The 125,978-nt window shown below is 38.0% G+C and overlaps 4 protein-coding genes and 1 pseudogene across 9 annotated transcripts in view; 3 read left to right on the forward strand and 2 right to left on the reverse strand.

Moving 5' to 3' along the window:
* The first annotated feature begins 18,659 nt into the window (after positions 1–18,659).
* Positions 18,660–21,793, forward strand: LOC135593499 (probable xyloglucan endotransglucosylase/hydrolase protein 32). The gene is made up of 4 exons (XM_065083594.1): positions 18,660–20,173; positions 20,259–20,359; positions 20,445–20,662; positions 21,137–21,793. Exons 1-4 carry the CDS (start codon positions 19,972–19,974, stop codon positions 21,501–21,503), a joined length of 888 nt encoding a protein of 295 aa, XP_064939666.1. The 5' UTR covers positions 18,660–19,971; the 3' UTR covers positions 21,504–21,793.
* Positions 21,794–28,992: 7,199 nt separating this feature from the next.
* Positions 28,993–33,898, reverse strand: LOC135593500 (serine carboxypeptidase-like 51). Of its 2 annotated transcripts, XM_065083595.1 has the most exons (13): positions 33,656–33,898; positions 33,489–33,583; positions 33,297–33,404; positions 32,974–33,214; positions 32,847–32,890; positions 32,686–32,753; positions 32,494–32,599; positions 32,202–32,395; positions 32,033–32,102; positions 31,900–31,950; positions 30,471–30,523; positions 30,232–30,367; positions 28,993–29,383 (listed from the first exon to the last, which is right to left on the reverse strand). In XM_065083595.1, exons 1-13 carry the CDS (start codon positions 33,792–33,794, stop codon positions 29,309–29,311), a joined length of 1,380 nt encoding a protein of 459 aa, XP_064939667.1. In that variant the 5' UTR covers positions 33,795–33,898; the 3' UTR covers positions 28,993–29,308. The 2 variants fall into 2 exon arrangements, with proteins under 2 accessions (XP_064939667.1, XP_064939668.1); XM_065083596.1 differs by lacking the exons at positions 28,993–29,383; positions 30,232–30,367; positions 30,471–30,523 and adding an exon at positions 30,539–31,545.
* A 1,336-nt stretch (positions 33,899–35,234) lies between these two features.
* On the reverse strand, positions 35,235–51,716 carry LOC135593501 (signal peptide peptidase-like 1; annotated as a pseudogene).
* Positions 51,717–55,525: 3,809 nt separating this feature from the next.
* On the forward strand, positions 55,526–109,139 carry LOC135593502 (lysine-specific demethylase JMJ17-like). Of its 5 annotated transcripts, none has more exons than XM_065083599.1 (34): positions 55,526–56,915; positions 68,340–68,397; positions 69,020–69,142; positions 69,342–69,399; positions 69,497–69,633; positions 70,381–70,539; positions 70,641–70,727; positions 72,218–72,418; positions 78,802–78,954; positions 79,033–79,224; positions 79,331–79,396; positions 79,767–79,862; positions 81,334–81,420; positions 81,546–81,662; positions 81,770–81,977; positions 82,090–82,154; positions 83,254–83,312; positions 83,415–83,546; positions 83,623–83,779; positions 83,863–84,198; positions 88,000–88,182; positions 88,275–88,336; positions 89,767–89,842; positions 90,929–91,078; positions 91,160–91,293; positions 94,647–94,767; positions 94,850–94,923; positions 101,804–101,948; positions 102,312–102,461; positions 105,215–105,310; positions 105,394–105,489; positions 105,574–105,782; positions 106,267–106,466; positions 108,280–109,139. In XM_065083599.1, exons 1-34 carry the CDS (start codon positions 55,579–55,581, stop codon positions 108,288–108,290), a joined length of 5,535 nt encoding a protein of 1,844 aa, XP_064939671.1. In that variant the 5' UTR covers positions 55,526–55,578; the 3' UTR covers positions 108,291–109,139. The 5 variants fall into 5 exon arrangements, with proteins under 5 accessions (XP_064939671.1, XP_064939670.1, XP_064939673.1 ...); XM_065083598.1 differs by lacking the exon at positions 108,280–109,139 and adding an exon at positions 106,650–106,764; XM_065083601.1 differs by lacking the exon at positions 72,218–72,418.
* A 15,746-nt stretch (positions 109,140–124,885) lies between these two features.
* LOC103998507 (probable CoA ligase CCL9) overlaps positions 124,886–125,978 on the forward strand; it is a 2,155-nt gene continuing 1,062 nt past the window's right edge. Inside the window, exons 1-2 of the mRNA XM_009419993.3 lie at positions 124,886–125,205; positions 125,303–125,978. The exon at positions 125,303–125,978 is cut by the window's right edge and continues 384 nt beyond it. Of these exons, the coding sequence (XP_009418268.2) occupies positions 125,005–125,205; positions 125,303–125,978 (877 nt within the window). The 5' untranslated portion in view covers positions 124,886–125,004. The remainder of the gene's footprint in view (positions 125,206–125,302) is intronic.

Genomic DNA, 125,978 nt, shown 5'->3' on the forward strand with positions numbered 1-125,978 from the left:
TACATGTCTCCAATGGTCTCGCATGGTTTCATTCGAAACAACTCATAGCTATGTACCAAAAGATTAATTTTCAATTCTTTAACCCTACTTGTGCCTTCGTGTGTGACTTCGAGTGTGTGCCAAATATCATATGTAGTTTTGCATATAGAAACCCGATTAAATTTATTTTTATCAAGAGTATAAAACAAAACGTTCATTGCTTTAATATTCAACGAAAAAGTCTTCTTCTCCAAATTATTACATCCGTTCATTGGTTTGGAAGACTTTTGAAAACTAATTTTAATAATATTCTATAAATCGAAATCTATAGAAAGCAGAAAAATTCTCATTCAAGTTTTCCAATACGTGTAGTCCGTCCCATTAAATATAGGAGGACGAGTGATAGAAAGACCCTATTGATTACTGACAAAGGTTATTTTTCTTGGGTGTTAAACTAAATGAGAAAAACCTTTTCTCTGATACCAATTATTAGGACCGAATCGACACTAAGAGGGGGGGTGGGGGTGAATTAGTGTTTATATAAAACCGTCGGCGATTTGAAAACTTTGTTTGATAAAATCGTATCGGAAATACGTTTGAACTTAGAGAAAGTGTGAAATGAACTGAGTAACCAAATTAGTAAGCAATATAAAGAAAAAGGCAAAGAAGAGAAGGCATACCAATTTTATAGTAGTTTGATTGTCATGACCTACGTTTACTCTTGATTCCTCCTCCATTGAGGTCACCGACTTTCACTATTGATCTTCTTTTAATGAGTGAAGATCAACTACCCTCTTATAGATCTATTCTCTTTTTCATAAGTTTATAAGATAACCTTTACAGTTCTCTCAACCCTTCCTTAAACAAAAATTATACTTTGGGGTATTTATAGGCCCCAAATGACTTCAAAAATAGAGCCAAAAAGTATTTCATCTTAGGTTTCTAGGGTACTAGCGGTACCAACGTCTGCTCCCTTGACAACTAGTGGTACTACCACTAGTTTGAGCGGTACAATTGCCTAATAGAGCCTTGGAGATTGGGCTCTGGTGATACCACCACTTGACAGCATTAACTGCCAGTGGTATCACTACCCAGTTTGGGTGGTACCATCACCCAAACAATACCTAGGAGGCTAAGCCTCAAGCAGTTCCACCGCTAGCCCTAGTGGTGTCACCGACTAACATGGCTTCGGGTCACTGAATGGGCCATCCATCTGGCCTAATTCAATCCTGATTCGGGCCTAATTGGCCCCTAATTGAGTTAATAGGATTACTCCCCAAGCTAACTTAAATCGACACATAACTACGATAATTAAGACTAAAACAATTATAATACAAGCAATCTTAGTTGTCTGGCATGTCAATTGTTCATCCAAACTTCCGGTGAACTTCCAGCGAACTCCCGATGAACTCCTAGCGAGCTTCCGGTAAGCTTTCGGTGCATCGTCCGAACCTTCAATGTAACGCCCGATCCATCCATTCATCACACATTGTTTGATTCTTCCAGCCCGATACCCAATATTTGACTCCGACCTAACATTTGATTCTTTAATTATTTTATCATTTCATGATCGTAGTTAGTTCTGCATCACTTTTCTCAATACATGGATTAGATTATAAATCAATTGATTTTATCATTAAAATCTGAGATTCAATAGCTCCCCCTCAAGTTCCTCATCCTATCAAGGGTAGGGACAACTCGCAAACAATAGCCCAAGATTCAATAGCTCCCCCTCAAGTTTCTCAACCTCTTATTCTTCTACTTGTCGATGCAAGAAGAATGGTCGGACCAAGTCAGTCACAAGCCTTCGAGGGCAACTCGCAAACAATAGCCAAAGGAGCCAAAGAGGTCATCGTCCTACCTGAAGAGAAACTAGTTCCCTTTTTCTTCAAAGCGTAAAGGTCAATACTTGTAGAAAATCGAAACCATAAGGCTACACGAGTTAGCTTTCTTTAAAGTACAAAAAGGAAAGAGGGGAACGGGACACTTAAGTCATACTCCAAGGAGCCAGGCTAAGACCTGTGTCGATCAACCAGTCCTATCCATCTTCTGGAAGGCTTCAGAAGAAGAGAATGTCTCTTAACTAGGGCACTTCATCTACCACCTCATCCAATAAGAAAGGAAGTATGTTATATATGGGTGTGATGATCATGCGAGGTTGAACCCCCAATCCCGACCCAAACCTACAAGGAAGAAGCACTCCTTCTAACCCTTATTGTTGGAAGGGGCACTACTAACCTTGAAGCTCTCTCAAGCAGCTAGTTAGAAGCTACTTTTCCCCTTGCACAACCAAAAGTAGGTAACAAAGAGTGTGTGAGTCAAGGTAATATTGGCGTGTCTACATTCTCCGATGAACACTATTAGGTTACGCCATGAGTTAGTCACCATTTGTGTAGGTGATATCTTCAACCATTGGAGATAAGACACTATCACTGGGTGGAAGGGAAAATAAAGTCCCACGGTCCACAAGTAATCCAGGAGTAATACACTCAATATTAAGTCTTTGTTATATGTGCTTTTCATGGACTCTAGGGCCCGAAGAACCTTATGATTCATGGGAATTGACTCCCCCAACAAGGGAGAGGTTAGGACTTCCCACACCCTTGGGCTTTTCGAGGACGAAGCATCGACCACCTTGACTGATCAGTAGCCATGAGATTAGGAGGAACTGGTGTGAGAAAGGAAAGAGATCCTGACTAATGGATACAGGGGCGAAAGAGCGTAATGCTGGAAGACCAAGGTGTGAAAAGCTGAAGTCCTGGGAAGACAGAAAGCTCAGAAACCAACCTGCCTTGGAGGCAACCAAGGCTAAGTAGAGGTGGCTCTTAAGGGGACTTTGAAGGTTCAAATGGAAGAATGAGCCTCAACACCCCAAGCTCAAGGGGGACATATAAGGAGTTGACCAATCTCCTCCCACAATGATGACAAGTGTCTCCTCGGGTCATTTCCAAAGGGACATCGATTAATGAAGGGACATTTTAGAAAAGTGCACGAGCAACCCAAGAGACCAACATATGAAGACCACCATAGAAAGTGCACAAGTGACCCAAGTGACCAATGTGCGAAGACCATATCGAAAAACCCATCATGGTAAGAGGCATAAGACAGAATGTGTCTGAGATGTAAGAGTTGGGAAAGTGACCCCTATCATAAGAAACCTACCACGATGAGAGACACAAGTGAAAATATACCTAAGGCATATATGTTGAAAAAACCCGACTTGTGTTAGAAGAAACTCACTACAATAGGAGGTATACGACAAAATATTCTTGAGGTGTGCAAATCGAGAAGACTTGACCCGCGTCAAAAGAAACCCGCTATGATAGGAGCAAGACAAAATATCCCCGAGATGCGTGAGTCAAGAAAACCCGACCCACATCAAAAGAAATCAGTTATGGCTGGAGGCATAAGACAAAATATACTCGAGGCATGTAAGTTAGAAAAACCTAACTCACGTCAAAAGAAGCTCACCACGGTAGGAGGCATAAGATAAAATATGCTCCAAGTGCATAAGTTGGGAAAGACCGATCCATATCAGAAGAAACCCACTGCAATGAGATGCATAAGACAAATTATGCCGATGGCATGCAAGTCCATAAAACCTAACTCACATTAGAAGAAACTCACCACAACAGGAGGCACAAGATAAAATATGCCCAAGATGCCTAAGTCGGGAAAACCCGACTTGTATCAGAAGAAAACAATCATGGCGAGAGGTGTAAGATAAAATATACCTAAGGTGTGTGAGTTGGGAAAACTCGATCTGCATCAAAAGAATCTCACCATAATGAGAGGCACAAGACAAAATATACCCGAGGTGCATGAGTCAGAAAGCTCGACTCGCATCAAAAGAAACTCGACAGTAGGAGGTGTTGAATCTCATATTTTGATGATGAAATCAATTAATGAAGTTATGATCTAATGGGCATTTAAGATGAGTGACGTAAGAGAAACTTTGATCATGGACTTGAATCATTAAAGCAGAATCAAACATTAGGCCGAAGAGCATCATGTCAGAGATTGGACATCGGGTTGGAGGATTGATCAATGTTGTGACACCCCAATTAGTCCCACATCGAAAGTGGGCAAAGTCTAAGTTTGGCTTATAAGGGTATAATGAGTGTACTACGTTAACTTCAGCTTAAGTATTTTGGTCAGTGGTTTAGACCAAACAAACGGAGTTATTGGCCAGTTAGCTCATCAGACTCGGGTCGTGACATTTGGTATCAGAGCCGACCTAGCATTTAGCCAAAATGAGAGGGCTCGAATAGGTTGAGCCTTGACGAGGACGTCAAGCTTAATTGAGTGGGGGTGATTGTGACATCCCAATTAGTCCCACATCGAGCAAAGATTAAGTTTGGCTTATAAGGGTCTAATGAGTGGACTATGTTAACTCCAATTATTGGCTAGTTACCTCATTAGACTCAGTGCCTATTGTGCCCGCTCGTGAGCTGCCAGTAGTGGTGGTAGCATGACCTAACAAGTTGCCCCTCGGATTTTAAGAAATTTCAAATTCTATCTTTTGTCCAAATTATGAAAATACCCCTCATAAATTAGAAAATTCCTTACATAACATATCCCTAATTTCAAAAAATATTAGTTAATTAAAAAGTTTAATTGATTATTATTTTATTATTATTATCTAGTAGTCCTATATGATGATGATTTATACACGTGATGTATGAAATGTGGACGGATGATCATGGACCGTGTGATGTGTATACTTGTGATTATTATTATTGGGGCCTACGAGCCTCTATTTTATTTCTTGTTTATTATCGAACCTACATGCCTATGATTAAGTTGTAATCACACGAGGAGGCATAGCGGGAGCATGGAAGCGATAGCAGGACCCATGAGACGGATGATCGCGATGCATGGAGATGCGTTGCCGACGGAATCGACGAGGACGAGATGGATGATAGGGTATAAAGATGCACTGTTGCACACATAGATCTTAATGTAAGTGATTAGGCCTACTGGCTCGGACCTGATCACATTAGGTTATAGTCCATGATCATCTGATGTAATTGCTCATGTGATGTGTGATTGTTTATACACTTACTCTATATATATATATATATATATATATATATATATATATATATATACATGCGATGTAGATATATATTAAATATGTATGTGTGTGATATGTCATATTAGGAAATCAAATCAAAGAAACCCATCTCTCGATAATATTAAATCGGTAAATGTGAGGCAATTAGATGGACCCACGTGGTCTTCTATCGTTATAGGTAGGGATCAATTCTCGATGTAGGTTGAGTTGGTTGAGTCCTTCGAGGCTCACCTTTATCGTGATTCGCTATCTTGCCTACGACATAGAGATGTCACCGAAGACCTGAGGATATGGTATGCTTGGTCGAATCCCTCGAGGGTATATCATCAAATCACTCATCTTGTAACGATAGTGTTGACTTAACCGAACATCATGGTTCGTCGAGTCCCTCCAGACTATGGTGATTCGGAGGCCAAATAGGATGGGAATCACAAGGAGTTGTGATCGGTAAGAGTTACCTACCTTTCGGGCTTAGTGCGATTGGTCGAGTCCCTCAAGGTTATACTAAGACGCTGATTAGATCCTGATCCTTACTAAAAATCTACCGGAGACTTCCGTTTCATGTGCTGAGGGTGTCATGTGGCTCGCTAGTAAAATAGTGAGAGCATATTAAGATAGAAGTCCATATCTTGATTGTTTATTTTTTATAAAATCTACATGTTATTTATTTCTATTATATCTTTATTTTTAGAAAATATCGCTTTCAAATCTCTTACTTGGCATACTTGATGTCAACCACCTCACATCCAAATTATACGGATTGACTCTGCAACTTGAGAATTGTTCTCACGGGGAGAAAATCGCGTATGTCCTTGATATAGTGATGCCTATGCCCGAGGAAGGGGCAAGCGAGGATGAGATCGCTCACTACGTGAAGTGCATTGATGACTCCACTCTTGCTCAGTATTACATGTTAGGCTCCATGACTCCTGAGTTACGGAAACAGCATGAAAAAGATGGATGTCAGATCCATTCTCCTACATATCCGCAAACTATTTGAGGAACAGGGAAGGACTCAGCGATATGAGATATTAAAGAGCCTCTTCCGCATTAGGATGACTAAGGGGACACCGGTTCATAACTATATCCTAAAAGATGACTGAGTGGATAGAGATACTCATAAGTCTAGGAATAGATCTAGAGGATAACCTATGTGTGGATCTTGTGCTTCAGTCCCTACCAGATTTCTTTTCATAGTTCATAATAAATTTTAATATGAACAAGCTTGAGGTGACTCTCCTTGAGCTCCTCAATATGTTGAGGGAGGCAGATAGCACTATCAAGAAAGAGAAGTCAGTTCTCTACACTGGTGAGGCCAGAAAGAAAAGGAAAGCAGAAAAGTCTCTTAAGAAGGGCAAGGGCAAAAGCAAGAGTAGACTAGGTAAAGCAAAGGTTGTTAAGAAAGACCTGATAAAGGACAAAGGTCAGTGCTTCCACTATAGAAAAGATGGGCACTGAAAGAGGAACTACAAAGAGTACCTGTAAAGAAGGCAAAACAGAAGCTTGGAGAAGCTTCAGGTACATTCATGATCAGTCTCCATTTGTCAGACTCTTATGATAACACATGAATATTGGATACCGATAGTTTTTAGCATATTTACAATTCGTTGCAAGTTTTGGCAAGGCCTAGGATACTAGTGAGAGGTGAGATGGACCTTAAGATGGCAATAGAGCAAAAGTTACTACAGTAGCTGTTAGTGAGGTCGCCCTACATCTGCTTGGTGGAGATATTATTGCATTAGATGTATGTTATTTTGTTCCTTCTATTATCAAAAATATTATTTTCATTTCATATTTAACAGTTAGTGGATATAAATTAGTTTTTGAGAATAATGGTTGTTTAATATTATTAGATGTTGAGATCATCACGAGAGGAATATTGCATAATAGTTTACTTATGCTAGACACTACTCCACATATCATAAATGTAAGCATATCTAAAAGAAACGAGATGAGGTGAATAGTGCATACCTATGGCATTATAGGCTAGGTCACATCTATGAGGGAAGGATTCAAAAGTTGTTAAATGATAGATATCTAGATCCATTCGACTATGAGTCATATACAACTTGTGAGCCTTGCCTTCGTGGAAAACTAAGCAACTCTTCATTTAGTGGAACTGGAGAAAGAGCCACTAGGCTATTGGAACTCATACGTAGTGATGTATGTAGACCCATGTCAACTCATGTCATTGGTAGTTACTCCTACTTAATTACCTTTATTGATGATTTCTCAAGGTATGGACATATGTACTTAATGAAGTACAAGTTTGAGGCCTTTAAGAAATTCAGAGAGTATAAGAATGAAGTGGAGAACCAGACTGGAAAGAGTATCAAGACTCTTCGATCAGATCGAGGAGGTGAGTACTTAAGTACAAAGTTTACTCAATTCTTCAAGGACTATGAGATTCTATCCCAATGGACACCTCCTTATACACCTCAACTTAATGGTGTATCTGAAAGAAAGAATTGTACACTATTAGACATGGTACAATCCATGATGAGTTTCACTGACCTACCCATCTCAATCTGGGGATATGCTTTAGAGACCGTAGCTTACCTTCTGAACATAGTTTCAACTAAGTCGGTAGTATCTAACCATATGACATATGGAAAGGGATGAAGCCCGATCTTAAGGTTGTTAATATTTGGGATTGTCTTGCCCACATTAAAAGACACAACCCTGATAAGTTGGAATCAAGGACGGAGCAGTGTAAGTTCGTGGGATACCCCAAGGAAACTTGTGGGTATTATTTCTATCATCTCGAGAACCAAAAGGTCTTTGTAGCTAAGAGAGTGGTATTCATTGAGAAGGAACACATTCTTGGCAGAAATAGTGAGAGAATGATAGAGTTAAGCGAGGTTAGAGAACTTGGCTTAAGCACCACTCTACAGCCCGAGTCTATTCAAGTACCTAACACACAAGTTTCAACTTTATGTAGGTCTAGCAAAGTATCTCATCCTCTTGAGAGATATGAAGGACATATTGGAGGAGAGGATGTTGAGGATATTGATCCTCAGACCTACGAGGAGGCTATTATGAGTATAGACTTTGGGAAGTAGCAAGAAGTCGTGAATTCTAAAATAGATTCCATGTACTCTAATTAGGTTTGAAACTTAGTTGATGCGCCCGAGGATATTGTACCCATCGGTTGCAAGTGGATCTTTCAAACAAAGATTAGAGTAGATAGAAAGATAGACCTATAAAGCAATGCTAGTGGCTAAGGGGTATCGTCAAAGGTAAGGCGTTGACTATGACGAAACCTCCTCACCTATAGCCATGCTAAAATCCATCCGAATTCTATTGATTATTGTAGTACACTATGATTATGAGATATGGTAGATGGACGTGAAAATTATGTTCCTCAATGGCAACCTCGAGGATGAGGTGTATATGATACAGCCCAAGAGATTTGTGTCCAAGGACTACCCAGATAAGGTGTACAAGTTACTTGGATTCATTTATGGACTAAAACAAGTTTCCCAAAGTTGGAATATAAGATTTGATGAGGCAATCGGATCTTATGACTTTGTTAAAAACGAAGATGAGCCTTGTGTGTATAGGAAGGTAAGTGGGAGAGCTATCACCTTCTTGGTGTTATATGTGGATGACATCTTAATCATTGAGAATGATATATGAATGCTATCCACAGTAAACACTTGGTTATCTAGACATTTCTCCATGAAGGACTTAGGGGAAGCATCTTATATCTCGAGGATTCAGATCTATAAAGATAGATACCATTGTCAAAAGGTTTAGCATAAAAAATTCCATGAGAGGTCTCAAACCGATGAGACATGGGATATCGCTTTCTAGGAATATGTCCCTAAAGACACTTAAAGAAAGGGCGAACATGGATAGGATACCTTATGCCTTAGTAATAAGATGTATCATGTATGTCATGCTATGTATCAAGCCTGATATAGCACATGCTTTGAGTATCACGAGCAGGTATTAAGCGGATCCAGGCTTGGAGCATTGGAAAGCAGTAAAGTGTATCCTTAAGTACTTAAGAAGGACTAAAGGTCTTTTACTAGTATATAGAGGTAGTAGCCTCAAGGTTGAAGGCTACACAGACTCGAGTTTTCAATTTAATTTTGATGATAGCAAGTTAAATTCGGGGTATATGTACACCTTGAATGGAGGAGCAATGTGTTGAAAGAGTTACAAGCAAGATACTACTGCTAACTCGACCATAGAGGCGGAATACATTGCTATAGTAGAGGTAGCAAAAGAGGGAGTCTGGATAAAGAAGTTCATTATAGATCTAGGAGTCATGTTGGGTAGCGAGGAGCCGATTTCGTTATATTGCAACAACTAGGGACGATTGCTCAAATGAGGGAACTAGGGTCTTATCAGAAGTGTTCTGAGGAGGTTCCAACTTATTGGAGAGATCATGACCCGAGGAGATGTAGTAATGGAAAGAGTTTCATTCGAAGATAACATTGCAGATCCACTGACAAAGCTGTTGTCTCAGATTGTCTTTGAGCGTCATAGGGGTCTGATAGGGATCAGACACATATGTGATTGACTTTAGGTCAAATGGGAGATTGCTAGTCATATGTGTCCTACAAGCCAATCACGTGAGTGATGGCACGTGTGACTTGACACACAGTCTTTTTGCTTATTGTATTTTGTCATTTATCACTTTATATTGCTTGTTGCATATATATATATATATATATATATAGTGATGTCCTTGGATCTATGCAACGAGAATTAGATCATGATGAGATCACGATAATGAGACTGATTCACCTTTAAATGCATATCCTAAATAATCATGGTCATAGGTTACTCGAGAGGGACATCGAGATAACCGGACATACTGGCGTGTTGTATACCCATTCATATGATGGATGCAGTTGGTCTCATAGCTACTCATGTAGGGACACTAGGGATATAATACAGGTGCTTATTAGGGAATGAGTTCACTAATTGATCCACTTACGGAATGCTGAATGGTTGATGATGCCTTATTGTCAGACAGTGATTCCGTAGTCCTAGTGGTATATCTGGCCTTTATATTTGAGACACTAAGGATGTCTTATATGAGTGCTCCACTCTTTGATACCAGACTTATGGATTTGGATGTCCTAGATCTAGCATAACCGGTCATCGAGAGTGGTAATCAACCTTACGAGGGCTATTGAGTCTCGATAGAGGATCATCCACTCTCAATGTCATGAGAGGAATGTCTCATGTGTTCTTGCTTAGACAAATCTCTGACCATGGTCATTCGGATTGAGAGAGAAAATGTTCTCCGAGAGAATCCAATTAGAGCGAGACTCGGGTAGAAACCGTATGGGTTTGACAGTACCATACTCGATATATGGTCTCTGGGATATTAGATAGATGAGAGACTATAGGTATATGGTAACTGAGGACAGACATGTCCAATGGATTAGATTCCCCTGTATCGTCTGGGGACTATGGCGTAGTGGCCTAGTACGTCCGTAGTTGATGAGTCAAGTAAATTATTATGAAGATAATAATTTATTAAGCCAGAAGGAGTTCTGACAGGTGTGACTCATGACCAGCTCGATATTAGGCCTAGAGGATCACACACATATGGTAGACATTACGATGAGTAGAGGTTCGGATATGAGATATCCGTTAGAGCCCTTGTCTTATTGGATATCCAATAAGCCCATGAATTATTGGATCCTATGGATGAGATCCAATAAGAGCTCATAAGAGATTATTAGATAAAGATCCACTAATCTAAGAGGCTTGGGTAATTAGATGGAGATCCAATATCCAATAGGGGAGGATCCATTAGGGCTAAGTTTACAAGGGACCTCTATAAGTGATTCAATAGTTCATAGGCTAGAGTCTTTTGCTTCCTCTCCTATTCTCCTCCCCCTCTCCACCTCGAAGTAGGCCTAGAGTTTTGAGGAGCATCATCGCAGCCCTATTGTGTGGATCACCGCTAGAAAGGATGGCGCTTGACCTCCTTCACCCTCTCCTAGAGATCTGCAGGGATTTAAGGATATACGATCTCCCTATGTAACACAATCTATCTCACACATGATTTTTTGTTTCATAGATTTTTACGCACCAATCTTCCAATGACGATGAATATATCTTTGGGAATTTAGGATTTTTTTTTCTGTTCTTCTACTGCGCATATAATGTCACCCCCAAGATTTTTCAACAAAATCAACTGCCCTCTTTACAACTCTTTCTCCTTTTCATAGTCTCAAGAGAGAACCTTTATACCTCTCTTATACACTAAGACCTCATTCCCCCCTTAGAAGGATTTTTAAACACTATGAGGAAAGAGTGAGGTATTTATAGGCCCCAAATGGCTTTAAAAATGGAGCCACAAAGAGTCTCATATTGGGTTTCCAAGGTTTTGGTGGTACTATCACTAGTACTGGGTGGTACCACCACTTGCAGGATTGACCACTGACAGTACTACCATCCAATCTAGGAAGTGTTACTATTTGACACATGGGAGACCATGTACTGGTGGTACTATTGCTAGTCTGGGTGGTACCACTACTAGTCTAGGCGGTACCATCACCTAACACTAATGGTACTACCGTTAGGTCTTCCAAAAAATGTACACTTCATACATTACAGCTTATAGGCAGTTCCATTGCCTGGTCTGACGGTGCCACCGCTTGGTCTGGTAGTGTCACCGCCTAACCCAAATGTGAGTCACTAAATGGGCCTCCCAATGAGCCCATATCAGCCCCGACTCAGGCCCAATGGGCCTCTAATTGAGTTAGCATAGTTACACCTAAAACTAACTTAATTAAGACCTAAATTACTTTAATCTAGACACACATAATTACAAGCATGAATCCTATATTGTTTGGCATGTCATTAGTTCATCTGGTACTTCGTTTGATCCTTCGACGCTTCGTCCTCTCCTTTGGCGTATTGCTCGATCCATCTGTATGTTGACCTCCCGTAACATCCGATCTTCTTGGCACAATGTTTGATCCTTCTGGCCCGATTCCCGAACTTATGGCATGAAGTCCTTTTGACACGTCGATCAATCCTCTGACCCGACATTCAATCTTTTGACATGATGCTCTCTAGCCTAACGTTTGTTTCTCCTACTTCAATCAATTTACCTTTCCATGATCAAAGTTAGTCCTGCATCACTCAAATGCTCATTAGATCATAACTTCATCAATTGAGTTCATCATCAAAATTTGAGATTCAACAATCTCCTCCTTTTTGATGATGACAACCAATTGATGATGGAGTTTTAACTAAACTCCTCCTACCTATATGTCATATCAAAATAAAGCAAACTCGAATTCAAAAAGAGTAATAACCTTTGAAACCATGACTTTTACATTATTATATGCAAATCATGAGTATTGCATGCATAATCACCATAATTTCAAAACATCGAAGTACATAATACCATGCATGATTCAAATTTCAAATCATCATTACTTTGGGCATAACATGCATGATACCAAAATATTAATATTTTTAAATCATCAATACTTCACTCCCTTTGTCATCAACAAAAAGGAGAAAAGTGCAATTAGTATATTTTTTAAACAAGCAAGCTAGCAAGTTTTTTAGATGTGCAAATTAGCAATTTTGCTTCTCTTGAGATATGCAAGTTTGAAAATTTTTGTTTCTTTTTGAATTGTGCAAGCTAGCAAATTTTGCTTCTTTTTTTATATGTGCAAGCTTGCATGTTTTTTCTTCTTCTTGAATTGTGCAAGGTAACAAATTTTGCTTCTCTTTTGAGATGTGCAGGCTAGCAATTCTTTCTCTCCATTTGTCATTGTCAGAAAGAAAGGAATGATACATGGTATAATTCTTTTCCTTTTACTTTAATTTTTAAATCATCATATAAAAGATATCAAAAATAAGTTTGATTTGATGATGGAGTATATATGTTATAAACACAAAGGCATCATATGATAATCATGATACAAAAAATATTAATATCAAAGATCATGAAAAACCAAGTTGTGAATACCAAAAGACATGATTCAATTTAACAAATTTTATCTTTAGTAAATAACGAAAAGAAATCTTAGGAGATCAAATAGTAAACGATCTTCAAAAATAATCTTAAGTCATGAATTCCAAAAAATTAAGTGAAAAATCATGATTTATTTAGATAAATATTCTCTTTAGTAAATAGCAAATAGAATCATAGGAGATCAAATAAAAGATCTTGATTCACAAAAAAAAAATTTCAAGTATCAAGTGAAAGATTTGAATAAAACTCATTCAAATTTAATTTTTAAATTATCAAAATCACTTTCATAGTTTGAGAGATTCATAAAAAATATAAATAGATTCATCAATATCTTATTGAAAAACTTGATATAGACATTTTCAAGAAAAAAAAGTATTCCCTTTTTTTGTTTTCATTTATGTTTTTGATTTCATACAAGCATGTCTTTGTCTTTTATGCAAAAGTCATACATCATCATTTAAAACCGAAAAATAAGTTTCATCACAAAAATCATCAAGATCAATAATATAACACATTAAATAATAAAATATCTTTAATCAAAAGATTTGATTTATTATTAATAATTCTAATTCAAATGATATTTCCTTTATTATTATTATTATTTCAACTAGTGAGCTTTGTGAAGTATATTGGATCTCCGGTCATATGCATTGAGCATCCACTATCAAGATTTTATTTTTACTCCTAGCTTTCAATTGTATATATTTCTACAAGAAAGATAGGTTTATTATAGGTATCTATTTAACTTTGGGTTCTTCATGGTTAGATCTACGTATCTTAACTTTTGGCATAAAGTCATTTATGTTTCCTTTAGGAACCCAAATTAATTTATATGAGTTATATTTTCTAAATAAATATTTATGAGCATAATGTCTATATCTACCAGAAAAATTATATTTAATTTTAGGGGAAACATACGGTCCTTTAACAAATATATTTAACTTTTGTGGAGTGTTTTCCTTCTTTTCTATATATATGACCTTTGTTAGCAAAGATAATGTTTAATAATTTATTTCTAATTTTAAAATTTTTTAATATTTGTTATAATGATAAATTTTTCTTTTTGACTAAGTCTAACTCTTTATATTTATTACAAGAAGTTAATATGTATAGTATTTGAGAACTTATCAAATTGCTCAATAACTATAAAAGAGTCTGTTACATAAACATAACTCAAAGGATGGTATCGAACGATATAAAGTTAGACTTATGGTCAGATATTTTACTCATAAAAAAGTATTAAATATTTATCTAATATACTCGTTAAGAATCGTTATGATATTAGTGGCTTATTATGATTTTGAGTTACAATAGATGAATTAAAAATAACTTTTCTAAATAGAAATCTATATAAGAAAATTTATATGGATTAATATAGATGATTCAAAAAAATAGAAAAGAAATATAAATTTTAGTATATAAATTTAGAAAACTTATTTATGAACTTAAATAAGTAGGCAGATAATGGTACATAAAGTTTCATAATATCATTATTTCTTTCAAATTTAAGAAAAATACCATTAACTAATATTTATATATGAAGATCAATAGGAGCTAGTTTATTATATTGATCTTATATATAGATAAAATTTTACTTATCAATTGTCATCTTGGCTTATTATACGAAACTAAAATATTTCTTACTAAGAATTTTAAGATTGAGTTGAATGAGGTAGCTTATGTTATTGACATTGAAATGTTCAAGAATATATCTCAAGGATCACTGGGACTATCTCAAAAATGATATATTGACCAAGTATTTAATTTACAATTTTATTCAGCAAATGATAAAAAAAAAAAAATCAAAGTAAGTGTTTTTAAAATGACTTAAAAAAGAATCAAGTGAAAGAAAATTATTATTTATGTATATACAGTTAAAAGTTTATTATATGCTCAAGTTTATATCAGACTAGATATCAATTTTATAGTTAGAATACTTGTGTAAGTAGATATTAGAGTTACCTATAAATAAAACATTGAAAGGCTACAAATAAAATAATAAGATATTTAGAAGGGACAAAGAATTATATACTTACATATATCAAATTAGATCAAATAATGATATTTTCATATGATGATTCTATAAATTAACTCGTAGAAAGTCCACTTTACATTTTATATTTATTAGTTGGAGAAGCAATTTACAAGGAAAAATATAAAGTAATTTATTATTATATTATTAATAATGGAAGCTAATTTTATAGCATGCTTTGAGATCATTAATCAAGCTTTATGATTGTAAAATTTTATCTTTAAGACTTAGTATGGTCAAACTCAATTACCAAGTCGCTGAAGATATTTTGTTATATATTACAATAGTTTTCTTCTCTAAAAATAGTAAGTATTATAGTAATTCTATATATTATGGTATAAAGTATTTGATAGTAAGAGAAAAAGTTTAAAAATAATTAATATCAATCTAAGGTATTTAAAAGAACATATTCTGAGTTTTTGAGCAATCTATGAAAGATATAGTAATGCATATTAAGTGGACATTATAATTGGCGTTCTTATTTACGTCGTTAAAATTATTTATTTTTACTATTCTGTTTACATTTATATGTGTATATAGAAGGAAGTATCACATTCATGATATACAATCGTTATGACTCGCATTAATAGTCAAACTTAATGTAGTATTATTATATTTACTAGACTTATTGACTTATTTTATAAAATGTGTACACACTTGTAAAATATTTTTTAGAGTTTCATAATTTAATTAAATAAATATGTTTTTAAATAACTTTTGATTTTATTTATTTTGATTTTAAATTTATTTTATATCTTATCAATTAATGGGTAAAGTTGGAGAATGTTAGATTATGTGACTCTATCTAATTAAGCAAGATATATTATAGATATGATTAAATTTTGATTACAATTATCGATCAATAAAAAGAAAGTCTAATTATGATAAAATTTCTTAGGAGATATCTTGATGGGAGGGACTCTTCTAATTACTTATTCTATACCCTCTACTCTTATCTACAAATAGACAGGATCTCCTAGAGACTCAATACGAGAAATAGCATGACATTGCATGACGTTCTTGAGAGAGTATATATCTCCTCTTAGAGCGATTTTATGAACGATGGGAAGAGAAAAGAAATTGAATCAAATTCTCCTTACAAATTGACATTGCTATAGCCTTCGAATCCGATGACGGTGCATTTGTAGATCAGATAAAGACTTTCTAAATAACATCAAAAGATACACAAGTATAATCTTTGATTAATAATTATTTAATTTTAATTTTGATATTAATTTTTTATATAATAATATAATTATAATTTTTATGCTAACAATTATGGCTTTATGAATGAGTTCAATTGGAGTGGAGTTATTGAATTGTCAATCTAAAATATGCAAAATCTCCTTTTTTTTTTTTTTATAAGAGGTATCTATCCTAAGCTAATTTATTCTTATAAGTGAAATAAGGTATTTTTTTAATTTTTGGTAGCCAAAAAAGGATGGGTAGTTTGAGATATTTGAATTTAGTTTAGTTACCTAAAATTACGTACCTATCATCCGTTATAATACATAAAGTGAATTAATAAGAAAAGATTCTGTGTTATGATATGGTACTGATAAATGTCATTCCTGTTCCTTACGAATAGGATGTCAATGGTAGGACTAATGGTCAACCAGGCTTCACTAGTAGACAATTAAAAAGTACGAAGGATGAACCAAGCAAGTAGTCTTCTTGTTGGATCGGTGGCAAAAGGAATAATGATGTCAAAATGGTTCAATTTGTCAATTTGATCATGATTTTGACCACTCATCCTAAATGGATTCTTCTAGCAGTAGGCCCGCACATTTTGACTAACAACAGCGTCAGCTCCGGTCTTGAATGCAACAACGACACACGAACTCAGTAAATATCATAATTATTGATAGTAAAATTTTAGAATCATAACCTGTTTTCATCATTTATTATTTACAAAAATAAAATAATTTGTGTTCTTCTTGCCACTCGAAAAATATAAGATCATAGTAAGACTACATTCACGAATCTGATTTTGGAAAGAGAGAAGGAAAGTTTTTCTAACGTTATCGTGATAATTTTGCTTACATGCTATGGAAATCTTGCATTAGGATCATCCAATAATTATCGAAAGTGATTGATGTTAAATCACCTTGAAGAAATAGACGTCTTGAAAGCTTATCTCATGATATTTATGGATCTTAGTGAAACAGCGAAAAGCATATCTTTATGGTCTTGCAAGCTTACATTTTATATTGGAATGTCTCGATCCAACAATAATATGATTGCCAATCACGGCTTATAATATGAGCTCTAATCACATTATTTTTATGGGGAAATAGATGAATGAATCAAGCTACATGAGCACAGAACATATCTCATAGTATGGCATCTTCCATGGAGAAGAGAAAGTGTCGGCAGGCCTGCCCGGTGATGCATTGCTGATGGCACACAGCATCTGCAGCAGTTTGGTTATTGGCTTATCGTGTTGTCGAAAGGTGCAGGCCTTTTATTAGAGCATGAAAGTTATCCGAATGACATCTGATCATTTTCAAGCTCCAAACACACCCCCGATTAATTATAGAGGGAAAAAAATGTACTTGTTTTAACATCTTAAGATTAAATTGGATAGGCTTTCATGTTCCTCTTATATAAACTCTTAGAAATGGCATTTATGCTGTAAAAACGCTAGATGTTATTCTAAAACAATTGCCCAATTCCTATAGAATTAATTGTTAGTATTAATAAATTAATGAAAGAACAATAGTGAGAATTTTTTTTTTTTATCGAGAGGAAGCACTTTGTGAACTAAACAGTAGTCATTTAATCATTTGGACACACACACACATATACATATATATATATATATATATATATATAATCATTGTTATAGATAGTTTACAAGATGCTAGAAAGAATAAAGGAACCTAAGTTACTAAACTCACACTCTAAATTCCTCACTGCTCACTTTAAAACATCATATTAAACATTATATAGGTGGCTATTTGGGCCTCATGACATGCATCTATGATATTCATAATTTTTTTAAACAAATTTAAAATTACTATTGTGACTCAATTTCAAAAGGTTCTCTTCGAGCCCTATACGATTGATAGAGTAGTCATCACCAAATATTTCAAACCAAAAACTATTATTTTAATAGTTTATATTCATTATTCTAAAAAATAAAAACTGATAAAATCGTAAAAAGAAGTATAACATCTAAAGTGATATAAAATTTTTTATAATTTGTAAGATCTTTTTACCTCTCATATTATTGGTACTAAATATCTCAATTGATTTAACCACATCTATAGGCTTTTTTATAATATATTTATATGCCGGTGTACACAATAAGAGGAGGATGGTGTTAAGACATCAAAGGAAAGAGCATGAAACATTACATTAGTAAAAATAAGGAATTAGGGTTGTTGAAGTTTTATTGATATTTTATTAATAAAAAATTGAAGTATTATGCTTGCCAATACTTATAATAGTTCGTACAGTCCGAGGAGTAATCGTTAATACTTCTGGTATGAACTCGACGGGGGCACGGGATTCTTCTTCTTCTTCGCGGAACGTCGTTGGCACACATGCAGGCGGCGGTCCCCAAAGGTGGTCCGGGCGGGCGAAGGGGCGTCCCCGCCGCCCCCGCCCCTCGCTCGCCCTTCACGAGCACCTGCGCGCGTCCTCCTCTCATAGCAGCCAAATTTTGTCGGCAGAGGCAACGGCGCACGTCGTCTTCTCTTCACCAACGTTAAGTTGGGCCAACGGCACTCTCCGCTAGCTGCTGTGTCCGCACCCTGCCGCCCTGCATGGGTATCGGCGAAAGCAAACAGTAGCGTTCGCATCATGAGCTCACACGCCTCGCTTCATGCTTTGATTCCTTCTCCCCCAACGGCTACTTTGCACTGGTTTTGTAGTGTAGCAGGTAGGTACGTAGAACCGATACAGTGAGTGAGAGATGCCGTAGTCAATGGCGAATGATCCTACTTGTGATGCCGTAGACCATGAAGCTCTGTTTGGGGTTCTCTGGATACAGTCGATGGAGAACAAGAACAACAACAAGTAGGTCGGAGAAGCATTGAATAGATCTGTTAGACAAATGGCACACTTTCGCATTAATGCTTGGTGATTTAGGAGCGCAGCTGCAAGTCTTGCTGACTTTATGAGCCCCTAGGAAAAGTGAGCAGGGCATCATCTCAAGTACAAGAAATTAGTTGACATTAAAGATGATCGATTGAGCTGCCTTTTGCAGTGGTCATCCTCCGTTCCTTCACCCTTTCCACTAAAGCGTTCATGGCGATGTTCATGGGCAAGTCACATGAGCCCTCGGCCAACAAGGTCAACATGGTGGAAGAGGTGCTCATCATTGTGGGAGGAGCAACAGTGGCACTGCTGCAGCAACAACAACAAAGGCTCACCAAGCTGATACTGCTGCTTCACCAAAATCTACCACTAGCTGTGGTGGTGTGCAATTACTGGAGCTTATCTACTCCTCAAACAGGCACTGGCCCGGGAACAGTAGAAGAGCGAGAACAAAATGGGGTGAAGGGGCAATGTGAGGGGTCAAGGAAGTCAGATAAAAATGATTGGCCACGAGCCAAGATGCACAAAAATGGGAGGACTTCCCCGCAAGCTTACAAGCCATTGCTGTGCTACAGGTACGAAACCTCCCATCTCCCACCACCTCCTCTCCCTTTCCATAGGGAGCCCCAGCCAAGTTAAAAATAGGGATGAGAAGGGGGTGTAGGAACACAGTAGTGCTTCCTCTTAACCATGAAGCCTCGGATCTCATTACCTCTTTTACTCCATTTCTACCCAACCCATTAAGTTGTTTGCCCCAGCTCTGTCCACTGTCACACTCCCCCCAGTATTAGTCTTATCTTGCTGTAGGAGCTGGAGTCTTTCTATTTACTTCATCTGTTTCCATCTTTTTGCCTCGCATAACTCTCAGCCTCCATGGCTCTTTTGTTTGTGCCATTCCTTGTGCTTCTCATGCTGCGTTGGAGCAACGCCCAGCCTTCTCCTGGTTACTACCCGAGCTACAGGTTCAGGCCTCTGCGAGGCTTCTACCGGGGGTTCAACAATCTTTGGGGTCCCGAGCACCAAACGGTCTCGGGAGACCAGTCTTCGGTCACGATTTGGCTCGACAGGAACTCAGGTCAGCTTCCTCTCCTCTTTGATGCTTGAATCTTCTCTGATATCAGCTGCTCATGCATGCTCTGCTAATGCGCCAATGGTGACAGGAAGTGGATTCAAATCTATTCGCCCATTTCGTAATGGGTATTTTGGCACATCAATCAAGCTTCAACCTGGCTACACTGCAGGAGTGATCACAGCTTTTTATGTGAGCAACCTTCAAATCTCTTTCACTCAAAAGTTGGCCTTTTTTGTTCTCCACTTTTGTGTGAGCAACCTTGATTTCTCCCCAGCTTTCGAACAACCAAGCGCATCCTGGATTCCACGATGAGGTGGACATCGAGTTCCTGGGAACTACGCCCGGGAAGCCATACACACTGCAGACAAATGTGTACGTGAGAGGAAGCGGCGACGGCAGGATCATCGGCAGGGAGGTGAAGTTCCACCTCTGGTTTGATCCTACTGCTGGGTTTCACAACTACGCCATCCTGTGGAACCCAAACGAGATCATGTAAGCAAAAGCTTGACTGGACTCCATGGCTTTACTGAATCTTCTGCGCTACCATCCATGAATCATACAAGCCAAAAGCAAATCTTTTAACAAGATTTTAGTGTCGGTATACTACAAAGTAGCTTTGGACAATATTAATGGGCAACGCACATCACTGCACTGTGTTAACAGTGGCAGGGGAGTACATGCCGTCGACATGATATTGGTGGCCACCAAATGAACAGTAGATTTGCAATTTGGGAATAACTTAAAAGGGAGTACTTGTACTGCCTTCCAAGCCAAACAGAGCGCGTACGGGTCCGACTCCATTGGACTTGATGCTCCTCCGCTGTAACATCCATTTTGGGATGTCCAGTTTAAGACACCGTCACTAATTATCACTCATTTAGCTGATGGGATACGTAGATTCTTCCCGTTCGATCGATGTCTCCATCAGTGACGACCTCATGGCTGGCTATCTCTCACCATCTACAGCTTCTTCGTCGACGACATACCGATACGGCGGTACCCGAGGAAGAACGCCGGCGCGACGTTCCCGCTGCGGCCGATGTGGCTGTACGGGTCGATCTGGGACGCGTCGTCGTGGGCCACCGAGGACGGCAAGTACAAGGCGGACTACCGGTACCAGCCGTTCGTGGCGCGGTTCACCCGGTTCGTCGTCCGCGGGTGCACGGCGTTCGCGCCGCTGCTTTGTCAACCGGTGCCCTCCTCGTGGCACGGCGACGGGCTCAGCCGCCGCCAGTACGCGGCCATGCAGTGGGCGCAGCGGTACTACCTTGTCTACAACTACTGCAAGGATCCCAAGCGGGACCATTCGCTGACGCCCGAGTGCTGGAGCTGAAGGAGCCACAGAACCATGAAAGCATTTCTGCAAACACCTTTATTCCTTGTTGCTAGATGCCATAAGAGGCTACGTATTCTACAAGACAGTGATGTAATAGTTTTTCCTGCCGCTACATTCTACTATAGTTATGCTGAAGACAATAAAAAGGGAAAAAAGGAGGGCAAAGGGCCAGAGAGAGAAGCAAAAGAGAAGGAGAAAAAGGCAATGGGTTTGTAGTGCAGTATATAGTGTTAGATTTGTCTTGCTCACTTGTCATATCTTCTGGAATCAATTACGTTGAGAGAGCATGACATGACTTTAAAGGCTTGTGATTGGTTGTGCAGTAACCATCTTTAGATTAGCTCTCTAGAGGCCTGTGCATATAGCTCAAGATACATGAGATTATAAACCTTAATAATATATCTTATTGTAAGATCATTGAGGGATCTATCACTAAAAATTGGAGAATTTTTTAGTCAATCCCACGACAACTCAAGTTGACCTTGAGTCGAAACTTTTCAGATATCAACAAAAAAAGCAGTAAAAATTTGATTCAATTGGACTATAGATGCATCAGAAACAATATAAATCAAACTGATGTGAACCCTTACAACACTTATCTACAAATTACAAAATAGAGAAACCTATATGTATCTTGAAGCCCTCTCACACCCATGTAAGTGTACTGCAGAACTCTTGTGAAAGCTGGTAGCAAAACATATCTACCCATCAGAAAAATAGAGTAATCTACAGTGCATCACCAAAGTCCTCTTAGATCACGTAAATGTACTGCATAACTTTTTTGTGTAGCTGTTTGCGACACTTATCTACAAAAGCAGAAAATATAGAAACCTACATGTATCCGACCAGCCCTCTTAGATCATGCAAGTCCACTGCACAACACTAGTGTAGCTGTTTGCGACACTTCCTACACACCACAAAAGAAAAACCATGCAAAGTGCACTGAAGAAAAGTCCTCTCAGATTCTTGAAGTGCACTTCAAAATTCCTTGTGTAGCTGTATGCAACAATCATGTGCAAACCAGAAATTAGAGCAACCTACATGTACTCTAAGGTCCCAGATGACGGAATGCATGGAAGAACTCTTTTGGCTCGTAAGCTTTGTTCAGATCATCTCCCAGAGCATATTTAGAGGAATCATGCTGCTCGCATACAGTAGCACCACGTGCCCTGGGCTCCTCTCACAGTGTCTTCTTTTATCAAATGGGAGGCCAAGCTAGGGTAAAGAGTACCTGCACACCCTAAAAGCTGCGGGACCAATCTATTCTTCCACTCATTCATCACTGTGCTTGGAGTAATATAATTGAAGCCATGTTTCCAGACAAAATGATGAAGAGAATCTTCTTAAGCTTAGTGGCCAGACATGGGAAGAAAAATCATGCAGCATGTAATCCAGAAATGCTGACAACAATAATGCATGCAGAGGTTGTGATTGGCTAGTCTTCTGTATACAAATGGAGAATGGTTGCTGGAATATTTTCTTTTAGATTCTGAAGAATATAATGCAATGAATGCAAAGGTGAAGAATGCTTGGGATAACAGCTTCTTATCATGCAAATTTCCATCCCAATGGGCATCTAAGCACAGATTTTTGTAGTAATTTACAGTCTACTAATTGTTATTGCAGTTAATTCACTTTTTGTGTTGCAGGCAAGCATGATACAACACAGAAATTTTTTTCTTTTTTTATCCAAATAAAATTACATTTATTTATGTATCCATTTTGATAAATAGTTTTCATATTTATACCTCCAGGATTCCAGGGAAAACCCTATACTTGCATACATATCTGCTTCGTAATTAATCTCCATCAAATGATTGTTATTAGTTTGATAGACAGAAATCTTGAAACTCTTAGCTCATAAAAATGATTTTTAAAACCTCCTCTATTGACTTTTGTGAAGGTAAAAGACCTAATATTCTAGGTATTATATACAATTCAAATTAACTACTAGAGGTGATTAACTTGAGTTTTTTTTGGATGTATATAACAAAAGAAGCATAAATATAAGCATCTTAAAATTTGTGCGTATATATATTAAGAAAATAAAATATTATATATATATATATATATATATATATATTTGTGTGTGTGTATGTATGTATGTATACGTATATATGTATATATGTATATGTATATGTACATATATACATATACATATATGTATACATATATATATACATATATATATATATATATATATTTATATGTATATATATATTTATATATGTATGTATGTATACATATATATATTTATGTATATATATATATATATATATATATATATATATATATATATGTATATGTATATATATGTATATACAGTTGAAATGCCTTCACAATGTGGATGGAAATTGTAAACTATATTAAATAAATTTTGGTAATCTTGTATGTATTATTTGTCCTAAAATTTTTGAGATATAGAATAAATACAGCGAATGATTGATGGTCAAGAGAATATTAGATATTATTAATCAATACCAAAATCTAAAAATGATTTGTTAAGAGTCCTATTTATAAGAGCAAATTGATGAATCTATTTTTATAAAATTAATTCAAAATTTAGTTTGTTTAATTTTTGAAATATATCTTTCGAATATTATTATATTATTTTTTGAACTATGTAAATAAATATATTTCCAAGTGATTTTTTTTTAAAAAAAATAGGTATATTTTTTATTTATTTAGTATAGATTTTTATTAAGTATGTAGATACAATTATTCAAACGTTACATATTACGTGGCCCATGGACGGGCTATATCGAGTCTGACAACGGCCCACATTGCACTCAATCCCCAATTTCGCGTCTCAACTTCCGTCGATTTTGACCTATTTCATACCTCAGAGCACTCGACAGGAAACACCTGCGAAGCGGAATCGAGAGGAGTGCGGAAGATGGTGAGGGCACAATTTATTTGAACTTTGTCAACGTGATTTCCGAAAATCTCTCTCTTTCCCTTAGAAAAGGAAGAATCTTTGGATTCGCTCAGTATTGTCTTTTGTGATCGAGATTGCAGGTGTGCTTGGCGTGCTTGTTGCCCCTCTTCTTGATTCCGGTGGTCAATGCTTTGCCTTTGCTCTTCGACGTCATTGTCGTGAGTGATCTTCTCTTCCGATTCTTCCTGTTTCGTATGCGTCAAAATTCCTTTCCTCTGGAAATTTCGAGCGGTATCGTGTGCGTTTGATGATTATGCAAAATTTTATTTTTCGATTTAGTTTTAGTTTATGTTGTCTTCTATTCCTTTCTAAATCGTGCGGCAATCTACATTTTAGTTTTCTTTTTGTTAAATTGTGGTCTCTTATTCTAGTCTATTCGAAGATTTTGGTACTTATTGCCTAAACGTTTGTCTTTGTTGAAGGTTTCTCCCATCCGTTCTACTTCTTTTTTAATTATTTTCAAGTAAACCCTATCCATAAATCTCTGTCTATGAAGAACTAAGGGTAAAGGTTCGTGCTTTTAATTCATGGAATCATATTATATAATACGTTAATTACTTTTTTAAAAAGAAGAGAAAGAAGGATCCTAATATTTTTTTTCAGCAGACTATAGCAGGCTCATCTTGTGTCCTGTTCTTGTTTGTCTTAGTGATTTAATATATACTATTTCTGTGAAAAATCTGATGTAACTATCAACTTTATATCAAATAAGTTAATGAAGAAGTATAGTTTATTGAACTATATAATGATGCTATTCTTTTACGATTTTTGGTTTTCCTTCAAATGCTAATGACCAATATGAGTGTTTATTTGGGTCGAAATTTAGCAAACTGCAGCTTACTTCGCCAAATTGTCTATCATATGCTTTGTTGATAGCATTTCTTGCCTAGTCCATTCATTTGTATGGTAAACAACAGGGCATAGAGTTGAGGAATACTTTTCTGCAGCCACACTGCGAAATCTTTTTGAGATATTTGCAAAGGACAAACTGGATGAACTAGACTCAGACATTAAGTAATAGTTAATAAAGAAATTTCTTCACAGTAGTGGTAGTGACATTAAAGGCAGTTTCAGTAAATATTAGTTCACATATTGCATTTCAGTAAATCTATCTCTGCCAAGTAATATGGTGGCATACAAACCATTTATGGTTCTCTAAGTTCACTGGTAATTTAGACAGTATGTAAATGAAATTTAGAGAATAAGATTACGAATTTGTCCCTTTTGGTGTTTCATACTATCATAATTCCCTTACTACAATCCATCTCATTCATGTATTTGTATAAAATGGATATTGTTATTGGATGTTACTGAAGATAAATATAACTGACAGCACATTTGACAGCATTGTTGTACTTGAAGGATTTGCAGTAGCTGTAGTTTCTATGCCAGATATTGGAACATATTCATTCTACCTGTTGATTCTTTCTATATATCTTATCTTGAGGATTACTAATGTATATTCTTCTTCACACTATTACAGGGTAAAATTTATCATCTTTTTGGATGGGAATACAGAAAGCCTGAAAGGGTGCCACCTGCTTGTCCTTACAAGCCTGCATCCAAGAAAAATGGAGTACGTAGGCTAATGATTCTGCTTTAATAGTGTATATATTATTGAAGAGTTAGATTTAAACTTCTTAGTTGATTTACAATGACAAGCTATAACTCCTACCAAGGTAAAGTCATATTGGCACAATGCAACCAATGCCATATGTAATATAAATCTCTTTAGAGAATGCGAGACTATTGTGTTGTGATGTGGGATTGTTTTTCCATTTTGGCTCTTATAACTTGTAATTTTTTCTGTCTCAAAGCTATTCCGACATGTAAGGAAAGTATGGCAGTTTGCTTCTTGGTTGCATAAGCTAGATTGGAACTTCTCACTCACCAATTGACCTTCTAGTTTAACATAATCCACTTTCTTTATATTTATTTTGCATAAAATTTAGCACAATGTATGAATGTTGAGAATTTGAAGTTGTTTGAAAAGTTCATCATGGATCTATCTTGGAATTCTGTTCTGTTGCCAATTTTTTTATAATATGGGTTTAATTTGGTAGAAAACTAGTTATTTTGGTGTGGTCAGGGGTAACAATTGGATGCAAGGGGATTTCCTGTACACAATAAGGCTTAAGCCATTTTTGTTAGCTACTGGCTTGACCTTAAGACGTTAAACTGGTGCTATATACCATAGTTGCCAATTAGGCTGATGAGTGCATGGGTTATCTAGTCTATATGCTTTGGAATGTTTAAAACCAATGGCTAACCATGTGTAAAATGGAAATTATGGTCAAGTTATAAAGAAAGACGTCCCTTATTTCCATACTTGACTAGATAACATTTTTTGGGAAAAATATTATATTGCAAACAATTATGATGTGATTAGCATTGGTAATGTTTATTATATTGAATGAATACTTTCCTTTTTTTTCCTCTATTCTCATGTCGATCTTTTTTTCGTGCATCTGAAGAAAATAGTTGTGATTTTCTAATTAAGGGATGAGACGTTAACAGAGTACTGTTGCATTTGCCACAAGGAAGTTTTCATTAAGATTGGTCCAGCCTGATTTAGCAATTTCATATTTAAAATGTACAATGGATGCAGAGTACTGCCTCAATCTTTTATGATTAGCATTTAAAAATTATAGAACACTCTGTTTATGCAGCTATAATATTACTATAAGTTCTTTATCCTATGGATGCACAACGATCATATCAATGTTCAAAATGAATGTAGTAACTAATACTACCAATTGTTGAGGATGATCAAAACATCAGTAGCTGACTCCATAGTTATTTTGAATTAATAGCCAGTCATCGTGTGGAGAGAGGTCGATGAGTGCATCAAATGCACTAGTATCTAAGTTGACCAAGTGAAAGTTGTTTGTATTATCTTTGGTTCACCAAAAATACTTATGTGTTCTCCCCTTCCTGGAAATATTAAATCATAACATCCTTGTTTACAAATTTATTTTTCAGTTTTTAGCTTCTGGATATTCCAGAACCTCCAGTAAATAGAGTATTCTGAGGCATTGGCCAATGATTATTTTCCCCTCTTTTGTCGCCTTTATTATTTCGAATGGAAATTTTCTGTTGCTTGAAGTGTGCATTCATATTTTTAACTCTGTAGTCAGAGCTACAACAGTTATTTTAACAGCTCACTACTAGAGAGCTTCAACTTATCAGTAGAGAACATAAGTTCCTTTGCCATTTGCATGTTCAGTTTAGATCCTGAAGAATGTTCTTATATTACCGAACATTGAAAACAGGCCATTTTATGCTCTCTATATGGGGAAAAAGAAGTGATTGTGGAAAACTTGTCTTCGTGTGATTTTTTCTGTTTCTAATCCTATGCTATCTATTCAATCCTGGTTTGTGTTGCAGGATCTAAATGAGACAGAGAATCAAGTGGAACCACCAAAGTCTGCCGCAGAATCAAGTGACAAAAAAGACTAAAGTTGCAGTAAACTGACTTTTCTCGACACGGTGCCAATTTTAAAGCTGTAGAAACATATTTATCTGCAATTTGTTGTTCCAACTGATTCACGTTACCAACTAGCTGAAATAAATCTGTGGACTTGTTCTGAAACATCTTTTGAATGTGATGAAGACATGATGTAAATTGTCTTCAGGAGAACAACTTATGTTACTCGGTAGAACAGTAATATCATTCATGATGTAAATATCAACTAAAACGGAGGTGGACAAGAAATGAACCCTTGTGGGTCTCTAGGAGTGCACCGAAGCTCAACTTGGTCTGTGACTTGTGATGTTGTGGTTTCTGTTAACACTTGGAAACATATACATGTATCTAATTCTTGCATAAAGATTCTGAAACTGAATCTGACATGAAAAAAATCTATTTGCTTAGTTAGATCTTTCTTTTTCTATTTTGTTGTTGTGGGGAATCTCCATAACAAGTCTCCTTTTTATTAATTTGAACTCTACTGAATTAAGTACCCATAGGTTGAGAGACTATTTTCATAGTTGGAGGTCCTCTGTCTTCCTTTCATCATATTTTGGTTAAGATTAGCCAGAAGCTAATCTCCTGGCACAGAACACTGCAGGATATGTTACCTAGAGAATCTTCAGCCAGCCAGCGCTCAAAAATTGTTCGTTTACAAAAACAAAAAACAAAAAAATAAAAGGTCAACTTCTCAGATTAAAGTTGATTTTTTATGTTCTACCTGAAGTTAAAAAGATTATTCATCAAAAGGGTGGTGGTATTTCTGTTGAAAAAATAAAACTATGTCACATTAAATTGTTTGGTTAACTTCAAAATATCTAAAGCTCTATGAAACCCTGCTCGTCTTATCGAACCAGTTTATCACTTTCGATGCATCAGATTGCACCAATAAGATCTGAAGGTGTTTCTCCGTGGCACGTTTTAAAGCAAAGCTTGATGTTGCTGTCATAACCTACATAACATAACCTTTGAATTCAGCAATGAATCTTCTTGATCTTGGCGTAGGAGTTAAAATGTTGTTGGTGCAGGTTATTAATACCAATTTCCATTTTCTGAATGAAATCAGCACCACCTCAAAGTTTCAATAGAATAATCCATCATTAGCTCTTTGTTTAATCAATCAACATGAATGATTGAAACCTCCCACATTTATTGTATTTTATTTCCATTTGGTATTCGACCAAATGTACAGACTCAGACCCACCAAAACATTGATTGACAATTCGATTCAAACAGCTCCTCTTTTTGCTTCCCCTTCTTCCACTAAAGCAACATGAAATGAAGATGCACCACAGAATGGATAGGAACTTTCTGCTTGCCATGGATGCTGTTTTTGTATTAGCATTCCATCCTTTATTCCTCCTCCCATGTGAACCAGCAAACATTTTTCATCTTCTAGGAAGAAACAGCAGGAGAGTGGGTGATGGCAGCAATCATCTGCAGTGAAATGCAAGGCTGGTCCACAGGTACCTGCATAGAGAAGATCACAGTTTGTTCTGAGAGGAAAAAGAAAGGCATCATCTGTCCTTGTAGTATGTTGTTGAAGCTGTGTTCATCTTCAGCAACTGTGTTAAAAAAAAAAAAAACTAATCATTCTAGTGCTGAACTCATCACTGCACGACTCCTAAGAACAATAATGAAACTTGGTAGCCGGGGGACCATGGCTTGTTGAAAGATTACCAGAAGTGACCAAGAAGAACAGGCCATGGCCATGCAGGAGAGAGGAGGCAGACAGCAGAGAGCAGCACCACAAGAAGATTTTTGGACTCTTTCTCTTGGGAGAAATGGGACTTGATGAGTTACAAATGCATGCAAATCAAGTGTTGTGAAACAAGTGCATGCAGTGAAATTACCAATCGCTAGTGTACATAGTACTGTCACTTGCTTTATTTGGTCAACAAATTATAATATGTTACGAGTAGATTTCTTCTCTTGGTCAATCCAAAGGTACATGCAGAGTGCAGGGAGCACTATAAGAAGATTTTGGACTCTCTTTCTTGGGAGACATGAGACTTCATGAGTTATAAATGCATGGAAATAAGTGCATGCTGTGGAAATACCAGTCAGCAGCGTACACAGGATTGTCACCTGCTTTCTTTGGCCAAGAAATTATAATCTGTTTTGAAAGTATATGTTTTCTGTGTGGAGTGTAAACAATTGGAATGCTCTGAATCCTAATGTCCATGTGGAGTATATTCAATAAAATAATTGCACAACTGTTGTTCTAATCAAGATTCATTTTTCTTGTTTAAGATGTATGACAGTGTTGGTTGCCTTAGCGCTACTACAACACCATATGAAACAAAAAGAACACTTACAAAATGTCCAGCTCCAAGGATCCAATAGAAATGCAAGTTCTGATAAGACTTGAGGAAACCCTTGGTTATCTGTTCCCCACCATGGCAATATAAAGGCTTTCTATCCATGCTGTTGAATTGCTTTAGCCCCTTCCATCTGCAAAGGATTTGAAAGGTCATTCACTAAACTCAAGAACTGGACAAGGATTTGAAAGATAAGTCTAGAACAGGAAAGGTTAAAAGTGGTATATGATGCTCACTTCAGCTTCTGAACCCATGCCTCAGTGCCCTTGGTTGAACAAATCAGATCAACCTTCACATAGAATAAAGAACTCAGCATGAATCAGTTACAAGAAAAGATTCCTGCCTTTGTTAAGTAAATATTATTTTGACAAGAACTACAGATTATTTTTCATATCAAAAGGTGATGATGATAACAGTTGTTTACGCAGGGAAACACATTCCAGCAATCATAGCTAAAAGCTAACAAAAAAATCAAGAGAGAGAGAGAGAGAGAGAGAGAGAGGAATCACCTCAAATTCTTTGACATGTGAAGTGACTGTGGGTGTACCATAAAACTAATGTCAAACTGACTTGAGCCTAATAATTGACACCTCTCTTCCTCTAGAAATTCCATGCGTGGGAATCCAGATTGAGATATTAGTAAATTCATAATCAGATTCCACAACGGATCATCTTCATAGCACCGACATGTTGTGCAACTGGACAAAAAACCATTGCCATGTTCTCTCCTAAGATCAACTCATTAATTTCAATACATAAAATCCAGTTTGTGGCCCACTGGAATTATTGTTGCTCCAGTATTACTGCAGGGTCAAAACCTTTTGCCAACTTTGCAGAAGGTCTAATCTGACAACAATCTTGGCAGAAGGAGGATCAGAGCATTTAGAGAACAACACTCATCGATGAACTAAAAAACATTGTCTTTCTTCTATCATATCCCAGTTCATATTCTGTCTCTCTCAGAAAAACTGCAACACAAGTGCATCTCTTCCCGCTAATGTCACTGACGATCGATCCATAAGCAATTACTGAAACAGCACCTTTTACCAGTTTCCATAAATGTGTCTACAGTTTTTAAGAGTCCTAGCTTCAGATCTTATCATGAAGCAAGTACCTTGAGATGTTGTAGATAGATATCCTCGGAAACTTTCCTTCAATACAGAAACTGGGGCCAACAGAGGTTGTCTTCCACCTTATCCTTCTATTCTATGTTGTTTATATCACATTGTCTAATTTGCTAAATCTTGTGTTGCTTGCTCTAATTTGCATCTACTGTTCATCCTCGACTCACCACATCTTGAATTCAGCTTACTAGGAAAAAAAAGGCTCGAGTTAAATATATTGTTGGCACTACCTAATACAGCATTTTATCTAGTAATAAATGAGTGGTTTTTGAAGTTGGAACATTCCAAGCTTCTTAACCTTCAGCAAAAGCAGGTCATATATGTTCTTATTCAGGTTGGAATCATCAGATATAGTGGCAGAACAACTCCAAGAAAAAAATGACAAGCAAAAGCACCTCAATCTACTGCCAATATGGTCACCATCCAATAATTGGAGGATCAAATGGCTACCAGTATCTTAAAAGGTAAATGTTTGAATTGGTTTCTTCTGTGGGTCACCGAAGGGGTAACAAGTAACAAGAAAATGGTGTGCAATTCTTACTTGTCCATTGTAGATGGTGACATTGATTCCCAGGGAAAGAAGCTCATCAACCTGCAAGAGTAAAAGTCGATTGCATTGGATATCATTTCCCTAATGTACTTGCTAAGGTATTTAATTTTGGGTGGTGGTCTACCTCCTTGATTCTTGGCTTCATGAAATCATTCGAAAGAGAATCAAACACGAGACCGGACTGTCCTCCCCAGCTGCAAGATCAATATTTGGTCAATTAAGCCCGTGTTTGATCTAATGCCATGAATTTGATAGCTTGTGTTCTCGGAATTGATCATAAAATTCGAACATACCTCACACTTCTTGGAATTATCTTCAGCTTTTCTCTGATGACACCATTCATGAAGCTTGAAGTATCAACAGCGGAGGTGGCAGCCTTGGAGCTCAGATATGTTGCATATGTCTCCATTGTCAGCTTCCTTGATTCCTGGACCTCCGTCTTCAACAGTGGATCACTCGCCGTATCCAATAAGAAATTATAGAAATCCTGTAAATTGAATTTTCAGTACAAACTCATGAACAATCTGGAGTGGAATTAATTGAAATCAACTTGTTTCTGTGTTCTACACTTGGAAAGCAACTCACAACATCATTACTGGCAGAACTGATGAAGCCCTCCAGCTGTCTCCATGAGTTCGTCGCTTCAACATTTCGACCTTCCTTAATCTCTTGTCTGATCCTTTCAGCAATACTGAAATTTTGTAACATTGCGAATCAGATCAGAGCACATCATGTAGGCAAACTAATCGATCGCTCCTTAAATTCAAAGAAGAGTACACGTTTGATTTCTCTGCATCTTTAACGTCAAGCCTTGAGACATCTCGAAGCAGAGGTCCCCAGGAGAACTGCATCACAAAATCATAGGAAAGAGGAATCATAATTTGGTCTAGAAATGGAATTATATCTTCTTAAGACAGCAAGAATCCATGAAGGCTTACCACATAATCTTCTGGTGACATCCAGCTATCAGCCAAAGCAACACCTGCTCACATACATCAAGCCACAGGAAATTGTATTCTTCCGTGATCTCAACCAGTGTAAGATGTGATATAGAGAAGAGACTACCTCCAAGCTTGAGCTTCAATTCGCCGGCTTTAATGGCTTTGTGGATCGACAAGCCGACGGTCGCCGCAAACTTCCCTCCATAAGACTCTGCCACGATGAAGAGTGGGCTCTTCTGCCATGACTTGTTCTGGCCGTAGAGCTTCTTGAGAAGGGTAGTCAAGTCGACTGCTGCCTCCACATCGGTCTTCACGAGGAGGCTCTCGTCCTCCACATAGCTGAATCCTGTTCCTACCGGATTGTCCTGCGTTTTCCATGCAGCAGAAGGAAGAAGATGAAGCCACAACAGCAATGAGAACAAGTCGGAGATCGGGTAGAGGACTCACGACAAACAGAAGGTCTGCCTTGTGCAGCCATGTCGAATTCCGAGGCTTCAAACCCGTGTCCAATGGCCCGATCTCTTGGAAATTGCCAATCGCCACACCAGAGCCTCCCTTTCGCCATGGAAAGCCACAGCCATAGATCAGAATTCAGGTACTTAAGAGTCGCTTACAACAGTTGCGTTGAAGGAGACTTACAGGTCCACCCTGCAACCACAGCACTGTCGGCCACGGAGTGGAGCCACCGTCGACTCTTTGCGGGCTCCGGTAGTGCCACCAGAACATGCGCGCCTCTGCAGTAGAATTCAGCGCTCAACAGTGATCAAACGCAGAGAACGCAAGCAAATGGAGGATGAGGAAATTACTCGGTCGGACTTCGACGTAACCCCAATTCTCAGATCCATCGGCAGTGCCAGCGGCGATGGCGAGCTCGAAAGAGAGAAGAGAACAGCACAGGAGAAGCAGCAGTTGAGTAGAAACAGCAGAGGAAGACTTCGCCATCATAAAGAAGAAAAGTGTTAATGAGTCGATGAGATCCACCAAACCAACAACTACGTAGAGAGCAACGAAGAAGGTATCGAGAACTCCTATAGCTACAAGGAAGCTGATGAAACCACAGAAGACAACCACAACCACATATATATATATATATATATATATATATATATATATATATATATATATATATATATATATATATATATTTATTTATTTATTTATTTATTTATTTATTTATATTTATATTTATTGCAGCTTTGGATTTATTTTTGATGTAGTTTTTAATGAAAAGAAAAGTTTCTTATATACATACAATTCATGGTTTGATTATGATTGAGTTGGAATACTGCCATAAAAGTGGGAGTTGGACATTGTTATTGGAAGAATATTTAATAGGGAAAAGTAAAAATTATGCAGAACATTGTCAATTCTGATTTAGGAGTTAATAACAACCAAACATGGAATGAATATGAATTGGTACATTCCAATTGCATTCATTTAGTTCATCAACTAAATGTATGGAGGAATTTGAGCATTCCAAGTCCAATTTAACAAATCTTAAAGTTGATTCTCCTTCCTATTTCAACTATGAACCAATTTGTTGTTAAAATTGGAAATAAATTGACAAAATAAAATGACCAAATTGCCCCACTGCATTCCTTGTTGTGTGTTTGGATTAAGAAAACTAACATAATTAATTATTTCAAAATATCTTTCACTAATAATAAGGCTTTTTATTTGAATTATATTATACTCGTAATATTTTATATTATTTTAATATCCATTATATCTCATAATTATACGTTACTTTATTGTTTTATGTTAGAAAGAAACTGGAAATCACATTTGATTGATGAGGAAAAGGAAGGAATGGTGATGAGACTCTCGTAATCCAACTATTAATAGCAGAAATTAATAATTTTCATTGTAATTCCTTCTCCGCTTTCCACGTTAGAAAAAGGCCAATTCATGCGTTAAAATCCTAACAAATCAATTCATGGATCGGTATATGACTGCAAACGTATGCTTGTCACTTCAACTTATTTTCTTCATTTGCATATATCAATACTTACAAGTAAGAGTCGAGAATGATTTAGATAACACAAACGTGACCAAGAGGCAAACATAATAAATCATATATTACCTCTACCACTTGCCAAATTGTGCAGAGAGAATTGGTGTGTGAGTGCCATGACAACCCTGTGGCCAAATCACTAATCTATTATCCACATAGATGACCCTCTTGGCCATAAGAATCATGATTAGTTGTTTTTTTATTTATAAGCCAACCATCATCAAGAGTACTTAACTCATCATCATCACATTCCCAATACAGGATTCTTGGCAAATAATTCTTTGGATTATTGGTAACTCTGTAGTTGTCGACCTTACAATTAACGACTAACAAGCACAAATGTTTATAATCCTGGAGTTGGATCAGAAAAATCAAACATAAACAGTGAATCACTTAAAAGATCCACGAATACATCATCGGTAACATACCATAACATATTTCATCAAAAAGGACAGACTAAACAAAAACACCACTTGATAAGGTACAAATTGTCGATTCTGGAAACTCTGCAACTACACACAAAATGTTCAACTATAAGAGAAAACAAATTGACTTTACTACTAACGAAAAGAAGACCTGAATGCATGGCATTAAATATACTAGATTTTATATAACTTCTCAAGCATAAACAACAACTCATATATAACATTTCTACCGCTCAGAAGAGTGCAGCAGTTCAGCATGCCAGCTTTCTCACTCGGAGCTGGACTGCCTCCATGCCACAGTTCGCTTAGTTCATTTCTTGCCCAAGAATGGAAAACAAGAGGCCCCAAAGTAGATGGTATCTGCAGTCACATTACAAGACTCTGAAGCCATTTCTTTCACAGGCTTTCTTGATACAAAAATAAAAAGCATTTAATTGATATACGCCCAAGATGATATGCTAAATACTAGGATTGTGGTGAACCATATGGTTGTCATTAGTACTTTCATATGGCTGTTTGGATGCACATTATGAAATAGAGAGTAACTGAATTACAAATGGTCAAGGGAAAGGAATAATAGCACAAGTATCGGAATATCACTGCGATTAACAAAATGTGTGCCCTTGTTGAGGGAGAGAATTGTCTATAGTCCAGATTTATGGGATTGCAATAGTTGTTTGTGATAACATTGAACAGAGAAAAATTATAGCAACGCTGACTAAATACAGCATGTGGTTAGAAGTTACCAAGTAAAGAAGAGCAGGCTGGGGGGATTGAGTTAAAACTCCAGCAGCTAAAGCAGTGATCAGTCCAACCACATACCCAAATAGCGCATACCATATGTATTTGTGCTACTTTGATGAGGATAATTCTGACATACATGCCATGTCTCTACTCTTTCTGTGATCGAAACATAGTGCCAAAGCTAGAAGCATACCTGGAACAGCCTGTAGGATTAAGAAAACTGTGAGTAGAAATATAATTAATCAGATTTCATGGTCATATTATTTCTACTAAATATACAAAATATGCATTCAACTTTAGGAGAACCAGAAATAGACATGAACTAAGATATTATTACCAAAACATGAATAAAGTATAATATCGACCAAAATTCACTCTTGTTCTAGGATAAAAAATTCAAGTGCATAGATAGACAAAATGTGGCTACAAAGGACGTTTAATAGGTCAAGAGAACAATGAATTATCATGAGATGGACACACGCTTTTTCCAGCGATGCGAACAATGGCCACTTTTCTCTTACAAGATGAACACATGTTTCCTGATGTAACTCATAAATACCTTTACCCTCTACCTATCCATCTCCATTTCCAATTCATTTGGCCGCATTAATGTGTGCTATTGAAAAAAAGCACAAAACATTTTAGTATCTAAGAGAAGTTCCACAATGCAATGCTTGTTGCTTTGACCTTCTAATTAGATGCTAGAGAGGACACAGTCACAAATCAAAGAAAAATAAGGTTCCTGCAATAACCGTGTATTCGAAGTTTCTCAAAAGGCCTGTATTGCTCACAAACGACTAACAGCATGATCTTTTCTGGCATCGAAAGAAGCTTGAATCATAAATGTATTTCAGAAATGATAATTTTTCCAGGATTTCACCAGAAGAGGTTCAATGTTAAGACAATCAAGAGATCGGATGTGCAGCAGAATATAATCATGTGTTCGTAGATGATAGCAGCAATAACGCTCATGTTAAAAATTCCCTAGAAGATAATGTTCAGATACAAAAAAAAAAGCAAACCTCTCTAGAATGAGGAAATAAAAAATGTCAGACTTCAAGAACTGAAACAAATGTTTAAAATCCTAAATAGCTTTCAAAAGTATGTCCTACACTGGTAGACTGAATCAAGCACAACTAAGAACCTTGAATCTTGAAATCTATAAATATTATGTCCAAGCATTGATGGGATTGATCACTGATGTGGCACAACATTCAATCAGATATTACCTGTGACAAGCACGCTAAAAGAAAAAAGATATTGCTCCATGCTCTGCTATATGGAGACATGCTTGTGTACTGTCATTACCTTACCAGCATGGCAGCCACAATTATGTAAGCAAGGCATGGCATCATCATCATCATTTGATTTACATAGTAAGCATTACAAAGTAGATAATCACAAATATACATGAGACACATCCGAATTAATAATCAGACAGGATGGTATTCTATGACATCATTATTTTTACAGAACTTCGACACTATAACTTTAATTTATTCAACAATTGCTGCTTTTTGCTCAATATAAAACTCTTTTCGTGCGACAAACTCCATTTCAATAAAAGTCAATTTTTATCATGAATGTTTTATTATAATTAGCAGCCAATAAATACTATAGTTAAATAATTTTGGAACTTTGTCTACCATTATTCCGGTCTATCAACATTGCCATCTTTCTGCTTAGAAACCACAATCAGATATCTTGTTGATGATAGTTCATTATGCCAAATAAAAATTGAACTTCTGGAAGATACATGACAAATTTAAATAGTCATCATGGTCCATGATGCCAAATGCATCTTTCAACATTAAAACCAGATACTCAGAAAGCTACCCTCTTTTAAGCTAGTTTTGAAAGGCATATTGCACATCAACTTCCAAGGGCATATTCTAGTAGTTATAGGCATGTTCTAGTAGTGACTCATGATCTAGAAGTTATAGTGTAGTTCCTACACCTAACTCAATCATGGGTGACATGGTGGAGTGAGGTAGTTACCACTATGTCACAAACGGTCGTCGCGCACCCACAACAACTCCGTTCAACGAATCGTTCGTCGCTCTCATCTACATGTACAACTGCTTGGCAGCATGTTTTAGCTTGGTTTTAAGTCCTTTTGCTTATAAAAATGTAAGTTCGAACAAGTTGCAGCGCTATAGTGCGACTGCTCACCGAACCGAGCAAAACAGCCCCAAAACAACTCCGTTTTCGCGTGCCATGGGCTGTTTTCTACAGCCCGCAGCTGCACGCGAAATGTCAGCCATCTCAGCACCCTGGAACCACCCGGGTGGCACCATGGGGGATGGGGCTTCGGTATAGTGTCGGGCGTTGAACAATCTTTTGCAAGTTCACACGTTACCTTGACGGAAACTTGTTGTCGCGCCCAGCACCCGGTGAGCAGCTGTTTGTGGACTTGCAGCTGTTCGTTCAACCCTCTAAAGTCCTTGTTTTCCTCCTCTCTCTCTTTTCTCTTGTGTACGCAAGGTGCTCGCTGAATTGCTTGTAAAGCTACCCTTTTTCGCGAGACATCGAAACTTGTCTGTCGCTCGTTCTTCGAACTAATCAACTTTCTCTTTTACAGATCCTTCGGGACCTGCAAGAGGTTGTAAGTGGGCTGATCTTTGTGGACACAAATCGCAAAGGCAAAGCGCGACTTAGGCAACGCAAGATAAGTTCGCGTCTTTGCCGCAAGGGTGCCTCGCGACTTAGGCAACACAAGCTAAGTTTACGTCTTTGCCGCAAGGGTGCCTCACGACTTAGGCAATTCCAGCTAAGTCCGTGACATTGTGGTATCAGAGCGGGCAAGCACTTCGAGCGAGCAGCGAAGGAACTTCGCAACTTTGCCATGGCTAAGCATCGTGGCGAATCAAGCAAGACGGGGCAAGCCAGACCCTTGCCCCAAGCAGCCGCAAGTGGGCTGCAAGTGCACACTCGCTCTCATGCTGTTGGAGCTGCTCAGGAGAAGTTGGCTGTTCTCCGCGAGCAGAGGAGGCACAATCTGGAGCGCCAACCAAGAAAAAGAGTCATAAGGAGAGACTCACAACGGTGGAAACCCGCTTGGATGTTCTTGAAGCGAGCTTGGAGGAACTCTACCATGGCCAACGAAGGCTGGTTGGGGTAGAAAGCTCGCAAGGAGAAGCGAAGTCTAGGATCGACAAGGTTGAGGCCCTGGTCGACTGATTGTCAGATGACACCAAAGACTCTGTGCAACACCTGCAGGAAGTTGTGGCGGAACTCACTTCAAGGGTGACCATGCTCACAAGAGCACTAAATGCGGGAGGAAGCAACACCCATGTTGCGCCGTCACAAAACTTGAGGGCACCCGAGCCTCATGGTTATGGAGGGGCCAGAGATGCCAAAGAGCTCGAGAATTTCCTATTCGACATGGAATAATACTTTCGAGCTACAAGGCCTGATTCTAAAGAAACTAAAGTTTCTACAGCAACAATGTATTTGAACGGAGATGCAAAACTTTGGTGGCGAACCCGTTGGGAGGAGATCCAACAAGGTCGGTATCGAGTTGACATATAGGAGGACCTGAAGCGGGAGTTGAGAACTCAGTTCCTACCGAAGAACACAGAGTTCGTCGCAAGAAGGAAGTTGAGACAACTCCGCCAAAATACCTCCATTCGAGACTACATGAAGCAATTTTTTGTGCTAATACTAGACATATAGGATATGTCCGAGAAGGATAAGCTGTTCAGCTTCCTCGATGGTTTGAAGTCATGGGTTTAACAAGAACTACATCAAAGGAATGTCGCTGATGTGATCGGGGCAATTGCTGCCACAGAAAGGCTCACCGACTTTGTTTCCTCCGAAGACCCGGGGAAAAGGAAACAATCTTTAAGCAATCGCCCTCCAAAATATTCTTGAGGGAAGGAGCTATGAGGCGAACAGAGGAAGAAGAGTTCCCACAAAGGGCCAAGCCCGAAAGGCAAGGCCCTGAAACCTGGCGGATGCTTCTTATGCGGAGTGCCGCACATGGTGAGGGAGTGCCCACAAAAACAGGCACTCAATACTTTAACAGCTTTCATCCACCCCCCCCCCTCCCCCCCGCCGATCGGACAAGGGTAAGGTTGTCGCTCTTAGTTCGAGTAGTTCTGAATCCAGCAGCGACGATGAGGAGTCGCAAGGACCCCGGATAGGAGCAATGCGTTTGTTGAACACCATGCGGGGTCAAGTGGGGGAGAACACGAAGACAAGGTTACAAAAAGCAGGAAGTGGCGAGCTAATGTACGCAGACATTAAGCTCAATGGCCAAACGACTCGTGCAATGGTGGACACGAGCACTACCCACAACTTTATCGCCGATCGAGAAGTAAAGCGACTTGGGTTGATCTTGGAGAAGAGCCTAAGTCGAATGAAGGCGGTGAACTCGGAGGCCAAGCAAATCTTCGGGTTGACAAAGGAAGTTCCCATCAAGATCGGAACATGGAGCGGGAGCACAAACATGATGGCAGTGCCATTGGATGACTTCCAAGTGATTCTTGGAATGAAATTTATGCACGCAGCCAAGTTGGTGCCAATGTCGTTCCTTAACTCCCTATGTGTGATGGGAGGTGACGACTCCTGTGTGGTTCCCGTCTCTCGGAGAGGAGCCAGGGAACCCCAACATATATCGGCATTACAACTGAAGAAAGGGGTGCAAAAAGGTGAATTAACATTCGTGGCAACAATGAAGCTAGAGCCACTTGACGAGAAGGCTATTCATGAACCTGCTGTGGTGGCGAACGTCCTGAAAGAGTTCACTGACATTATACCACCCGAGTTGCCGAAGACTCTTCCGCCACGCAGAGGTGTGGATCACAACATCGAGCTGGAGCCGGGAGTGAATCCTCCAGCGAGACCACCCTACCGCATGCCCCCGCTAGAGTTGGTAGAACATAGAAAGCAATTAGGTGAACTGCAAAGCGGTGGTCTCATCCGCAACTCTAAAGCACTATTCGAAGCTCCAGTTCTCTTCCAGAAGAAACAAGATGGGAACCTCCGACTATGCGTCGATTACTGAGCCCTCAACAAAGTGACGGTAAAGAACAAGTATCCCATCCCGCTCATCGCGGACTTGTTCGACCAATAGGGCAAAGCCAAGTATTTCTCAAAACTCGACCTTCGATCGGGGTATTGGCAGGTGTGCATTGTTGAAGGCAACGAAGCGAAGACTACCTACGTGATGAGGTATGGAGCGTTTGAGTTTTTGGTGATGCCTTTCGGCTTAACCAATTCTCCGGCCATGTTCTGCACTCTCATGAACCAGCTATTCAAGGAGTATTTGGATAAGTTCGTGGTCGTCTACTTAGACGATATCGTCATCTACAATCAAACGCTCGAGGAGCATGTGAAGCACCTTCGGACGATCTTCAAGGTTCTCAGGGAGAACACTTTATTCATGAAAAGGGAGAAATGCTACTTTGTCCAAACGGAGATCTTATTCTTGGGGCATCGAATCGGTGATGGCTCCATTCGGATGGACAAATCGAAGGTGCAAGCGGTTGCGGAATGGCGAACTCTAAAGAAGGTGCCAGAGTTGAGATCCTTCCTTGGCTTCGTCAACTACTATCGACGCTTTATAGCGGGGTATTCGAAGCGTGCAACTCCATTGACGGAGTTGCTGAAGGAGCAGCAACCTTGGAGGTGGTCTGATAAATGTGAGATTGCATTCCAAGATCTAAAGGCTATTGTATTAGAAGAACCGATGCTTAAATTGTCGGACGATGGGGAGCCCTTCGAAGTCCAAACAGATGCTTCAGACTTCGCTATTGGGAGAGTACTCATGCAGGAGGGTCATCCGGTGGCCTACAAGAGCCGCAAACTCAACGAGACCGAGCGACGGTATCCGATGCGCGAGAAGGAGATGACAACGATGATCCACTGCCTACGAGTTTGGCGACACTACCTTCTTGGATCGCGATTTGTACTAAGGACGGACAACATCGCTTTAAGCTATTTTAAAACTCAGAAGAAACTCTCCCCAAAGCAAGCACGATGGCAGGACGTCCTGGCTGAGTTTGATATGGCAATAGAGTACAAGCCCGGAAAGGCAAATGTCGTGGCCGATGCATTGAGTCAGAAAGTGGAGCGTGTGAATGTCGTACAATTGGAGGGCAGAGGCTAAGCAAGTCAGTTGCACTCCAACTTCTTTTCCAGGATCAGGGATGGACTGTATAGTGATCCTCAGGCAAAAGCCTTGATACAGCTCATTAAAGAAGGCAAGGCACAACGGTTTTAGGTCTAGGATGGACTCGTTTACACCAAAGGAAATAGAGTTTATGTTCCTCGAGTAGACAATCTGAGACATGAACTCTTAAGAGAGTGTCACGATTCCCTTTGGGCTGGACACCCCGGCATTCATAGAACCTTGGCTCTCATGGAGAGGGCCTTCTATTGGCCGAAGATGGGGACTGATGTGGAGGAATATGTTCGAACGTGCCTCACTTGCCAGCAAGACAAGGTGGAGTAACGGAAGCCAGTGGGACTTTTGTAGCCGTTGCCTGTACCAGAAAGGCTGTGGGAGAGCATTTCCTTGGACTTCATATTAAGCTTGCCCGCAGTAGGGAGACTTGGATCGATACTCGTAGTGGTCGATCGATTTTCAAAGTATGTAACTTTCATTGCTGCTCCTCTACACTGTTCAGCAGAGGAGGCGGCCAAGTTGATGATGAAGGATGTGGTGAAGTATTGGGGAGTCCCGCACAATATCATTAGTGATCGAGACGCTCGATTCCTGGGATGATTCTGGACCGAGCTATTCAAATTATTAGGGTCCAAGTTATACTTCTCCATAAGCCTGCACCCCCAAACGGATAGCCAAACCGAAAGGATAAACTCACTCCTAGAGCAATATCTTCGGCACTACGTGAGTGCCAACCAACGAGATTGGGTGAAGTTGTTGGACATTGTCCAATTCTCCTACAACTTGTAGTGCAGCTCTGCATCCAACAAGAGCCCCTTCGAGATCATTACAGGACAACAACCGTCAACTCCTCATACCATGGCAATCGGGTATAGTGAGAGTAATCCGTCAGCCTACCACTTCGCAAAGGAGTGGCACCGAAATACAGATATTACGTGGGCTTACTTGGAGAAGGCGGCAAAAAGGATGAAGAGATGAGCAGACTTGGGAAGGCGACCGCAAGAGTTCAAGGTCGGCGATTTGGTGCTGGTAAAGCTCCAACAAGCATCACTCCAATTCTTTAGGAACAAAGTACACAAAGGATTGGTGCGCAAGTATGAAGGGCCCTTCCCAATTATCAGCAGGGTGGGCAACGTCTCCTACAAGTTGCAGCTGTTGGCGTGGTTCAAAATTCATAATGCTCTTCACGCCAGCAACTTAAAAGCCTACCACTCGGATCCACAAGATGCTTTCCGAAGTTTTCTAACTCGACTACCCCCCACCAGAGTCTCCTACGAGAAGCAAGTTGAAACTATTTTAGCGGATCGCAAGATAAAGCTACCCAATGGAGCTGAGCAGACCGAGTACTTGGTGAAGTGGTGAAAGCTTCCCGAACTGAAGCCAATTGGGAGCCCGAAGATGCCCTGCAACATGAAGAAGCAATTATCAACAACTACCAACAAGCATCGATGAGGGCATCGACAGTTTGAGTGGGGGAGAATGTCACGAACGGTCGTCGCGCACCCGCAACAGCTTCATTCAACGAACTGTTCATCGCTCTCATCTACATGTACAGCTGCTTGGCAGCATGTTTTGGCTTGGTTTTAAGTTTTTTTGCTTGTAAAAATATAAGTTCGAACAAGTTGCAGCGCTATAGTGCGACCGCTCACCGAACCGAGCTAAACAGCTCCGTTTTCGTGTGCCACGGGTTGTTTTCTGCAGCCCACTGCTGCACGCAAAATGTCAACCATCTCAACACTCTGGAACCACCCGGGTGGCACCATGGGGGATGGGGCTTCGGTATAGTGTCGGGCGTTGAACAATCTTTCGCACGTTACCTTGACGGAACTTGTTGTCGCGCTCGACACCCGGTGGGCAGTTGTTTGTGGACTTGCAGCTATTTGTTCAACCCTCTAAAGTCTTTGTTTTCCTCCTCTCCCTCTTTTCTCTTGCGTACATAAGGTGCTTGCTGAATTGCTTATAAAGCTTCCCCTTTTCGTGATACGTCGGGACTTGTTCGTCGCTCGTTCTTCGAACTAATCAACTTTCTCTTTTACAGGTCCTTCGGGGCCTGCGAGAGGTTGCAAGTGGGCTAATCTTTGCGGACGCAAATCGCAAAGACGAAGCGCGAGTTAGGCAACGCAAGCTAAGTTCGCGTCTTTGTCGCAAGGGTGCCTCGTGACTTAGGCAACGCAAGCTAAGTTCGCATTTTTGCCGCAAGGGTGCCTCATGACTTAGGCAATTCCAACTTAGTTCGTGACAACTAGGTCCTATAAATAGGACCATAGTTCATGAAGCAAGATAAGGAGTATGCACTTGGGAATATAATGTAAGTGTTCTTATCTTACCTCTTATTTAAATACTACAACATTTTTCTTAATCAAAAGGATTCTTTTTAATTGCATCGTAGTATTCTGTAATTATCGTTTCCTTGCTCCTTCATCCCCAACATTTATGGTATCAAAGCTAAGTTTCAATCTGAACTGGGCATTATGGCTTTCAATGGCAATTTCATGTCTCAACCCCTTATTCTCATCTTATCGGGCAAATGCTATGAATTTTAGAGTATCAAGATGAAGACTCTATTCAAGTCTCAGGATCTTTGGGACTTAATAGAGAATGAATATGCGAATCCAGATAAAGAAATCAGGCTGAGGGAGAATAGAAAGGACTCAAAAGCATTGTTCTTCATTCAACAAGCTGTACATGAGATAATCTTCTCAAGAATTGCAACAGCGACAACTTCAAAGCAAGCTTGATTGATACTTTAAAATGAATTTCAAGGCTCATCAAGGGTGATTACGGTAAAACTTCAAACTCTTCGTCGTGAGTTTGAAATTTTTTTCATGAAAAGCAATGAATCGGTGCAAGATTTTCTTTCTCGAGTAACTGAAATTGTTAGTCAAATGAAATCTTATAGTAAACATCTTCCTAATCATATAATTGTTGCAAAAGTTTTAAGAAGTTTAACTTTGAAATTTGATCATATTGTTGCCGCAATTGAGGAGTCAAAAGATTTATCAATATTTTCATTTGATGAACTAATGGGTTCCTTGCAAGCACATGAAGCAAGGTTGAACAAGTCACTTGAAAAAAGTGAAGAAAAAGCATTTCCAGTTAAGGGGAGTCTTCTATTTCAAAAGAAGACAAAAAATCAACAGGAAGAGGACATGGCAGAGGAGGATTTCGTGGTAGAGGAAATGTAAGAGGAAGAGGACACTTTGGTGGGCATGATGAATAAAGGCAATCAAATTATGATAAAAAAAAATATAAGAGTAGAATTCAATGTCATTATTGTACAAAGTTTGGTCACATGAAGGCAGATTGCTGGAAAAGAAAAAAGCAAGCAAGCTATGTGGAGGAAAATAAAGAAAATAGTAAGTTGTTTATGACTCATTCACAAGTTAATGATATCTCAAATGATATTTAGTTTTTGGATAGTGGATATTCCAATCATATGTCAGGCATAAAATTAATGTTTAGAGACATTGATGAAACTCATAAATTGAAAGTTAGACTTGGAGATAACAAGTAAATCCAAATGGAATGGAAAGGAACAATTGAGGCGAAGACAAATCAAGGGAAGGTAAAATACCTAGATAATGTTTTCTTTCTCCCCCTTGATTCATAGTTACATACATCGATTTGCGACATGAAAGAAACCTGCTTTTGAATTGGAAGCGACTTGGTGAGGATATCTACAACTTATTCATCTATTCCACAATACTTCATTGCTATGGCTTTATTTGCTACAAGATCCCGGATAAAATGATAGCGTATCTCTATATGCTTCATTCTTCCATGAAATGTTGGATTCTTCATCATTGCAATTATGGCTTTATTGTTGTGAATATCCTTTTGCTACAAGCCGAGCCTTATGCTTTTGGATACTTTCATCTGTATTAAACTTTGTTTTGAACACCCATTTAATCCAATAGTTTTCTTTTCTTTCGGTAGATTTATTAGCTCCCAAGTTTCATTCTTCTCAATTGATTTGATTTCCTCGTTCATTGCTTTTCGTCATTCCTCTTTTTCAATTGTTTCCTCAAAAGTCATAGGATCTGAAATAAATAAAGTAAATGTTGAGTCATAATTTTTTGTTAGTGATCTGAATTTTCCTGGAGTAGTTTTATCTAAGGAATCAAAACTTGAACTGCTACTAGGTGAGGTTGACGATGAACTTGTTGGAGCAGGATCTGTCACTTGATTTTTTAGAGTGTCTAGTTCTGTTGAAATCTAAATTTGTGTTCCACCTTCATTGGTCTCCCAATTCCAACTAGTCCTTTCATCAAACACAACACTTTTTGTTAATAATAACTTTGCCATTAATAAGATTATACAATCGATATGCTTTGGATTGTAAGAAATAACTAATTAAAATGTATTTTTCAAATTCTTCATCAAGCTTGTGATGGTTTTATGAATTTACCAAAGCATAAGCAATACAACAAAAAATTCTTAGATGCTTTACACTTGGTTTCATATCATACCAAGCCTCAAAAAGAGTTTGATTCATAACAGCCTTTGTTGGTGAAATATTTAACAAATAAACTGCTGTTGTAACTACTTCTGCTAAAACTGATTTGGAAGGTGTTTTTCTTTAAGCAAACTTCTCGTCATTTCAAGAACAGTTCGATTCTTACGTTCAGCTACACCATTTTGCTCTGGTGTATATGGTGCTGTCAATTCTCTATGAATACCATTTTTTCACAAAAAGAATTAAACTCATTAGATAAAAATTCACCACCTCCATCTGTCCGAAGTGTCTATATATATCTACCACTTTGCCTTTCTACAAGTGCCTTGAATTTTCGAAAATTATCAAATGTTTCAGATTTTAGTTTTAAAAAATATACCCAACTCATGCAGCTATAATTATCAGTAAATAATAGAAAATATTGACTTCCACCAAATGATTTTGTATTCATAGGTCCACATAAGTCAACATGAATTAATTCAAGACAATTAGATGCTCTCCATGCTTTTCCAACAGGAAATGATTTTTTACTTTGTTTGTTATAAATGCATCCTTCACATACATCAAGTGTATTAATTTTGGGTAATCCAAAAATTATTTATTTTTATTTAACAACCTTAAACCCTTAATATTAAGATGTCCATATGTTAAATGATATAAATTAAACTCATTCTTTTGAGTTGCGATAAGAGCATGCTTTTTAATATTTGAAACATCAAGTGGTAACATCTTGTTTTGCATCATACAAACATTTACCATAATCAAACCAGATTTTTTATCTTTAATAGTGCATGAACCATCATCAAATATAACTGAATATCCATCATCTATCAATTATCCAACACTCAACAAGTTATGTGATAAACTAGGAACAAAGAAAACATTATTGAGGTATTTTACCTTCCCTTGATTTGTCTTCGCCTCAATTGTTCCTTTCCCTTCCACTTGGATTTGAATACCCAAGATTGTGGATCATAACTAAGTTTCAATCTGAACTGGGCATTATAGCTTTTAATGGCAATTTCATGTCTCAACCCCTTATTCTCATCTTCTCGGACAAATGCTATGAATTTTGGAGTGTCAAGATGAAGACTCTATTCAAGTCTCAGGATTTTTGAGACTTAATAGAGAAAGGATATGCGGATTCAGATAAAGAAATCAGGCTGAGGGAGAATAGAAAGAATGACTCAAAAGCATTGTTATTCATTCAACAAGCTATATCAGAGCTAAATTTCAATCTGAACTGGGCATTATGGCTTTTAATGGCAATTCCATGTCTCAACCCCTTATTCTCATTTTCTCGGACAAATGCTATGAATTTTGAAGTATCAAGATGAAGACTCTATTCAAGTCTCAAGATCTTTGGGACTTAATAGAGAATGGATATGCGGATCCAAATGAAAAAATCAGGTTGAGGGAGAATAGAAAGAAGGACTCAAAAACATTGTTCTTCATTTAACAAGCGGTATTTGAGACAATCTTCTCAAGAATTATAATAGCGACAACCTCAAAGTAAGCTTGGTTGATACTTCAAAATGAATTTCAAGGCTCATCAAGGGTAATTACGGTAAAACTTCAAACCTTTCGTCGTGAGTTTGAAATTTTTTATCATGAAAAGCAATGAATCAGTGCAAGATTTTCTTTCTCAAGTGACTGAAATTGTTAGTCAAATGAAATCTTATAGTGAACATCTTCCTAATCATATAATTGTTGTAAAAGTTTTGAGAAGTTTAACTCCGAAATTTAATCATGTTGTTGCCGCAATTGAGGAGTCAAAAGATTTATCTATATTTTCATTTGATAAAATAATGGGTTCCTTGTAAGCATATAAAGCAAGGTTGAACAGGACACTTGAAAAAAGTGAAGAAAAGATATTTCAGGTTAAGGGAGAGTCTTCTACTTCAAAAGAAGACAAAAAATCAACAGGAAGAAAAAATGACAGAGGAGGATTTCGTGGTAGAGGAAATAGAAGAGGAAGAGGAAGATGACACTTTGATGGGCATGATGAACAAAGGCAATCAAATTATGATCAAAAAAATTATAAGAGTAGAATTCAATGTAACTATTATAAAAAAATTTGGTCACGTGAAAGCAGATTGCTGGAAAAGAGAAAAGCAAGCAAGTTATGTGGAGGAAAATAAAGAAAATAGTAAGTTATTTATGACTCATTCACAAGTTAATAATATTTGGTTTCTGGATAGTGAATGTTATAATCATATGTCAAGCATAAAATTAATATTTAGATATATTAATGAAACTCATAGGTTGAAAGTAAGATATAGGGATAACAAGCAAATCCAAGTAGAAAGGAAAGGAACATTTGAGGTGAAGACAAGTCAAGGGAAGGTAAAATCCCTTTATATTGTTTTCTTTGTTCCTAGTTTATCGCATAACTTATTGAGTGTTGGCCAATTGATAGATGATGGATATTCAGTTATATTTGATGATGGTTCATGCACTATTAACGATAAAAATATAATACTACGATACAATTAAAAAGAATCTTTTCGATCAAGAAAACCGTTGTAGTATTTAAATAAAAGGTAAGACAAGAATACTTACATAATATTCCCAAACGCACACTCCTTATCTTGCTTCATGAACTATGGCCCTATTTATAGGACATAGTGGTAACTACCTCACTCCACCATGTCACCAATGATTGAGTTAGGTGTAAGAACTACCCTATAACTTCTAAATCATGGGTCACTACTAGAACATGCCTATAACTACCTATAACATGGTAACTACCTAGATAACTACTATGAATCAATTTTCAATACTCCCTATTGATTCATAGTTACATACACCGATTTACGACATGAAATAAATATGCTTTTGTACTGAAAGCGACTTGGTGAGGATATCCGTAACTTGTTCATATGTTCTACAATACTTCATTGCTATAGCTCTGATACCACAAATGTTGACGATGGAGGAACAAGAAAATGATAAAAAAAGAATACTATGATGCAATTAAAAAGAGTCCTTTCGATTAAGAAAACCGTTGTAGTATTTAAATAAGAGGTAAGACAAGAACGCTTACAAGATATTCCCAAGTGCACACTCCTTATATTGCTTCATGAACTATGGTCCTATTTATAGAACCTAATGGTAACTATCTTACTCCACTATGTCACCCATGATTAAGTTAGATGTAGGAACTACCCTATAACTTCTAGATCATGGGTCACTACTAGAACATGCTTATAACTACCTAGAACATAGTAACTACCTAGATAACTACTATGAATTAATTCTCAACATAATTTACTTATGTCTAATGTATGTTGTATCATTAGCATCTTTGCATATATGCAAAGATCAGAGACCATTCAAACTGACATTACTGGATACTAAATACAAATATGTAAATGCTGCTACGTTTTATAAACAAAACAATCAGATAGCTAATGGACTCAAATTGCAAACTGATTATAATTTAACGAACACATAATATCAAACCAAACCAAATTTACAACTGAAATACATCATACCATGTCTCCAAGGACCAGCATTATGTAATCTGTGCTGCTGCTTCCAGGAACTAACCCAGGAAACAAATTTCTTGGGAAAACAACTTTAACAGGCAGCTCCAACTTCTCTGTAATCAGCTGCAATCCTGGAAGGCTTAAGCTTGTTGCCACATTGTGAAGTGGGTTAGATGCCTTTTGTGTTGCAACTGAAACCATAACATTTGCTCCGAGGAACCTCTCCGAGAGGAAGACCCAGAATATGTCATACAGAAACAAGCAGACAAGAAGCAAAGAACATATCTTAATGTTGGGTTGTCGTCCGTGGCTAACAAATGCAACACATATGCATATCCCCAGTAGATTGCTCAGCAACCAATGCCCAGTGACAAGCCAAGCTGCCACAATTCCTATAGAAAACAGCAGGAACATTCCCTGGCTTCGTGTCGAAGACTTGGAACAGCACCGCAAGATGAATGGATCAACCACACCAAACCGCGATTTGACGTAAGCAACATACGGGATAAGGCAGAAGTAGAGTGCGGAGGCTGTGCCGACAGCCACAAAGGCAGTGATAAGTTGGGACACAGATGAGAAAAGATAGAACATCAATAGAAGACTACAAGAACTAGCATGGGGAATCATGACAGCTTGGGACCGGTCCAAAGTTATCGATGCCTCTGAGAAATTCAGGTTTTTCTGCATTTCTTTGCCGTGATCCAGAGCTCGAGAAGCCGATACAAAGGTTACTAAGATTGCTGTCCCAATGAGAGCGAGGGATCCCGGTTCAAGCAAACAAGTTAGCTTCCACAGTGACTCCATATTATCTCTATAGCACACCCCAAAAAAAGCAACCTTCTTTCTACCCTTTTCCACTCTGCTAATATCAACGGACGTTCTTTGGATCAAGATTCAAAGAACTTCCATGCCACTGTTGCTGACATTAAGAATTTTCTTTGCGTCGCCTGAACCGTTGAAAAATCCATTCTTTTGTGTAAGGTTCCACTCAGCTTCGGTCCCCAGCCATCACATTGCACGGAATGGAAGAGAACTTTTCCGAGCGCACAAGGCAAGATTAAGCAAGAAAACCTCAAATCAACCAGAAAAGAACGTTGCTTTGGGGGCATACGAGGGTTCAAAATTCAAAAAGTTTGACAAAGCTATGAATTTGAGGAAAAAGAGGAACCGACTGACAGAATCCGATAGACCAGAAACCGAAAAAGCCATCCTTGCTCTGAACAGAAATTTACCTAAAATAAGAGAACCGACTGATCCGCCTACTTCTCTAGCCAGGAACACAAGAAGATGCAAGTGGGATCGGTTCGAGGAGGACAAAAGAAGGGAATTTTGAGCGTGGGCGTTGTGAAAGCGACGAGGTTGGCTTGTGTGGGGAAGACCGGATTTGGACCTGCGGCGGTGGGCGTCGACGGCATTTGAGGAGGATGAGAATACCGTCTGTCAGGGCGGCATTTTATTTCCGGCCCTCCGTAATTTACCATCTGGCAGCATTACTGGAATCAACAGTGCAACCCCATGTGGGTCCTCGCTTATGCTCCAATCAAAGAAATCGGGTAAAATTAGAACCAGAAAACCATCGTTAGCGCGGCGCGGGACGTGCAACGGCGAGCTCTCCACGCCACTACTTTATGTTTCTGAGCTAACTGTATCTTTTCCGGAAACAGATACGAGGCACAGAGTCCCATCATCTACTCCAATAACTGGAGTTGGTGAGCATACAGTTTTCACTTTGAATACACTCACTGATCGATCAGCACAGAGTGCAAAATATATGTTTTATATAAATTTATTTATATAAATAATTTGACTGTGAAAAAAATCTAAATCTTCTTTTTAACTAACTGTCACCTCCCCTCTTCAGAATTTTCTAGCAACGCTTCTTATTTTAAGGTAATACCCAGAATACTCCAATCACTTACATCTTTTCCTTTAAATTTTCATGTGTTCTTTTATTTATAATTTTTTAATATTATTAAAAATCTATACAAAAATATGATAATATTTTTAGAAAAACCGATTTGGATCGATCCATAGAAAAAAGGGACAAAAAAAAAAGTAATTGAGTATTGGGTTTGTAGATCAAGTGTAAATCTTCTCTTCTTGTAATGAATTCTAATTTTTTTATTTGATTTGCAAATAGAAAATAAAGATAAAACACTTTCTATTGGCAAAACATAAGAAACAGGAATTGAGTTACTTTTACCATAAAATAAGAGCTAACTATATCGCTGTGTAATTCATACATGAATATGTGTCACGTTTGCGCATAATTAGTGAGTGGTATAGTTGGGCTACACTTGTAATATGGACATTTGTTGGGCTTCATACAACAAGGCAAAGCATTGCTGAAAATAATGTGGCCTATCATCGAGTGTTCGTACTTCACAAGAAGAAAATGAAAAATGAAAATAAAAAGACGAGAATAATACACAAAAGTGTGAGAGTAAGATATTATAATAGGATCAACTAGACTTAAATTTCAACTAAAAACTATAGTCGATGCATAATTTGAATTATATTTTTAGCACTAAAATCCAACATGTAATATTATATATATATATATATATATATATATGGTGAAGGCAGGAGTAGTGTTGACATATACTTTTATTTATGTCACATGACTTCATACGATAATTTTGACTGTCTTATTGTCCAAATAAAACTGAGGTGTTGATCCAGTGAAGATTTCATGTATGTGTTGATCAACGGATGAGAGTATGGTAACGATAGTCATCATATATGCATGTGTCATAATCTCATATCAATGAATAAATTTTAAATATATATATATATATATATAATTTTCTCTACGAAATAATCTTAAAATTTATTATTTTATTTATTTAAAAGCGTAAAGATGAAATATGATCAGATTTGTAATTTTAACAAGAGAGAAAACAAGGCAGATTCCAAGAAAATAACAGGAGATGATTGTTGAAGAAAGCATATATGGAAGAGAGTAGGTCAAGAGTTGGAGAGCTGACAAGGGAAAAAGAATCATATAAGAACAAACACAGTCATGCCAACAACTCCTCTTCTCCTACATCCCCCTCCCCAACCTTCTCTACCAAGCCTTGCACTCATCTTGAAATGTCCGCCTCCCCGGAGCTCGCTCGCACAACGCCGCCCGAGTTCTCGCTGAGGCCGATCAAGATGGCGCCGCCGTCGAAGGACGACGACGAAGAGTGCCACACGCCGACCGCCGAAGAGAGCAAGCTCCCGTCCACCACGCTGAGCTGCCCGCCGGCGCCGAGGAAGCCAGGTACGGCGCGGCGGTGCAAGAGGAGGCTGTGGCCCGAAGCGGAGCTCATCGAGATCGGAGCTGAAGAGATGGAGCAGGTGTTTGGGTCGAGGAGTCAATGCAGTCATGCAAAGAAGAGAAGCTGATGACAGCTGATCATACTCGTCTTCTTCACATCTCTGTATATCGTGTGAAGTATGGCTTGGATTAGTAATCTCCTCTTTCCCGGAGGTGTTTCGGTTTCTGTATTCCGAGCAAGATATAGATCATATTGTTGCTGTTCAGCGACAGATTGCATTCGTTTCCTTTGCCTTCTCTTCTTCCAAGGGAAGGATTCAGAATTTACTTCCTCAGTGTGCCCCATAAAATATCCAGTCCACATCGTCTCCCAGTCAATACGATGCAAAGTATAAAGCGAATCCGCTGCTTACAAAGTCTGCGTGTACTGCGAGGAGAGGAGTTTTGGAAGAGGCAGAGAAGGCGAAGGTGCGATGGAGGAATTCTGATGAGTAGATCGAAATGTGGATTTGACTGCATGCGCGACTTTGCGTGTGGTGCGAGGGCACTCAGCTTGACCTCTTCTTTGTGAAGGCTTCGGACTTTAAGAGGTTGGCGTATCGGACACGACTCTTTCAGCCAATCATCAACACTAGATGTACACAAATTTATTTGCCTATGCAGTTAATCGCAGGTGCGGTGATTTCAATCGTCATCGATACCTCTTTAAGAGTATCATTGAAAACGATTATACTGGTCAAAATTTTAAGTTTTATTTATTTTTTCAGAGTAGTTATTACTGTAATTATTTGGACGAATATTAAGATTATATATATATATATATATGATTTTAATATTAGACCGAACTTACATGTTATCTTATGATCTAAGTCCGAATACACTAATTTCAAACTTACAAGGATGAATATATTTAAAAATGACAACTCTCTCTCTCTCTCTCTCTCTCTCTCTCTCTCTCTTGTAAAATATTTCTTATTCGGTAAAAGCAAGCTGAGAGTTTTTTTTTAATGTAAAATAGAAACATGAACTTGAGAATACAAAAGTAAAATTAATACAAAAGATTATGAAGAATTAAGGAAATATAATATATAAAATCATATAGATATTAACAAAACAAATATATATATCATTTTTTTAAGTTTGTGAAATGTTATTTGTAATAGAAATTTCTATTTCTCTCCCTTGAGGTTGCTCGAAGGAATATATTAAAAAATAAATTGTCTATCGATATTTCTTAAAAGATAAGAGCAAGCTGAAATAAAAAAAAAAGTCAAAGAGAAGCATAAGTTTGAATATATATATATATATATATATAATTAATTAATTAATTAATTAATATGTGAAAGGTAATTCCTTTCATAAGGGTATTTTTTTGAGCAAAATTCTCTTTTATAGAAGATTTCTGATAAGATAAAAGCAAGCTGAGAATATTAAAAAAAAAAAACATCAAAGAGAAGCATAAACATCAGAATAGAAACATGAAATTAATGGAAAATAGCATGAAGAATAATAAAAATCACAAAATTGCACAGGACTACCTTAAAATGAACTAAACCTTGGATGGATCTTATCACTTGGAATTCAGACTATAATTAGACTAAATTTTACGAACTTTGTTGGTTTCCATTGCTACACCCAAAATTTGACATTTATGTACTCCAAAAAGCAAACGGCAATCCAATTTGAGCAATGTCAAATCCATCGTCCTGTATGGTTTTAGTTTTGTCAACGAAGTGAGAATCGTTAGTATAATTCTTTTATCGACAAAGATCTAATGATTACAATTTGTAGGACAATTCATTTTAGATAACGTAATAAAAGTTAAGGTTCGTACAAACATCATTTGAGATCCATATAGTTGAAAAGAAGGATAAAGCAAGAAGAAATTGTTTAGGAATATATATTGAAATGATATAATTAATATTAATGATGCAAGGAGCGATAAAAGATCCGAAATCCGACGAATGACGTGCCCTCTCTCTATTTTGTAGATGGTGTTTCATACCCTCTTATCTTACCTTCCTGCGGATTGGAATAAGAGTTGATTCCTGTTGTGGTCCCACTCACTTATTAGCAAAAACGTGGATAGACAGCGTCGTGTTCTCTCTCCCACCAGGAACATCTTTTTACCGTTATTTCTTTACCAATTATAACACCCCTCTCTCTCTCTCTCTCCCTCCGACCTCGCAACCCTACGCGATCTCCTGATGGGCAAAGGTCGACCGCGCGCCGTCGAGAAGGGCGTCCTAGGCCACGCCCTGGGCAGCGCCGCCTCCTCATCCTCCTCCGCCACCGTCGTCCCTCAGGCACCCGTCTTCTACCCCACCGAGGAGGAATTCGCGGACCCGTTGGCTTTCATCTTCAAGATTCGCCCTCTGGCCGAGCCCTTTGGCATTTGCCGAATAGTCCCTCCCCGGTCCTGGAACCCCCCCTTCGCCCTCGACCGCGCCGCGTTCACCTTCCCCACCAAGTCCCAGGCCATCCACCGCCTCCAGGCCCGACCGCCCTCCTGCGACCCCGCCACCTTCCGCCTCGAGTACGGCCGCTTCCTCGAATCCCACCTGGGCAAGCGATCCCTCCCGCGGCGGGTCGTCTTCGAGGGCGATGACCTTGATCTCTGCCGCCTCTTTAACGCCGTCAAGCGCTACGGCGGCTACGACATGGTTTGTGCGGAGAAGCGCTGGGCCGACGTTGCCCGCTTCGTCCGACCGGCCATCAAGATCTCCGAGTGCGCCAAACACGTCCTCTGCCAGCTCTACCGCGAGCATCTGTACGACTACGAGGAGTACAACAGCCGATTGGACCGGGGAACCAAGAAGGGCAAGAGCACCAGGCGGTGCCCAGATCGGAATACCTCTGCCCAGACCGAGATCCCCAATCGGAAGAGGAGAAGGAAGGGTTTAGGCTGCGAGAGAGCAAAGGAGGTGGTTGAAGAGGTGTTGGATCAGATCTGCGAGCAGTGCAAGAGCGGGTTGCATGGGGAAGTCATGCTCCTTTGTGATCGATGCGATAAAGGCTGTCACTTGTACTGCTTGTCCCCGCCTCTGGAGAAAATTCCATCAGGGAACTGGTATTGCTTGGAGTGCTTGAATTCTGATACGGATTGCTTTGGTTTTGTGCCTGGGAAGCTGTACTCGGTGAATGCATTTAAGCGAATGGATGATCGGATGAGGAGGAAGTGGTTTGGGCAGACAAATGCCAGTCGTGTGCAGATAGAAAAGCGGTTTTGGGAGATTGTGGAAGGCAGATCAGGAGAAGTGGAGGTCATGTATGGAAGCGATTTGGATACATCGTTGTATGGAAGTGGATTCCCTCGTGCAAATGATCCAATTCCATCATCGATAGATCCAAATGTCTGGAGACAATATGCTTCAAGTCCATGGAACCTCAATAACCTGCCAAAGTTGCCGGGGTCAATGCTTCGTGCAGTCCGTGAGAATATTGCTGGTGTCATGGTTCCTTGGCTCTATGTGGGAATGCTTTTTTCATCCTTTTGTTGGCATGTTGAGGATCATTGTTTTTACTCAATTAACTACCTGCATTGGTATGTATATATTTCTGCACAGATACCTTTTCTAATTGATACCATTGTGCTTTATTTGAGTATATTGAGATTGACTATAGATACCGTCTCCAAATTGATACCAAATTGCTTCATTTAAACAGATAGGTATAAGATGATATAATGATGATTAAATCAGTTAGGCATATATTTAGAAGATAGTAAATTATGATAATTTTATTATTGACTTATGTCAGAAAAGTAGATTCCTATTCATTTATTATATATGCATGTGCATCTAGAGTTGAGTTGAAATTCTATTGGTAGCATGGTTTACCGTACTGTACCACTCGGTATGGGCGGTATGTACCGGTTCGATAAAGGACCGATATGGGTAGTACATTGATACACTTTAGTGTATCATGTGTCGATATGCTCGGTATGCTCGATATAGCTCGGTACATACCGTATCGACAGCTGATCGATACACCTTGATTGGTAGTACGGTACGGTATTCAGAACCTTGATTAGGAGTAAGGATTATTGTTTTATGACATGAGAGCATGTTGATATCTTTCATACTATGCTAGTGACCTGTAAAATTGATCCAATTATTTGTCATCTCATTCAATAAAAAGTTGGCATGGTGTTTGCTGATGCATTTCTAGCATGACAAATTTCGATATGTGCTTGTTGGCATGACAATCCTTGATTAGGAGGACTAAGGTCACAATTATGTAAACTTAAATCAGTCATCGGGGCACGTATTTCTTGAAGGTCAAAATCAATTCCATTGGGGCAAGACCTACGATGTTTGAAGCTTCGTTTTATGTGCATCAACTAGGATACCCTTAAACTAACATGAGTTTCTTTATGCAACAATCTAACAAGTTCATGTTTTGAGCATTTGGACATGGTGAAGGGCTTACTTCATTTGATCGTTTGTATAAAACAATGCCCAATATCATGTTACACATGGTTTAAAACCTTGGGTAAGGGACTGATATGGGTTCAATATGAATTGGTGTATCGATGCACCATGTATTAAAAGGAAAAGAGAAAAAAAGAGGGGGGGGGGTGATGTTGGGTTTGGAGGAAGCTGTTGGCTTGTGACAGTAGGTGGTGTAGGAGGAAGAGGAGGAGGAGTCGTACATGGTGAGCTTGCGACAGCAGGCAATTGGATGGCGACCGGCCGACCACTAGAGTTATCGAGAGGAGGGAGACTGGAGTGGTTTGCTTTAACCCTAAATTAAAAGAAAAAAGGGATTGAACCAGGCTTACCACCAAGTTCAGGAGGGTTACTACTTGATAACCAATGAAGCACCCATGAATCATCTGAAAAGGGGTGGTTCGCATTGTCACGGACAAACTTCTAAACAGGATGTTTGATATAATGCTTATGTATGTCCGTGTCTTTTGGTATGTTCATACTTTGCTTAGCATGTAGAGGGACAACCGAAGGTTTAATAGTCCTATTTTAGTTGGGTTTGGTGGCCGTTTTAGGCTTGTAAATAAAAGTTGTGTCATGTGGACACTTGTGAGAGATTTTCGGTTTATAGTGGACCATTTTGACCCTTTGTTGTGCAACTGTTCAGAGCTTGTACAGTTTGTTTGTAATTTGCATTGTCTATGAAGTGTTTTCGGAAATGTTTGCTTGTGGATCCCGAATGAGGCGTTTTCTCTAACCCGTTCTCTCTTTTGTGGGTCCTAAGGGACATGGGAGGCTTTGGGGAGGCTGACCTTTGCGGACGGACACGCAAGGGTGCCGCACGATTTAGGCAAAACCAGCTAAGTCCGTGACAGATGGTATCAGAGCGGGACAAGCACTCATAGAAACACTTAACATACAAACGTGGGGGACTTAACGGGGCTGCGTTGAGGGCAGTCAGCACACGCGCGACCGTTTGGGGGAAAACGGGCATGGAGATGTTGGGAAAAGAAGTCGCTCGGATGAGCGGGCATCTGAGATTGACATTCAGAGGAATGGCCAACCCTTCGCGCAAGAGGCACCACGAGAACAGGCAAGCTTGGAAGAATGCGGAGCGCACAAAGGTTGAGATGGCTGAGTTTGAGCTACAGCTCAACGTTGACAACTATACTTGATGGTGCTCAAGGCAAGCGAGGTGCTTAGTAAAGGATGAGACCATGCAAGGTGGAATGAGTTGCTCAGCGAACGAAAGAGTTGTACAAAGGTCACAGAGGTGAGGGGAATTGCTAACTTAAAGAATTCGGTACTCATGCATGGGCTTGTATGCGGACGATGGAATGTTCGTGGCCATCCCAAGGCGACCGAAACTCGGCGCTATGGAGCATTGAAACTTTCTCTTCGGCATGTGAAGGATACGTCCATAGGAGGCTGAAGTGTGCAACGAGTTCAGCATATTGCTAAGCCTTGAGTGGTGCAGTGGGGGCTGTATTGACGTGGAGTCGTAATCTAGCAAGTGCGTTTGCAGGAGGCAGAACAATGCACAGTTTGTTTAGCAAATCGGAGTAGTTCAAGGGGATGGTGGTCTCCGAAACGAAGAGAGATGTTGCTCCAACGGGACAGTTATCCAGGAGGGATAAGTCCCGGCTCTCCAGAGGGAGAATCATGTCGGACGGACCTCACATGTTGAGGAGTATCTCAACAAACAACAACTCCACGAAGCTTAATGGACTGAGCAAGCGGCGAGGAGTCGTCGCATGATCTCGCTCGAGAGAATGCATTGGTGGATGCATTGCGAGATCAAGTGGGGGAGCGACCTAAATCAACACGAATGAAGGCATCGGACTCAAGGGAGGGCTGACCCGTGGAATGGTGGGCGCAAGGGCTATCATCAATTCAATGCAAAAACATGGAACGGAGCAACTTGGGTATAACTTGGCGAAGTACCCAAGCCGCATGAAGGGAGCCAACATAGAAGATGGAACATGGAGCGGAGGTATAGTGCTTTCCTTGGATAGAGGTCAAGGGCATAAACTCTTGCAGAGGCAAGAGCAGGATCATGTTGTTCCATGGGTCCTTTATTCTGACGGAGCAGACTTATCTTGCATGGTGCCAAAGACGAAGGGAGCTTCTGAGCACATGCACCTTATATTGGAAAAGCATTTGATGGAGGAACTAAGGCGACTCAATTTGCGGAGGCGAAGTTGGGTTTAGAAGGCCTTGGCACGGGGCAAGAGGACGCGGAGGCGGGTATTCTTGAAGAATATGCCACAGTGTTGCTATTCAAGTTGCCATGACGGAAACGGTGCGCAGCGAAAATTGTGTTGGTAGGGGCAGAGGCCCAGGATTCAGACAATGGTGCACTAATTGCAGCGAAGTCGGGGGACTTCGGGAGCTACTAGGCGACGGACTGTCCTAGAGCGGTGCTTCATCTAAGTGTGACCCAAGAGTGGGTGGATGAAGGTCGATTTCCAAAGGAGCGAACAAAATCGAAGGTGGAAGAGACCCTACGATATATTGGCAGAGGCCACACATGGAGGGATCACAATTCGAGTTTATCCCACAAGGATCAGAATGCAATAGAGATGTCACCAGGAGGCGACATGGTGCAGCGGATCGTGGTGGAACAGTTCGTGGTAATGCGATACACATGAATGAGTCCCATGAGGGACTAGATCATACGGAGGTATGATCGGGAGCTTCTAGAAGCTCAACTTCGGTGAACAACACGACGACAAGAAGGGCTATGGATTCAAGGAGTGAAGGCCATGGTACCGTAGAGGCGGGTCTTCCGTGCGTGCATCGAATTTTGCATCGGATGGAAGCCTTGGTCATCAGCATATGGGGGCTGTGTTTCACCAAGGAAAAAGTTCAAATGCAAGTACCAGTAAGTCCCATGGGAGAGACTTGATCATGCAGAGGTATAATCGAAGCAGCTGGAGAGTTGGATTGCTCTAGAGCCCATATTCGCTTAAGGGAGCCTAACAAGTCAGAGGGCAAGGTCGAGTAAGCAAGCGTTATTACCAAGGAAGCTAAGGAGAACAGAATCGGTGCAAAACCTACAACGTGATGGTAGAGTCCATACATGAGAGTTGCAGTTTGTCTTTCCATCGACCAAAGGGATCTGCTTGGAGAACATCGAGGTGTTGAAGCAGGGGGTCGAAAGAGGCGAGTAAGCGACGATGAGTCCAGGGGGACTTAGCTACCCAAAATCAAGCATCAGTTAGAATGGAGGTGGACTCGGAGGAGTACCATAGAGGCATATCTACTGATTGTGAAGAAAAGGGATGCAGATGCGAGACGACGGATAGTAGTGCCATGGACATGGCAGCGCCATGGTACCGCAGAGGCGGGACTTCCGTGAAAGCCATTGATCCCTTGCTCTCATGGAGGGAGAGCGCTTCGTCGTGAAAGGGGTCGAGGAGGTGGAGCATGCAGAGGCAAACTCCAAGTACCGAGATAAGGCTGAAGGGCAGAGGCCAAGGAACTTCATAAGACCGGTGTCAACGAGCTTCTCATCAAGATAGCAAAAAATGAAGGACTTCGGGTCAAGCAAGAGTGCATGACCAAGGAACGAAGTAGGCAGTACGCGGTGCTGTACCTTTGTTACTCAGTGGAGTAGGTGACAGGGTTGATGGAGAAGACGGTACAATCCCAGAGGCGACTAAACCTATGAAAGAATTACTTCAAGTTGGGGTGAAAACTTCCTGCATTCCAGAAGTTCGATGGTATTGAGAAGGTGAATCACAGTAACTAACTCAACGCAAAGAGTGCAAACACTAAGTGCTTCAGAAGTGTGAGCAAAGAGCAGACGAAGGCCAGTAACCAGCTCGATGCATGGAGTACAACCTCGAGGAGGCGGGCGAAGTCAAGTAACCTTTGCCTTCTCAACTCTTAAGAGAATGGGCGAAACCGAGTACCCCAATTCTCTTATCTATCCAGCAGAGGAGCTATGCACATATTTAAAGACCCTTCTGAGATAATGGAAGACAATAGTTGTCAAATCCTCACCAACGGTGATCAGTGCTACTAAGAGTAGATTGTTCGTTTCATTTCCCAACAAAATGCCAATCGAAAGCGGAAGTGATGCGAACCTACTTGGAAGTGACAACTAAGTGAAAGAAGAGTCAATGGGCAAATTTTGTGGAGGAAGGACCCAAAACTTCAGAAGTTTACGAGACGATGCTCGTTAAAGCTCCAACAAGCATCCACCCAATTTAAGCAGCATGAACATTTGAGAGACTGGCGTATAGTAAGGATGGTCTTTTCGTTCATTTGGAGGATCCGCTGGAACCAACAGGGATCAAAACAACTCAGCCAACCCCACAATAGATTCAGAGTCATTGGCGAGTTGAAGCAGCATGATAGATCAAAGGTTCGACTACTAAAAAAAAAAAAAAAAACAGCAGCGGAGAGCAGCTGGGAGCCAAGAGGCGCATTGCAGTTGGAGCAGAAGATTGAAGACTCAACAAAAGCGAGGAGTTGCAGTGTCGACAAAGGCTTCGACGAGGACGTCGAAGGAATAAGCGGGGGAGAATGTCATGGACAAACTTCTAAACAGGATGTTTGATGTAATGCTTATGTATGTCCGTGTCGTTTGGTATGTTCATACTTTACTTAGCATGTAGAGGGACAGCCGAAGGTTTAATAGTTCCATTTTAGTTGGGTTTAGTAGTCGTTTTAGGCTTGTAAATAAAGGTTGTGTCATGTGGACACTTGTGAGAGATTTTCGGTCTGTAGTGGACTATTTTGACTCTTTGTTGTGCAACTGTTCAGAGCTTGTACAGTCTGTTTGTAATTTGCATTGTCTTTGAAGTGTTTTCGGAAATGTTTGCTTGTGGATCCCGAATGAGGCGTTTTCTTTAACCCGTTCTCTCTTTTGTGGGTCCTAAGGGACATGGGAAGCTTTGGGAAGGCTGACCTTTGCGGACGGACATGCAAGGGTGTCGCACGATTTAGGCAAAACCAGCTAAGTCCGTGACAGCATGCCAATTCATGCTCGGGTTGGTAAAAACAGCATGGTCTGTGCTGGTCCATGTGAAATTTAGAACCTTGATCTACTGTCCATTTTGTGTTGGTCTAGTGAATTTACAAAATACTCCAAAATCACATGTATATATTTGAATCTTTATTTTCTGATGTGTGCACTTGTAGGATTTTATGTATGCACATTTAGTGGTCCACAGTTTGTTTTACCACCTGGACACTTGCCTTGGCACCTAGGCGAATGGAGGTAAAAACAAGAGGTTGAAATAACATGAATCATTTTGGTACTTACAATTATCTATTCTAGGTAGCTCCTTTTGTCACCCCAGATTATGGTTTGGCAAAATTGTTATTGATCATAATCTCGGTTTGATCGATGAGGTGGGCACCTTGTACTGGCACCGATTTGGAAGAAGTACTCCAGGGCACAGGCTTTCTGAAATTCTAATAGAGGTTACAAAAGTTATCTTATTTATCAACAGAAACAATAATGCTTTGCCATTTGAGTTGCTTGGAGATCCTCCTTGCTATAATGAATTGTTTTTTGTTGAAGCTTCTTAATCTAATGTATGTATGACTCAATAGCTTGTTTATGCCTTCTAGATGATGCACTTAAAAGACATTCTTGTCTCAGTTGATTGCTTTGCTCGATTCAGATTGGTGCAGCAAATGTGAGAATAAGATGTAAAATTGGTTTTTAAGTTTGAGTCCTAAGATGAAAGGTTCAGCTGGTTGGGTAGGATCTCGAGTTGTTTAGTTGGGTGAGTTAGTGAGCTAAGCTTAGTTATAATCTAGGTTTATCTTAAATGTATTTGTTGTCATTTTAGGGGACTGTCTTGTTCGTGTGATAGTTATTATTTCAGGTGCCTAATTTTTGGCCCTTCTTTGAAATAATGTCTTTGGATTCAAATTAATCTTGGTTGGGCGACTGCTTTGTGTGCTTTCATCCATGCTATTAGGAGGTGGAGAGTGTTTATGCCTTGTAAAGGTTATAATTAACTGTTTTTTAGGAAGTGCAGAGTGGGGCTGAAGCAATCTTTTATGATGAATAATCACTACTGTAAAGGTGAAAACTATGCATCAACTTTGAAGAAGAATAGTAAAACAAAAGGTGGCGATACGCCCTAAATTAGGACTTCTTTATCTATGTTACAATAACAAGCTGTAATGGTCCATTTTCCGACTATGTGGGGGTGGTTACATGGATTTTTTTCTGTCATTGAACTTAGTACAAAATAATATCTTTAGCTAAATCAAAAGTTTGTTTATACTTTCTAGTCATCATCTTGTCTAACTATAACGGTTATATATCTCCTTATAACACATCCATACTTATATTCTGTGTCAAATTTATGTCTAATTGTTCACCAATGAAAACATTTGTTATTCTATCATCCACCTTAACATTCTCATTTCAATGATACCAAAATTTTAGATATATTGTTTCTTGATCATAAATCCATAAAGCATGATTGGCCTAACAATAATCTTGTTAATTTTTCTTTTAATCTAAAGAATATCTGATGACGATAGAAAACTGCTTGCATCTTTTTCTTCTTCAACCACCCAGGTTCCTCTTTTTTAAAGTCACTAGCATTTACTTTATGAGCATAACTTCATCAATATTTCCTTCATATTGAATAATCAAACTAAAGTACCTAAAATTCTTACTTAAACTTCTTCTTCATTCATTTTAACTACATTTGTAATTTTTGTTTAGTATTACTTGAATTACATCTCATGTATTAAGTCTTACTCCTGTTTAATTTAAAGCATCTTCATTTTAATTCTTGTTTCTACTCAAGTTTGAAACTAATTCCATTTGAACTTTCATTAATTAAAATAATATCATTAACAAATAACATATATCATGAAGCTTTGTCCTGTTTATGCATATGAAAGCAAGTTTATCCATTATTAATTTGAAAAGATAAGAACCAAGATCGATCTCAAATAATCAGTGATAGAAAACTTGTTATGCACACTCCCTGGTATTTAAACATTAGTGACTAGATTGTTATACATATCTTTCATGACATTAATATAAATAGTGACTATACCTTTTTTTTCTAAAATCCACAATAATAAATCTCTAGGAACATTATAGATTTTTTCTAAATCAATAAAAACTATTTCCAAATAATTATTTTTTCTTATAATTTTCGTTAATTGCCTTAAAATAAATATCTTCATGGTCGATCTAGCAAGCACAAACTAAAATTACTTATTTCACATCTTATTTTATCATCAATCACTCTTCATAACTCATTATTTTAATCTCTATAAATAGAATAGCTGTGGATTTTTTTAATTGTTAAAGTATCTTTAAATAAACTAGTCAATCAAATTATGCCTAATCTTTGAACGCCATTCAAACCTCAATATAAATACCATCAGGTCCCGCATTCTTATTTTTTTCCAGTTTTTTTTTACCTTAGTTTTAATTTCACAAACAAATCTATGGAGACTACAGAATTTTTTATCCCTACCACTATTTTCTATCCCTTGAGATAAGGTTTTTTAGAATGTTCACTACATAATTTCTAGCAATATTTTTTCCATAAACCTTGTATTTGTCATACTTATGACCCTTTTTTATTCTTTTTTGGTCACTATATATCTTATAAAAATTTACTCATTTTTTCCATTTTCCAATTTTTAAGCATGATCTCTAGTAGCAAATGCGTTTCAACTTTCTCGCACCACCATCAGATCTCTCCAAAAGCTACAGTTTTGTTTTTAGATTCTCCAAAAATTTCCAATGCTATGCTGCTAATTTTAGTGGCCATCAACAATCATATGATATTAATATTGTCCATGTCCAAGTTCCAAACCTTTCTCTTTTTGCATTTTAATTATTAAGAGCCTATAATCCGTACACATAACCCTATTGGCATTTCTAGTTAAAAAAACAATTTATATGATTGTAAACATGAGTCATGAGCACTCTTAAAAGTTAAAATAATCAAGCATTTGTCTTTTTTTTCTTGAAGTGATTAGTGACATTTATGAAATCATAAGTAACAAAATCTACACCATGCCCTTGTTTCTCTTTTTACGGCTGAAGTTCCAATGTACTTATTTGAAAGTGGTCATCCAAAACCCTTCAATTGTAAATTCATTTGAAGGCATTCCTTCTATAACTCTAAACATTTCCAAAAATGATTCTTGGTTTGATCATCCAATTCAATATGAGATGCTTATGATATTCAAAATCTCTTCTCCCTATACTAAATTTAAAACACTAGTAGTCAAATGCCATAAATTGTTTATTTCCTTCTAATATTGGCTGCGAATATTTTTTTCTACTTTTAGGAGTTACTGCTTCCTACTCATCTTTGTCACTGATATAATATTTCTTGATTGTTCTATCTATCATATGTGTTTTTTGACCTCATTTAAAGGTTCTCTGGACTTCACATCTGGCATTTGTGCGGGGTATCTAGGAAATTTTGGTGCCTACAGACTAGAAGATTTTGTTGATTAATCTTCAATTTCCTCAAACGTCTTTACATTTTTTTTATACTTGTTATGATTAACCCTTTCTCTAGCCTTCATGATTTTATCTTCATTCATGGTTGCCATGTTGGAGTAATTGCATATGTTTGTTCCAATGTTGGATAGACTTGGGCATGCATTTTTGCTTTTTGGGTGTAATTTTTTTGTGGGGACATAGATTGTTGGCACTGTCTTGGCACCTGCCTGCCCTGGCTGTCACATAGTTTCTTGCAGTACTGCATTCTGTCACACTATGTTTACACATGGTTATGTTTAAGGTGCATTTAGTTACAAAGGCATCATCACCATGCTGGCTATATCTTTCTATGCCAATGCATGTCAAACTGGATCTATGTTTACCATGCTGGCAGAGCTCCATATTGGTCATACATGTGTATAGAATGGTTGGTAAATAATGCAGCTAAAAAAGCATAACATATGAGCATTCTTCCATGAGCAACATATAAGTAAGGAATCACAAGACAGTCATTTTTCTTAATCAATGCTCGCAATTTTGATCCATACCGACGTACCGTGCCTTGCTCGGTATGGTACATACCAAGGTGTACCAACGGTATATTAGGGCGTACCGAGTGGCATGCCTAAAATAGCTAAAAACACTAGTACTTATTGTATTAGTGTTTTCAACTATTTTAGCTAAAATAGCTGAAAGGTCGGTAATGGTCAAAATCGATCGGTACCCCCGGTACAAGTCAGTACCGTCCGATATAGCCCTGTATCGCTTGATACGGGGTAAAAAATTTGGTACCGCCCAGTGGCAAGTGGTCCGTGTGCCGAGAGGCTCTCAGACCGGTATGTACCGTCGATACACATCGAAATTAAAAACCATGCTCTTAATATGCATTAGACATCCTGATTGTTTTAAATATATGTTGTCTGAAAGTTCCCTGGTTTTTGAACCTGAGGAAAATTTTCAACAGTCAGTCAGCAGTGGCTAGCAATCATGGGTAGGATATATTGCTAGATAGAAAATTCAGAGGCAATAGGATCTTTTCATTCAACTTTTTTTGAGAATCTGATATTGTGGAATATATCTGTTCATGATTTTGAAAAGAAGATTTGACAGAGACAAGCATGTTATAGCTAATGTTGGGTCATTGTTTAGATAGGCAATTCAACCTAATTAAACTGCACATCTCACCTATAAATGTACAAAATTTTAGGTATCTAATGGGAGTTTTATGTAAGCCAAATGCTTTGCATCATTTTCCTATCTAGTGGATAAAGGGACATTATCCAATGACTTAAGAGATGTATCAGCCATTGGTGTAGTTCTTTTAAGTATATGGTTGGTGCTGGATGTTTGTATGATCACATAACCTTGTTTTGTAAATCAAAAAATAATTCCATCCCTTGTATTTGTGTAAATGTGTGAAACATAGCACATCAACAAGTAGATACGAGGTTAATGAAGGATGCTCATATCAGGGTTTTGAATACCGGTCTGTATCGGCATATCGAGCTTTGCTTGGTATGGTACGTATCGGTATATACTGTCGGTACGTTAGAGTGTACCGATGGTACATCCTAAAACCTTAAAAATACCTTCACCTACCATACCAGGGTGTACCGATCGGTATGCCTCGATAACGGTCGAAATCTAAGGCGGTATCGGCCGATACACCTCGGTACTGGTCAAAACACTGGTACTGTCCTATAGAGGATGGTCTGTGTACCGGTATCCTCTTGGACCGGTACGTACTGCCCGTATCGGGTGGTACATATCGAAATTGAGAATCCTGGCTCATATGATCATGTAACCTTGTTCATGTATCATGTGAACATAAGCACCTTACCTCAATGAATCTGGCTTTGAAAAATTTTGTCAATCTAGAAACATAACCGATTGATACCACATTTTATTACCTTCTTTTGTTTTGATTCTTGTTTTTAAATTTTGGTTTATGTCATTTTCTAATACTCAACAGAATACAAAAAGACTGCACATTTTTCTTTTGCACATACATGTTCACATAAGTTTTAATAGTTCTTCCAGCGGCAATTATTTAATCTAATTTGGCATTGTGTAATTTCAGGGGAGAACCAAAGTGTTGGTATGGTGTGCCAGGATCTGAGGCTAATGCTTTTGAGCAGGTAATTTGTCTTCTTAGTCATCTATAAATACTTGTATATCCAATGAATTTGTAACAGTAGTACTGGAGTCAACAAGATTCTGTAGTTAAATATGACACTCAAATATCTTAAATTTTATCAGTGTTTCCTCTATATCATAAATGGAGTGGTCAGCAGTTTCTTATGGAATTTTTTTTGTGGACGAGACGTTGAAATCTTGCTGAAGCACGCATGAGAAGAAAAATGGTTTTAAGTCATTTGATGGTTCATTTTGGTTGAATTATTGTTTCAAATGTATTGCTTCTTGTTTAGACAAAAGTTTTTGTAATTTAGAACTTAATTAAAATATAAACATTCAAAGCCAAGACATGCAGGGCGGAAATACAGTGGAGATGTAGAATATTTAATAAGCTTTGAACTTTGATGAGGTTGACTATGTGACTATTAGCTCATCAATTTTGTTTTGTATGCTGCATAACTGGATGTTTGTAATAGATCCACTTTCATGCATGTCCAAGAAATATGATCTTCTCATGCATTGTTGAAATATCTTTTTATCTTTTTGGTCATTTTATTAGATGAATCTTTTGGACCATCTTGATCCTCATGGTTTTAGCTAACCTGTTCTTTTTCGTGTTTACAGGTTATGCGAACGACTCTTCCAGATCTATTTGAGGCACAACCAGATTTGCTTTTCCAGCTTGTCACAATGCTTAATCCCTCTATTTTGCTGGAAAAGGGTGTTCCAGTTTATAGTGTTCTGCAGGTTAGTGAAATGAAAAAGTTTTATCCAAAATGTTGTTTTCTCGTATGGTACTGGGAGTGTGATCATTCTTTCTCATTCAGATTTATCCTTAACATGAAAGGAGATGACAGCTTTTTGTAACTTTTTTTGGTGGTAATAGTAATAGTATTTCATGTTGGAAACATTTATGTGACCTTTTAAGAGATGCACTCCTTTGCAGGAGCCTGGAAACTTTGTCATTACTTTTCCAAGGTCCTTTCATGGTGGTTTCAATTTTGGTAGGTAGTCATTTAATTAACTGACCAGTGGTGTTGTGAATTCCAAATCTAGTTCATTTTGTAATTTATTCAACAAAGCTTAACGGCTGGGTTTCAGGCTTAAATTGTGCTGAAGCTGTCAATTTTGCTCCTGCGGACTGGTTGCCTCATGGTGGAGTTGGAGCAGACTTGTATCGGTTGTATCGAAAGGCTGCTGTTTTATCTCATGAAGAACTTCTTTGTGTAGCTGTTAAGGTTGACTTCATTGTGACCTTGCTGATGCTCTTTTTTATGTTATTGACTTTGGAAAGGCTTGTCAACTTTGAATATGTCTAATTTTTTTCTTTTTCATTTCTTATTGTGTCATTGCATTTACTAAATGTGGTGTTACTTTGTTCATTTTAGCCATATCTATAAAACATATGGTGACCTGTTAAATTTGATTATTGGCTAATTCCTAATTGCATTTATTTTACAATTTCCTTATCGACATTGTTATTATGTTTAGTTCCATTTCAGGTTTGTTTATATGTTGATTAATATGTTTTGATCAAATTTATAAAATGATGAACACCTACCTAAAGAAAATGAGTACTCTGTGATGATCATGAAAACTTGTGCAACCATATGAAAATTGCAAAAAAATACTTGGTAGCAAAACAGGATGTCTTTTGACATTTTGTTTACACAATTTGTCACATCTATACTATATATTCTTTTCATGATGTAGCTGTTGACTCCATGTGATCATCCTATGATTTTTTGGTAATATTTTATTTTATTTGCCATTTCTTTCAGGCCTGTACTGTTCTGTATGGTTACTTTCTCATATTCTTAATTTCAACAATTGGCCAATGTTTTCAAAGTTTGCCTTCGCACAATGCTATGCAGACTTGTCATTTTTCCCTAGTGGTTCTTGGTTCAAATTTTGGTGTTAAAATCAATGGTACTGTTTCCTAGGGCATTTAAATCTTCCTAACTTCATTTTACACTCTTTGGTAGAGCGACTGTGATTCCAAAGCTTTGCCTTATCTGAAGGAAGAAATGCAGATGGTATTTGTTAGAGAAAAGAAGTATAGGGAGCAGTTGTGGGTTAATGGTATTGTCAGATCTTCTCCAATGTGCCCAAAGAAACATCCCAATTATGTGGGCTGTGAAGAGGTAGATTCTTTTTTATTTGTTGTGCCTAACTGTCTATCTCAGTTCGCAAATTTGCTTCAAGTCTTTTTCTGATATGATCAAGAACCTGAGAAATTTTGTAGGATCCTGCATGCGTTATATGTCAACAGTATCTTTATCTTTCCGCCATTACATGCAGCTGCAGACCATCTACTTTTGTCTGCCTTGAGGTATGTTGTTGTCTTGGAAATAATAACTATTCTCAGCCAAGAACATATGTTGTCTAAGTAAATAGGAAATAGTTTAGGTAAAGATGTTAACATGATTACCATGCAAATGTTAACAAATAACTCAAATTTCATACCAATTTTGGTTATCTTTCTTCCACATGACTCCTCAGATTCTTGAATTACATTAATGTGGCTGTAGATACCAAGATTCTAGATCTCGATACAGATATTTGTACCAGTTCACTGTTGGACCACTACAGGTCTGGCATATTAGGATCTATGTTCTTTCTAGCTTGCCTTTTCACTATTGTCTTTGTCTCTTTAAGAAGAAAAATGGTAATGGCAATTTAAGGGGGTATGTACCAGCAACCAACTTAAATGATAAATGGAAGCAAGCATCCATGTGTAAGTGTTGTTCATCAAGTTAAAAAAATTTCACCACTTTTATTCAAACATAAGCTGCAGATGTTGGCAAAATTCTGGATTACATGCATCAAACAGTCTGAGTCTCCTAAACATCTCTCTTAAAAAAATCCGATGACTGCCATTTGAATGGAACAAAAAAGATGCTTTGTGCAAGTATATATCCAATCTAGGATCCTGCTCAGCTTGGTAAAACAAAAGTAATGAGCATCAGTTTCTTCTATGTATGAGTGATTATAAAAAATGCCTGATAGTAAAGGGGTCTTTAAGTTGCATAATTAATTTATTTTATTTTGCTTCCTAATATTATTAATACTAGCAGCAGCTTTTTTTTAGCTCCCTTGATCAGCAACTTTTTGTTCTTTCTTTTGGAATGTGACAATTATAAATCATTTTTGATTAACATGATTCTCATGCGTGTTTTGGATTTGGACTACCACATTGTCTTTTTCATTCACGTATGAGATAAATAGTAGCATCTGCTCTCTGTTTTAGCATCTTTTCAAACCATAGATAATTGTCTTGGTTTCTAACACTAGGATGAAGACACTTTATGGTGCACCTTGACACCTTGAACCAAGAAAGCATGGTGCCATCATTTTCGTTGAAAGTTATTATAGAATATTGGTTTTACATTTTATAGTGATTTATCTAAGGATCCTAAAGAAATTACACTTTCTGATTAATCACGATTCACCATTTCTGCAGATTCAGTCATTGGGACAAGTTTGCATAATGGAATTATGGAAGTGTCATATTCCTAAAATATTTGTCACTTGACACTTGTGTTGTCCTTAACAGTAGTAACACATGTTTCAGTTATGTTCACCTTTGGCGTAGTTTGTGACACTCTTTATTTTGTTGATCAGAAAGCTAATGAAACACTTGGCTAGGATTTCCTATGTGGTCTACACATGGTTGACACTAGATGATGCAAAATTTACTTTCTCATTAACTCAGTCATGTCATAATTTCACAAGTGTGAGAAAGTTGTGGAAATTTTCATGCTTGCTGGTCTTTGTGGTGTAGCATTTTGATAACCAAGATCCTTTTTTTTAATCTGTTAGCATTGGAGGCATCTTTGTGAATGCAAACCCGAAAAGCATCATCTCCTTTACCGTCATACTCTCGCGGAGCTTGGTGATCTATTGCATATGGTGTCTTCTGTATCTGAAATGACAAACATGGTGGAGACCTTACAAAATAGACTTTCTCAAGGCCCAGGGTGTAATTTATATCCTAATAGATCAAGTGCCATAACAAAGAAGGTTCTTTTACACTTTTGTATGCTATCTCGAAAAAATATGAGATTTTTTTCCCATATGAACTTTTTCAATAATATATTTTTTGCATTTGAAAATAATTTTACATGATGACTTTTATAATTATCTTGTCAAATTTTGAGCTGTGATTCTTCAATTTGCAGAGATTTATCTTTAAATGAAAAAATAAATCTAACTCCTTTTGGATTAAATAACTGCAGTACCACCTAGTTAATTGGGTTTGCTGAAAATAACATATTAATATCCTGATATTTGTTATAATGAATTAAAATAATACTTTAAGGAAGAAGTGGAAAGAAATTTTTGAAACCAAAGATATACACCATTATTCATTACAAAAAATAAACGTGATTCCAAGCAAGGATTGTTGTGAAGCTATGTCGAACTGTCATGGACAAAGCTATAAACAGAGTGTTTGATGTAATGCTCATGTTTGTACAACATGTAAGGGCTGACAATAGGCTTGGCAGCCCTAGTTTAGTTGGATTTTGTGGTTGTTTCAGGCTTGTAAACGTAGGTTGTGCAGTCGTCATGCAGAAGCAAAACTACCCAGAAATAGGCTATCTAGGTAGTCATTTTGGGGGTTTTCTAGTTCCGCAGAGTGGTACGAAGTGTCAGTTAGTACAACACCTAGGAGCTACCCTAGTGGCACATAATTGGATAGGCCTTTAGGGTAGTGTCTAGTGCTGGTTCGTTGCATTGTTTTGTAGCAGTGTCATGTGGGCAATTGTGGGGACTTTGGTTTGTGGCGGACCACCTTGGACCCTTTATCATGTGACCGTTTAGAGCTTGCGAAGTCTGTGTTTGATTAATGCATTACGTATCAAGTGTTTGCTGAAATGACTACTTGTGGATCTTGAATTAAATGCTTTCTCTAACTTATCTTCTCTTTTATAGGTCCTTAGGGACCATAAGAGGTTTCGGGGGGATTGACTCTTTAAGGACAGACATGCAAGGGTGTCGCACGAATTAGGCAAACCAACTAGGTTCGTGATAGATGGTATTAGAGCAGGACAAGCACATTTAGAAACATTTGACATGCAAATGTGAGGGATCTAGCGGGGCTGTGTTGAGGGCAGCTAGCACGTGCAATCGTTTGGGGGAAACGAGCATTGAGGTATAAGAAAAGGAGTCGCTCAGAGCGGACATCCAAGATTGACATTTAGAGGAATGACCAACCCTTTGTGCGAGAGATACCACGAGGACAAGTGAGTCGGGAAGAACGCGTAGTGCACAAAGGTTGGAATGGTTGAGTTCGAGCTGCGGATCGATGTTGGCAACTAAACTTGACGGTACTTAAGGCAAGGCGTAGGGTGCTTGGCAAAGGATGAGACTATGCAAGGTGGGTTCCTCAATGATCGAAAGAGTTGTGCAAAGCTCATAAAGGTGAGGTGAATTACTAACTCGAAGAATTCGGTACTCATGCAAGGGCTTGTATGCGAACGATGGATTGTTCGTGGCCATCCTAAGACGACCGAAACTCGGCGCAGTGGAGCTTTGAAACTTTTTTTTTTTTAGTATGGGAAGGATACGTCCATAGGAGGTTGAAGTGTGCAGCAAGTTCAATATATTGCTAGACCTTGAGGGGTGCAGCAGGCGTTGTATTAGCGAAAAGTTGTAATCTATCAAGTGCGTTTGCCCTCCGCACTTATTAAGCAAGACGGAGTAGTCTAAGAGGATGGTGGTCTCCGAAACTTCCAGAGGGAAGGATGCGAAGAGGAAAGTTGCTCCAATAAGATAGATATCCAGGAGGGATAAATCTCGGTTCTCTAGAGGGAGAATCATGTGCAACAGACTACACATGTTAAAGGGTACCTCAAGACAACAACTCCACGAAACTCAATGGACCGACTGAGTGGCGAGGAGTCGTTGTATGATCTTGCATGAGGTAATGTGTTGGTGGATACATTGTGAGATCAAGTGGGGGAGTAACCCAAGGCAATACCAAATGAAGGCACACTTGGAGCCGATGTGAAATAGTGGGTGCGAGGGCCACCAACAACTCAATGCAAACCAAAGGGCGGAGCAACTTTGGTGGAACTTTGTGAAGTGCCTAAGCCGCATGAAGGGAGTCGACATAGAAGATAGAACATGGAGCAGGGGCACGAAGCTTTCTTTGGACAGAGGTTAAGGATATGAACTCTTGTAGAGGCAAGAGTGAGATCATGTTGATCCATGGGTCCCTCATTCTGATGGAGCAGACTTATCCTGCATGGTGCTAATGACAAAGGGAGCTTCGAGGCATATGCATATTATCTCGATGAAGCATTTGACGGAGGAACTAAGACAACTTAACTTGCATAAGCGAAGTTGGGATCAGAAAGCCTTGGCACGGGACAAGAGGACGCAAAGGCGGGTACTTTTGAAGAATATGCCACAGTGCTGCCATTCGAGTTGTCGTGAAAGAAGCGGTGCACATCAGAGATTGTATTGGGGGGCAAAAGCCTAGGATCCAAACAATGATACACCAACTTCAGTGAAGTCGATGGGCTTCGAAAGCTACTAGGTGACGGACTGTCCTAAAGTTGTGCATTGTCCGGGTGTGACCCGAGTGCGAGTGGACGAATGTCGATTGCCAAAGGAGCGACCACAATCATATGTGGCAGAGGCCTTGCGATGTGTTGTCAGAGGCCACACATGGAGAGATCGCAGACCGAGTTCATCCTATAAAGATCAGAATGTAATAAAGATGTCACAAGGAGGCGACATGGTGCACCAGATTGTAGTGGAACTATCCAAGGCAATGCGACATACGCGAGAGAAATCCCGCAAGGGACTTAATCATATAAATGTATGATCGTGAGCTACTGGGAGCTCCACTTCAGTGAACAACACGATGGCAAGAAGGGCTATGGATTCAAGGAGTGAATGTCATGGTACCACAGAGGTGGATATTCCTTGTGTGCATCAAATTTTGTATTGGATGAAAGCCTTAGTCATTAGCATATGGGGGTTGTGTACTACCGAGGGGGAATTCCGAGTGCAAGTACCAATGAGTCCCATGGGGGGGGGGGGATTTGATCATACGAAGGTATGATCGGAGCGACTGGAGAGTTAGATTGCTCCAAAGCTCATATTCGCTTAAAGGAGCCTGACAAGTTAGAGGACAAAGTTAAGTAAGCGAACGTTGCTACCAAGGAAGTTAAGGAGAATATAATCGGAGCGAGTTCTGCAACATGACAGTGGATGTCATGCATGAGAGTTGCAGTTTATCTTTCCATCGACCAAGGGGAATTGCTTGGAGACCACAATGGTGTTGAAGTAGGTGGTCGAAAGGGGTAAGGAAGCGAGGGACTCAGCTACCCAAAATCAAGTGTTGGTTAGAATAGAGGTAGACTCGGAGGAGTGCTGTAGTGTCGTAGAGGCGGATCTACCGATCGCGAAGACAGGGACACATATGCAAGAAGACAGATTATAGGGCCATGGGCATGGTAGCGTCATGGTACTACATAGGCGAGACTTCCGTGGAATTATCGATCCCTTGCTCTCATTGGAGGGAGAGCGCTTAGTCCTGAAATGGGCCGAGGAGGTGAAGAATGCAGAGGCAAACTTCAAGTATCGAGACAAGGTTGAAGGGCAGAGGCCAGTGAACTTTGTAAGATTGGTGTTAATGGGCTTCTTATCAAAATATTCAAAAGTGGAGGACTTCGGGTCGATGCAGGAGTGCTCGACCATGGAACGAAGTAGGCTGTACATGGTATTGTACCTTTTCTACTCAGAGGAGTAGGCGATAGAAAATATGCAGGAGATAGTACAATCTCAAAGGTGGCCAAAACTAGTAGAGACTTGCTCCAAGTCGGGGCGAAGTTTTGCTATTTTCGGAATAAACTTCTTGCATTCTAGAAGTACGATGAGAGTGAGAAAGCGAATTGTAGTAGTTAACTCAATGTAAGGAGTGCAAACACTTTGAGTGCTTCGGAAGTGCGAGCAAAGAGTAGGTGAAGGCTAGTAACCAGCTTGATGCATGGAGTGCAACCCTCGAGGAGGTGGGCGAAGTCAAGTAACCTTTGCCTTCTCAACTCTTAAGAGAATGAGCGAAACCGAGTACCTCATGTTTTTTATTTATCAATCAGAGAAGCTTTGCACATGTTCAAAGACCCTTCGAAGAAACTTAGTGAAAGACAACAATTGTCAAATCCTCACTAATGGTGTTGGTGCTACTAGGAGTAGATTCTCTTCATTTCCCAACAGAATGCCAATCAAAAGCAGAAGTGATGCAAACCTACTTGGAGGTGACAACTAGGTTGAAGAGGAATCGATGGGCAAATTTTATGAAGGAAAGACCCCAAAAACTTCAAAGTTTATAAGGCAATGCTCGTTAAAGCTCCAAGAGGCATCCATCCAGTTCAAGCGGTGTGAGACGTTTAAGAGATTGACGTATAATAAAGAAGGTCTTTTCCTTCATCTAAAGGATCTGTAGGAACCAATAAGGATCAGCACAACTCAATTGACCCCACACCAGAGTCAAGAGTCATTTGCGAATTAAAGTAGCATGGCGAATCAAAAGTTGACTACTTAACAACAACGGTGGAGAGCAGTTGGGAGCCAAGAGGGTGTTGTAGCTGTAGCAAAAGATTGATGATTTAGCAAAGGCGAGGAGATGCAGTGTCTGCAAAGGCTTCGACGAGGACGTTGAAGGAATAAGTGGGAGAGAATGTTATAGACAAAGCTATAAACGGGGTGTTTGATGTAATGCTTATGTATGTTCATGTCTTTTGGTTTTATTCATGCTTTGCACAACGTGTAAAGGGTTGGCAATAGGCATGGCAGCCCCAATTTGGTTGGCTTTTATTACCGTTTCAGGCTTGTAAACGCAGGTTGTGTGCAGTTGTCGTGCAGAAGCAAAACTGCCTAGAAACAGACCATCCAGGTAGCTTTTTGGGGGGTTAACAAGCTCCGCAGAGTAGTGCAGAGTGTTAGCCAATACAACACCTAGGAGCTACCTTGGTGTGGCACATGGTTGGATGGGCCTTTGAGGTAGTGTTTATGGCTGGTTCGCTGCATTGTTCCACAATAGTGTTATGTGGGCAATTATGAGGACTTTGGTCTGTGGCGAATCACCTTCGACCCTTTGTCGCGCGATCGTTCAGAGCTTACGAAGTCCATGTTTGTAATCTGCATTACCTATCAAGTGTTTGTTGAAATGGCTCCTTGTGGATCCCTAGTTAAACGCTTTCTCTAATCTGTCTTCTCTTTTGTAGGTCCTTAAGGAACCATAAAATGTTTCGGGGAGGCTGACCCTTTGCGGACGGACACACAAGGGTGTCGCACGATTTATGCAAAGCCAGCTAAGTCCGTGATAGAACTGTGGTGCTCTTGTGGACTATTTTTTACTATGGTAGGGGCAGGGGTAGTTTTAGGCTATTTTTGTGTTGGCACATGGGTGCACTAACCCTATGTTGCTATTGACATATTGAAACACCATGGTGTGCCAATGTTTAATACCTTTTCATAGTTTGTTGTACCGCTCGAGTCGGCATGGTATGGGCGGTACGTACTAGTCCAACTCACCATCTAGATGCGGCTTGCCTGAGTCCCCGTCGACATGCTCTAGCATATCATGTGTTGGTATACTGGTGTAGACTAATACATATTGTACCGACATCTCCAAAACAGATCCGATACTCGAAATGGTGAAACCTGCCTCTTTTAATTATGAATTTAATTCCCAGTCCTTAGCACCAGTACACAACAGTCCAGTGTTGTACCAACTACCAACCCTATGTGATGCTAGGTGTACTGGCTGAATGACATATACCTATATTCTATATATCTCTTAGAACTGCCCATCTCTATTCCACCATACCACGGTCACCACTATTGCTATTTATTAACTCAACCTTCACCACTATTAGTGCCCCCCTTACCGTGTTGAGCCCTACAACATTTAATGACTCGTTCACCAATATGCCACCACTGCTCCACCTCCATCTTTCAACCTCTATCAACACTATTGTTCACTTCACATTGCAGTTTCCCTTGTCTTCTTTTCATCATTGTGCTTGGTGGTGATGAGGAGGTTGTGGATAAGGAAGAGGATTAGAATAACTTTGTCACTTTATATCAAAATGAGAATGTATTTGAATTTAGATTTTAAAGATTTTTTTTTTGAACCTGTGGTATAAAATTAGTACTTTAGTTTGGCATATTCTTGGTCCATTGTAAATTTGGATTGGAGTTCATAAATAATACTGGAAGCTATGTTGGACATCCTAAATCTATCTTGAGATTGAATTTGTTAATTGTGTGTGAATTTTGTAACATTATTGAGTTGTTGGACAGAAATAATGGCATTCTTTTTTGGCTTTGATTTAGTATATTTTTTTCATTTTCTTGTCTACACTGACAAAGGTCTTTGATCTACTCAGGTGAAAGGTGGTGATATTTCCTATTCACAACTTGCTGAAGATTGGCTTTCACATTCCTGCCACATTTTGGAGATTCCATTTGAAAATTCTGCTTATCTTAGTGCTCTAAAGGAAGCTCAACAATTTCTTTGGGCTGATCATGACATGGATCCTGTAAGATGTCTTATTGCATTTGCACAGTTGTCAAAATTACTATATTATGTCTAATAGTTTCAATGTCACATTTGATAGGTGCGTGATATGAAAATTAAGCTAATTGAAGCTCAAAGGTGGGCGCTTGATATAAATAGCTGTGTGTCTAAAGTAGAGAGCTTCATGCATTGTCCACAGAAGTACAATGAGAGAGTATCATTGGATGAGTTAGAAAAATTGCTGAATTTTCGACCTTTACCATGTTATGAGGCTGGTTCCAGCAAATTGAAGGTTTATAAATCTGCTATCTAATCTTGCGTTGTATTCAATTCCAGAAACTTTTGCTTTTATGCCTTTTGCCATGTCAGTTCTATTTTAACTTTCTTTTGCTGTACAGACATTGGCAGAGGACGCTCAGAATTTAGTCATTGAAGTACAATCTGCTCTTTCATCTTACTTAAGTGTAAGTGGAAAACTGTGAATGATTCATGATATGAATGTAAAAATAAGTTTGCCATTGTCTACCAGTAAAGATCTGATGGATATATTGATTTTACTGTTTTGTCTCACGTCAATCAGATGGAATTAGACTTTGTATTCAATTAATAACAGTGCTTAATTGACTGGGTTATGAATTCCTTTGCACTACTTCATTCTATGACATTGATTAAGGCTTTATCAACATTCATTACCGTTATTAGTTGACCATGTAATTTTGTCGTACAAGTTACAGTTGCACTTAGTTTTGTCAAATTCTAACTTCAGATTAATTTTTCCTTAGTTTTGTCAAATTCTAACTTCAGATTAATTTTTCCTCAATATGTGAACTGCAGATTGACAAATTGGAAATGTTGTACAACAGAACTACTGAATTTCCTGCTAGTCTTCAGATAACTGAAAGATTATCTTGTGAAATTGCTTCTGCAAAGGTATGATTCATTATCTTATATAGTCATTAATACTAGAAATCAGCTTTGTGTTGTCAGCTGTTCTTTTATTTATTTTTCCATTATGGAGGTAGGACTAGTCAAACAGTGTCACTATGTTGTGAGATGATCAGCTTACATAAGCTGATGTTATGATTTCTACTATGTTTAATCTTTTGGTTATTGTTTCCTTGTAATGTGGGACTAGAAGCATAACAGAGAGTTTAGATTGTTGACAATGTTCTAAGGTCAGAACGACTTCTGGAATTGTAGAACAGTAAATAGTCATGCCAAGTTACTTCTTCACTGTCCAATAATTTATAACTAAAGAAATTTCAACTTTCAATGCAATAGTTCACAGTAAAAGCATGTGGAAGTCTAAAGGACTAGTAAGTAATTGTAGAGATGTTAAGAAATTTAAGAAAGTAGAGAAGAAGATAATTGGGGTTTGATGTGGACTCATTGTAGTCTCTAGGCATCATATTTAGGGATCTTGGTCTCACATTAGACATATGCTTCATAGTGCATAGGTGTTACATTGATGACGGTCCTGCACCAATAGGGAGGTAGAAGAATAACTTCGTTGAATCTAAATTTTGATATGCTTCATAATTTAAAAAAAAAAGTAGCAACCAGCTCTTATTTTTAATTTATATAGGCTTGAAAGAGATGGGAGGAAAACTGATCCTACTGGTCTAGATCTTCTGAATCAGAAGATAAACTTAAGATGATTGTGATTAGATTCGGAATTGTGTTTTTTACAAATTTACGGGACATTTGATTCATTCTGATTTCTTTTCAGAAGATATCTAATATGAGCTGAATTTTTGTTTGATTTCTCTCTTGGGATTATTATAATTTTTTACCAAGTCAAGCCAACATTTTTATGAAGTTGATTGTTAAGTGAGAAGTGTACAAAAAGTGGAACTCCTTTTGCTGTCAAGCCATGTAATACTAAATACTATAATTGTAATTAGGAATCAAGCATTACAATTTTGGTTACCTAACCTATGTCAGTCCATGGTTGGATTAATATGGGTCCGGTCCATGTCAACATACCAATACATGGTATGTTGGTACGTTGTTATATATCGCTGTGCCAACAAGGGTTGTGGGGGTGTGGGGGAGGAGGTAGAGGAGTAGGTGGGAAAGAGGAGAGGAGGAGAGGAGGGTGGAGGAGGAAGAGGAGTAGTGGTGGGACATCCAGTTTTCATGTCCTGGCCTGTGGTTGGATGTGCAGTGACACAAGTGGCAGACACTCACAATTCAGCATCTTGTGTGCAAATCCCAAGTGGCATGTGTTGAGAAAAAATAATAAACCAAAATGGACTGCTCAAAAAGGGGCAGTTATTAGTATCATGTCTTATAGTTGGTGATCATCTCACTGTTACCATCTCGTTTGCTACCTTTGCTATTTGCCAAATGTTTCTAATGTTCAGGACCACCTTTATTACTGCTTTTCATGATACTGCAGAATTGGTTAAATAATGCTCATTTGTGCCTGATGGAGAAAAAGCCTGGTTCTATCGACATTGATTTCTTTAACGAGCTAAAATCAGAGGTATCTTTGCAACAAGATGATATATATACCTACATTTTTTTCTATGTTATTTTACTTTCTTGTTTTTGATTTTGGATGATCCAAGGAGCTTTTTTTTTGTTTGAAACGATCTTCACACTTGATAGATGCAAGAGCTTCATGTTAGCCTTCCAGAAGTGGATTCATTTTCAAACATGTATAAAGACGTTGAATCATGGAAAATCAGATGTGAAGATATCTTGAAAGGGCCGCTCAGATTGAAGGTTGTAATCATCATAAATGTTCTGTGATTAATGTATTAGTGTTATATACTTTGCAATCCACTTGTAATTATATTTCAGAACTGAAGATTGACAACTTCCTTGTACAGGAACTTGAAGATTTCCTTATAGTTGCAGACAATCTGATAGTCAGCATTCCAGAGATAGATCTCCTAAGGAAATACAGATCTGATGCTTGTTCCTGGGCTTGCCATCTTCAAGATGTTTTGCAAAATCTTAATGAGCGAAACGACTATGGGAACATTGTTATAGAACTTTCTCACATCTTGAAAGCTGGAGAGTTGTTGAGAGTGCAGGGTATGGATTTTCAAAATTGTTCTCTTTTCTATATAGTTGGAGGGAAAAATGTTTGGGTACATTTTCCCCCATGCTTTATACAATCATATCTCAACTTTTCTTTGTGGACCAGTTGACGAGTTGCCTCTTGTAAAAGCTGAACTAAAAAAGTCAATATGTAGAGAGAACGCTTTAAAGGTATTAGTTCTTTTCTGCAGTACCTTGAAATTTCTAGTTTTGAATATCTCATACTATACAAAGAAGAAAGAGAATGGATAGTGTTTTAGTGATTAGTGTTTATTGTTCATTTTCATTTATTTAAAAGTAGATAAAGGCATCACAGACTTATGAAACTCTGTTTATACCCCAAAATTCATCTACATGCTAATGTAGCAGACACTTTGGAGTACGAGTAGGCCTTTTTTCACTTCGAAGGCATTGAGCTCACATTGGAAGGAGTTGAACATAGAAAATCTGTTAGACCATTCAAAGCATCTTAATTACATATGTAGTCAAATCTAACAGGGGCATTATCTGTGTAGCAAATATTATAGTGACAAAATATTGCCTCTTGCATACATTGTAAGTGGTTTGTGATGTTTGATCTCATTTGGTGTATGTTCTTTTCTCACATGAAAGGAGTCGAGTTCACATTGGAAGGAGTTGAATGAGAATTTGATAGACCCTTTAAAACACCTTAATCATATTAGTCAAGTTTAACAGGGTTGTTGTCAATGTAGCAAATGTTGTACATGACAGAATTATTGTCTATTTCATATAGTGTAAGTGGTTTGTGATGTTAGATCTATTTGGTGTAGATTCTTGTAGCTCTTTCATTTATCCTTCTCCGGTTCTACCTACAGCTTTACTGACAATTAGGTAATTTTGGACTGGTGTGTGCCTGAATGGGTTTTCATTTCACTTTCTACAACCTGTTTGTTGAAAATATGTTCAAATCTGGCCTATTTGCCAGCCAAATAATGACTTTCCTATTTAATCGATGTACTTTTGATTTAATAAGTTGATGATTACAAATCGATTTCATGTATCTTTTATTTGAGACCATAAGGTCCAACATAAGTAGCTTAATTCCCTCTGTGCCTCTACTTCTGGTTTAAAGTTTTGAGGTTCTCAACCTTTTGATCATTTTCTCTTCAATCAGTTATGTTATTCTGTATGTGTATGTTAATTATGATTAACAATATGCAATGGTCTAAATTTGTTTGTTTTAGCTACTTGCTCTCTTGTAGTTTACTTTGTACTTCATCATCATGGATTAAGTTATATGCTACTGCAGGCACTTGCTACTCCTATGCCTTTGGGTTTCATTCAGCAAGTGTTGAATGAAGCTTCTCAGTAAGTTCTTTTTTTCAATTTTTGGTGGTGCTTTAGTTTACTTCGTCTTAGGAACATGTATAATTTTCTAAATGTTCTGATTCTATGTGATGTTCTATTCAGGTTGGAAATTGAGAATGAACAATTATTTATAGATATTTCTGAAGTTCTCAGAAGAGCTGTTTCTTGGGAAGAAAGAGCCAAATCTGCTCTAGAACATGTAGCACACATCTCTGATTTTCAGAACATTATAAGGTGAAAAGTAGGCTACTATAAGCTGTATTTATGCATTGTGGTCAGTCTTTCACAGTATAATCATTGTTCAATTCAGGGACTCAGAGGGGATATTAGTTGGTCTTCCCTCTCTTGCTAATGTCCAGGATGCAATGTCAGTGGCTCAGTTATGGATAAGTAGGTCTCAGCCGTATTTGGAACAAACTATGAACAGGAATCCATCAGATCATTTGCTTAAACTTGATGAGTTGAAGGTTCACATTGTTTCCTGAATTGCTTTGTTGTTTCATACAAGCTATGTTTAAGAATTTGTCTCAATTGCATCTCATTTTTGCAGGAGTTGGTTTCCCAGTCTGAACTTTTAAAAGTCACTGTAGATGCTTCGGAAAAGCTTCAGAGCATTCTGAAGGAAGTTGAACGATGGGTGCAATATGCTTATTCTTTATTGGAACATGCAAAATCCTTATTTAATATACATCATGCAGATCTCATAGTTGGCCATAACTTTTTGACAAAGATCGTAGAACTACTCAGCAAAGTTGATTCTGCTATAGAAGACGGGCAGTCCTTGTGTTTTCATTTTAAAGAGTTGCCTGAACTGCGAAATGCATCTTCATCTTTGCAGTGGTGCTCGACAGCACTCTCTTTCTGCTACAAGGTTCCGCTACTAAAGGTAATTTTTCTCTTTTTGGTTTGCATTTGGTTACCCACGTATCAGTGGGTCATTTGTACCTGAGGTAATATCAGTCCAATTAGATTATATGGAACCAAGGTCCGCCATACCATACCGTACCGTACCGGAATTTCGACCCGGGCTCGGTTTGGTACCGGTATACCGGGCGGTACATCAGGGTGTACCGAGCGGTACACCCTGGTGTACCGAGCGGTACACCCTGGTGTACCGATAGTTTTATATTATTTTTATACTGTAGCAGTACTATAGTATAATACTGTAGCACTGTAGCGGTACCGGACGGTCCGCGTACCGAGAACCTGTCGGACCGGTACATACCGCCCGGTACGGTACCGGGCGGTATGCTTTGGTACGGCAGACCATGTATGGAACTGTACCTGTTGCTACTTTCTACAATTGCACTTCATGCTTTTAAATGTCATGTAATTATCTTCTTTTTTATTCAAATGCTCATGTATTATTCATGGTTTCCATTAATAAATTCATGCTAAAAGATGTTTGCAGTTGCACGTTGCTCACCTAGAGCATCCACTTTACTTCCTTGACTGATGAATGAGTTCTATATAATTAACATGAACTTATGTTCAGAAGGTTGCCCAAGGCATCCATGTGAGAAAAAAGTCACTAGAAGCTAAAATTGTGAAATTTAGGTTTTTGTAAGAAACTAACATGGTATGTTGCTTTTCAAGCCTGTTATTCCATAATTGCAGTTATTTGAATTTTGAAGTCATGTGGACAAAATTCTGGCAGCTTAATATTAAAAACATTAAGAGGTGGGATTTGGTATAGCTCACTTTGTCTCTTCCATCATTTTTAGTGGAGAGCCATGTGGATTCCCCAGGTGTTTCCATTAGTGGCTGCAGTTGGCATTTCTGTGTCGGGAATGCAAGTCTCACATAGACAACCTTATATTTAGAGATATTTAAGATTTGAGTGTCAAGTCAACCAGTTTGGTACTTTTGAGTTTGGTCAGGTAGGTCCCACTTTGTTTGCTGACATCCTTTGAAAGAAAAAAATGTGACAAATTATGGTTTTATTGATTCTGGTGGCTGTTGTCATTATCAGGGGTTTTGTAGGTGATGCCTCATTAGAATGGGTGCATCAAGAATGGTGCAAAATGGCTGTTATGTGCAACTGCATTAGAATGAGTTGATGTTGCATGTATCATGGTGATACCACATAGATAACTCTGATACTGGAAGTTATTGTTGGATTTCTGATACCATCTAATCTATTTGCCAACCAGTTTGGTACTTTTTGAGTTTGGTCAGCTAGGTCCCACTTGGTTTGCTGACATCCTTTGAAAGAAAAAATTGTGACAAATTATGGTTTTATTGATTCTGGTGGCTGTTGTCAATATCAGGGGTTTTGTAGGTGATGCCTCATTAGAATGGGTGCATCAAGAATGGTGCAAAATGGCTGTTATGTGCAACTGTATTAGAATGAGTTGATGTTGCTTGTATCATGGTGATAACGCGTAGATAACTCTGATACTGGAAGTAATTGTTGGATTTCTGATACCATCTTATGTATCTGTTACATGGGGGTTAGTGTATACAGACTAATACAGACTGGGAGTACAGTTATTATTCCACTTACAAGCCTTGGTATGTAAGCTGGTGATGACTAAGGGTGATACAGGTTGCATATTCATTGCAGCTGAACATGGACTCCCGGAGAGGGGCTCAGCATTATCCCAGGAGTTAAATCAAACAGTGCTTTTTTTCAGTAATAAAAAATGTGCAAACCTTCAGATAACCTAGTGTGTATTTTGTCTTCAATGTAATCAAACATTGACCAAGCTGATAGAATGGTAAGTCGATGACATCCTTTTACAATGTGAGTTCTCCTTGATTCATGGTATTTCTCTGTGAATCATCTCAGCTCCTCATTTGTTTTCTTGCCTCTGTGACTGTGCCTTATTCTTATCCTTGTCCCTCTGACAGAGTTTTCTGCATCTAACATCATTTAACCTTGTGTGTATTTGTCTTCAATGTAATCAAACATAAACCAGGCTGATAGAATTGTAAGTCAATGAAATCCTTTTATGTGAGTGATCCTTGATTCATGGTATTTCTCTTTGAATCATCTCAGCTCCTCATTTGCTTTCCAGTCTTTGTGACTGTGCCTTATTCTTATCCTTGTCCCTCTGACAGTGTTTTCTGCATCAAACATCAGGATTGCGCCTTTTATGCATTGACGAAATCTGTTCTGTGGTCTGCTTGGAATTTGTCAATCTTGTAATGTCAACAGCATCATATGCAGTTATCAACATGCAGTTGCCTATCGCCTTTATTAATTTGTTGCCTTTATTAATTTGTTTGATGTGGTATGACCTAGTCTCTCACAGACAAGTGTTTAAAATCTCAGTTGATGCATTTTATACTACTAGTTGGATTTAAGACTTTATCTGGCGTGTCTTACACCAAAGCATGTTAATTTAATAACTTTTTATTGTATAATTCTTGTTCAACACTAATGAAAAGTATAACTTTCCAGAAAAACAATTTAGTTGTCATGCATAAGGCCTAAGGTTGACCTTTGGGCTAATAGTTGTACAATAGCATAGATGGTTCGCAATTTGTGTTTAAAAATCCTTTAAAACATGACTCTTTATTTTTTTCTTCTCTATATGATACAGGTTTCAATCTGGTGTGTGAAAAGTTATTCACCACATTTGCTTCTTTTTGTTGCTTCTTGCTTGTGACTATGGTGATTTCTTTATTCATATTTCTTGGTATCCGTGTTTTATCAAATTTTATTCTTCAATTTCAAAAAATTTGTTTTTTAATTTCCAATAATTGAATTTAATGGTGAGGGACCATGCTATTGATGTGCTGCCATGTTTTGTGGAATGCTACCAGCATGGATTGGCAGGTGAATCTGTACTGGCCATGCTGATACTGCCATCGTAATATGATACAACTTGTTTGTCCAAAATAAAAGCTTTGTTTCTTCCAATGATGACGAGAGGCTTGGGCCTTTGCCTAGGCAAGGTTCGAATGCTGTGGGCCTAGGCGAGACATAATTGGTTGCTGTCTAGGCAAGCACATCATTTGGCACTCACTTCTCTCGTCTCCTTTCCTCTCTCTATGGCCGAACCCATTATCTCCCACCTTCTTTGTCTTCTTCTCTCCTTTCCCTCCTCTCTTGCTTCCTCTCTGCTCCACTCCCAATAACCAATTACCATGATTACATTACTGTCCCCTCCCTCCCTGTTCCCTCCCTCTTCTTGCTTCGTTGCCCTCTCAACCCTGTTTTTATTTTAATGATTTTTGTAAAGTAAGTGCCTTACTTTACTCAGGTGAGCACCTAAGCTAGCACCTAGCATCTTGAGCAATGGGGGACCTTGTCACCTTATAACGTATAGTGCTGTTTAGAACACTGGCTTTTCCTCATTCCTATGTCTCGACTTTATATTTTTTGTTCTCAAGAATGTAGCTTTGATGGTTTTCTTCTCCTTGCTAGTGATATATCCTTGGCTTATTAATTGGTTTGCTTTTTTTTTTTTGTTGCTAGATTTGTATCCTGCATTGACTGGATAGTTTGTTTACTTAATTTTTCTTCTAAGGTTGCTATTAGTGGAACGTTTTGACATTGCTTTAATTTTTGGTTCTGGCAAGGTGAACTTCATTAGTTATTGGTATTACATTCATGTGTAACTTGGAGGTTGTGTAGCCTTTTTGCTTAGGTTTCATGGAAGTTGTTACTAGATAAAGTACCAGATATTGGTTCATGGTTGCTCCTTTAGATGAAAAACTAATTCAGTTTGGTTGACAGGAGGTTGAAAGATTGCTTGAAGATGCAGATTGTCTTCCCATCATTTTTGCAGATAGTTATCTCGCTGAAGTGTTGATTGTGGGAGTCAATTGTCTTAGGAAAGCACTTTCTATACTTCCAGAACCTCATAATTTTAAAAGGTGCAAGTTGAAAGATGTTGAAACAATTTTAGATGAAATTCAGGTTAACTCATTCTTCTGATTATGTTTATTGACCTAATCTGATTTGTTGTTGCTGGGCAATCTTGACTAACATGCTTCCAATGCAATTTGCAGAAATATATAGTTCCTTATCCGTTGATTGTTTCTCAGATTCAAAGTGCCATCCAGAAACATAAGTTAGTCTTCATTTTCTCTATATTTTCTCTTTCATATAATGTTGAGCATGGGTTTTATAGCCTGCAAAATCTACATCTGTAACCACAAGTAACATGGATATCAGGTAGAACAAACATTTTATGTGTATAGATTTCAGAACTTATCTTAAGATGTTATTGTGAATTGTTGTATATGGGCAATTGTAAGATTGTCACTAGCCAATCATCTTACCAAATTCCTTTTCCTGATGGTCTTTCTAAGACATAGCTTTAAAGAACTAATGTTCATAGAATTTTTCGGAGTCAAGTGGTTAACTGGAAGAAAATCATATTTTACTTATTGATGTATGTTTAATATTTTATTTTCACCTAATGCTGTTTGAGCTCCATAACAGGGAACATACAGACTTACCAACTCCATCATCTTGTAAGCAGAACCTAGAGTAGTGAAAGCATGGTTAAGAAGAGGTTGATTTCATGATAAATGTTTTATATAATGGTAGAATGATGCCAGTATTTACTCTAATTTTAAACTGGATGATTAGCTATCATTTTCCTAATTTTGTTGCAGTTTTTGTCTAAATTTCTGATCTAAAATGAATTATAAGAAATGGGAAATGACTTGAATAGCTACCACCAGTGATATCATGGAACCGATTGAAGTTTCTTGTTTTTCTCTCAGAGGTTATTAGGAATGGTCACTTTGAGAGAATACTGCACATAGGCATGCCAATGGAGAGGTACATGAGTTACTTCTTTATCTACAAGCATGCTGCCACAAAGAGGAGCTTCACTTTTGAAATCCTCGGTTAAAAATAATATTTAATATTTTTGGTAAAGGAAGCTATTGATAGTTTGATATAGAATTGGTGTCTTTTCAAGTACGAGTAAATGATCCATAGAAGTTAGCTGCAAATTTTGCTTTTCAGTTTATATTTACTGTTTAATTAATGAATTTGATGGATGTGCCCTTGAAAATTGCTGTTGGAGATGGTACTCTATATATTTTCCCAAATGTGCAAGTATTATATTATTTTTTGCTTAACTTTGCCTTAATATTAATCAACTTTCAAGTTGTCTCTTGTAAACTAGTTCTATTGCAGTCTGCTTTGCATCACTACGTTTTGTTTGATTAGGTATAAATAACAAGCAATCTAATTTTTCAGTCCCATGAATGGGGATATTCTTAGTTTCTTATTTTTGGTTTAATTATAAACATTTTTATCTTGTTGTAAAGCTCTAAACACTAATGCAACTCAATCATGGTCACAATTTGTTTAAGCATCGAGGTAACTGAACTAAAACCACTACATATTTTAGTGGAAAGCTTAAAGAAGTTTGTTTATCCTTGTTCTTCTTTGTTTGTCCTTTGTTTTAGCCTAAGTGGGATCATTATCGGATTTTTCTTCATATTTTTAACTAAACCTAATCTGTTCAATGCGTTGATGCAGATCCTGGTTGAAGCAAGTTAATGCTTGTTTTCAACTGCCTAGTGAACAGCTTTGGCCTTCTTTGTTGGAGCTTAAGGTAAGCCAGTCACATGTTATGATCAAATAGTTCGAGTGCCCTAGATAATTTCTCCATTCTTACCAGATACAAATCAACTGTCCGGCCACATTATAGCCATTGCTTTTATTGGCTCAAATAGATGGTGTTTGTTGTCTATTAATAATTTGTCGTGATCATCATAGTCTCAAACAAATTTACCAATAAATTAGCAATTGTTTGTGTCACTAAGACATCTCAATAGATGTCGCAGTTTTTAGTCTCCTCTTTAGACTACCAATGTTGGTTCTTTGCATGAATGCACATATTAGACAGTTAAGTGAAATTCTTGGCTTTTCTAACTTACAAGAGATTATTTTTATATGTATTATTTATTTAGTAATCTACATAAGATATTTGAAGACCATAGTTTTGTAAATCAGGAACTAGAGATGTGCTGAACTTTGTTTCAAAACATTTTAGATGGTTATTATTATTATTATCAAGGATTGCCTTTTCGGGTACCAGACCCATTTCGGCAACCTATCAGACCGATACATGCTGATCTGTACCAAACATGGTATGCCGGTGTGTACTAGTGTTTTGACAAGGAAGAGAAAGAGGGTGAAGAGGAAGGGGTGGTAGAGGAACAAAGATGGTAGGAAGGAGGAAGGAAGAAAAAGAAGCGGTGGAGGAGGAAAAAGGAAGAATAAGAAGAAAGAAGAGGAGGATGAGAAGAAGCAGCAGTTAAGTGGGAGTGGCAAAGCAGAAGTGACAGTGGAAGCGGAAGCAGCAGCTGCATTGTACATGAGAAGAGGGCTTGCGTTCGCGAGCCCTAATTTGTTTTTTTAATTGCTGAGTTGGACAGGGGCTCACCACTTCTTTTGATTATTTTTATTGTTTTAGCTGGGCTGCCCGAAACAGGGGTGGTCTACATATCGGCCCATGCTTGGACCGGTATGTACTGGCCATATCATACTATTTCGGGCAGTACAGCAGTCTATGATTATTGTAGTTTCTTTAGAATTTTTGAATCATTTGCTATTTTACTGACCTATATAAAACTTGCTAAGTTAAATAGTCTTGCTTTGGTGTCTGCATTGGTCATTTAAATTCTCATCATTGCAGGAACATGGAGAAGCTGTTGCCTTTGAGTGTTCTGAGTTTTATAGAGTAGCTTCTGAAGTAGGAAAGATTGAGAATTGGATGTCTGAGTGCCATGTTCTTTTGGACCCAGTAGTTGGTGATCTTGATTCCTTGTCAGCTGGGCTAGTGCAAGTATGTCATGTCATCAATTTTGCATATATTATTGGTTAGGAATTCCTAAAGAAGTTTACACAGTTATTATTACCTTCCCAGATCAAAGGTTCACTTGACAAGGCTTTGTGTGTCTATCGTGGTTCCAAAGGACGAAGAGCCAGAGAATTCTCTGTTTGCTGCCCCAATTATGCAGGGAATGAAGAAGTATATACTTGTCTCGTATGTGATGATCGGTAAGGTGCCTGATTAACTTGTCAACTTAGATTACAATTTTGAAGTTTTACGACATAAATTGGTGCTACGAGACTTGCTTATCCGCTAATAGATTTGGCCACTTAGAGTTGGATTAACTTGGCTGATAGTATAAGTGGGCTTTGAATCAATTCTCAGGCCTGAAGATTGCCGGGCTCGATTATGCTCATAATGTAATATATTATACATGCTGTGTAACTTATTTCTACTGATTGGGTTCCATCTTAGTGGATGCCAAATAGAGCTAAGCTAATCTGAAGTCCCAGTCATATAAGAAAAGTTCATGGGACTGATCTTGAAGAGCTTTTAATTTTGAATTAACTAAAGTCATTGGGTGCTTGGGCAAAGTGTGGTGAGATGAGGCTCGAGCAGTTGAAAACAGGTTCAGGTGGGCACCTTCAATTGGGCGCAACCTAGGCACACGCTTGATCTCAAACGCCGAGTGCTTCAAGCGGACCTGAACCAAATCTAATTGAGTCAAGCCTGAACCACACCAAATTGGGCTTAGTTTGTTGATTATGGTTTGACTGAGCCAATAAAATGTGAGCCTAATTCTTCCTCACACAACACCCACTCACCCATGAAAACTTGTTTCTTTTCCTTAGTAAACCTAATCAGTGGCAGAGTGTCTCTGCCTCTCCAACGATGAATGGTGATAGCGCCTTCCTCTTTAATGGCGAATGACGATTACATCTTCCTCGGCAAACGAATGATGTTGTCTTCCTTCGGCGAGCGACTTCTATGCGTTGAGTGGATCTCTAATGGGCTCTTATTGCAGTAAACTCTCTCTCCCCCAAGGACCATCGTATTTGCTGACTAGTGGTATCAGTCAATGGATGGACCTATATGTATTGGTCAGTACCACCGTTTTGTTCATCAATACATTGGTATGCCAGTACATAGTAATTTTTGGAAAAAGGCTGAAAATTGGCCAGAAATTTTAAAAAAATCCCTTAGACTTTTTGTCCTAATTTAATGGTAATTTTATTATATTTAATTAAGAATAGAGTATATATGAGGCATAAATAAATGCATAAGGCTGTGATTAACCTTAAATACCCCTAATCTGGCTGTAAATGTAAGATAATATACTTAATTGGGTCTAGAAAAGGAGAATAATGTTATTTATATTTAATCATTGTAAATTTGCATAAATAAAACATAGAAAGAAGCTAAATATCTTTAAATTGGAGATTAATTTCAATAAATCTTGACTTCTAATCCATTTTTCATCCAAATCAATAGTTTAATTATCACTAATCATCGACTACGAACTTTAATCATATGCAAGAGTGTGAGAATAAAAGAGTGAATGAGAGTGAGTGAGAGTTGAGTGAAAGAGGGGGAGAAGGGGATTGAAAGCCCTAAAAGAGGCCCAAGTGGTCAATTTGATGGTTGGGGTTAAACTTGACACAATTTGGGACCCATATCGGTTTGATATTCTGACAGATACTGACCCGTATTGATTGGAAATTCTTGTATCGGTCGATATAGCTACATCACCCGTGTCGACTGATACCTGACCTTTTCCTACGTACCACTCGAAACGGGCTGATCTGTGTACCTGTCAGTTGACCAGTACATATCGCTCGTTTCGTGCCATTTTGAGCATATCAAACATTGCCTTCTCTTTTCCCTATCACTATCATCCCTTCTGATCTTCCACTATCCCTCCCCCTCCCTACTGAGCCTTCCTAGACCTCATCAACCCCCCTGTCCATCCTCCTGTTCTCCTTGATAGCTTTCCTCTCTGGACCCATTGGACCCCTCTCCTTCCTCCTTGATAGCTCCCCTCCTTCCTCCCTCCTCCCTTCCCAACCGACATTCACCACACTCTCCTCCTCCGATAGCTTAATGCTCCCCTCCCATCCGAAACTCCATAGACCGTGATAGCCCCCTCTCCTTCCTCCTCCCCAATAGCTCCTTGCTCCTCTCATTTTTATTTTAATGATCATATTTCTCAATAATTATATATATTTTATATTTTGATATTCGTGAGTGCCTCACTTCACTCAGGCAGCCATTTTGGCACCTTGCCACCTTTTAGCGCCTAGCACCTTTGACACCACTGGCTTGAGGCTTAAATTGAATATCACTTTTGTCTTTAGTCAATTTGAGTGAATTGAAGTATATTCCTTATTAATCTGCTTGATTTGGACTTGCCCTTGGAATTGCACATTTTAGGCTGCTAATTGGCCGTAGCAATAGACTTTTGTTCAGGTTGTGGCACCATCTCTTTGCCAGTTGTTGTGGTCTCATCATCTGAGTCCCTTTGTATTTGTTTGGTTGTGATCACTTTTTTAAAGGAGTTCTGCTTCTATGTACTAATTCTCCCACTTCTGGATATATGCCTGCTAATTCTATGTCTACCTTGCCACCTTTTAGCGCCTAGCACCTTTGACACCACTGGCTTGAGGCTTAAATTGAATATCACTTTTGTCTTTAGTCAATTTGAGTGAATTGAAGTATATTCCTTATTAATCTGCTTGATTTGGACTTGCCCTTGGAATTGCACATTTTAGGCTGCTAATTGGCCGTAGCAATAGACTTTTGTTCAGGTTGTGGCACCATCTCTTGGCCAGTTGTTGTGGTCTCATCAGCTGAGTCCCTTTGTATTTGTTTGGTTGTGATCACTTTTTTAAAGGAGTTCTGCCTCTATGTACTAATTCTCCCACTTCTGGTTATATGCCTGCTAATTCCATGTCTACCTTGCCACCTGTTAGCGTCTAGCACCTTTGACACGGTTAAATTGAACATCACTTTTGCCTTGAATCAATTTGAGTGATTTGAAGTATATTCCTTATTAATCTGCTTGATTTGGACTTTCCCTTGGAATTGCACATTTTAGGCTGCTAATTAGCTGTAGCAATAGACTTTTGTTCAGGTTATGGCACCATCTCTTGGCTAGTTGTTGTGGTCTCATCATCTGAGTACCTTTGTATTTGTTTGGTTGTGATCACTTTTTTAAAGGAGTGCTGCTTCTATGTACTAGTTCTCCCACTTCTGGATATATGCCTGCTACTGGAAGCATGTGAAGAAGCAATCAACTGAAACATTTTATTTATTATACAAATATCGAAATAAAAAAATCAGGTTGTACATTTTTTAGTAAGTAATTCAGAACTGTAAATTTTTTTGTGAAATGTTGACTCAGGAGGAAATTGGAAGCAGATAGAAGCTAAAAGCTATTTAAGTTAATTTGCATTTGTATAATTGATTCTACTGTTTCAAATGTGTATCTTGACAAGCTAGAATATGCGGAATTGACTATTTGTCAATTAGGGTTGACATGTATGTTTTATTATTCTGAGGAATATCATAATTGAGTTGACAGGTTCCATTACTCATGTGTGGGACCACCACTTGCTAATGCTGGGATGACTAGTGAGTATTCTTGTCCTTTTTGCCTGTGTGTGGAAAGTGGATCTCTACCAAGAAATGGAAACCAAACATTGGTAATCATCTTATAGTCAATTTCCACATTGGATATATTGAGGGAACTTTTCATTCATCTTATGTTGGTATTGCTTGTTACAGATATCTAGAGGAAACCGCCCGGAAATTAAATCATTCTGCGAACTTTTATATGCTGCAAAGGATTTCCATGCAAGGTAAAGAGAATCTAAGATGTTTTATTTTTGAGATGCGTACCTAATTATACAATGTGATATTTCCTTCTAACGAAGTGCAGATATTTAATAAAACAGCCTAGTTAACTTAAATAATTACAAACTAGAACACTGATTTATGGACATAAATGTTCTCATTTCCATTGCCTGAAGATTTTTAGAGTTATGAATTATTTGAAAATTTTATTCAAATTCTTTTGACTTAAGCAGGTTTTTCTTTTTTGATTTTGGTTTCAATGATTGCATAATGTGATTTGCTCGATTCGGAGGCTGTATCATATTGCTATAGCATTTCATGTATTGATTGTCTACCTTTGTATCACTACAACCTCTCTAAGACTAGAAATATTGACTTTCATTTATCTATTCTCATTGTTCTTGTTAGCCTCTGCTTAAGCTGGAATGTGTGGTGAGTGGCCTACAACCTTTTGGTAGGATGACCTTATGTGTACTAGTGGTGATGACAACATTATGGTTCACAAATAACAGTACTATAAATTAAGATAATCTCTCTGTAGGACACTGAAATTTGCTAACCAAGTAAAATCATGATGAATTTGAAATTTGATGTGATATCTCAGAACCTTCAAAATCCTCTTTATGCTATAGAATTTATTTTGAGAAACTAAAATGGCTTGTTATAGTCATTTCTTTGTTTAGTTAATAATTATTCAATAAATGTAAATTTGGAAATTTAATTAATTCAATGATATCTACATTTGCAGGTTAGGTGCTGATTTAAATTCACATCGATTTGTTTTTGTAACACTAATTTTCAATTGACTCAGGGATTATGTGCAAGTAATTAAAATACAAAGCAAAAGTTGGCAGTTGAGAGATAAGACCTACACCGAAGTCATAAGGCTTATCTGCTCTCTTCTCTTTTCACACATCTCGCACACAAAGGCCATTTTCTCTTTTGCTCCATAGCACTTTCCACTCACATGCACGCACGACACCTTTCACCTATCAATCCTAGTGCTAATCAATTAAATACATACCATAACTTCTATAATTCCAATTCTTAACACTAATCAATTTTATCTTCATCACTGAAGTGCCAGCGGTTTGGGAGAGCTCAACATGGACACATGGAGTACATTTGACCATAGTTATCACTTTTCAAAAGGTTCAAAACTAGATCAGATTAGCTGGTTCAACAAGAAAAATGTACTAGACTGATAGAACCCTTGCAGATTCTAAACTTGGGGTTGATCTCTTTAGGGGATCGGCCTCCTTGGAACTCTATAGGGGTTCCTCCCTCCAAGTTGCTGCTCAAAGGCTGCAGAAAAGATTCATCTGTTGCTTAAGAAAAGTGATGGAATACATAGCTATTTATAGGGCTTCTAAACCCTAACTCCTAATAGGACTCCTACTTAAGACTCTTACTTCTAACCAACTCCTAATAGGACTCCTACTCAAGACTCCTATTCCCTTACAACTCCTAATTCTTCTAAAAGAAAAAACCTCCTATATGAATGTCCCTCTCAATTAGGACTCTCCTAGCTAGAGTCCTAACAGAATGTCCCTCTCAATTAGGACTCTCCTAGCTAGAGTCCTAACAGTTTTACATGAATGTCCCTCTCAATTAGGACTCTCCAAGCTAGAGTCCTAACAGACCCGCCCTCTTCAAATCAGCCTTGTCCTCGAGGCTGATGATTCGTGAATTCTGGGAATTTGATCTTCAAGTCATCATAGTTCTCCCAAGTGGCATCTTCTATTGGTAGGTTCGCCCACTGTATTAGCACTTCATTAGCGGGTTGTCGTCGTCGAGTCACGATCCGTCGATCAATAATGGCACATGGTTGGGTCTGGAGTTCTCTTTGGGTAGTCATATTTGGTGGGTGGCTTTGGGCTGTCTCCAAGCACCTATTTAAAACTTCCGTCTGGCTGTTGGTTTGTGGGTGATATGTCGTACTCCTTTTCAATTTAGTACCCTGCATATGGAATAACTTTGTCCAAAATCTGCTCTTAAAGATGCAAGTAGAATTTGTCACAAGCACAATGCGTCCTTTATAGCATAATTCTTTTGAGTCCCGATTGTAATGAGCCACGGAGCTTGGTGCTTCCTCTAATTTTTTTTTTATCTTACTGGTCTCTGAATCTTCCTGCCATTCCATCTTAATATCCTCAAGGAAGTCGTTGGTTGGAAGTAAACGACCGAAAATTCAGCTTGCTCGGGTAGCTGCGAAAGCGCATCTGCAACAACATTCTCTTTTCACCTTTTGTAAGTTATTTCATAATCAAATCCAAGAAGTTTTGTTACCCATTTTTGCTGCTGAAGGGATAATATCTTTCGCTCCAAAAAGTACTTGAGGCTTTTATGGTCGGTTTTAATTTGAAATCGTCGACCAATCAAGTAGGGTCTCCACCTCGTTGCTGCGCGCACAATGGCAAGCATCTCATCATATGTTGACTTATTTTGATGGGAGGGAGATAATGCCTTGCTAGTGTATACGAATGGTCGACCATCTTGCATGATAATGACTCCAATTCTGACTCCAGATGCGTCGGCCTCAATAACGAAGGGTTGGTTGAAATCTGGTAGTGTTAGCGCCGGCGTCGTCGTTATGGCTACCTTAAGTTTGTCGAAGGCAGTGGAGGCTCTGTCCGACCATTGGAAGACATCTTTTTCCAGTAAGGAAGTAAGTGGTGCACTGATCTTTCCATAGTTTTTCACGAACTTACGGTAGTAGCCTGTTAAACCCAAAAAGCCATGTAGCAATTTTATGTTCCTCGGGGTAGGCCAGTTTTGCATTGCTTCAATTTTGAAGGGGTCCACCATCACACCTTCCTCTGATATGATATGCCCAAGATATTTCACCTTTTGTTGAAGAAAGTAAAAATTCGTAGTGGCCGTTGTGTGTTCGAAAGACGGTTTTCGATATGACTTCTTCATACACTTGTATTTGATAATACCCGGATCGAAGGTCCGGCTTTGCGAAGATTTGTGCTCCCTTTCATCTAGCAATTCATCTGCTATTGGAATAAGGTATTTGTTCTTGATGGTTATGCCATTGAGAGCTCGATAATCAATGCATATTCGCCATGTTCCGTCCTTCTTGCGTACAAGTAGCACCGGTGAAGAGTAGAGGTTGCAACTTGGCCAAATAACTCTTGTTTCGAGCATCTCTTTTACAATCCTTTCTATTTTATCCTTCTGGAGATGTAGATACTGATATGGCCGAGTATTTGCTGGAGGTTTGCCTGAAAGAATTGTTATATAATGATCATGCCGACTGGTAAGAGATAGGTTGTGCGGTTCGTCAAATATATCTAAAAATTCAGCAAGCAAAGGAAGTAGGTTTGGATCTTCAAATTCTATTGACTCTCCCTTAGTTTGCTGCTCAAGTTGTACCAAAAGGCCGCTGCATGCTTTATGCAAAACCTTCTTCATTTGTTGTGTGCAAATCGTCGTTATGTCACCCTCACGTTTCCCGTTCAGTATCACCTGTTTCTCCTTACTGTAAAATTTCATAATTAGTTGCATAAAATTCCAAGAAATATCACATAATGTCGTCAACCATTTAATTATGAGCATGGCCTCATGATCATCAAGAGGGAGAAGGAAGAAATCTGCAATTATCTCTTGGTCCTGCAGCAATAGTTTCTCCTGCGGGCGCCTACGATCATAATTCAAAATCCGTCCGTCGACGACCTTAACGTCAAACCTGCTGCAATTCTCAATAGATAAGGCCATCTGGATAGTAACCTTACTATTTATAAAGTTATTAGAACTGCCCGTGTGGATGAGAACAGTGATCGGTTGTTGTTTGAGAAGGCCTCCAACTTTCATCGTTTGCGGGTTTGAGTAGTCGGCTAGTGCATGTACCGTAACTTCAGTCGGTTGTGGCTCTTCATCTTCATCTTCTTCTTCATGTTCAAGGCTCTCTTCTGGATGTTCAATGACCTCTTCTTCTATTGGTTCAATCATAAGAAGTCTCCCTTTACTACAGCGATGCTCACAGCTCCACGGCTCGTCACAATGCCAACATAACCCCTTCGCATATCGCCCCCGAAGCTCTTCTCTTGTTAACCTCTTTGGTGTAGGGACTTGGTCGATTGTAGGGGGGGCTGAGGGCTTCAATATTACTGGTTGAGGAGCGACCCTAGTCCTCCGAGCTTCATGGTTCAATTGCTCCTCTTGATGTCATGCGAAAGAGATGGCTGCCATCAACGTATACGGTTGTCGCGCTTTAACTTCTCCTCGGATCTCCGGCTTCAAGCCCTCAATGAAGGTCCTCAATAGCTGTTTTTGAGACCAATCACGAGTTTGATTAGATAACCTTTCAAACCTAGTTTGGTACTCCTGAATGGTGGAGGTTTGTCGGATCTTTGCTAGTTGTCTGTCAATATTCTCGTAATCGGTTGGTCTGAAGCGGATTAGCAGTCCTTCTTTGAATTGTCGCCATGAAAGAACTCCATAAGTATGTTCAAACCAGTCAAACCACTGTGTAGCATCCCCTTCAAGATGTATAGCTGCAATTTTCACCATAGATGCATCCGCGGTTTTGTGGTACTGAAAATATCGCTCCGCGCGCGAGATCCAACCAAAAAAGATTACAAATAGATGGGTTAAGGCAACAATATGCGGCTGAAATTTTCTGCAGCACAGATTTTTAGGTATAGCAGATTGGACGTAAAAGATCAGTGGTTTATATTGAGAATTTTTTGATGAAACCAAAGGGAAATCCACTGTTAGGAAGTGTCAAAGCTGTCATAAAAAATTCGTAGAGATTTGGATAGAAACAATATAGTATCAAGATCAAACAAACAGTGCTATGCGACTGAAATTTTACAGTGCAGATTTTCAAGTATAGCAGATTAGACGTAAAAGATCAATGGTTTATATTGAGAATTTTTTGAAAAAACCAAAGGGAAATCTGCTGTTAGGAAGTGTCAAAGATGTCATAAAAATTTCATAGAAATTTGGATAGAAAAAGCACAGTAGCAAGATCAAACAGATTGTACTATGCGGTTAGAATTCTGCAATGTATCTTTCGTCGTAGAGATGAAAACTTTGTGACGAAAGGTTTATGCAGCAATATAGGAACAGTTTTTTTTTTTTTTGGATTTTCGAATAAGGATAACTAAATTGCAGCAGCAGTAAGGTAGGAAACCAGAACATGTTGCAATTCATGGGGAGATCAAAGGATGATCCGCGGTGGTGGAGATGATGGCGGAATTCGGCGACGATCTTTTAAGCAATTGTGGGAATTGCTTTTGGCGGTTGTGGAGGGCTGATGGATGGCAGTGGAAGGGCAGCAAGATGCCAAGAACGCTGCTCTGATACCAGGTGATAGAACCCTTGCAGATTCTAAACTTGGGGTTGATCTCTTTAGGGGATCGGCCTCCTTGGAACTCTATAGGGGTTCCTCCCTCCAAGTTGCTGCTCAAAGGCTGCAGAAAAGATTCATCTATTGCTTAAGAAAAGTGATGGAATACATAGCTATTTATAGGGCTTCTAAACCCTAACTCATAATAGGACTCCTACTTAAGACTCTTACTTCTAACCAACTCCTAATAGGACTCCTACTCAAGACTCCTATTCCCTTACAACTCCTAATTCTTCTAAAAGAAAAAACCTCCTACATGAATGTCCCTCTCAATTAGAACTCTCCTAGCTAGAGTCCTAACAGAATGTCCCTCTCAATTAGGACTCTCCTAGCTAGAGTCATAACAGTTTTACATGAATGTCCCTCTCAATTAGGACTCTCCAAGCTAGAGTCCTAACACAGACTCACTTACCACTGAAGGTTGAGGGTTCGATACCTCATCCAACATAGTTTTTGAAGGTTCTGACTAGCCTCGCTGGTTAAGACCTTGATAGTTGATTGCAAGGTCCTGAGTTCAAATCTTACCTTCGTCACTTATCCTTTGCTAAAAAAACAAAACCAAAAAAATTGTAAAGTGGTTACTTCATCGATCGGATTCTACTGTTGGATTGAAAATGTTCTGGCTGGTTTTCTGCTAGCTGAAAGAATTAGCCAATTCAAATCCAGACTGGGCCACTCTACAATCACTTAAAATGCGAAAAACCTTTCTTGTTCCTGTTTGAAACAGTCATTGACTGGTATTACTTCTGTCCATTTGTGTTTAGTCGCTATCTTATGCCTCAAGACCCTGGAAAAAAATCAAGTCCTTAGTCGCTATCTTAATAGCAGAGGGAAAAAAATCTAAAAGAGCCCTCAAGACCTTGGAATCAAGTCCTTAGTCACTATCTTATGCCTTATTTTCATCAAAATTCTTAATGTTTAACTTTTTTCTATTTTTTGTTTCTTATGTTTTTATATATGTTTCTTATTTTTGTAATCTCTTTTTCTCTGGAGACGTGATTCAATTGATTTCTTTTTTCCTGGAGACGTGATCCAATTGATTGACCAATTTGTCTAACTTTTGACCCATTAACCAGACGCTTGGTCAAGTTGCTGCCAAATCCAGATCTGGTAGTTATGCTTTTGATAATAAAAACAACAGTTAAGGTTGTTACCTAAAGTGCTCAATTTTGTAAATAAGTATGTGAATTGAATTTTTGGTATTTCACTAATTTTCTCACGAGGACTTCTTTTTTCAACATAGATTTTTTATGACAGTCAATATGGTTACATGAGATTTATTATTCTTATGCCCTTTGTTTTTTCAATTAAATGACAGTCATAGATTGAAATTGATGATCTTTCTCTCCTGTCATGAGATATTGTTGTTCCAAAACTATTGACTTTGCAGCATCAATTTGTATTATGTGCAGCATTGAACTTGCCTGATTGATTAAAATCCTTAAAAAATGTATATTTTTTTTGTCTAAGTTTCTCAATTTCATTTAGTAGTATTATGTTATTGGTCAACTGATTTTTTATTGCAGGTTCAAAGAATTGAATTTGGTAGAAGAAATTGTTAAACAAGCACTGGAGTGCAAGTTTAATTTAACTGAAATAGTGCATCATACTACTTCTTACCATGGCAATGACCTCAGCTCTATCTCAGAGAGTTTTCTGAATGCCTTGAAGGTTCCTTTTCTTTTGTCTTTCTTTATGCAGTTCGACGTTAATTTTAAATAATACAAGTTGCAAATTCCTTCACATTTAGAGAGAAGGAAATAATTGTGCACATTGGTTGGCACTTGGCAGTTGGCACAATATGCCAAAAACACAAAGGCCACCAAGACCTGGAAAAACGAATGGCCTCCGGGTTTTTTTTCCTCTTTTGTGCTCCAAGGAGCATGGTTTAGTATGTAATAACCTTCTTCAGGAATAATACTTTCTATTTTCTGAAAAAAAAAGTAATACAAGTAGCTATACTTTTGTTATGGTGGTTTCATTTACTTAATTTCCATGCATGGTAACTTCTCAGCCATGGTCTCTATCTATCAGGCAATAGCAGTTGCTGGGATATATGATCATGAAGATTGCTGCAACCTTGAGTTGGCATTGTCTAAAAATTCATGGAAAGTCAGAGTCAAAAAGCTTTTGAGGGGATCAAAGAAGCCTGTCCTCCAACAAATTCAGCGTCTTATTAAAGAGGTAAAAAGCATTATTTGTTTTGTCATTGCTGGATTTCTTTATCTGATATTTAGTCTTTTGAGTTAGATTTGGGGATTTTATCAAAAATATTTGCATATAAAAATAATAATCCGTAGCTTGAAATGAACATCTGCTCCATGTCCAGATTTTTTTCCACTGATAACCAATTGTAACTTTAATTGTAGTGTCAACTAGTTATTAATCCTTCATATCTAATAGACTTGTAGGTGGTAACTAATATGAATAAAATTTCATCAGAAAAAAAATCCTTCCGGCTTTGTTCTTTCTGAGCAAGAAAGCAAGGTTCATCTCCATGAAATAATGGCTGACTATGCTGCTTGGTTCATACAGTGCCATCAGATTACTGACATTATGTGCCAGGAAACTGAAATCCTTTGAATAAAACCTCTTAGGAACTTTTTCAGCAATGAGAGAAACTCGTGTGAACATCCATGCAGGAACCGTACCATCTATTGTAAGTTGACCATGAAAGGAAAAAAATTTGCAAATTCATGCTCATGTCAAATTTGCAATTTGCTATGTCAAAGGTGCAGCTCATGTGAAATAAAAAAGGGCTACATATTATCTTGACCCATCAAAATCCTTGTACTGATGTCATTGACCAAACCACTCCATGGGTTCAAATATGATATTCTTTGTAATCCAAAGTTATGTGATTTTTATTTTTTCATAAATCCACCCAGCAATATTCTCTTTTAACATACTTTTCAAGCTGGGGAGATATCATAACAAGATTCATATCTCATCGTAGCTATGCTATAGGTGTGATAAGTGATCAATTAACCAATCCCTCTCTGTATATTGAAAGTGAAATTAATACTGTAGAATTATTCTTTGAATCGAGTAATCTTAGCAATGACAGACCATTTCAATGGGAAATGCAACATTGGTTGATTTTGTCAATGGCTAATCTTGAATTGGAATAACCTCTAGGAGCTGATCTCCACTACAGCTAGCTTCAACTACCTAACAATTTTCTTGAAGCTCATGCTTCGCAGTGCTACCTTTTGGTTCTGGCATTTTCCCATCACAAGTAATGACTGATTGTAATATATAGAAGTACACATTAGCTAACTATATATCGATGCTTTTGTCGATTTTCACTTTAGCACGCAGCAGCAGAGAGGGGGTTTGATTAATTAAAGTTTGGATTCACACTCTGTCCATGCTTAGCCCCCTTATTTCTACATTGTCAACAGTTTCCATGACTAACAGACCAATCATCTTTGGCTAAATCCATCAGGACGATGACCTTTGCATAAAGAATATATTCAACTGTCCCTCAAGAGATTGCCAGATACTTGTCTGTTTTATTCTCCTCATGGGTAGTATCAAGAGTTTTAATTTTGGGTACAGGTCCAGATCAAGGCCAGAAGAGGTTTGAGCCATACTGACATATAGTGTGTTGTTACACATACCGTGTTTTGAAAATGCTGAAAAATAAAAAAATCACTGCCTAGTATAAGCCCTGTATCGGGTAGTACAAGTCCTGTGTCCGACGGTATAGGCCCTAGGCTAGATATATTGGGTGGTGTGGGCCCTGTATTAGGTGGTCCAAGCCTTGTGCTATCATCGGGTTTATTTATCCTGGTCCATGTACTGGTAGGCTATTAGACTGGTCAGTACCGAACCATACCAGATGGTATTGCAAACCTCGGGGTAATATATGGTAATCAATACTAGCATCTGCTTTAAAGTGATGAGATGATCTGTCATGTGCTTAACAAACTCAAGCTCATTTAGAGGTCCAGCAAGATGGCGAACAAGAAAATATTTTTCTGATGGGAATTAATGAAAGCATTTAATTTTCAGCAAGCAGGCTTCCTTTGAGCACTATCCTATTAATTAAAGAAAATTCTGACACCAATCTGCCAAATGAAAAACCTCCAGCTGTTTTCGTGACCTTGTCATAGTTGATTTTAAACAGAAAAATACCATATGTAAGAACTGTCTATACTTTGTCTGAGCTGTCCTCTAACTTGAACTAGTAAATTAAATTCCTGGATAGGAGCTGAAACCAAAGGGTGTATTAATTATATTCTCCATCAAGATGTTATAAGTTAACTAAGCTCATCTTAAAAAAAAAAGGATTAAGCTCATATTTTCTGTGGAGACTTCATTTTATCTACTCTCCCACTATCTTTTTAATAAGATCGTACCAAGACATGATGGTGCTGGCCAAAGACAGCCTCCCAGTATCTCATGGTGTGGGCCAAAGAAAGCCTACCAGAACATCATGTTACGGACCTAAGCCATTGTTGACCCATCATTCCCATTAACACATTAAGCAGAATGCTATTTATGTTACAGAAATAGTATGGTTTTTCAAAATCCTATTTGATATTTCAGCCTTTAGTGCCTATCTTGAGTTAAAAGAACCCAGAAAGATTACTGCTTTGCTGCAATAGCTGAGAAAGCATACCCTCTTCGAACATTTAGATCCTGTTCAGATTTCACTGAACACACTTTGACCAGTTACCTCTGTGAATTATCATCCACAAACTACAGATCATGTGAATAGTTATTTAGTTCTAGACATAACCTTACTGAATCCAAGGCTATCTGAAGGATGCTGATCTTACAGTGTTGAACCTTTTAGTTTTTAATTGTTGTGGAAATGGGCTCACTTGAAAAACCATAAATTATGTCATTTGCTCTTCTCTTCCCCCTGCTTGATGCTGTAGGGTTCTATTCATGCATTCAGGTGTGGTTTCTATGTAATGACATTGCAGGGTATAGCTATGGGCATAGCATCTGAAGATCATTTTATGAGGGAAATTGCAGAAGTTCGGCAGATAAGCTTGCGATGGGCAGATGTTGCCAAAAAGGTGTAAATGACTTAGCACTCCATAAATGTTGCTTGACTTTGTGTTAGATGCATAATACAAACCAATGTACTTCTGTTTTTCAGGTTATATCAGATTCAGGGGACCTTGCACTAAGCGAGGTCTATAAGCTTATAAGTGAAGGTGAAAATTTACCTCTTAACTTGGAGAAGGAGTTGAAGGTATATACTCTTGTACAATGTAGAATTTGAGAGACTCTTGCAATCAGCTATTACTCATCCTCATTTTTATTCAAATTGATTCAGTCTTTAAGAGCTCGAAGTTTACTTTATTGCATCTGTCGGAAGCCTTATGATCAGAGAGCAATGATTGCTTGTGACCAATGTGATGAATGGTACCATTTTGATTGCATTGACTTGCATGAACCACCTCAAAAGACCTTCTATTGTCCGGCATGTCGGCCATCTCTTGAGGAGTTTATATCTCTTCCACAAGCGATGCGCAATGAAGAGAGGTAAGAAATGGAACTGTATGATTTCTTAAGTCTGTTATTGCTAACAGTTTCTTGATGCAGTTCTGTCATTACAATGCTAAATTCACTTTTGTCCAGGAATACAAGTATCCATGTCTTATAGAATAGCTGTCAAGCATGCTGGTATTTCATTTTGTTCTATTACACATCAGATAAAACTTGACTTTTGAGACTGTAAGACTATTTGAAAAAGACTTAAAGGTGCAAGGAACAAAAGAGCTCTACTTCTCGCAAATTATTTTCTCAGTTGTCGAAGATGTAATTGAAATGCCCTTCTTTCTATGAAAGAGTTAAATATGGTTCCTTATTATGTTCAATAACATACTATGATGCTTCAATGCAAACGTATGGTGAATTATTTCCTAGAGAAGATGAGATTTTGATATGATATTCCATGTTTAGGCCTTTGTTCTTGAAACATATATAACTTTTTCAGGATATTAGATCATTTATCAAAATTTTGCAGATCAAGCAATGTAGGTGGACCTGATACACCCCCAGTCTGCCAGAGAGAATCAAAACGGAGAGGTTCAATAAGTTTTGGATCTAATTTGCATCAGAAATTGCAGGATGCAGTTGATTTACTGGAAGTTTTAAGATTTAGTGACATTGATCAATTATGGAGAGAAAACAAAAGGCCTCTTCACAGAACAGCCAAAAGACGTAGTAAGTTGGGAGGTGTTTATGTTATTTTGGCTTTCAATTTTTAAAAGAATAGTCCCCAGTCATTATTCTTGTACTGTTTATTCTTTAGTTATTCATTTGGTGATGGCTTTACATGCAATAACATTGTTGCATCTTGCATCTTGCATGATACCTTGCCTTCGTACATGATCGTCATCAACCTAGGTCTACACTGCCGGTGAGATCTCATCCGTGAGTAAGACAATGCTAGAGATGAAGCTGTCTTCTTAATTTTCTTGTAATCAGTTATTCAATAGTTCATAAGCACTTAATCCTTCCTCATTCATTCGTTTGGAGATTTCCTTAAAATTTTGCCTGTTGGAACTATTTCTTCTGAGCTTATTGTTTGATTATATCTCATTTTGCTCTCTCTATGAATCCTGAGCTTGTGAACTTGCATCTTCATTGGAAACCTTTTGCTGTGACCTTTGATTAATTTCTAACATGTTATATGTGTAACTCTTCAGGGAATTGCTTGTTCCCTGACTGAAGAACTTGCTTGTTCCCTGACACATCATGGGGTCACAGCTATTTGCCAAATTGTGTTTTGGTGCTAGTGTAGCTCATACCCAACATGTAAAGATTACCTGTTGTGACAAGGATTTAATACCAGTCCCATACTAGTTTTGGTAAGCTACCTGACCGATATGGTACCAGAGTATCAACCTGTACCATTTGGTCTTATTGGATAAAATAATAAAAAATAGTAGCGAATGGTATTATACCAGTAAATAAGGTATATACTATATACCAATTGGTAAGGTTGAGATTTGAAACCTTGGTTCCGTTCCACTCTTGTAACCATTCATGTTTAGTAGCTTAATTTTGTTTTGGAATGTTCTTACGCAACATGATAGATATCCCTGATTGTGATGCCTAATTGTCACTTCTGAGTCTGTAACTGTCCATGTATGCCTCAGTCAGACTTGCTTTGGCTTCGTGATAACTCTTGTATCCTCAACAAGGCAGTTATATGCTAGTTGATGGTGATTGGCCATGATTAAAACTGTTTTATTTGGTTTCATTCTTAAACTTTGGCATCCTAGCTGCTTTCATATCTTGCTGATTCGTCTATAAGGGCAAAGTGCTAACCACTCAATAAAGTTGATTTGTTATGGTTTAGAGAATAATGTCAATTTGTATATTTTTTTCTATATTATCAGCATGCTAATAGCTTTACCATGAAATTTAGTAATATTTTATATTTTCTTAATTGTTATTTAGCAAATTTATGTATTTTCTTGAGGCTCTTGCACAGTCCCTTATCCTACCATCTGCTTTGCATTACGATCAGCAGAAACATAGACAAACTTTATGATTATATATTTCTCATTCTGAACGGTAACTTTATAGCCAGGAAAGTCTTGTTCTCTTTATTATCTGATCTAGCTAATGTCTTTTGCTTTGTCAAGGATGGAAGGTTTCAGTATTTGATGAGTTGGTGTTCCAGCTCTTGTAGTTGTTGAGATGGTCACAATAAAAGATCTGATTTTTCTTAGTTTGACTAGTGATATTGACCTAATCAGAGCTTGATGATGGGAAAATGTCCCTCTAGCTGACCCCAAACAGTTGGGATTTTGTGGCCGCTTTTTGTTTCAAACTTCCTTTGTTCCAGTGATCTATGATCAGACTGGTGTGTCTCAGACCAAAGGTGTCCAAACAAATTTTTTTACTACTTTTAGGTTTCTGATTATTTCAGCCACTGTTTTTTCTTATAGTTTTGCTATTTAGACAAGATTTTGAAATATATCAACTGCTTACATGACTTTTTCCTTCTTTCTTGTACTTATTACAGTAAAACTTTAATCATCAACTTGGGGGTAACAATTGCCAGACTCTTGCGCTTGTGAGTACTTGTTCTTGGCAAATATGCACTGAATGCTTTAAAGATGCGACCAAAAACACAGATGGTCCACAGCTTGGCGATGATAGCCATTAGCCTGTGCATGATCATGATCCCGTTGAAGTGGGCCTCGGCATTTGCTACTGTTGCACAGGTCCATAAAGTCATGCTGTTGTTCTATGAGATGAAAAGGGTTCACATGGAGACATTCTTAAAGAACTGTTCAACATCCATGGTTGTAAGAAAGTGATGGGGATTAATGGCAGTCTATGAGGAGTCCTTTGTGTTGCGGTGCAAGTGGAAGGGTCGGGTCCACATGAACCAGGCCAAGGGAGCACGGTGACATCGGATTGATGTGAGCTGGTGGGGCCGGCCTGCTCTATCTCTGGCCTGTGGAATGTTGCAGGCCGCTAGTTGGTGCCTTTTGCTGCTGACATTTCACATGACCATGTCTACTGGGAAGATTGCGACTCCCAAGTACATATTTTTCCACATGATATGTGAGATGTCTTGGTTCCGTGGGAAAGCACTTGAACCAAATGAATTATTTGGTTGATACTAATGTCCTAAAGTTTTTTTTTTTTTTTTCTTTTACTTTGAGCATAGCCTTCTCTAGGGTATTTACCTTGTATGTTTTTGTGACCATATTATTGTTGCTTGATCCAGAGGCAATGTGTCTCACATTTAGCATCCAAGTCTTTGTCTTGGATGTATGAGATGTATGTGTATCTTACCCACTTTTCGATACGATTCATAGAGTTTAAAATCTTTCTCAATAAAAAATTATTGGCAATAGCTCCTTTGCTTCTTCATCTCTGATGTTGTCTTAGGCTAATGGTGATACTGTTGTATTTGTGGTGGCCAGGCTCTGTTGTCACCTTGCCATGTGCATCTGGAAATAACAAGGTACTTGTAATTTGCTACATGTATTTACACCTGTTTTCAAGTGGAGAACACAATAAAATATCAAAAAGGGAAGGGAGACTAAAATTGTCTCCTTAAATTTATTATTTTTAATTGCTGAGATTTTGATGTTTACTTGCCTTTGTTAAGTGCTTATTTTTGTGGTTTCTTAAGATTATAACAAACATTAGATCATCCTCTCTTTCTTTTCTTTCTTGGAAACTCCAGGATTCTTTTTCTATGACAAGGACTGTCATGCCAATCAGCATATATCGAGATGACTTAGATACAGTAGTAGAGAAGTATTGGCACATATGATTGAGGTAAGTGGGTCAACTTTCTTTTTTGATAAAAAGTAGTTATTCTCGTTCTTTTATTTTGGATTTGAGATCACTAATATAATTGGCATCTTATCCAATCCTTGAAGGGGTTTTTTCTTGTGAGCTTGAATAGTGTTTTGTTTTAGTAATTTATCATGATTTTATGAATTCTTAATTAGTTTTTCCAAAGTCATTTTCATCCCTGTCGTGATACCTACTTGCAGGAGCATAACGAGTTAGTAAATTGTTATTGTCGTTCCTTTTGAATTGCAAACATTGGATTACACAAGCATAATTAAATAGAATACCTGATTGGCTTGAAAAATTTTTAGTTTACTTCAATCTTTAGTTTTGCAGCCACGTGTAAGAAACTTTGTTTGGAGAGCAAATAATATAAGCTTGAGAGGTGGATTGGTTAAGCTGTGTTCGTAGTGCGTCTCCCACATTAATTGTTGCCCACGTTCTTCCTATTAATGTTTGCTACCTCTTGATGGCAACCGCTGCCGGCCTTCTTCAGTGTATGCGAGGTATGTAACTTTTTATCTCCTTTCTTCTCTGGCATTTGGACACGCACGCACTGTCCCACATGTTTCTTCCTCTGTGACTGATGGCAGCAATACTTTTTTTTTTTTTGTGTCTTCGTCTCAAAAGTCAACTTTTTTTTTTCTGAGGAAGAATTCTAGAGACAAGCAAGTGTAGAGTTCACTTCATAACCCATACCTTGTTAACCTACCATTTTCATATCATCTGCAATGCAATGCATCACAAAATTACTCATTTTGTGGCATCTAATCACATCTTAATTTAATGATATTAATTTCTCATTCGAGGATTTTTTTTTTTTTCCTTTTCCAACTCGTGTACTACTAGAAATTTGATTTTTTTTATTTTTTTTTTGACCGGTCGAGATATATGTCTTTCAGTTTGATTTCATGGATTAAAAAAAATAAAAATATTATTTTTCTCCAAAGAAGATTAAATAAATAAATAAATAAATAGATAGGATTTCCGTGTGTATAAGAACTTAATGACCAGTCCAAAGGATTTGATGTTTCTCTCAGATACCTTAGTATCATTAGCACTCTTCCTTGTATACATCATCCTGCTTAATGTCAAGTGGAGGTTGGAAAGAGTCCCAACTGTGAGAGAAAGCGACGGCATCTTTGTTGCATGGGCTTCTAAAGTTTGGTCTGCTTGTGATGTGGATAACTTGACCAATTGCTATCTCACTCATATTGCCAAAATTCTCCTTGACATTATCACATAGATTTTTTTTATTTTTCTAGTTATTATTATTATTATTATTGTGAGGAACAAACAAAGACTTCCATTGGGAGCTGTTGTATGCATCCAAATCATAGTTGAGACTTTAGGCATTTTCCAAGATGAAGAAAGGAGCCAACCACTACACTAAAGTCCGATTACACTTTTTTGTGTGTTGGACTTGGTGGCAACAATCAATAGGGAGGACCACCCAAGAAACAAGGAGGATGAGAAGGATAAGAAAATATATACATCCTCGAGTTGTAGAACATTTTATGCCATAAAATGTTTCTTTGGTAGAATAATTAGCCAAATGAATCGATAAAGAATTTTCATTAGTAATAAGTTAAATTGACAAGGCTTTCTGCAGGATCTATGGAAAGAGAGGTGACAAAAATATATAACCTCGTTGTGAAATAAATAAAATATTTATATTTATATGCATATTTAGATATGATAGAGGGCTCTTGTCATAAATTGATACGACGCCAAAGGCATATGGAAAGAGACATAAATATAAAAATAAATAATTCTAATAATATAAAAATAAGATAATTTAATCAAGCTTTCGTCAATGTGAAGTTTACGAGTGAGTGACAAACGTGAAGGCGTGATAAAAGATTTTGATAGTTTATCGTAAGCAACCAAGTTCGATCTAATTTTTATCATCTATCTTTTAAAAAAAATAATAAAGTGACATAAATATAATCGTACTTTGTTCGTAACTACTCTCCTAAATGGATATATTACAATAAAAAAATGTATATATATAATATTTGTAAATGTTAAGGGTATTATGGTCAATTACGAGAGTAGAGGAAGAGTCGTTGTTTGGGGTCCATCCTTCACACCTTCCCGCCCCTCGTGTTCTTAACGTGAAGCAAAGCAACAACACCAACAACAGTAGCAGCAACACCAACTACTGGTCCACGAGAGACTACAACCTTCATTTCACCTCCCCGATCTCTCTCTCTCTCTCTCTCTCTCTCTCTTTCTCTCTCTCTTTCTTTCTATATATATATATCTATAATCTCATCTCCTCTTTCCATGTCCTCTTCTATCTCAATCTGGAGAGAGAGTGTGTGTGTGTGTGTGTTTAGATGGAAGCTGGATGGTGTGTCTCGTGGTATGGGCAGCTGAAGGAGAATTCCAAAGGGATCGCATTGATCTCCCTTTTCCTCTTTGCCTTCTTTCTCCACCTATGGTTTTAGGAGATCATGCGATTCCTTAGGAATTTTCCGTCGGTTGCTGAATCTTCATCTCTCTCTCTCTCTCTCTCTCTCTCTCTCTCTCTCTCTCTCTCTCTGGGCTTTGGCAAACAACAGACATCATCTTCCAGGTTCTTGCTATGCTCACTGATTCATTGAATAAGCTTTTGCTATAGTAGAACATCAACTCTGTTTGCTTAACAAGGAGTTTTTGCTTTTCTTATTCGTTTTGTTCCTCCTTTTTGTCTTTCTTATTCGTTTTGTTTCTTACCGATGAAGAAACACTTGTTGGTCTACTTTTTTTTTTTCCTTGCAATAAAGAAGGACAAAAAGGTTTATCTAAATTAAAGAATTAGATCTACCGGTAATTTCATGATGAGTTTTTTGTTAGGAAACAACAAGTTTTAGGAGATTACACACGTCACATAGATTTGTAGAAACAACCAAATCAGTTCCTTGTTACAACCAAATCGGACTCCAAAGGTGATGAGCTTATTGATGAATGCAGAGGATATAGCAGCATTCAAGACAGAGAAGAGATGTCTTAAATGATCTTTAAATTTTACACAAGGCTTCTTAAATGAAACACAAATACTGCAAACTGGTTTCCTTGCATCCACAGACTAATTTATACACCAAGTGATTTTTTATTTCCTTTTCTTTGTTTCTTCGAGTGATGTCCTACTAATTCTATCTATCTGCTGCTGAGGAGTAGAAAGGAGGCTCTACTAATTCTTCTTCTTCTTCTTCTTCTACTTATCATTTTATTCGTAAGGGGGAGAATTTTGTGATGGAAAAGAAAGAGAGAGAGAGAGAGAGAGAGATGTTCATATTTTTTTGTGATGGTAAAACTAGGAGAAGGGATGTTTAATCAATCGCAGCTCCAAATTGCTGGACCGGGCCTTATATCCATCTTATTTTGGCAAACTGAGCCCAACCCATTCTCGAATGACCATTTCTTTTCTTGATATTGCCGAAGAAGAAATTTGATATGAATTTTGCTCGGGATTTTCCAAATGAATAAATGCATATATGTCAAGTGCGGACGAGCAAAGTAAAGTGTCCTACTTCCTTTTTTCCATCTATTATGTGAGTATTTTATTTATTTATTCTGCTGTTGACGTCCATAACGACCAAAAGAGATTCCTACCCCTTTTCTCTTCATTTTAAATATACAGTTAATGATTTTATTGAACGAATATATATATATATATATATATATTGTTATTTATATTTAATGAAAAAAGATGATTAAGTAACTTAATGATGAACCACTAGTGCATGAAGCTCTAGTTGGACGGACATGGGCATGGGAAGAGAATCGATGTACCGAGTACATTACACATACGAAAAATAAAAGGAAAGTGACCAACATAGGAGGAGGAGGATAAAGGTTTTCTTCATTTAATTTGTTTCCTATGGAAATATCTATCTTGATTAACATGTCTATTAATCATGGTTTTATAACCATGGAAGAAGCCACATGTCTTTTATTGTGCTATCTCTCTCTCTCTCTCTCACTCATGCGAAGAAGATGTTTGCATCAGAGAAGGAAGATGATGTCGTCTATCGAAACTGCTTGGAAATGTGTGCTTGCTTGCATGTGTCTCTTCTCTATGTTGTCGTCGTATTATCTTCATATAACGAGACTAAGGCACACTATTGAAATTGCTTGGAGGAAATGTGCTCGCGCGCGTCTCTTTTCTATGTCGTCGTAGTTGTATTTATCTTCGTATCACATTGTTATTTGCTCCAACTGCATAGATGTCATCATTTAGAATGTTGCATAAAGAGGGTCGGGTCTTGGTCTGTTTATACGAATCCACCAAAGGAGATGGAGATGATGACATGTGAATCCACTTACCCATGGAGTTTCACTGCTTTTCTTAGTGGTGGTAGACTCATTCCTGACTCGTGTCTTCATAAAGCTGGAGATTCTTCGATTGCAATTTGCTTACTTAGTTTTACAGGTCATGGGCACTGATTCCCAAAGTTGGTGGAAAGAAGCTTGTTCATTTCTAGCTAGTTGATTTAGTAACATCTATAGATGCATGGCATTTAAGAGAGAATAGTTATATCAGTATTAATCTATCTATCTATCTTAGGAGGATCTTTTTTCTGGGTAATGATCATACTATAAAGATTATTGATAATTATACTATTAGGATAAAGATGTATGATGGTATGATTCTCACTATTCAGGGTACGACATGTCAAAAACCTAAAGAAAAATATGCCATTAGGTTAGTTAGATGACTTTGGCTACGTATGAAAGCATTAAAATCTGTAATATGTCATATTAAAATACAAAAATAACTTTTATATCAGGATTGAAATCAATTACTTAAATCTAGTTTAACGATGCATACCTTTTGATGTTATCTGTTCAGATATTTCTGTTTGATTTGCAAAGCATCGTCCTTAATTCAAAATCGTTATCAATCTGTATGGAAGAACTAGATTATTTCTCCTCTCTTCCTATCCTTTCACAGGGCTAACTAGATTGATGGTTTTAGGGAGAGAGTTGAGAAAATTATAATCCCAGATAGAGACATGCGTCTATGCGTGTCTTGTGCGTCTATGCAGTCCCTAGAGGTCTTATCTATTTATAAGCAAGAACAAAGGGTCTAGAATAAGATATAAAAGATATATTTAAAATCAAAATAAATAAAATAAAATTTGTTTGAAAAATAATTTTATCTAATTGGATTCCAAAGAATTTTAAAAAAGTATTTTATACATACCCATGAATTTTAAAATAAGCCAATAAGTCCAATAAACATAATAATATTATATTAAGTCCAACTATCAATGCTAGTCATAACAGTTGTATTTCATCAATGTCATACTCCCTTCTATGTATCACAACATTATTAATCTTTCCTAATATAGTCCATAATGACCCCTATAATTTATCTTGTCAAGACAATCCTATTATTACATTCAACCATAATATGCATAAATATAGATATAAATAGGATAGCAGAAACAAATAACTTTAATTAAACAAGAAGAATGTCAATAATAGCTAGCATCCACATAAATATGCATCACCATGACTTGCTCACAAACCTCATTCTAAGAATATTTTCTTTGAATACTTTACACTGTAAGGCTTTTATCAATGGATCAGCAATCATCATAGAGGTGCTCAAAGTTTTCAATTGATACTTGCTGTTTCTAGATTCTTTCTCTAACCATCAAGTACTTTATCTCAATGTGCATGGAACCACTAGAGTATTTGTCATTCTTAGAGAACAAAACTACTGCGGTGTTATCACAAAATATCTTTAGTGGCTTGGCAATTGAATCGACCACACCAAGTCCTAAGATGAAATTTCACAACCATAAAGCTTGATTTGTGACCTCAAAGCATGCCACATATTCAGCTTCCATTGTTGATGATGCAATAAGCGATTGCTTTGCACTTTTCCAAGAAATTGCCACACCAACTAATAAGAATACAAATCCTGAAATGAACTTCCTACTATCGAGGCAATTTGTAAAATCAGCATCTGAATATCCTGTCACTTCAAGATAATCTGATCTCTTATATGTGAACATATAATCTTTCATCACTTGCAGATATCTCATTACTTTCTTTGTAGCTTTCCAATATTCCATTCATGGGTTACTTTGGTATCTTCCCAGCATTGCAACTGTAAAACTAATATATGGTCTTGTACAGGTTTGAACATATATTAGACTTCCAATTACGTACCCATAAGGAATATTTTTCATTTGATTCTTTTTTAAGTCATTTCTTGAACAGTGGTTTTGACTGAATTTTTAACCTCTAGTAATCGGTATATCATTGGTTGAGGAAAGCTGCATATTAAATCTCTCCAAGATACGATTAATATATCTATTCTGAAACAATCCTAATAATCCTAGAGATCTATCCCTGAATATCTCAATGCCAATAACATAGGTTGCCTCATTCATATCAACCATCTTAAAGTTCTTGTTGAGAAATATCTTGGTTTCGTGCAATAAACCAAGATCACTACTGGTAAGTAAAATATCATTCACATATAAGGCCAATATAATAAACTTGTCCTACTTACCTTCAGGTATATACACTGATCAATAGTATTTTTCTTAAATCCGAAAGAAGTAATAGTATTATGAAACTTTATATACCATTGTCTAGAAGTTTGTTTAAGGCCATAAATGGATTTCTTAAGTTTACAAGCCCAACCTTCTTTTTCCAATCCTTCAAGTTGTTCCATATATATTTCCTCATCTAGATCCCCATTCAAAAATATTGTTTTCACATCCATCTGATGCAACTCAAGATCATAATGAGCTACTAATACTATGACGATTCTCAATGAGTCCTTTTTAGAAACAGAAGAAAAAGTCTCATTATAGTCGATGCCTTCCTTTTGAGAAAAACCTTTGGTCATAAGTCTGGCTTTATATCATTCGATATTGCTCGTTGAATCGCGTTTTGTCTTAAAGACCCATTTACAATCGACTCTTTTACAATTATTGGGTAATTCAACGAGATCCTAGACATTATTCTAGACCATTGATTTTAACTCTTCTTTCATTGCATCATACCATTTTTTAGAATCATTACTTTCTATAGCTTGTGAAAATGATAAGGGTTCTCTTTTTATTCCTATATCATAATCTGATTCTTGTAGATATACCACATAATCATAAGAAATGATATGTTTCCTTTTCCTTTGAGATCTTCTCAAATTTGTTAATTGTGATTGTTCTACAAGATCATCAGCGACGACATCAACATCATATGAGAGTTCTTTAATATTATTTTGTTGTGCACCCTCATCAATACTCTTATTGATTTTAGGAATAGCAATCTCTCGAATAGGAAATGATATGGGAGAATTAACCTTTCTCCTTAATATCAAAATTAATCCTTCGAGATTTTTCACTCCCACTTATTTCGCTATTTTCTAGGAATTTTGCATTACCAGATTCTACTACCCTCATACTATGATTAAGGCAATAAAATCTGTATCCCTTGGATTTTTCTTGATAACCAATAAAATATCCTGAAATAGTTCTTAGATCCAATTTTTTTTCATGTGGATTGAATACTTTTATCTCTGTAAGACATCCCCAAATATGTAAATGTCTCAGACTGGGCTTCCTACCAGTCCATAACTGAAATGAAGTTGATGTAACTGACTTACTAGGAACCCTGTTTAAGATATACATAGTTATCCTAAGAGCTTCACCCCACATCAACTCAAGTACAGAGGAATAACTCATCATGCTCCTAACCATATCCATAAGAGTACGATTTCGCCTTTCAGAAACACTATTCTGTTGTGGCACACTTGGTAATACATATTGAGCATAAATACCCCGTTGTTCTAGGAATCTAACAAAAGGACCAATATTCTGACCAGATCCATCATATTTGCCATAAAATTCATCACCTCTGTCATAATTTTAACTTTTTTATCTAATTGTCTCTCAACCTCATTTATGTATACTTCAAGAGTATCAACGGCTTGAGACTTTTCATGTATTAGATAAACATAGCCATATCTGAATAGATCATCTATAAATGTGATGAAATACCTTTCTCCACTAAAACAAGGAATATGGAGTGGTCTGTAAATATCAGTATGAATAATCTCAAGGAGTTATTTACTTCTTGTGGTATTTTTTTTTATATGTTTAGTTTGCTTTCCCTTAATACAATATATACAAACATCAAAATCAGTGAAGTCTAAATGTTCCAAAATATTATCCTTTATTAATCTTTTAATTCTTTCCTTAGAGATATGCCCCAATCGTCTATGCCGCAATATAGATCTTTTATTATTGAAACTACGTTTCAATCTAACACTTGATTGTATGGTCATTAATGTCTTTACAAACTCAAGATCTAAATTAATTCTATACAAACCATCACACAGAATTTCATAACCAACTTTTATTGAATCATAAAACATACTGAGTTTGCCACTATCAAAAGAAAGACAATATCCTAACTTATTAATTCTAGAAAGAGAAACTAAATTTCTAGAAATTATAGGAACATAACATGTGTCAATAAGATCCATAACCCGTCTCTAAGCATAGACGATAAGTTCCCATTGATATCACTTTCGCTTTAAGACGATTTCGCATAATGATAAATCTTCCATGTTCTTTTGGTTTCTAAATTGAAAAAAATCTCTGCATGTTATTAGTAACATGAGTTGAAGCACCAGAATCAATTCACTAAGTGTTAGAAGGAACTTCTATAATGTTTGATTCGAAACACACAAAAGTCGAGTTAATACCTTTCTTTTCGAACCAAATCTTACATTTGATGCGGTCCTTCTTCACATGTCCTTTCTTACCACAAAAGAAGCACTTTACAATAAAAGCTTTCTTTTCATTAGTTTGTTTAATATTTCCAGACCTAGCAAATCTTTTTGATGGATAATGCTTCAACTTTCTTTTCTTATTACCAGCTCTGTGAGTAGTAGTCATGACATTATATGAACTTTCCTACCTTAATCTCAATTCTTCCTGAACGCACATGCTAGTTAACTCATTCTAAGTCCCACTTATTCTTATTTATATTGTAGTGAATCTTGAATGGGCCAAACTAAGAAGGAAGAGAATTGAGAATAAACTACACGAGGAAAAACTCATCAACATTCATGCCTAATGTTTTAAGTTTTGCAGCTTTGTCAGCCATATTGAGGATGTGATCCTGAATTCCTCGAGTGCCATCATACTAAGCCATAATCAGTTCTTTCATTAATGTGTCAGCTAATGACTTATCAGCAGATTTAAATCTGTCTTCAATAACCTTTAAATATTTGTGTGCGCTAGTTGCAATCGGTAATGAAGTCTTTATGTTATTTGCAATTGTCATTCTTATAAACATTAAACTAAGTCTATCATATCTTTCTCAAGCTTTTATTTCATTGACTTATTCTACAGTACTTTCATCAGTCAAGTCTGTAGGCTTTTCAACAAGTAATGCTAAATCAAGATCTAATATACCCAGTGTAAATTTCACATGCTCTAATCATTCTGAATAATTTGATCCAAAGAGTACTAATGTATAGGCGGAAGTACCGCTATAAAAATATAGAATAACATTAATACTTTGAGTTTGTTAGAAATTGATGAGCTATTGATATCATCTATATTACACCTTTGGGTGAAATATTGACATATCTAGTATTCACTCAAGAATATTTATGAAGGATTGATATAATCCTTTTGGAATAGTATTGTTACCTTTGGGTATACAACCCAAAACTACAAGGATATTCTACCCCCATCACATAATTATTTGAATTAGATTCTCCTTTAGGATTATCCAAATCTCCTAATTATATGTGTCATTATGAATATTATTTTCTTAATATCATTTAGGACTAATTCCTTAATATTATTTTATAAGTCATTAGTCTATGTCACTTTAGTGACTACAAGACCAATACAATAATATAAAATAAAATTTAAAATATCCTATAAATGATATAACTTTTATTGTAATTCATATCATAAAAGTCTATTATCCCAGGCCACTTTGGCAACTACAAATCAGATAAAACTTAGGGAGATGAATTACAAATAATATTCATCAAATTTCTTTAATTTATGCTAAGTTGTTCAATAATAGAATAACAACCATAATAATTATTGAACATTAATGCTAAGCAGTTCAATAATAAAATAACAACCATAATAATTGAATATTAATCAACAAAAGAAAACTCATATGATAATCATGATAACATATAAATCATGCCTTCATATGAAAAGTAAACATTATTTTATAATTTCAAATATATACATGTGAATAAGTAAATAAAATTCTAAAAATAATAATTAGATTTTGATTTTATTTACCACATGTATAATCAATAATTCATATGAGAAAACTATAAAACTAAACCATAATTTATAGTTATATATATATATATATATATATATATATATATATATATATCAAAATTAAATCCAATCAAATGATTAAAAATATAATCATGATTAAATTTAATCATAATTATAATAAATCATATTTATTAATTTTATAATTGAGAACATAAACTAAATTTCTTAATTTCATAATGATAAAACTATAAATATTTGATAGGATATAAATCAGAAATATGTGATTTATGAAGGGCAGAACTATAATTTGGCAGAAATTAGACCCGAGGGCAAAACTATAAATATGTTGACAGAACATAAATTAGAATTACGAAATTTACAAAGGGCATAATTATAATTTTATAAAATCTAGCCTCGAGGTCAAAACCATAATTATGCCAAAAACCCTAATCTGCCTCGTCGTCGTCGCCTGCACATGCGGCGCTGCTGCTGTTACTAGCGGCGCGGCTGCCTACGCACGGCTGCTGCTGTTACCAGCGGCGCGGCTGCCTACGCACGGCCGCTGCCGCCACGGCGTTGTTGCCACGAGGCTGCCACTGCTCGCGCGCGACCGTTGCGATGCTGTCGTTGCCCCCGCGCGACGCGCACGGCTGGTTGTGACTATTGCCAGCGCGCGGTCGCTGTGGCGGTACCTGCCCGCGCACGGTCGCTGCCGCCGCAGGGCTGCCTCTGCCCACGCGCGGTCGCTGCTGCTTGGGCGCGGCCTACCCGCTCACGGACGCCGCTTGTGCGCGGCACCTGGCCGCTCGAGGTTGCCGCATGGGTGCGGCCCACCCGCGCGAGGCTGTCGTCGGGGCTCTCTGCTTGCATGCGGTCGATCGTCGCATGGGCACTGTGATGCCCGCGTACGGCTACCACCGCTGAGGCAGGCATGGAGACGTTGCCGCCAACAGATTCGCAGCAAGGTTGACGATGACCATTGCTGCTTAGCAATTCTAAGAGGATAAAGGTAATCCATGCATCGTAAATAAATTAATAGATCTAATACATTTGATATAAAATACCTAGGCTATGATATAAGTATAAAAATCTGTAATATGCTATATTAAAATACGAAAATAATCTGTACGCCAGGATTGAAATCAGTTACTTAGATCTAGTTTAATTATGTATACATGTTTCAGTCCTAAAGGTCTTGTACGTGATAGAGTCTTGTCTATTTATAGACGAGAGCAAAGGATTTAGGATAAGATATTAGGATATTTCCTCCCATCAAGGTTATCTCCAAAAGAATCCTGGCTAAAATATTTCATAAGAATCCAATTAATTATTTTATATATCTTATCCAATTATAAAGGGCATAAAAATCTAACAACATACCCTAAGAATAAGATTAAGAAGATTGTATGCTAGTTATAAAGGAAGAGAAGATCACAACTAATATATATAAATATATATATAAATATAAATATAAATATATATATATATATATATATATATATATAGTATTATTATAAGCATTGTGTAACAAGTAAAAAACATAGATTAAAATTTGTTAGATTAACATACATGCTTGCATCGATTCATTTTGATATTTGGAAGTCAGTCATCAATTACATCACTAAGCGGCATAAATTATTTTCCCTTATTCATTAATGCTAAGTGTATTCAAACAAGAAAAATACATGTGTTTTCAGTATTTTCATCTTTTAAATCAATGGTAAGACTTGAATATGGGAAAAGGATCAAGTGTTTGTTTGTAGATAGATAATGGAGAAGAAGAATATACGAGTGGAGAGAGTTTGATATTCGTACAGTCCTAACAAAATGGGTATGATCGAGCGGATAAACAAACATATAACTCACTCTTTTGAAGAGGACTAAAGCATTACTAATACTATATGTCTGCCCAAGTCATTTTGGGCAAAAGCAGTAAAGACTACCTATTTATTATGCTATTAATTAGTCTCCCGATTGCAATTGAGTTTAAGACACCTATCAATAAATATATGGATTGGTAAGCTTCTTCTTTACATATATTTGGTTGTCCTACGTACGTTTATAATGTATGTACAATGCTTAAAGACAGAACAAAGCTTGATTCTAAGTTCAGAAAAATATATTCTCGAGTTATCTTGATGGAGTTAAGGGATATCACTAAGTACAAGTTAATTACAGTATAGATGTTAGCTTTGTTAAATATGGACAAAAGGGTATTGGTGTTTACATGATGATAAAAAGTTCAAAAACTACTACGTTCGAGTAAAAAAGATTCAATATCAAAAAATCAAAATTGTTCATAAGCGATGATGTCGGAGTATAATGAACGAGTATCAATGCAATTCAAGGTTAACAAGTCTAACAATCAACTCATGAGAGGGTAATGTTATGCGTATTATTTTTTTTCTAACAAAAGATGAAGAGTCATCAATTTTCTAGAAGGCTAGGCTACATGTAGTCCATATATATCTTTGTAGATGATAACAATCTAGCAAGAAATTGAAGCTCTACACAAAAATAAAAATATGTGAACATGTTCTTCTACCATAAATTTTTTTTTATTAAAAATAGATGGGTCTATAAGATTAAGAGAGATAACAACAATAAAGTTGAGTGGGGTGAAAAATATGCTAAAAAAGAAGATACTAATTTTAATAAAAAAAAATTTATTATTTGACTTACTATAGTTCAAATACTTATTTGACTTACATTTGGAATAATTAGATGTGAAACATTTTATTATGGTGAATTTGAAGAAGAAACCTATATGCTCCAACCAGAGAGCTTTGTTGAGAAAGGAAAAGGGAACTTAGTTTGTAGGTTAAACAAATATCTATATCATTTAATTTAAAGCAAAAATCAAATTATTGGTACAAGAGATTTGATTCCTTTATTGCTAGTGTTTGACATAATAGATTCAGTTCCTACTATTGTATCTATTATCTTGATATTGTATGATGCTCGTTTTCTTATCTTGATATTGTATGTTGATGACTTGTTGGTCAATGACTATCTAATAAACATCAAGTCAAAGAATTAAAGATAATTGGCTAGCAAGAGAGGGACTTGGGACTAGCAAATAAGATTCTAAAGATGTAAATTAATTGAGACAGAAAATAAAGAAAGATATAACTATTTTTAAAAAATTACATCAAGTATATAACAACTAAACAAGCTTGGAAAGAGGCAATTTGAGTTATAAGATTAATAGAAGAACTTGGGCACAAGAAAAATATTTATTTGTATTGTGAATCAAAGTGCTTTATACATCGTATGAAATCCAATATTATATTCTGATTCAAAGCACATAAAAGTCTAATATCATAGACATATAGAAGATCAACACAATGGATAATCATGCTATGATAAAACTAATAAAAACTAATAAATTCATGTGAAACAGATTTTCTAATGGTTTAGTGGAGACATAATAAAAAATGAATAATTTAGTAGAGATATAATCATGACTTGATAAGCAAATATGAATAATTTAGTGGAGACATAAGCAAAAATTCAATCTTATATCATGGGTAAAAACACATAGGAGTTCAATATTATTTTCTTAAAATAATAAATAAAATAATGAAGGATGCTATCTATTTTCTTAAAAAAAATAATAATGAAGGATAATATCATGGATACATACATAATAGATGTTATGAAAAAACTAATTAAAACTAATAAACTAATGTGAAACGGATTCTTTAATGGTTTAGTGGAGACGAAATCATGACTCGACAAGCAAAAATGAATAATAATTTTATTTTATTACTTTGGATGGGAGATTGTGAAGTGTTACGATATTAAAAAAGAAAAAAAAATAAAATAAAAAAGATGAATGTTACAGCCGCCCACCACATTCCCATTCCGAGCAACGTTGAATGGTTGCAGCCTCCTACACAGCCACTTCTGATGCCTAGACAAAGGCTGAATCGATTGGTGCACAGGTTGAGTGCGGTGCAGCTTAAAAGTCAGTCAAGTTAAGTCTGTGTAGGAGAGAGAATCTTTTCTAATGAATATATGTATCCAGTTTTATTTTCTTCTAACAAGCTATAAATCATGTAGGACTGACTGCATGAACCTTCATGTTGATGCTGAGTCGGCATCACTTTAGCTTGATTATTTATTTGATCAACATGTCATGGAGATGTGCAGTGGGATATGATTGTTTTGAATCCAACTAATTGATTGGTTTAAGTGACCTAAAAAATATTATTAATTCATCATTACTCATACATCATTACAAGATTATATTTTAAAATTTATAGTTAATTTGAATGAGGTTATGACTCTATTTAAATTATTTATAGTATTTTTTAATAGATTTTATAGTGTTTTTATTATAATGGTCAAAATACTATAATTGATCAAAAAATATTATAATAAGATCAAAACAAAATTTTGAAAGAAGTTTAGGTATTTTTAAAATTAAGGATACTGTTTAAAAAATAAAATAAAGGACACCGGTAAAAAAAAACACTCAAAATGTGAGGTTTTTTAAATATAATAATAATAATAATAATAATAATAATAATAATAATAATAATAATAACAATAACAATAACAATATATTTACTTGTATTTCTCTCGAGGCATTTGGGATGCAATGGGGTCGGCGCGTCCTGCTTGCCTCTTGGAGGGGTCGAAGAGCTGTTTTCCCTCCCCCCGTCCCCCGGGGGGCCTAAATCTGAGACGACGCGGTCATTGGCTTATCGTCACCGGATAAACACCATAACCACGTTTGACAGAAAGAAAGACGCTGGCGCACGCGCAACCGCGGTCAAGGTGGTGGATCCGGTCGCGTATGCCGCTTTCCACACCCTTTCCCTTCTCCTCCTACACGACAAGAGAAGCCGCGCACAGCGACAGCTTGCGATGAACCGAAACCAACGACCGCGGAGTTCGCCGTCACGTCTCCCGTCACCGCTGAGGCCACGAACGCGAAGGGAGCCGTGCGCCCATACGCGTCTTCCTACAGTTGACACGTGTCGTTGCTATTTTGTTTCCACCGTCCTCTCCTTATTTAAAGCCATCCCCTCTCTCCCTTCCCTCTATCCCTCTTCCACTGTCCCTTGTTCCCTTTTCGGTTGGTGCAGTTTTGTGTCGTAGCTTTGTTTTCTCTGCTTGGGTAGGTATCGAAGCGGGTGACGACGATGGAAGGTCTCACTCTCACTGGAGTGCTGAGGAAGGCCGCCGGGGACTTCCCCTCCCGGCGCGCCATATCCATCTCGGGCCGCCTCGAACTCTCCTACGCCCGCCTCCACCAGCTTGTGGATGCCGCCGCCGCCCGTCTTGCCGACGCCGGCGTGCTCCCTGGTGACGTCGTTGCGCTGGCCTTCCCCAACACCGTCGAGGTTCGTTTGGCTTCCTTTAGCTTTGATTTGATTAATATCCGCCGCGGAGTCTGCCGGCCGTGCCGCTGACGATGCCGTTGCTTTTGTGTTCGTGCAGCTTGTGATCGTGTTCCTGGCTGTGATCCGCGCCCGGGCTGTGGCGGCGCCGCTCAACCCCGCATATACTAAGGATGAGTTCGTGTTTTACCTCTCTGACTCGGAGTCGAAGCTCCTGGTGATCAACGCCGAGGGGAACGCGGCTGCGGAGGCCGCCGCGGCCGAGCTCGGGATCCCCCGCTCCGCCGCGTCCCTCCCCGACGCCTCCGGCACGCTCGAGCTCTCCCTCCCCACCGGCAGTACGGCAGCAGACGGGACCGCGCTGCCGCTCGACACGCGCGTCAATGACCCCTCCGACGTCGCGCTGTTCCTGCACACCTCCGGCTCCACGAGCCGGCCCAAGGGCGTTCCCCTCACCCAGCGCAACCTGGCTGCCTCTGTCAAGAACATCCGCTCCGTGTACCGGCTGAGCGAGACCGACTCCACCGTAATCGTCCTCCCCCTGTTCCACGTCCACGGCCTGGTAGCCGCCCTCCTTTCCTCCCTCTCCGCCGGCGCAGCCGTGGCCCTCCCAGCCGCCGGCCGCTTCTCGGCCTCCACCTTCTGGGCCGACATGCGCGCCTCCGGTGCCACGTGGTACTCAGCAGTGCCCACCATCCACCAAATCCTTCTCGACCGCCACGCCACGCGGCCCGAGCCGGCCTACCCAGAGCTCCGCTTCATCCGGAGCTGCAGCG

Source organism: Musa acuminata, chromosome BXJ1-9, assembly GCF_036884655.1.
Source record: "Musa acuminata AAA Group cultivar baxijiao chromosome BXJ1-9, Cavendish_Baxijiao_AAA, whole genome shotgun sequence".
In the NCBI taxonomy this organism is placed as follows: domain Eukaryota; kingdom Viridiplantae; phylum Streptophyta; class Magnoliopsida; order Zingiberales; family Musaceae; genus Musa; species Musa acuminata.

Coding starts and splice junctions, on each gene's coding strand:
- LOC135593499 (XM_065083594.1), top strand. CDS start 19,972: ATGGCTCTTTTGTTTGTGCCATTCCTTGTGCTTCTCATGCTGCGTTGG. Junction 20,174..20,258: donor TTGGCTCGACAGGAACTCAG/GTCAGCTTCCTC, acceptor CAATGGTGACAG/GAAGTGGATTCAAATCTATT. Junction 20,360..20,444: donor GAGTGATCACAGCTTTTTAT/GTGAGCAACCTT, acceptor ATTTCTCCCCAG/CTTTCGAACAACCAAGCGCA.
- LOC135593500 (XM_065083595.1), bottom strand. CDS start 33,794: ATGATGGCGAAGTCTTCCTCTGCTGTTTCTACTCAACTGCTGCTTCTC. Junction 33,584..33,655: donor TTACGTCGAAGTCCGACCGA/GTAATTTCCTCA, acceptor ATTCTACTGCAG/AGGCGCGCATGTTCTGGTGG. Junction 31,951..32,032: donor TGAAGCCAAGAATCAAGGAG/GTAGACCACCAC, acceptor TTACTCTTGCAG/GTTGATGAGCTTCTTTCCCT.
- LOC135593502 (XM_065083597.1), top strand. CDS start 55,579: ATGGGCAAAGGTCGACCGCGCGCCGTCGAGAAGGGCGTCCTAGGCCAC. Junction 82,155..83,253: donor GTAGAGAGAACGCTTTAAAG/GTATTAGTTCTT, acceptor ATGCTACTGCAG/GCACTTGCTACTCCTATGCC. Junction 91,079..91,159: donor TGTCAGCTGGGCTAGTGCAA/GTATGTCATGTC, acceptor TTACCTTCCCAG/ATCAAAGGTTCACTTGACAA.